Genomic DNA, 144,179 nt, shown 5'->3' on the forward strand with positions numbered 1-144,179 from the left:
GAGTGTTTTGATCAGAAGAGATGTGTATGAGCATACAGGTTGTAAAAGTACTGTAATCAGGGCCGTGAGTTTGGCCTAGTGGTAGAGTGTTTGCCTAGCATACATAAAGACCAGGGTTAAATTCCTTGGTACCACATACATAGAATAAAGACGGAAATGGTGCTGAGGCTCAAGTGATAGAGCTCTAGCCTTGAGAAAGTCTAAGGACAGTGCTCAGGCCCTGAGCTCAAGCCAAGGACTGGCAAAAAAAAGTAGTATAATCATAGGTACTCAAGATAAGCTGAGATCTGAGGATTCCAGTTCAAAATCAGCCATGCAATAAATCCCATAAAACTCTTACCTCTAATTAACCAGCAAAAAAACAAAAAAAACAGAACGTTGAGTTGTGGTTAAAATGCCAGAGGCCTAAGCTTTTATAAAAGTGCTAAGGGGTAGCATCCAGGCCATGAATCAAGCCCAGGCACTAGCTCACACACAAAAAAACCAACCCTGACAACACCACAGGATATGCATAGGTTTGGGAGGGATGCAGATGGATGGGATGCTGCTGTCATTTACCTAGCAGTCTCAACCATTCTGTACAAGGCAGGCCTCTCTGTGAGAACTCCTAGGTAAAAATGGTACTCAAGATCAGCAGATACATACTTATTTCCCACTGCACATTTAAAATACAAACACAGGGCCAGGAGTTTAGCCTAGTGGTAGAGTGCTTGCCTAGCCTGCACGAAGACCCAGGTTCAATTCCTCCATGTTACAAACAAAAAGCCAGAAATGATACTGTGGTTCAACTGGTAGAGCTCTAGCCTTGAGAAAGCCCAAGGAAAATGCCTAGGACTGGCAAAAAACAAAACAAAAAAGGGCTGTCAATGGGGCTGATGTGGCTTAGTGGTAAAGTGCTTCCTAGCATGCAGGAGGCCCTCGGTTTGATTCCTCAGTACCACATAAACTTACACACTACCACTCTACCACTCTACCACTAAGCCCACTCCCGGCTCCATTGACTGTCTTGAGCAAAGAAAAAATTTAATCTAGTGCTCTACACCCTGAGTTCAAGCCTTAGTACTGGCCCAATAGCTGCTCTCCATCTAGGGTGAAGGCACCTGCTCAGCCACCAGGACACCCCATGCCAGGACAGATGTCTACCATTCAGATGGCAGCACAGGGGTGAAGATGCTCCCACCATAGCCCTAGTTATATGGCCATCCCTGCATGCAGGACAGGAAGAACTGAAGGTAGGTGTTCTCTGTGTTTGTCCACAGCCTATCCAGAGCTCCTCTTGTGTCTGATTAGACCAAGAGAGTACCAGGTTCTCTCTCACAGTCCTGGTTCTTTTTTTTTCCAGTCATGAGGCTTGAACTCAGGTCCTGGATACTGTCCCTGAGCTCTTTTGTTCAAGGCTGATGCTCTACCATTTGAACCATAGTGCCATTTCCAGGTTTTTCTTTTCATGCGGAACTCTGATATCTCCCGTGCTGTGCCTGCAGGGAGGCACTCACCCCAGAGTCACCTGTGCCTTGACTGTGACTGCCTCCACTCCTCACCCCTACTCCTTGCACCCCCCCCCTCGATTCCACTCGCAGCTCCTCTAGGAATGGGTGTCCATCCTACCCCTTCCCACACTCACAACGGGTCTACACTTGTCTTCCAAGGGCCCATTCTTCTGCCAGCCAGAGCACAGACTGGGTACACCATGGCAATCAAAGAACACAAACTCAAAGGCTGAGATGGAGAAGGGGGTGGCCCAGCAGCTGCCCAGGGCCCATTGCTCATACTGTGCGTGCCCTAGCCTCTGACTTCCCCCACCCCCTCCCTTTGCAGGGAAGCGCCATGCCCAAATCCTGATCCCTGGTCCCCTCTAATTCCATTCTCCCTTGGATTTAGCAGACAGTCTCCCATCAGGATCTAAAGTTTCTATTCATCACTTTATGTACTTATCACTGAATAGCTGCTTTATCAGGCTCTCCCCCTGCCATGGAGAGTAGGCATGTCATGTACTCTCTGTGGAGATGTTGCCCCAGGAGAAGAAATATGCACTTCATGTGAGTGCTGGACAGGGCAGGAGGGCTCCCTAGGACCAGAGGCCACAGGAGGGGTGCAGATGGGGGAATGCTAGGGGCCCCAGGGGACAGTGGGATTTAGGGCACAGTTGGCTTCTTCTGTAGGGTTAACACCTCTTCGCAGAACCCACAGAATGAGGTTCACAGATGTCAGAGACAGTGCAGATCGCCAATGGGCGCAGGGGTCACTGTCACCGCCAGATGCTGGCTGCATGCTGGGATGCAGGCAGAGATGTTTTCAAGGTTAGATAGTGTGGATGCTGCAGGGTCTAACAATTCTTTTTAGATGGCTCTCTACCTCTCTTGAACTTCATCTCTATCTTTGGCTTTTTCTTGGCAGTTAACTGGAAATGAGAGTTTCATGGACTTTCCTTTCTGGGCTGGCTTCAAACAGAACCTCAAATGTTAGCTATGCTGTTTTCAAACCATACCCTACTGAAGATGGGAATCTTGATGTGCTGCGTTACTGGGTTGCACTTTGGCTCCGTACTCTATGCCTCATGTGGGGGAGGGGGCTCATCATTGGTAGACTAAGATCTCATGACCTCTAAAGCCAAATGCTACCTGAAAGTTCAAGGTCCCAGCCTATGTGTTGGACCTGGGTGAATGCATTCTCTGTTGGGCTGGCTCATCAACCACGTCCTAAGCTGGAAGTAGGCAGTGCCACATTTGATAAGAAATTCTGCCAGAGATTGTCACCTCATGAAAGCAGATTCTAAAATCCTGTCTCAGAACATGAGAGTCTTATCTCCAGTTAATCACTAGAAAATGAGAAATGGGGCTGTGTGTCCAGGGTAGGCAGTAGCCTTTAGCTAAAGAGCTAAGGGAACAGCCCAAGAGCTGGGCTCAGCCTTTAAGTTCAAACCCCAGAGCTAGAAAAATAAAAAAAAGTCTCAGGGATTCTCCTGCCACATCTCAGATCTCAGTCTCCTAGCAGCTAGGATTACAGGCAGGTGCCAACACTGCCAGGTTTTAATAACTTTTTTGTCATCCCAGGAATGTGGACTCCCCATGACACTGGTAGGAAAAACATACATGTATCACAGGGTAGTGGGCACTGACTGCACTCAGGTTTACACATGGGTGTGAGACACAACCGCTAGCATATTCAAAAGGAAGAAACCCATTGTCCATAGGTAGAACAGTGTGCAGCGGTCAAAGTGTGGACACCTTTTCAGGGTTGAGGATACTGAGGTGCTGGGGTCAAGGCAGGTCTTGGTGTCCTGAGTCCCAGGCCAAGGCATGTGAGGAGCACCAGACCTGGGGAGCAGGGTACCATCGAGGCTCCAGCACTATTTGCAAAGCCGGAGGAGCTGGACTCTCTACAGCAGCAGCAGAGGAGGCCAGGATCCGTTGAGAAACCTTAAGACAAATAAAATATGTGAAGCCTTTTTCCTAGAAGAAAATTCGGTTAGCATCAGGGTACCCACACAAAGTGAAGGCTTATGAATGTAGCAAATGTGTAGTCTTTCACTCAGAAGGCATCGCTCAGGGTTCCACATGACAGAAATCCTTGAATGAAACAAATGTGGACAGTTGTCTGTTTTGTTTTTCTGTTTTACTTTACTTGTCGGCTAGGTAATTGGATGTAAGAGTAGTTAATTTCTAGTAGTTAATTGGATATAAGTGTCTATTGGACTTCTTATGCCAGGGCTGGCTTTGAATCGAGATCCTCAGATCTCAGCCTCCTGAGTAGCTATGATTCCAGGCTTGAGCCACCAGCACCCTGAAATGTTTTCAAGAAGTCAGACCTCAGTTGGCAGAAGAAAACACACAGGAGAGAAATTGCTTGAATGGAACAACAGTGGAAGGTCCTTTACTAAGAGTTCATGGCTCTGTACTTGTAAAACACACAGGAGAGAGAAATCTTATTACTGTAACAATGGAGTAAAATCTTTCATCTGGAAGGCATGCCTCAGTATTTATCAGAGAAGATTCGCTAGAAGAAAAGTAGCAAACAGAGCAAATGTTCAACGACTGTTAATGAGCCAAGAACGTGGAAAGCATCCATTTTTCCACTACTCCTCTAAAGTCGCCGAATGTATGTGCATTCATTGTAGAAATGACATTCTACAAAGAGTTCAGTTTTTGAGTGGAAGATGCAATTACATGTTTATTATAAAATCTCAAATCTCTCTAAACACCTTTTTTTTTTTGCCAGTCCTGGGCTTAAGCTCAGGGCTTGAGCACTGTCCTTGGACTTTTTCAAGGCTAGAGCTCTACCACTTGAGCCTCAGCAACATTTTCAGCTTTTTTCAATGTATGTGGTACCGAGGAATCAAACCCGGGTCTTCGGGCATGCTAGGCAAGCACGCTACCAGTAGGCCAAACTCCTGGCCCCCCCCCTCTTTTTTTTTAAGTGGGTCGTGGTGGTTGAACTCTGGGCCTGGACACTGTCCCTGAGCTCTTCAGCTCTAGGTTACCACCTTGCCCCTTGAACCACAGCCCACTTCCCCTTTTCTAGTGATTAGTTGGATGTGAGTCTCTTGGTCTTTAGTGGTCTTTACAGCCCAGGCTGGTTGTGAAGGTCAATCCTCAGATCTCTGCCTCTTGAGTAGCTAGGATTAGAGGTGTGAGCAACCATGCCCAGCTTGTCTTAACTCCTTTTATTTCCTTGCTAGTTCCTGAAACATTCAGAAAACAGATACACACTTTGGTATATATTTTCTTTGTGTGTTGGTACAAGTCTTGGCATCTTGAACTCGGAGCCACGCACTTTTGCTCAAGATTAATGCTCCACCACTTGAGCCACTTCACCAATTGGGGTTCTTTGTTTGGTAAATAAAGAGAAGATTCTTTAAAGTTTGGCTGAGTAACCCCAAAATGACTAGCTTTTCCTATATATTGAATTAATCACTAGTGATGTGTTGCTTGAGATTGTTTACTCTTGCCCATTCTGTTTTTTTTCTGAGTTATAATAAAAAAACAGTGTGGATAATGTGAAGAGCCTGTGCTTTCTCCCTGTTGTGGAGGTTGAAATTAAAGTTCTCAGGAGGATGAATATCTATCTGCCATCATTACTTTCCCTTTCTCCATCTCTCTGAAGATAGGTGTACCACACAATTAAGGCATGCTTTTGTTAAACTTAATTCAGGTAGTAATGGAAAAAATGAGGGAGTAAAGCAAGTTACAAGATGGTTGGATGGAGCCAGTCTTGGTGGGTCACACCTAGAACACTAGCTATTCAGGAGGCTGACATCGAGGATCAAGGTTCAAGGTCAGTCCACGCACAAAGGGACCTGAGACTTTCTTTAACTTTATTTTTTATTGTCGGGGTAATGTATAGAGGGGTTACAGTTACATTCGCCATGTAGTAGGTGCATTAATTCTCACACGTTGACACCCTGAAACGCTTTTCTCCAATTAACCTCTAGAAAACTGGAAGTGGAGCATGGCTCAAAGCTAGGGTGGTAGCCCTAGGGACAGGAGCTAGAGAGAGGAAAAACAAACAACCTTTTTTTTCTTTCCAATTTGCTATCCTGTTCTAATGCATAAGTCTGGCTATATTGCTTACAAATAAATATGTAGTTTACCAGTTTCCCCTCTATTATTTTTTTGCCAGTCCTGGGCTTGAGCTCAGGCCTGAGCACTGTCCTTGGACTTTCTCAAGGCTAGAGCTCTACCACTTGAGGCTCAGCACCACTTCCGGCATTTTCTATGTATGTGGTACCAAGGAATCAAACCCGGGTCTTCGTGCATGCTAGGCAAGCACACTACCACTAGGCCAAACTCCCAGCCCCGATTTCCACTCTATTTTTGCTTAGCTTAAAACCACCATTGCCAATATTTCATAGATTTTGTTGTTTGCGGTGCTTGAACTCTGTGCCTGGTGCTGTTCCTGAGATCTTCAGCTCGATGCTAGTGCTCTACCAGTTTTGTTTTGGCCAGTCCTGGGCTTGAACTCAGGGTCTGAGCACCATCCTTGGAGTTTCTCAAGGCTAGAGCTCTATTTCTTGAGTCTCAGCACCACTTCCAGCATTTTTCTATGTATGTGGTATTAAGGAATCGAACCCAGGTCTTCGTGCATGCTAGGCACGCACTCTACCACTAGTCCAAACTCCCAGCCCAAAATTATTCATCATTACTATTGGCTATCTTTTTTTTGTTTTTGTTTTTGTTTTTGTTTTTTTTAATTGATTCTTCATGGTTCTTGGACTTTGGGCCTGGGCACTCTCCCTGAGCTCTTCAGCTCAAGGCAAGCACTCTTGCTCTACAGCTGCATTTTTACTTTCCAGTAGTTAATTGGTGATAAAAGTCTCAAGACTTATGTACCAAGGCTGGCTTTGAACTGAGATCCTCTGATCTCAGTCTCCTGAGTAGCTCGAATTACAGGCTTCATCTACCAGTGCCTGGCTCTTTGATGATTCTCTCAGTCTCTCTCCCTCTCTCCCTCTCTCTCTCTCTCTTTCTCTCTCTGTCTCTGATTGTGGAACGTTAGTTGTGCACCTGGGCATTTCCCTGGGCTCTTCAGCTCAAGGTTATTACCGTACACTTTGAGCCACAGTGCCACTTCTGGTTTTCTGGTGCTTAAGTGGAAGTAACAGTTTCATGGACTTTAGTGCATGGGCTGGCTTTGAACTGTGATCCTCAGAACCCAAGCTTCTGAGCTCACTTCCAGGTATTTTTTGTATATGTGGTACTGAGATATTGGACCCAGCACTTTGTGCATGCTAGGCAAGCAAACTAGCCTAGCGCACACTCCAGCATTAGAATAGGGCTTTCTTTTTCTTTTTTTTTTTTCAGTGATGGGGCTTGAACTCTGGGCCTGGATGTTTTCCCTGAGCTCTTCAGCTCAAAGCAAGGGCTCTACCACTTGAGCCACACTGTCATTTCAAATTTCTGGGTTATTTGCACAGAAGAGTCTCACAGATTTTTATGCCTGGGCTGTTTTTGACTCTCGATCCTCCAGGGTAGCTGCCAGTCACTGGAGTTAAATTATTTTCTGTTGCATGACCTAGGCCTTCAACTCAGGGCCTGAGCACTGTCCTATGGCTTACTCAAGGATAGCACTCTACCACTTCAGCCAACCAACTCCTGGTCCAAATAGGCCACTCTTGAAGCTAGAATTACAGAGATGTGCCATGATACTGGCATGTCATTATCAAAGTAAATATTTTTTCTTCTATTGTTGATGGCTTTTCTTTCTTAGTGTACATATGTCCTACATATTTTGTTAAAAAACTTCCTTCCCACTGGGGCTGTGAGTTCAGATTAGGGGAAGAGTTCTTTCCTAGAATGGACAAAGACCCAGGTTCAATTCCTCAGCACAACATACATAGAAAAGAAAAGACAAAAGTGGTGCTGTGGCACATGTGATAGAGCTCTAGCCTTAAGAAAAAACAAAAACAAAAACAAGGACAGTGCTCAGGCCCTGAGTCTAAACCCAGGACTGGAAAAAAAAATCTCCCCAAAGTAGACTTTTAAAATTATTATACATTTTTGATTTGTTGTCAAGGTGATATACAGAGATTGCTGTTACATATGTGATGAGTATATTTCTTGGAAACACTGTTAGCCCCGCCCTCCTTTTCTCTCTCTTTCCCTTCCCCCCAAGTCATAAAGTTCATTTCCAACAAATATATTTATATTTTCATTATTGAAAACAATAGTTTGAAACGTGTTGAAACAAATGATATAGGCTGATATCATTTATCAACATGGATTACTTGAACTCTAAAATATACATTCTAGGTATCTTTTATCAAAAAATTACACTAATGCTATAAAATTAATAAAAAGAATTTTTAGTTATTAATTTCTTAAGTTTTACCTTTACCATTATTACACTAAGCATAGTGTTTATGGTAATAATACAGACAGCATGAAATGTGATCATGTAAAAAAATTAAATGATTAAAAATAGTAAGGGTTTGGGCCAGGAGTTTGGCTTGGTGGCACAAGCCCTGGAGTGGCAAAAACAAAGTAGGGTTAGATTAAATCAGATCTATTTCAAAGTGTGTGGGAAATGATATGATTTCTTGTTTAGGTAGTCCTGGTGCTTGAACTGAGGGAAGAGGAACTGTCCTAGGCCACTTTTTGTTCATGGCTATCACTCTGACACGTGAGCCACGGTGTCTCATCTGGCTTTTTCTGTGTATGCGGTGCCTAGGAATTGATTTAATGGCTTCTTGTATACTAAGCAAGCACTCTAAAACTAGGCGACACTCAAGGCCCAAGTAGATTTTTGATGCTGTTCTGGAGTTTTAATTTTCTTAAATATTTGTACAAAGCACAATGGATATATAAACAGACAAGCACACAGAACAGAGTCCCACAAATTACTTCAGTTACTCTGGCACTTCTCCCAATTGACAGAATACCTTTCTAGGCATCTCATCTGCTCTGTCCTTAAGCTTTGGTAGCTGACCTGTCTTTCCATGGAGGCCTGAGCTGGATTCCTGGTGATTCCATGCATTTCATTGTTCCCTGTATATCCAGTAAGGTTTTCTTGTACAGGTGCAGGACAGTCTGGTTTTTACCCCACCCAGGACCTATGTGTCTGGGAGATCACATTGTAGGTGGAAAGTAAAACACAGTATAATAAGACTGAAGAACTGTACACCATAATATTAACAATGAGAGTTTAATAGTTAGAAAAGTAAATACAATCAACACTTGACAACAATCATAAGAACAAGATAAAGAGATGTCTTTTTAGGAAGGGGGCAGGGAAGCTCTAAATCCAGACTGGCCTCCAAGCTGCCTTCCGGCAGTAATTCTACCTCAGAGTCCTCAGAAGGGTCCTCCTCCTCATAAGAAACAGAATGTCCTTCCTGAGTTAAGAGGGGGGCGGATTCTAGTTTGTTGACTGGAGATTGGTTCTCCTGTGGTGAGGTGGATGAGTCTGGATATTCTATGAGGATCAATTCATTTTCCTCCAGAGAATCCAGTATTGAGACTGCACTGACTGCTTCCCCCACACATAAACTGGGGACATTTTCCATGAGATCACAGGTGGCCATTTAGCCTGCACAGTAAGTGGAGTGTTGCTCTGATTCACGTGGACTGAATCTGGGTGGACTGTGAAAGCAAAGGGAAGGAAATGTGCCTCCTCTTTTTCTCCCTCCAGAGTATTTGCAAGTTCAACTGTGTCACATGTAGGGTTCAGAGCATAAGCTATATATCCATAGGACTGCAAACCTGTTTGGTGTTTTCTACAGAAGGCCCATGCTTTCTGGAGTGCAGTGATGATTCTCCATCTACATCAGTCACCAGCTCCACCGGTGGGTTTTTCATCTGGAGTTCAGGAGAAGCTCTTCTACCAAACCTAAGAATGAAAATAGGTACAGCATTCTAAGAGTGAACTCTGCAAGCTGAAGTGTCACTCAACTTCCATGAGGCTCTAATGGGGGAAGATGTAGAACTGGAGTTTGGACTGAACACTGAGGAGATGTAGGGTCTTTCTAATGAGTGCTTATGCCTGAGTTATTTCAAACAGAGAACAGACATTTCCTGGGCAACACCACCCATAAAGGGCATTTGGTGAAGCTGGGGAGAAGTAAGGGCCAACTAATACCTAGACCATGTGGGCTTCCTACTCACAAGCTTGGAGTTGCCCACACCCGGACTTAGTCTTTTTCTTGGCCTTATTGGTCTCGCATTCCACCAGCTGGTCAAAAGGGATGTGTAAGTAGAAGAGCAGCTCAGAGTCTGGCATGTGGAGCCTCATGTAGAGTCTGAGTTGTGTCAGGGTGTGGCAGTTCTTGAGCTCATAGAAATCATTGGGATAGAAGTCCATCCACATCGTGAAGATGGAACACAGGATGCTGTGGGCACATTGGGGACAAGGAAAGTGAGAGCTTTCTCTCTCCATTCTTAGCCTTCTACCAAAGCCCCTTTCTTGCAGGACTCTAATGCTGTGGCTGTGCTGCAGAGATGTGCACTTGTATGCTGGGAGGAGGGAAGAGACACCCAAGAACAGGATGACTTTTACACCCCGCTTTCAGAAGCTTCTGAGAGACAATCCTCCAAAATGCTCAATGTCATAGACAATGAGAAGGTTGTTTCCCCACGGGATCTGACTTTCTGCACACAGCCCTAGCTGTAATCCATGAGTGTCCACACTCACAATCATACCCACAACTCTGTTATGTATTTTTTTTGGTGGTCGTGGGGCTTGAACTTAGGGCCTGACCACTGTCCTTGGGCTTTTTCCTCAAAGCTAGCACTCTGTCACTTGAGCCATAGCACTACTTCCAGTTTGTTTTGTTTTTTTTTCTTTCTATGTTTGTGGTACTGAGCAATCGAACCTGGACCTTGGTGCATGCTACCCTAGCACTCTACTACTAGGCCAAACCCCAGGGGGCCTACAACTGTGTTATCTAACATCCACTAAAGTTCCAACCTCAAGACCTGATGGAAATCACAAGTGATGTGCAAACAAGAAACTTGTGCTTTGATTAGGTGCCTTAAAAATATCCATTTTTTTATGTGGGCATGGTGGCTCATGCCTGCAAGTCTAACTACACAAGAGGCTGAGATCTGAGGAAGGAGGATCACAGCCAGCTCAGGCAAAAAAGACTTGGGGAATCTTATCCCCAATTAACCACCAGAAAAACTGGAATTAGTGCTGTGGTTCAAGGGATAGAGTGATAGCCTTGAGCTGAAGAGCTCAGTGACACCACCCAGGCCCAGAGTTTAAAATCTCATAACCAATAAAAAATTATACCCAGTTTTACATGATAGAGCTTCTTTTTCTGTGTAACTCCACTTAATTCTTTACTTGCTCATCTTCCTCCCAACTACGGTGGATGGATCTGTAGCAATGGAAGTAGAGAAGGAAGTCAAATCTATGGTTTTCCAATGTGGAGCTAACAAGACAAGTACAGGGCTAGCTAAATCCCAGGCAGGAATATAAAACTACCCAAGTGAGACATGTCTATACGGTTTCATGAAAATTCTGCTAAGAGGCCTCTATGCATCTTTCCAAAGTAAATGCACCAATTGCTCATGCCTCTCATTTTAGCAACTCAATACGCTGAGATCTGAGGATCACAGTTGAAAGCCAATCTAGTCAGTAAAATCTAAAGGCACTTGTCTTCAATTAGGCAGCAAAAAGTCAGAAGTGGACCTATGGCTCAAATGGTAGAGTGGTAATCTTTGAACATCAAATGGACGGCACTCAGCTCTGGGTTCAAGTTCAAATGGCAACACTGGACCACACATCAAAATGTAAATGCTTTGTGATCTAAACAGGCAAAGCTAACACAATCCCTCTCTGATGGCTCAGAAGTGATTCAGCCCCCAGCCTTTCCTTTGTCTCCAGTACATCACAGGCCTTCACCATTGCTACTGAAACCTTATTTCCTACTGGGAAATGGGATTTCCTAGTACCTCACCTAGGTGAGGACTGCAATTGGGTGCCACTCACTCATGCCTGTAATCCAACTTCTCATCAAGCACACTGCTGAGACTCCAGTAGCTTTTGAGGGAAATGAAATGGTGTGGTGGCCCAGTCCTAATAAAGTAGCCAGCTTGTCCACTTGTGTCATGCTAAGCTCCCCTGTGAACACCCCAGCGAATCAAACAGGCTCAGAGAAGGGCCAAGTATTCCAAGACCCGGCCAGGAGGGGCTGAGCAAGCCTGGGTTTGGAGGGGGAACACTCACTTTTTCAAGAGAATATCCAGCAACTGCTCCATTGTCCTCCTCTGTCTGAAATTGTGCAGGAAATTTCCCACATAAAAGAGATCACCTTTCTGGTAGGAAGGGATCAGCTTTATCAGCAGCATCTCCAACAGGCCTTCCTCCAGGATCCATAGGTTACAAGGCTCATTCAGAGTCTGTGCTGCCTCACTATCACACTATGGTGGCAAAAAGAATGGATCTTACAAACACAGAAATGGGAGGACACTTCACACTGAGGAATTGGATAAAGTAGATTGAAAATGACACAAACTGTCATCTCAGTATAGACACTTGAAAGCACACAAGAAGGTTGTAGTGTGTGGGGAGGATGATGATGGGGTCAAATAGTTTTCCTCTCAGGAATATACCTCATCTGAGTTGCCCTGGAGTTTCCTGGCTTTCTTCCTAGAGAAAGGCCTGATATACTGGATTCATGGCTTGGTACTGATCCAGGATCTACATCTTCGAGTGAGTCATCCACATCTTTCATGTGTGATATCCGAGTCTCCTGACCTTTGGCAACAGCACAGCAACATCTTTCTTCCTCCTGAGCCACAGACCAAGTGAGCTGGCTTGAGCTGGTTGTCAGTTACAGTGGCTTGGTTATCAAGGTTCCATATTCTGTTCCATTGTGAGGGAGCCTCTCAGGGCACCTTGACCATAAAAGACCTCCCCAAAGACATACTGGAGGCTAAATCTCCCCTCCCACCTCACAATATACATGTGGTTGTAGTAAACAGCACACCTTGTTTGTCAAATCCCGAGGTCTATAACTAGGCCCAGCTACCAGCCTGGTCTCAGACTCAAGGAGCCTTTCGTAGATAAGATCCAAACTTAACTGTCACTATTCCCCTCATCCTGCACAAGCCATTTTGCTTCACAGTGTCTTCTCAGCCTCCATTTTTCCTCTTGCACATTTTTTTTTGTTTTTGCTTGTCCTGGGGCTTGACCTCAGAGCCTGAGCATTGTTCTTGGGCTTTCTTTAGGCTATAGCTATCCCACTGAGCCACAGTACCACTTCCAGTGTTTTCTACCTATGTGGTACTGAGGAATCAAACCGGAGTCTTTTTGCATGGTAGCCAAGCACTCTATCACCAGATCAAACTGCCAGCCCATCTTGCAAATATTTTTGACATTGATCTACTAGGACATTGTTAGGTTTCTGTATCTAATCTATTTATTTTCCTGATGAACATCTGTGCTGTCATCTGTAAAAAATGCAGGTGGGAAAATCACAGAAGTATTGGTGAAATAAAAAAATGCATTATAAACCTACATAAGTGTTCCTTCTTTGTAGGAGAAAGGATATTTTGATATGATGATGATGATAACTATTTATAAATACTATATCGGGGTTGGGAGTCTGGCCTAGTGGTAGAGTGCTTGCCTAGCATCCATGAAGATCTGGGTTTGATTCCTCAGTACCTTGTAGATAGCAAATCAGGTAGTGGCACTGTGGCTTAAGTGGCAGAGGGCTAGACTTGAGAAAACCCAAGGACAGTGCTGAGTCCCTGAGTTCAAGCCCCAGAACTGGCAGAAGAAAGACAAGAAAAGAAAAGAAAACAAAAGAAAGTGCTTTTTACAAGCTAGTCATTCACAGCATTTGCCTCTGATGTCTTCGCTTCTGCATCTTGTGACCTATTCCTTTCCCTCAACATAGACAAGAAAAACAGATTTCATAGCATCCTATGTTGTCCAATCTCTGGATATTAATTCAAGATACAATAATGCCTGAGATATTGTGTGTGTGTGTGCATGTATGTGTATGTCTGCCAGTGTGTGCATGCACACTTGTGTATAGGGTTTAGTGCTTACTGTTAGGGCCTATGTGATAACCCTGAGCTTCTTTTCCTCAAAGGTGTTGGTGTTTCACGTCTAGCTTATTGTAGCTAGTTGGAGTTGTGAGATTCACACAATTTCTTGCCCTGTGCATTGGAACTGATTTCTCATATACCCAGTGCTGGTTTCTCATACAGTTAATTGTAGCTATAGAGAAGGCTGAGATCGGCTGGGAGTTTGGCCTAGTGGTAGAGTGCTTGCCTAGCATGCATGAAGACCCGGGTTCGATTCCTTGGTACCACAGACATAGAAAAAAGCTGGAGTGGTGCTGAGGCTCAAGTGGTAGAGCTCTAGCCTGGAGAAAGTCCAAGGACAGTGCTCAGGCCCTGAGCTCAAGCCCAGGACTGGCAAGAGAGAGAGAGAGAGAGAGAGAGAGAGAGAGAGAGAGAGAGAGAGAGAGAGAGAGAGAAGGCTGAGATCTGAGGATCCTGGTTAGCAGCCAGCCCTGGAAAGAAAGTCAATGATAAAGATCTTTTTCTTCAATTAAGCACACACTAAAAAAGGCAAAAGTGGAACTGTGACTCAGTTTCTCTTGTACCATCCATGAGAAAAATAGTAGTTGGCAGCACCTGGTCCCTGAAAGGAATCCTTAGTACTGGTTTAAAAAAATGAAAAAAATTAAAACTTGCTGAGGAATTCATAAGGAAAAAGGTGCCTGTAAATATCAAAAGTTTTGTAAAGATATTTACACGTATCCTTTCTTTTTTTTTTGCCAGTCTTTGGCTTAAGCTCAGGGCCTGAGGACTGTCCTTCGATTTTTCTCAAGGCTAGAACTCTACCACTTGAGCCTCATCACCACTTCTGGCTTTTTCTAAGTATGTGATACCAAGCAATCTCACCCGGATCTTCGTGCATGCTAGGCAAGCATTCTACTGCTAGGCCAAATTCCCTCGCCATATATTTTATCTTTCTTAAACAGAGCTACCTATCCACAGAAACCCACACACAAAGTCACATGCACTATACCACACACCTATATGTGTCTGGCTATGTATGTATGTAAGTCATATTATTAATCTATCTCTCTCTATAAATGCATATAGAATATGTATTTAGACAAACAGATAGGATACATAGATAGATAGGTCTCAGGGATTTCCAGATTCTGTGCAAGTCTTCTGAGTGCAACTTACCATTCTATTGTTTGTCAAGTTAGAGTCCCTCTAACTTTTGGCCAGCTCCTTGTCCTTGGCTACTTTTTTTTTGCGAGACCTGGGGTTTGAATGTTCGGCCTGGGTGCTGTCACTGAGCTTCTTTCACTCAAGGAAAGTGCTCTGCAACTTAAACCACAGCACCCATTCCAGATTTTTTCAGTGGTTTATTGCAGTAAGAGTCTCATGGAGTTTCTGTCCTGGGCTGGCTTTGAACTGTGATCCTCCGGTCTCAAACTCCTGAGTAGCTGGGATGACAGGCTTGAGCCACCAGCACCTGGTTTCTTTGCTTCTTTTATCCTTCTTTTTTTGGCCCCACCACAGCCATGGTATCTACCTTCCTATGTTCACACCACCAGCCCCCAGCCAGGGGTCTGACAGATGCTTTCCACCCACTAATTCATGTCCTCCTCTGTCTTGGCTTACAGCTAAGTAATGCACTCTTGGTCTGGATGCCAAACACAAAGCCATGTGATTGTTTCTCAGTCTGGAAGGTCCCATCAGATTTCTAGCCCCACACAGGCTCAGGTTGATGCTCCTACAGGGCTTCTTAGATTGTTCTCGTAGTAATCCACAAGACCTTTGTCATCACTTGTCTAGCTAATTCATGGACTAAACCAGCATTCCCTCCAGACTTAGATACCCATACCACCAGGATACACGAGGGTGGATTAGGTGTGGGAGGGCTGCAGTTGTATCAGAGCCTGTCTAATTTGGAGGGGATTTCTCCACTACAGGAAATGGAATACACATTTAAATCTGCATTCATGAGGTGACTACCTCAGGCAGAAGTTCTTATCAAATGTGGCACCGCCTACTTCTGCCTTAGGGGTGATGACCCAGCACCACAGAGAATGTATTCACCCAGGCCCAGGTAGGGTTTGGCTTTGGAGGTCATGAGATCTCAGTCTACAAAGGATGAGCACCCTCCCATGAGGCATAGCGAACAGAGCCAAAGCGCAACCCAGGTAAGCAGCAGATCAAGGTTCCCATCTTCAGTAGGGTATGGTTTGATAACTGTCCATAGCTAATATTTGAGGTTCTGTTGAAGCCAGCCCAGAAAGGAAAGTCCATCAAACTCTCATTTCCAATTAACTGCCAAGAAAAAGCCAAAAAAAACAACTGGCATCAAGCTCCATAATCTGTGCACCTGACATTTTAGCGGATAACAAACCCACCCGCATTTCTGTGGCCAAAAGAAATCTCAGCATTGAGATTTCAGCATTCCTGTTATCCAAGTTTGGATGCGCTAAAACTGCTTTCAATGGGACACTTAGATCCCACCATTCCCATGACTTTTTGTGAGATTGCTCAATATCTCTCTGTACTTTAGCTTAATGTATTATCATCCATAACCTTCCATGAGACTGTCCTCATGACAAAGAAAAATGCAATCCAGCTTTGTATATGTAATCATTGCACAATGAAAACATGGAACATAAGACTGTACTTTAAAATACTGTATGTCCATACCCATGCATGCAGCAGAAAGCAAAAAGAATCACTTTTGACCTGAATTTTACTCTACCAACTACCTACCACATTTCTTATTACATCCAGTTGTCTTTCTCATCCCTTGGATTTTTTTTGCCATTCCTGGAGCTTGAACTTATGGCCTGACCACTGTCCTTGGACTTTTTCAAGCCCAGAACTCTACCACTTGAGCCACCACAACACTTCTGGCTTTTTAGAACCTGGGTCCTTCTGCATGATATGCAAGCACTCTACTACTAGGTTAAACTCCCAGCCCACATCCCTTATATTTTTATAATCATTTTTTAAGTAGCTGCTGTTCCTCATCTTTTCCATGTTTCCTTTTTTAGGGGGTGAGGGAGGAGGTCAGGGGCTTGAACTTGGCCTGGGCCCTACCCTGAGCTCTTCAGCTCAAGGCTTTTGCCCCTAGGCCTGGGGGTTGTTCCTGAGCTCTACAGCTGAAGGCACTACCCTTGGCCAAGCCCCACTTCCCCTTTTCTAGAGGTTAACTGGGGATAAGCTTCTCAGGTTCTTTTGTGCCTGGGCTGGCTTTGAACCTTGATCCTCAGATCTCAGCCTTCTGAATAGCTAGGTTTACAGGTGTAAGCCACCGTGCCCAGCCATGCTTCTAATTTTTTACACTATTGTATGTTTAACAAATCTATGTCTTACTTGTGTTTTGCTACAAAATTCTGAAGGGAGCTCGTTAAAGGAATAATTAGTGGTGGTAGAAAGAATTCATACTCCTGTTAACTTCACCTCCAGAACAGTGAGAAAACACAGATTCTTCATATTATGAACACTAGTGCTTTATTTAGACCCATTCAGCAGAACAAAAGAGAAAGCTAGTAGTAAATCACAAGTGTTTCATCATCTGTGATTAATTAAATATAAAGGAAGCACTGAAGTCATTTTGGACTTACTCATCCAAAACCAAATACTTAAGACCCTTGTCTTTATTTGCCCACCAAAGAAACCAGAAGTAGAGCTGTGCCTCAAGTGGCAAGCATTAGCATTGACAAAGATGCTTCAAGAGTGCTTATGCTCTGAGTTCAAGCTAAACAACGTGTGTACACACACACACACACACACACACACACACACACACCCCAAATATATCCCCAAAAGTGTGTCCTTACATGTTTTTGAATATTTCATGAATAACTTGAGGCAAAAGGTGATGAAAATCACTTTCCTATTGTGCAAATTTGCAATAAACAAACAGTATCTCCCATCATAACTTCGATTCAAAAATTGAATTTGAAATGGTAAGTCATTTGTGTTTTAATGCATGGACCACACACACAGCAGACTTTAGGGGAGCAGTGGAGAAATTGATGCTCTTAGGTCCGTGGCTCAAATTGTGACAGTCTTTCCCCATCCATCACTCCCCAGACCATCGTGGACATTAGCTGACTCCAGTCTCAAGGGGCCAGAACTCTTATTACTGAGTTAATAAAATTAACTTCACAAACCATTCCCTATTATAAAAGACACAAGTCAAAACTTCACTCTCTTAATTACTTGGAAAGCCTGAAGTACTAATGCCCATCGTTTGTGTCCAATTCCTCTGGATAATATTAAGGGATTTCACTACTAAACACAATGGGAAATGCTGGCTCAGTAAGTGCCCAAGGCAAAGTGTGGCTTCCCATTACACCTAGCTTACTTCTGCCATGAAGGACTTCTCTGTATACTTTAGAAGTTGTTTCTCTCTCCCCCTCTCTCCCTTTCTCCCTCTCTCCCTCTCTCCCTCTCCCTCCCTGTCTCCCTCTCCCTCTCCCTCTCCCTCCCTCCCTCCCTCCCTCCCTCCCTCCCTCCCTCCCTCCCTCCTTCTTCTTCTCTCTCTCTCTCTCTCTCTCTCTCTCTCTCTCTCTCTCTCTCTCTCTCTCTCTCTCTCTCTCTCTCTCTCTCTCTCTCTCATTTTGGTGACAATCCTCAGGCTTGAACTCAGGACCTGAGCTTCTTTTGCTCAAGGGTAGCACTCTACCACTTGAGCCACAGTGCTACTTTGGCTTGCTCTTTTTATATAGTACTGAGGACTCGAACCCAGGCATTCATGCTTGCTAGGTAAGCACTCTACCACTAAGCCTCATTGGCAGCTTATATAGGTTTTTGACAAAGGTTTTCCTATCTTGTATTTATTTCTTCTGTGAGTGCTCTTAATGTTTGCTGAAGGTTGACTTCTGAAGACTTCCTCTCATGCTTACATACAGAGATTTTATATATAGCTAAATGTTTTCCATTACTCAGAGTTGCTCTCCTGTATATGTTCTGAAATGTACTGAAGACAGACTTCTGATTAAAAGTCATTGAACATTTGTTATATTCATTAGTTTTCTTTTCTTTTAGGTGAATCAGGTTTGTGATGAACACAGAGGTATGCCTTCCAGGTCAAACTTTCCACATGTGTAATGTTCATGAAGTTTTTTTCTCCTATGTGCATTCTACACTCTGCCATGCCTTTGTGATGGACTTTCCACATTCGTTACATTCATATGGTTTCTATCCGGTGTGTGTTGTCTGGTGCAATCTCAAGTATGACTTGTTGAAAAACTTTCCCTTTTTTTTCAATCATAGGATTCTCTCCTGTGAGTGTTCAGTGATAAATCCTGAGTTGTGCCTTCTTGGTTTAAGACTGAACATTTGCTACGTTTATTAAGGGTTCTATCTTGTGTTTGTTCTGTGATGCAAGCTGAATTTTCTTCCAAAGACTAAAAAGTCTTTCCCATTTATTACATTGCTAAGTTTTCTCATGTGTATGAATTCTCTTATGCTTGCTGAGGTGTGAATTCTCCATGAAGATCTTTCCACATTGTTGGTTTCTGTTATGCCTCCTGAGATGTGAATTCCACTTGCAGGTCTTTCTACATTTGTTGCACTCATAGGGTTTCTCTACTGTGTCTGCATTCTGATGAACACAGAGTTGTGCCTTCCTGTTTAAGACTTTCCACATTCACTACATTCATAAGGTTTCCCTCCTGTGTGAACTGTATTATGTGTGTTGAGATGTGACTTCCTTGTGAAGGAATTTCCACATTTGTCACACTCATAAGGTCTCTCTCCTGTGTGTGTATTCTGATGAACACTGAGTTGTGCCTTCCAGTTGAAAGGCATTCCACATTCACTACATTCATAAGATTTCTCTCCTGTGTGAACTATATTATGTGTTGAGATGTGACTTCCGTGTGAAGGAATTTGCCACATTTGTCACACTCATAAGCTTTCTCTCCTGTGTGTTCTCTGATGCAAACTGAGGGAAGAGTTCTCTCTGAAAGACTTCCCACATTCACTACATTCATAAGGTTTCCCTCCTATGTGAATTGTATTATGTCTGTTGAGATGTGACTTCTGTGTGAAGGACTTTCCACATTTATCCCATTCATAAGATTTCTCTTCTGTGTGAGGTCTCCAATGCCTGCTGAGAGCTGAATTCTGGGCTGAAATTTTTTTACGTTCCTCATATTTGTAAGGTTTCTCTTCTGTTGGCTATCGAGGTTGGAACGTCAGGTCTGATTTCTCAAAAACTGAATTTTCACACTTGATGTACTCATAAGACATCTCAGGAGATTTGCTCTGAGGTATTGTAAGGCATATTTCATTACTGAAAGATTTCTCACATTCACTACATGTATGAGGAGTCTCTTCTGTGTACATTTTCAGATGTGTAGTGATGGTCGGTGTTAAATACAATGTTTTATGACATATAGTACATTCAGCATTTTTCCTTCCTCCCTGCAGAATTTCTTGGGCAGGGAGAACAGAATTATGATACTGCAGCTCTTTTGGACTGTCACAATTTTGACTAAAATGCTCTGAATATCTGAGGGATTGTTCAACAACAGGAGATATATGAGACCTAGATGCAGCATGCATCTCCTCAGCCTCAGGAGACAGAAGCATGTTCTGACACTTAATGAACTCCCCAGTCCTCATCCCTAAGGTGTTCCCATTATTACTAATCAGCTCTGGCTTATGTGTGGAGATCAAATTAAAAGTTGTTGCTAATCTCATGTTTTCCCCCACTTCAATACTACTTGCAACTGCTACTTCAGAAATTCTCCATTACTCCGACATCTAAAATGGGTCATAGAAAAAAAAGACACAAACATACATGAGATCCAAATATTCCTTAATGCAAAGGTAAGGACTTTACTTTCATATCCTAAGTCTTAGGTATTTTAAAATATAAAAGTGGAAATTGATTTGTTAGAAATATATGCAATTCTCCCTAACATATTAAGAAAATAATGATATTTTACAATTACAAATAATGTTTTTCTGTGTTTAGGTTTCTTTTTATATCACAGGAACTATTTATTCAAATTACCTAACTATGTATTGCTATAGTTTTAAGCTGAGTTTTGCCTAGAGGATACCTGCAGTTCTTTTTTGTTTATACATAGGGGAATAGCTGCCTTTCTTTTACTTTCGAGAAATAATTTATATGTTGTGTTGCTTTGCTTCTCCTTTTTATTTTCTTTCTTTCTTTTCCTTTCCTTTCTTCTTTCTTTCTTTTTTCATTCATGGGCCTGGGCCCTGTCCCTGAGCTCTTCAGCTGAAGGCTACAGCCCCCTATCCCTGAGCCACAGCTCCACTTCCCATTTTCTAGAGGTTAACTGGAGATAAGAGTCTCAGGTCCTTTTTTGCCTGGGCTGGCTTTGAACCTTGATCCTCAGATCCTGAATAGCAGCTAGGATTACAAGCGTGAGCCACCTCACCTAGCTCCAATGCTGCTTTGCTTCTTAAGCATTAAGTGAGGAACAGGAACATTTTCTAGATTCAGAAGCCACAAAAGTGGTTTGTATGTCCGTTTGCCTTTGATCTAAGCAAGAACAGTTCTTGAGAGTAAGGACTTATACCTACATAACTTCAGTTATAACTTCTCACTAACATCTCAATTTATGTATTTGTGGGAATTTTGAAATTTGTTTCTTTCCACTTTGAAGCCTCATCAAAATTCCTTTTCTGACACTCCTGAACCTCAAAACCATGGAAGACCAGAAATACTCCAATTCATTGCCTAGCTAATTATCTTCTCTAGATTAAAAGCTTTGATTTTTTTTTTCTTCCAGTCCTGGACTTGAACTTAGGGCCTGACCCACTGTCCTTGGGTTTTCTCAAGGCTAGAACCCTACCACTAGAGCCACATCACTACTTCCAGCATTTTCTATGTATGTCGTTCTGAGGAATGGCAAGCCCACTACCACTAGGTTCGACTCCTGGCTGGAAAGGTTTGATTCTGAATCGCAGTCTCTGCCCACCAGCAAAAATTTATTATCCTTACCAGAGAATAAAGCCCTGACTTACTCCTTGTTTCCTCATATCTACATAGGCCTAGTTTCAATGAAAATGAAATCTCATTTCTACATTTCTTTCTTTATTTTTTGTCAGTCATGGGACTTGAACTCTGGACTTGAGCATTGTCCCTGAGCTCTTCAGCTCAATGCTACTACTGCCCTCCTCTTGAGCCATGGCCACACTTCCCATTTTCTACTGGTTAATTGGAGAGAAGAGTCTAAGGTCCTTTTGTGCTTGATCTAGCTTTGAACCTTGATCCTCAGATCTCAGCCTCCTGAGTAGCTAGCATAACAGGAGTGATCCACCAGCAACTGGCTTTCTCATTTTATTTTGTTTCACAGTGATTTCCACAGAAAAATCTACCTTTAACTCTATTGCCACATAGAATTCATTATATCACTATATTGTTCTTGGGGCTGAGTGTTTGACCTAGTGGTAGAGTGCTTGCCTAGCATGCAAAAAGACCTGGTTCAATTCTTTGGTACTACATACATAGAAAAAAGCCAGAAGTGGTGCTATTGCTCAAATGATAGATAGCCAGTCTTGAGAAAACCCAAGGACCATGCTCAGGGCCTGAGTCCAAGCCCAGGAATGGCAAAAAAAAAAGATCATTCACAAAGGGTCCCCTCAGTTCCACATATAAGACTTGGGGGAACTAGAAACATTATTGCTCAGTATATAAGAACATGAACTTGCCAACTGGGCTCAGACTCCAACACGAATATGACGATGCATTAACTCACCTATGATGTTCTTGTCTGAGGAATATCCTATCCATGGTTCTGTACCTAGCTGTAGCTTGAAAATCAATACAGGTTTGGCAACACAGGGCCCTGTAAATTAGAAATAGTGGAGAATTATTGCTCATGCTAGGTCATCATTGTTGTAAGGTCTCAGATATCCCACTCACAAGGTAGCTCTTAAATCTTTTTTTCCATTTCTCACTGTCTCCATGGTTGACTTTTCCCCAGCTCTGGATTCATTTTGTCAGATGTATGACACAAACTTAGCTCTCTTGCTCAAGGCTAGAAATCTACCAGTTTGAGTCCCAGCTCCACTAACATGCATGGGTCTTCATACATGTTAGGCAAGCACTCAACCACAAGGCCAAACTCCTGGCCCTCCACTAACAGTTTTTGAGGGGTTAAGTGGAGTTATAGAGTTTCATGGAAACTTTTCTGCCATTGGAGGATTCAAATTAGAATTCACAGGTTTCTTCATCCTGGATGTCTAAGACTACAGCCATGAAGCATGGCACCTAGTACCAGATTTCCCGGAAAGACCAACTCCATTAGTGGGAACACAATTTAAAACTTTTGTCAAAGTGCTGATTAGGGATCCTGAAGAATAAGAATAAAATTACCTTAGGTTTTCTTTAGAAAGAAAGGATACTTCTCAGGGCATGGAATCTTACATTTAAATAGCATGGAAAGTTTGATAAATATTCACGTATCTTCAAAATAAGAAAGCAATTGACCTTCAAGTTAATTTGACTTTTGCTCACCTACTGACACCAGGGTGGTGTAGGTCTCCAGCATTACATCTCTGTACAGGGTCCTCTGAGCATTGTCCAGATCCTGCCACTCCTCCCAGCTGAAATCCACAGCTACATCATCAAATGACACCAGCTTCTGTAATGGCACATTTCTATCAAGTAATTAGCCCTGAGTTATAAGCACACCATGTTTGGAATTTTATTCTTCTACATGAATGCTTTAGACTTACATAAAATATTGACCTGAATTGCTTAGGGATGGCGCCCAGACCCAGAGTTCAAGCTCCATGTCCCACCAAAAAAAAAAAAACAAGGAAGCCAGGTGTTGGTGGCTCATGTCTATAATCCTAGCTACACAGGATACTGAGATCTGAGGACCATGGTTCAAGCCAGCTTGGCACAAAATTCCATGAGACTTATTTTCAATTACCCACCAGAAAATGGTTAATGGCTTGTGGCATATTGTGGTAGAGCAATTGTGGTACTGACAAAGGGGGGGCAATAGATTTAGGTTATAAATGGAATTATCCCATTGAAAAGAAACTACCTTATATGATGTCATGTGCTGGTACTGTGAGACTATTGCAAAATCTTGGGGTATCAAGTATTGATATAGTGAAGCATATCCAGCATATTAATTTCCTATGTTTGGCATAACGATCACTTGGGAAATAAATTTATTTGCTTTCTTTTTCTGTGGGTTGTAGGACTTGAACTCTGAGCCTGGGCACTGTCCCTGAGCTCTTCAGCTCAAAGCTACCACCCTACATAGGAAGCCACAGTGCCATTTCCCATATTTTAGTGGTTAATTGGAGATAAAAGACTCACAGACATTTTAGCAGCAAGGCTGGCTTTGAACCAAATCCTCAGATATCAGCCTGGTATCTGAGTAATAAGGATTACAGGTATAAACCACCGCGCCTGGCAAGAAATTTATTTCTTGCTCTTTTATACTACTACAACAAGTTTATTGCATGATTACTTTTTCAGAAGCACTAATGGTTCAGACTGAGGATGGCCTTCGTTCTGTACATACTGGGGTAATAGTAGAGAAAGGTCAGCTGTGGGGACAAATTTACTACAAATACTAGTAGTAGCAAAGTGTATGTGAAATTTAGTCTCTGGTTACTTATTTATGAAGAACACAGTCAAACTATTAGAATAGATTATAACTACTACATAACAGACTTTTCAAAGGAGTATATTAAGTGGGGGATAGTGGCTCACACCTGTAATCCTAGCTACTAAGGAGGCTGAGATCTGAGGATCAAGATTCAAAGCCAGCCTGGGCAGAAAAGGACCTGAGACTCTACTCTCCAATTAACCTCTAGAAAACTAGAAGTGGTGCTTGGCTCAAAGGTAGGGTGATAGCCTTGGACTAAAGTGCTAAGGGACAGGGCTCAGGCAGAATTCAAGCCCCATGACCTATAAAAAACCAAAAAACAAATACACAGGATGGGACACACCTATACTCCCTAAACTTGAGAAACTCAAGAAGGATTTCTAGCCATCCTAGACTGCATGGAAAGATCTATCATCAAAAGGAATTTGGGGGGGCTGGGAGTTTGTCATAGTGGTAGAGTGCTTGCCTAGAATGCATGAAGACCAGGGTTCAATTCCTTGGTACCACATAAATAGAAAAGGCCAGAAGTGGTGCTGTGGCTCAAGTATCAGATCACCAGTCTTGAGGAAAGCCCAAGGACAGTGCTCAGACCGAGTTCAAGCCCCAGGACTGGCAAAAGAAAAAATAAAAAAAGGAAGCTGGGCAGGGTGGGTGTGGTGTCTCACTTCTATAATCCTAGCTATTCAGGAGGCTAAGATCTGAAGATCAAGGTTAAAAGCCAGCCTGGCACAAAAAGACCTGAGACTCTTATCTCCAATTAACTTTTAGAAAATGGGAAGTGGGGCTTTGGCTCCAGGGTAGGGCAGTAGCACTGAGCTGAAGAATTTAGGGACAGTGCCCAGGATGAGTTCAAGTGCCAAAAAGAATGAATATGGGAAAATCTGGATTCTGTAAAATGCATCAGGGATATAAATGGTGTATATGTCTCTTTTCCTGTTGAAATTATAAATTCAGTGTTTGGAAACATTTTAAAAGTTTTTATCTAGAAATGTATCAATACCAGCTTCGAACTTACACTGGCAGTGGATGAGAATATTCAAATGTAGTAAAAAGACAAAACAAAACTACACTACCACATCAAATGAAGTTAGACCACATAAAGGCAATACAATCAGGAGAAATCAAATTATTTGCTGTGTATTGGTAGGTGGTACATAGAAATTTCTTATAGGGGGACAAAGAGTTTGGCCTAGTGGTAGCAAGCTTGCTTAGCATGCACAAAGTTCTGGGCTCGATTCCTTGGTAGAAGTGGTGCTGTGGCTCAAGTGGTAGAGCTCTAGCCTTGAGAAAGACCAAGGACAATGCTCAGGCCCTGAGTTCAAGCCCAGGACTGGCAGAATGAATGAATGAATGAATGAATGAATGAATTTCTTCTTGTAGGGATCCCTGAAGTTGCGCTAAAGGTAGAAAATTCTGAGGGGTTGGAACTCCACCCTGACAACACTCTAAGAGCTGGCCATGGAAGGGTTAAAACAGACAACTCTGGAGAGTTAAGAGACTGGAGTACCAACTCCCTTCCCCTTCTTTACTTACTGAGCCAAAGTCTGGGAAATGAACCTTGGATGCTGTTGACTTTTTTTTTGCCAGTCCTTGGTCTTGAACTCAGGGCTGAGCACTGTTCTTGGGAATTCCTAAAGGCAGACACTCTACCATATGAGCCAGAGCACCACTTCTGGCTTTTTTTTTCTTTTTTTGTGGGTCCTGGGGATTGAACTCTGGGCCTGGGCGCTGTCCCTGAACTCTTCAACTCAAAGCTACTGCCCTATCCCTTGAGCCACAGACCCATTTCCCATTTTCTATTGATTGATTGGAGATAAGAGCCTCATAGTCTATTTAGTGCCTGATCTTTAGTTGTCCAGGCTGGCTTTAAACTGTGATCCTCAGATCTCAGCATCCTGAGTAGTGAGGATTACAAGTGTGAGCTACTGCGCTTGGCAACTCTGGCTTTTTCGGTGTATGTGGTCCTGAGGAATTGAACCTGGGTCTTCCCGCATTCTAAGCAAGCACTCTACCACTAAACCACACTCATATCCCTGCTGTTGGCCTTTAAGGCTAGGTAAGGTAAAGTTCTCATCTGGACTTTCTCTGGGCTCTAGTTTATAGACTCAAATGAAGAAGTGAACAAATGTCTCTCCTAAACTCTTTTTTGGTTCTGATTGTAGTATTAATACAGATGCTTTACTTTTTACATGTATCCATGGTAATCTCTCAGATATTCAGAGCAGTTTAGTCAAAATTGTGACAGTCCAAAAGAACTGCAGTAATCTTCCCTGTGTGAACTTGAGCAAATATACTTGCTTTTGTGTACTCAAGTGCCAATGAGCCTTGGAAGCCCTGGCCTCCCCTCCCCTATGTCCCCATGTCTCTATCTGTTTATGCCCTTGTATTTTTCTAATTTTCTCTGGCACTGGAATCTTGTAGAATTGTCTATGGTTACATTTAACAATTTTCCTACATTGTTGATAAGAAAAGTATCAATTTGCAGACTGTGATGGCTCACCCCTGTCATCTTAGCTACTCTGGAGGCTGAGCTCTGAGGATCTCGGTTCAAAGCTGGTTCACAACAGGTTGAAAGCCAGCCCCAATCCAGCCCAGGCACTGAAATCCATGAGACTCTCATCTCCAATTAGCCACTTAGAAAACCAGAGATGGCTCTGTGACTCAAGGCATAGGGTGGTAGTCTTGAGCTGAAGAGCTCAGGGACAGCATCCAGGCCCAGGATTAAGACCTACCACTGACCAAAAAGCAGAAAAATATCAATTCTAAGAGTCACATCAGCAAAGGCGAATTGATCAGGAAAGCAGGAAGGAAAACTAGCTCCCAGACAGATCATTTGAAGAAAAGAAAAAAAGTGAGAGACATATGGAGGGAAGAGGGACTGAGTAAAAGAAAAAGAGACAGAAGGTGGCGGCTGCGGAGGAGTGGATGCCAGAGGAAGGAGGAGGCGGCCACGGTGATGGCGGCTCCTCTTCGGCTGCTGGCTCTGCTCAGTGACAGCCCCCGCTGCCCTCGTTTTAGGCCCGGCAGTCAGGGTCCCAGGCACCTCCAGCGATGGCTCCGGACCAGATGCCACAAAACAACACATTGGTGCCGCTACCCATTGTAGCCATGGAGAACATCCTCAGCTTTATGTCCTATGAGGAATTTAGCCAGCTCCACCTGGTTTGTAAAAGAATGGACTTGGTCTGTCAGAGAATGTTGAATCAGGGATTTTTGAAAGTGGAGAGATACCATAATCTGTGTCAGAAACAAGTTAAAGCACAACTTCCAAGGAGAGAGTCGGAAAGGAGAAACCATTCTCTAGCTCCTCACGCAGACATCCTTGCTGCTGTGGAAACCAGGTTGTCACTCTTAAAGATGACTTTTATGAAGTACGTGGGTTCCAATCTCTGTTGCTTCATCCCAGGAAAGGTGATTGATGAAATTTATCGTGTACTGAGATATGTCAATTCTACCAGAGACCCTCAACGAGCTCATGAAGTACTACAAGAGTTAAGGGATATTTCCTCCATGGCAATGGAGTACTTCGATGAGAAGATTGTTCCAATTCTAAAGAGGAAATTGCCAGGATCAGATGTGTCTGGAAGACTCATGGGCTCTCCTCCAGTTCCAGGACCATCTGCAGCCCTAACAACAATGCAGCTCTTCTCCAAGCAAAACCCTTCAAGACAAGAGGTTACCAAACTCCAGCAGCAGGTGAAAACCAATGGAGCTGGGGTGACTGTTCTCAGGCGTGAAATTTCTGAGCTTCGCACTAAAGTGCAAGAGCAGCAGAAACAGCTTCAAGACCAAGACCAGAAACTGCTAGAGCAGACCCAGATCATAGGTGAACAGAATGCACGGTTGGCCGAGCTGGAACGCAAACTACTTGAAGTAATGGAAAGTGCAGTAGGGAACTCCTCAGGGTCTGGGCAGAATGAGGAGTCTCTTCGGAAACGAAGAAAGGCAACAGAAGCCATAGACTCTCTTAGGAAATCCAAACATCTTCGGAATGGAAAGTAACATCTTTGGAACATGGTTCTCGCTCCAGAGGAAGACATTATGGCTTGGTAGCTTAAACAATTATGCATATCAGGATGGAAGACATTATGGCTTGGTAGCTTAAACAATTATGCATATCAGGATGCTGAGAGAAGCAAGGTGTCCCTTAGGTTTCTAGGCTTTCAGAACTCAACTTAAATTTGAACTCTTACAGTTGGGACATTGTTTTTCTGCTTCTGATGGAACTGATGCACAGAATGTTTTTACTTTGCCATAGATTTGTACTAAACCGACCCTTACTATAATGTTTGGGGAACTAACTTCTATCTGTGCAGATAATGTTTAAAGTAAGTTTGTTTCTGCATATATGCACATTACATAAGGATTTTAAACCCGGTCTCGACAGACTAGATGTTAAGTTTAATACAGAAAATGTCCTGTTCACTTGAAAGAGGAAAAACAACCTTTTTAATGGACACTATCTTGTTTGTTTGTTTGTTTTTTAAAAAAGACTTTTTGTTATAAGTGACCTTTTCGTCTGGAATGTCTGAAAAGTAGTTGATGCTTTTTGGTATTGAAGTAATGGGTAACTGAATGGACTTCCATAGTATTAACTGTAGAAGGAACCTCTACAGTATTGACTACATATTTTTATAAACTACTGGCAAGGGATGTATCCGGTTGTTATATACATGTTTTCAGTTCTCTTTGGGGGCCATGTCTTACATTCGAATGGATGGATGCATGCATTTGCCTAGTCAACTCACTTAAAAAGCTCTTGCACTGGTATTGATCTTGAACCTGTGTACTTATCCATTTTTTAGAGTGGCATCTTCATTGACTTAGCGCTTAACATCTTCCACCGCAAACAGCTTGCCTCTAAGGGGAGACTTGTTAGTCCATTTGCCCTCCAGTTTTACAGGAACAAGAGAATCTTAAAGCCCATTGCTTTATCTATTCTCTGTAGGGTTCAGGCACACTGGCAAGGCAGAACTCCGAATCCAAGGCTCTTTCTGTTAATAGCAGTTCTTTGGGAGCTAGTACTGAGCCTCACTCATCACTGTGCACCCCTGGGCAAACTACGGTAACTCAGTAGGGGACCCAACTTCTTGGAGGCAGGTTTGCCACTGAAGGGAAGTTTATTGAGGAAAATTGTACCATGAAAGGCAATTTGATCATTCTGGGGGATGACCTAAGAGAAGGTTTTTTTTTTCATTTTTAGTATTAATTTCATACTTAAACTTTAAGCAAAAGCTTTAATTTTCTTTTTGCACTCTTTTGAGCTTGTGACTGGAAATGCATGTCTTGCACTGCTCAACCTTATGAATGGTCACTTTACCAACTTCCAAATTGTGTATAATAGTTCTTTTCTCTAGTTGTTTATCTCTGACACATTCAACTTAATCACTGTTTTAGTTTTCTCTTCATGAGCTAAATTATGTAGTTATTTTACTTTTAAGTTCTTTTTCACAACTGTCGCTTTGAACTTTAGTTAGTTAAAGTAAATTTAGGTATAATATAGAAAACTGTCCCTTTCTAGATGGGAGTTGACACCTGTGTAAAACCTAAGGTTTTGGTAAGTACCAGAGTTGAATAAAAGCACAAGGTTATTGCCTTTAAAAATAAATCCATCCAGCATGACATGGTTATTCATCCTTTAGATAACCTTACCAAATGAAACTTTCCATTTTTAATATTGTCCTTAGGTTTTGATCATTTCTATGTCTGACTTTGATATGCTCCATTTATTCTGTAGTATGTTTTCAATGAAAAAAATCAGTAACGTCCAAATGTTTTATTGTTTGTTGAGAAGGTAACTTTAAAATAAACAATGTTCTAGAAACATTTGTCAGCCAAGGTCATCCACAGAAGTACTTGTCTGGAATTCATTTTTTCAGCGAGTCTTATTTTTTTTAATCAGAGGATTTAGCCATATTACCATAACTTTGTATTTTAGGAGGCTTACTGGAATACTCATACTTTAACAGTCTGCTTCTCTGGTAGTAGGAAGGCTTTTTTAATATCAGCACAGGTTTATAAATTATGATCCTTATGCATCACAGGGATATAGCCACGAGTATGTCTTCAATTATTAGAAGTTTTTGTGGATTTCTTTTCACACTACATTCAACTAGCCTAAATGTATCTAGTCTTCCATTAGTTTCATGAGTATGTGACTTTGATAATGAACATATGTTCTATTAGAAGGTAAATTTTCTGTTCCCAGCACCAGATTTCTATAGCGTACACCTGTAGACCCATGTTTTTAAGGTTGAGTTGTACTTATTGCATGTATGTTTCCTCACTAGTAGAATAAAGCACTACAGTTTTAAGTCTTACTGAGAATAACTAAAATATGTTAGGATATCACCTTTACCAATTATCAAAACAGCTATTTTGTAGAGGTTCTCACATGCATTTAGGGTTCTACAACTCAATTATTATCAACTAAAACTGACATGCAGTGGGAAAACTAAGAACACTGATTTTACATTTCTAGTTCAAAAGCTGAGTTGTTACAGTATGACACTTCATAAATCATTTCCATCATCTGCCTTGATTGCTTTTCAGAGGAGACTTCTGTTTGGGTCATTCCCACATATTAAATTTATTATGGTACAGCACTACACACATGGATGAAAATGTGAAAAAGCATATGTAAGGAATGAAGGACTGCCCCACCCCCTCCCCCTAAAGGATCTTCTGCTTCTCCCACCTGGATGCTGACTTGGTTTTTGCACATCCTGAGGTTATGTAGAACCTGTTTCTCAACCTTTTGATGTATGGAGCCTGGAAATGGGGCAAATGCAAATATATTTGGGGCAATCCTATTTTAAAGACTATTGGGGTGCCATCAGGTCTAAAGCCACTGATTTTGGAAGCAACTTTTTTGTAAGATGTATTTTTTGAAGTATTGAACTTTACTGGGGCTTGCCTTAATCTAGTAGTTTCAAAATGTATGCGCTATTATTCTATGTGTTAAAAATGTTAAAATATTCTATGTAGCCCCCAAAGTGGGTAAAACAGAATGTAAGTAATGCCTAAATAAATAAGTTAAAAGGTAAAAAAAAAAAAAAGAAAAAGAGACAGAGAAAAACAGTGCAAAAGAAAGAGGAAGAGAAATGAAGAAAGTTAGTGAGTAGGAAACAGACAATGAAGAGAGAAATTAGAGAAAAAAAATCTAGTGAAGACACCTTGCAAAAAGTAAAAAACCGCATAATCAAATATAGCCCAAATTTCATGTAGGACAAAGACCACAAAACACGCCAAGAAGCACGTCTAGAGAGTAAATACTTATAGCTTACTCAGTTTCCTAGAACATTAGAAGGTATGTATGTGTGACCATCCTATTTTAGCAACTCCACTAAGACTTCATTAAGATAATATACTGTTACTCAGGAGGATGTGATTTCTGAACAGTTACTAGCGTACCTTCAACTTCCATGAGATGTCTCCTCCTAGGTGTCACTGAATCATGTAACAAATGTGACTGTTTCTTTCTTTTTTTTTTCTTTTGCCAGTCCTGGGCCTAGGCTCAGGGCCTGAACACTGTCCTTGGGCTTTCTAACGGCTAGAGCTCTGCCACTTGAGCTTCACCACCACTCTCGGCTTTTATTTTCTATGTACATGGTACTGAAGAATCAAACCTGGGTCTTCATGCATGCCAGGCAAGCACTCTACCACTAGGCCAAACTCCCACCCGTGACTTTCTCTTACAGCAAAAAATAAAAAAATCCACAAAGAAGTTGAAGCAAATCTGCACGCAACTTAGAATGTGAAGATTTTAAAGTCTGCTAAACCATCTTTATCTGACTTATGCACATGTTCCTAAAGCTGAATGTTTTCACATGTCCCTGAAGCTGAATGTTTTGGTTTTTAAATCTTGAACTCCCTTGGCTTAATAAAATGAAATGTAAAACAAAGTGAGAAAAAGTAATTCACCAGAGATCCTTTCATTCTTTCTTGCTGTTGAGAATGAACACAAGATTCTGGAAGCATGGCTGGAAGAGAAGGCAAATTAGGTGGTCAGGAAAGAATCCGTATGATTTTGCCCCACATTTTCCTGCTCAAAATATTATACAAGTTGGGCTTGGTTGCTCACGCCTGAAATCCTAGCTACTCAGGAGGCTGAGATCTGAGGATCAAGGTTCAAAGCCAGCCTGGGCACAAGAGGACCTGAGACTCCAATTAACCTTAAGAAATGGGAGGTTGGGCTTGGTTCAAGGGTAGGGTAGTAGACTTGAGCTGCAGATCTCAGGGGCAAGGCCCAGGCTGAGTTCAACCCTCATGACGCCCCCACATACACATAAGAAAATAATAATAAATAAATAAACCAACAAACATGATGCAAGGATTGGAAAAGCAAAAAACCTTTCCTCTCTCTCTCTCTCTCTTTTGTTGGTCATGGGGCTTGGACTCTGGGCCTGGGTATTGTCCCTGAGCTCTTCAGGTCAAGGTTACTTGTCCTACCCCGGGAACCACAGCACCACTTCTGTTTTCCTAGGAGATAAGAGTCTCACAGTCTTTAGTGCCTGGCCTGGCTTTGAGCTGAACTCTGCAGATCTCAGCCTCCTGAATAGCTAGGATTACAGGCGTGAGCCACCATGCTGCCTAAGCATTCTTTCTTTTGTTCTTCTTTTCCAGTCCTGGACTTGATCTCAGGGCCTAAGCACTATCCTTGGGCTTTCCTCAAGGCTAATGCTGTACCACCTGGGCCATAGCACCATTTCTGGCTTTTCTATGAATGTGGTACTGAGGAGTCAAACCCAGATCTTTGTGCATGCTAGACAAGCACTCTACCAGTAGGCCAAACTCCTGGCCCTGAATAAAGCTTTCTTATGGGAGCAGAATCTTTTGTGTTTCAAATAAAGCCTTAAACTCTTCACCTAGGACCAATACACACTCCATTAATTGGTAGGCATTATAAAAGCAATTCATTTCTAGGTTAAACATGTAAAGAACCCTGGACAACTGCCCGGAGATACAGCACATAATAAAGATACAACAAAATATCCCAACCAACCATCCTCAAGTAAGGATGAAAAATTTTGGTTTTTTTTTTGTTTTTAGTCAATCATGGGACTTGAACTCTGGATCTGGGTGCTTTCCTTGACTTCATCAGCTGAAGGCTACCCTACCCCTGTGCCACCCTGCACCTGTGCCTAAGCACTGTGCTAGAGCTCTTCAGCTCAAGGATACCGCACTACCCTTGAGTCAAGCCTCATTTCCCATTTTCTAGAGTTTAATTGGACATAAGAGTCTCAGGTCCTTTTGTGCCTAGGCTGGCTTTAAACCAAGATCCTCAGATCTCAGCAACCTGAGTAGTTGGGATTACAAGTGTGAATTACCACACCTGGCTTATTTCAGGTTGTTTTATTAGAAATAGAATATGTATATAGAAGTCAGTATTGTGGACCAGGAGTTTGGTAGAGTGCTTACTTGGCAGGCATGAACACCTGGGTTTCATTCCTCAGTAACACATATATAGAAAAATCCAAAAGTGGTGCTGTGGCTCAAATGGTAGAGCTCTAGCATTGAGAATCGCCAAGGACAGTGCTCAGGCATGAATTCAAGACCCAGGACTGGCAAAAAAGGAAAAAAAAGTCAATATTTTAACTGGGCTTTGGTGGCTTTGGTTCTAATCTTACCTACTCAAAGGTATGAGATCTGAGGATCAAAGTCAGCTGGAACAGGAAAGTCTGAGAGACTCAATTCTCCAATAAATAATCACCAATAGCTAGAAGAGGAGATGTGGTTTAAGTGGTACTACATTAGTCTTGAACAAACATGGTCAGTATCCAGACCAAACCATGAGTTCAGGAACAAGGAGTAGTATACAAGAAAGGGCATGGTGCATATAATGAATGACTGTTGTCCTTAATGTACTATGTTGTCTCTCATCTCCTTTGCTGTCCCTTGGTTATCTCATATTGGTATAGTATCTCACTTTGTTATCTGATATATTGAATTTATTTGTATTTGGATATTTGAAATTTGATAGGGAAGGGGGAAAACCAAGATGAGTGGGGGGTGTGGGGGGGAGGGAAATGGGTACCAAGACATGTGAAAGGGTATCAATGTATGTGAATTAATGCACCTTCTATCTGGCAAATATCATGTAACCCTTTTACTAATTACAATAAAAAAATTTAAAAAAAGAAAGAAAGGGCATGGTGTTATATTTCAATTATATATTATTATTATTATTATTATTGTTGTTGTTGTTGTTGTTGCCAGTCTTGGGGCTTGGACTCAGGGCCTGAGCACTTTGGGCATTCCTCAAGGCTACCATTCTACCACTTGAGCCACAGCACCAATTCTGGCTTTTTCTATGTATGTGGTTCAGAGGAATTGAACTCAGGTCTTCATGAATGCTAGGCAAGCATTCTACCTCTAGGCTATCCTTCTGACCCTAAATTGTATTTTATCCATTGTTTTAGAATCCACATTTAGTCAGTCTCATTTTAAGTGATGTAAAACAAGCTCATAATTCTAATCGAGAAATTGTAATTTGTCAAGAACAGAAGAATAAAGTGGGAAAGGTCCATGTTAATAACATTTTAAAGTTGCAAAAGCCACGGGGAGTGCTGAAGATAAAATAGGATAAACACACTTTTAAAGGAGTGTTTATGCTTCACTGACCTCAACTCCAAATAGAATTTCCTAAGTGAAATAATACTTCTTTGAGCAGACTGTGCAGAAAGAACAGAAACAATAGCTAAAGATTCAGGATAGGTAAAGAATGTCTTTGGGATTTTGATGGGGATTGCATTGAATTTGTATATCAATGGGACTAACAAAATTTATCTTCAATTCTACATTTAATTAGAGGGTATCCATTGCATGCTCTGTGGCAGCATGCATCCCTTGCTGGTGGGGAGCAAGACCTGTCTTTTCTCAATAGGGAATGCTCAATAACCTCTGTTTATTGAGTAGCCATAATAACCCTCAGCGATGGGAAATATCACTATCCAATCATGTCTTATTTTGTCTGTTGTGGGCCTTGAACTCAGATCCTGTGTGCTGTTTCTAAGTTTCTTTGGGCACAAGGCTCTACCATGTCTGCCACAGCTCCACTTCTGGCTCTTTCTATATTAATTGGAGGTAAGAGTCTTTGAAATTTTTCTCTCTGGCTGGCTTTGAACCATGATTTGCTTATCTCAGCCTCCTGACTAGCTAGAATCACAGGTGTGAATTACCAGGACCAAGTGTCTGTCTGTGAGTCTTTTTCCTTCAAAGAAAGGCAACAATTACCAGCCAAGAAAGCTGGAAGTGGAGCAGGGGCTAAAGTAATAGAGGGCTAGACTTGTGTGAAAAAAGAGAAAAACAACAGCTCAGACCCTGAGTTCAAGGGCTCAGGACCACACATAATAATAATATAAAGGGAAGTAGCAAGGGGATGAGCAGTAGAGATTCACCATTCAGCAGATACATGTCTGGAGTGAATAGTCCACAATGAAGTTTAAAAGCAAACAAGGCATCTACCTGAGGCACAGCTGATCAGCCCTTGGGCCAATCAAGTAAATAACTACATGAAGCAACCATAGCAAGATGAACAGTGCAGTTGAGAATGCTTAAGAGGGTCCTTCTTAGGTAGGACAGCAATCTTGAGCTGAAGAGCTCAGAGACAGCACCCAGATCCAGGGATAGGGTGATAGCTTTAGCGGAAAAACTCAGGGACAGTGCACAGGCCAGAGTTCAAGATCCATTTGGGCTGGTTGGCCCAGGGAGGGGGGGGACCCATTTTGCAAACTCCTCTGCCCAAAAGAAGCAGCAGTTTTCTGATCCTCAATAAAGGGAAGGATATGCTGCTAGAGAAAAGAATGCTGTAAGAATAGATTATGAATGTGGAGCTCACACCCTCCATTAGGGAGGCCCAAAACTGACACCTGCTCTGAAGATCAAGGAACTGGAGAGGAAGGCTCCTTAATATTTTAGATCAGCTGGCCAGGGGAGGGCTTGCTGAGGCAAACTCCTGATCTACTTCCTAAGATGGAGACAACTATACAAAATGTTTATTTTTATCTGTGTGTGTATACCAGTACTGGGGATTGAACCCAGGGTCTCATGGCAATACTTGATTTCTTCCTGCAAGGCAGATGGTTCTACCACTTAAGCCAAACATCCACTTTGAGACTTCTACTACTTTATTCGAGCTAGAAGCTGGACTTTGAACTGTGATCCTCAGATCTCAGTCTCCTGAGTTGCTAGAATCACAGGCATGAGCCACTGATGCCCCATTTGAATGAAGGCCAAGGACACTGAGATCCCTGGGGTCAAATCAGGTCTTGGCATCCTCAGGCCCAGGACAAAGCAAGTGGGGAGCCCTGGACCCTGAGGGCTGGGAATCCCTGGGGCTGCAGCATACCTGGAAAGCCAGGGGAGGTCGACTCTCAGCAGCAGCAGAGGAGTGCAGGATTGAATCCTAAGACACCAGAACCACACCAAAGTGAGCACCTTGCACCAGCTGCCAGCACACAACAGATAGAGCCCAACCCAACTTCAGGACTTTCTCACTACACCTTAGGCAAGGGAGCCAGGGAAGAATGGGACTCACCATTGTGGCCCGAAGGGGGGACATCAGACCCCAACACATCAGATCATACCCGGATAGGCTGGAACACATCACAGCAGATGCAGGCTTTCCCTAACAAGTGTGGAATAGAGAATGGGGGTTCTGAAAGCTCCCCGGGGCCCAACATTGGCATTGGTGGAGGTGACTCCCAGCCCCCCAGGCCTAAACTTAGTGGTAGCATCCAACCTCCAGGTGCTCCAGGGGCTCAAGGAAGGGAAAGTTGAAGGTGGACCTGCTCTGGCAACAATGCTGAGCATGGAGCTGGTGCTGCCACTAGACCCTGAGCATGGATGGGCCTGGAGCCGTGAGCAGGGAAGGGAGGGGCGCACAGTCTCCAAGCAGGGAAAAGAGAAGCAACTCTGCAGGTAGTGGCTGTGGAACTGATGGCCCATGGCTTGTTGCCCCATGCTGGGCTGCGTGTTCCTTAGGGAGAGGGCCAGTCTGGAGAGATGCTGCTGGTTCCAGCTGCCTGACAGGTGAGTGCCTCCTGTGCTGTGGGGCTAGACCTTGCCCTCCCCTCCCACAGGTCCTCATCCCCACCCCGCCTGGTTTTGCTCCAAATCTTCAGTGCCTTCCTCCTCATCATCATCTTTCTCTTCTTCCTTCTCCTCTTCCTCCTCCTCCTCCCACCCACCCCCACCCCTTGGTTGCAGCTCTGAGTCAGTATTTCTTCTCCCCTCACTGTTTTTGTTTTTCTTGTTGTTGTTGTGTTGATAGATGGGATCAGTAAATCCCCTGCCCCCAGGACAGGGATTTGTTCACTGGGTAAGGGTCAGGATGAGAATCCAGTGCCTTGGCAAAGTGGGTCAAAGAGAAGACCGCTAGCCTTGAGCTGAAAAGCTGAGGAATAATGCCCAGGCTCCGAGTTCAAGTCCCACAACTGACCAAAAATGAAAAAAAAGGCTGTTTCTGCAGGTGATAGTTTCAAAGTTTGTCTCCCACTGATAATGAGACCTGACAATGGGCTGATATTCATGGTTCATGTTAGTAAATCAATCTGAAAACACAATGGAACCACAAAAAGGTGAATGGGTAAGTTTAAGCTCTAAAAGATCCTCAGGTTTGGGCATTTAACAGGCTTTTTATTTCTGCCAGTCCTGGACCTTGAACTCAGGGCCTGAGTACTATCCTTGGGCTATCTCAAGACTAGATCTCTACTACTTGAGCCACAGCACCACTGCCGGTGTTTTTCTATGGATGTGGTACTGAGGCCTACTGCTGGCAAAACTCCTGGCCTTTTACTCGCTTTTTCTTTTTTGTGGGTCATGGGGCTTGAACTCAGCCTGGGCCCTGTCCTTGAGCTCTTCAGCTCCAGCTACCACCCTACCCTTGAGCCACAGCCCCATTCCCATTTTCTAGAGGATAATTGGAGATAAGAGTCTCCAGTTCTTTTGTGGATAAATGTAGATGAGAGTCTCTGGTTTTGTGTACCCAGGCTGGCTTTGAATCTTGATCCTCAGTTTTCAATTTCCTGAGTAGCCTGGATTACTGGCATGAGCCACCGGGCCTGGCCTTAGTAGGCTTTTTAAGGATATATATATATATATATATATATATATATATATATATATATATATATTTGGTGGGCTGGAGCTGTGGCTTGGGCGCTGTCCTTGAATTCTTCAGCTCAAGGCTATCGCCCTTTTCCTGGGCCTGGATTTTTGTCCCTGAGCTCTTCAGTTCTAGGCCACCCTACACCTGAAGCCACAGTGGTACTGCTGGTTTTCTAGTGGGAAATTGGAGATAGGAGTCTCTTGATTTTCAGAACCCAGGCTGGCTTTGCACCATAATCCTCAGATCTCAGCCTCTTAGTAACTGGGATTACTAGCAGGAACCACCCCGCCCAGCTTTAAGGATCTTTTTAAGTTGCAAATTGAGATCTGGTATTTTAAGGCACAAAGCTATGGTTATTGGCTCAAAAAAAAAGGCATTGGAGCATCTGGCTTATCGTTGCCTTGGCTACAATTTGGGGGAAATTATTAGAAATTTAACTGTAAAGGTCCATTAATTTCAGAAGCTTTGTTCTGTCTAAAACCCTTTGGGTATTTAAGTATCAAGAGAAAGGGACAGTGAAAACCTGGGAGCAGTCCATGCATGGGGGAAGAGAATAAGTAAGCTGGCGTGAAGATGCTTCACCTAAACATAGTGAGACGGGCAGAGTAAACCAACTTCATCCTGTCTCTTTTCCTTGCAGACTGACAATGGAAAGCTGATGTGGATGATGTGATTGGCATTCTGAAAATTGTTCCTTGGGAAACTTGAAAAGAGGGTTAAAAAAGATTTGTCTCAGTGATATAATTTGGCTTCAATGCTATTTTGTAACTGATGATACTTTTTAAAAACAGGCACATGCGATAGGGAAGGGGGGGAAAACCAAGACGGGTGGGGGGGTGGGGGGGAAGGGTAATGGGTACCAAGACATGTGAAAGGGTATCACTGTATGTGAATTAATGCACCTTCTATCTGGCAAATATCATGTAACCCTTTTATTAATTACAATAAAAAATTTAAAAAAAAAACAGGCACATGCTAAGCCTGGAATTTTTGGTAGGGTACTGGTGCTTAAAATTGTTTTGTTTTTTTTTTTGTGGGTCTTGGGACTTGAACTTGCCCTGGACGCTGTCCCTGAGCTCTACAACTCAAGACTACCGCCCTGTCCTTCCCTTGTGCCAAGCCCCACTTTCTAGAGATTAATTGGAGAGAAGGGGCTCAGGTGCTTTTGTGCCTGGCTAGCTTTCGCTCTCCATCCACAGATCTCAGCCTCCTGAGCAACTAGGATTACAGGCGAGAGCCACCATGCCCACCGAGCATGGCTGGTGCTTAAACTGCTTGCATTAAGGAAAAGACAGTAATTTCAAACTGGGTAATTTGGCTCTTGCCTATAATCTTGGCTACTCAAGAAGTGGGAATTGGTTCAAGGGAGAGTGGTACCCTTGAGCTGAAGAGTTTAGGAACAGGGCCCAGGCCAAGTTATAGCCCCAGGACTCACCAAAAACAACAACAAAACAACAACAAAGATAGATATCAAGCTTAGCAAAATCAATGATTGTTGGCCCCAGATCTTTATCACCAGACTGAGATAAGAAATGGCCTAAAACTACTAGCAACTCCTAGGTTTCTTCACAGAACTTGGAAACTAAGAGTGCTTCTCCTCTACAATAATCTAGCAGTTACTTAATCTTGCAGATTACTGTCTTGTGATTTAGAAATAAAACATGGAACTTAGGCATTCAGCATTAAAAGAGATGTACTATTAGTAAAAAATAAAAATAAAAAATGTCATGCCTAGAGTAGTTTTGTGTTTGAAGTACTTGGGATCAAACCCAGAAGCTCTGGTGAGGAAGTGCTGCACTTGTGTTTGAGTCTTGGTCTTCCTTTGTTACCCAGGTTAGCCTTCATGTTCTGGTCCTTGAATGATCCTCCCTGCTCAAGCTTCCAAGTTGTCAGACCTACAGTTGTGCCACTGTGTTTCGGGAGATCAGTCTTACATGGAAGAAACACATTTACTATAAGCTTTTACTGGGAATTTTGGAATTCTCTGTAGAAGTTGCATTATCAATGAAGCAACTCTGTTGTCCCAAGTGTTAGCTGACTATTCCTGACTGTGAGGCAAATGCTAGAAGGCAGGCACAAACCTGACTTCTAGAAATGACACTTGTCTGCTCCCACAGTAATGGTCTGGGAAACAAAAGATTTATTCCACAGTGTAATGGATAAGGTCTGGGAAGACAAGTCTGAGGTCCCCTGATATGTAGCCAAGAGTTACTGAGAGGAACTTTAAGGATCAGACAAGAGGTAGGAATTAAAATCAAATTAGGGCCTACAAAACTGGCAAACAGAAACAGCATGGGTTGGAGGAAACAATCAAGCTTCACATCTACAAAAACCTCCTCTGAAGTTCACTCCTCTACCTACACTCAATTCACACTGATATTCTCCTTCCCCTCCCCCAACCACTACTTGTTTTGAAGAGCCATGAAAGTGATGTAGTATGCTAAAAACAAAAACAGAGACAAAAAAGCAAAAAAAAAAACTTATGATAAATTTTTCACTTTTTTATTGTAATTAGTAAAAGGGTTACATGATATTTGCCAGATAGAAGGTGCATTAATTCACATACATTGATACCCTTTCACATGTCTTGGTACCCATTTCCCTCCCCCCCCACACCCCCCACCCGTCTTGGTTTTCCCCCCTTCCCTATCAAATTTTAAATAACCAAATACAAATAAATTCAATATATCAGATAGCAAAGTGAGATACTATACCAATATGAGATAACCAAGGGACAGCAAAGGAGATGAGAGACAACATAGTACATTAAGGACAACAATCATTCATTATATGGCTTTTGTTTCAATATCCTGGAGGTCCTTTCAATTAGCTTCATACTGTATGGCCTTATGTATCAAGATTTTGCTCTATTGCAGATCTCTGCTAGTAGAGCCCAAGGTTTTGACTGATTATGATGAATGAGGGAAACCATTGAGCCTAAGTTCCTTTGAGTCTGGCTTACTTCACTTAATATGATTTTTTCTAAGTCTTTCCATTTCCTAACAAATGGGGCGATGTCATTCTTTCTGACAGCAGCATAGAATTCCATTGTGTACAAATACCACAACTTGTTGATCCACTCATCAACTGAGGGACATCTAGGTTGGTTCCATATCTTTGCTATGGTGAATAGTGCTGCAATGAACATTGATGTGCTAGTGGATTTAGTATGCCCTTATTTCTGGATGGTTGGGTAAATGCTAAGTAGTGGAATTGCCGGGTCATAGGGGAGTTCTATGTTTAGCCTTTTGAGGCACTGCCACACTGCTTTCCATAGTGGTTGAAGGAGTTTGCACTCCCACCAACAGTGTAGTAGTGATCCCTCCTGGCCACATCCCCTCCAGCATCTGTTATTATTCGTTTTCCTGATCCTGGCCATTCTAACTGGAGTGAGGTGGAATCTTAGAGTTGTTTTGATTTGCATTTCTTTTATGACCAGAGATGTTGAGCATTTCTTCATGTGTCTGTAGGCCATTTTTGTTTCTTCTTCAGAGAAGATTCTCTTTAAGTCTTTGGCCCATTTTTTAATGGGATGGTTGTTACTTTGGAGATTAGTTTTGGAGTGATTCAATTTTTTGAGTAATTTTTCACTCTTTTTATTTTTGCCAGTTTTGGAGCTTGAACTCAGAGCCTGAGCACTGTCCTTCAACTTTCTCAGGGCTAGAGCTCTACCAATTGGGCCATGGAACCACTTCTGGCTTTTTCTATGTATGTGGTACCAAGGAAACCAACCTAGGTCTTCATGAATGCTAGGCAAGCACTCTAGCACTAGGCCAAACTCACTGCCCTACATTACCCTCTCTTAAATACAAATTATACTTTTCCCTTTCTTTCTTTCTTTTCTTCTTTTCCTTTCTTTTCTTCCTTTCCTTTCCTTTCCTTTCCTTCCTTCCTTCCTTCCTTCCTTCTCTTTCTTTCTTTCTTTCTTTCTTTCTTTCTTTCCTTCTCTCTTTTTCCTTCCTTTTTTGGTTTTGTCAGTCATTGCCCCGTCCCTGAGCTCTTCATCTCAAAGCTACTGCCCTACCGTCCTCTTGAACCACAGCCCTACTTCCTGTTTTCCAGTGGTTAATTGGAGATAAGAGTCTCATGTTCTTTAGTGCCCAGGCTAGCTTTGAACCACAGTCCTCAGGCAAAACTCCCGACCCTATTATTCTATTTTTATAGATGCATATGAAAAACTTTGCTTGTACTTTTTATTACACTTTTCTTTCTTTTGGAGGGCCAGTTCTGGGACTTAAACACAGGTCCTTATGCTCAAGGCTGGCATTTATCCATTGAACCATATCTGCATTTCCAGCTTTTTTGGTTTTGTTTTGTTTTGGTCATGGGGCTTGAACTCAGGGTCTGGGTGCTTTCCCTAAGTGCCCTACCACTTTGAGCCACAGCACCACATTTGGTTTTCTGGTGGTTAATTGGAATTTTGTGCCCAGTCTAGTTTGAAATAAAATACTCTGATCCTAACCTCCTGAATAGCTAGGATTACAGGTGTGACACCCCCGCCTTCTGAATAGCTAGGATTACAGGTGTGATTCCCCCCTCCCCGCCCGTGCCTGACATCCCTGAGTCTTTTGCTCTAGGCTAGAGCTCTACCATTTTGAGCCACAGTGCCACTATCTACTTCCAGCTTTTTGCTGGTTAATTGGCAATTAGTCTTAGAGATGTATCTGCCTGGGCTAGCTTTAAACTTCAATCCTTAGATCTCAGATTTCAGAATAACTAGAATTGCAAGTGTAAGTCCCTGGCACCTGGCCTGACATAGAATCCTGAAAGCAGGAAAGAAATGATGAATCATGCATAAGGGATCTTATGTGGCACCGAGTGGGTGCAGGCTGTAACCCTCCCATGGATGGCTGAGGCCAACCTGGACTGCATGGTGAAATCCTGCCACAAACAGTCAAAAACATTAAAAATAAACCAGAAGACAGGTGCTGGTGGTTTATACCTACAATCCATGCTACTTAGGAGGCTAAGCTCTGAGGATCACGGTTCAAAGCCAGCATGTTCAGGAAAGTTGTGAGACTGTTATCTCCAACTAACCACCAGTAGGGCCAAAGCGGGGCCTAGTGGTAGAGGGCTGGGCTGATAGTGGGCATGGAGCAAGCCAAGAGGTAGAATGCTTGATTAGCACATGAAAAGCTCTGGGTTCCATTCCTCAGAACCAGATACACAGAAAGAACCAGAGGTAGTGCTGTGGCTAAGTGGCAGAGTGCTAGCCTTGAGCAAAACCTGTCCAAGGAGAGTGCCCCAGCCCTGAGTTCAAGCCCCAGGACTGGCCAAAAACAACAACAGGAAAAGTAGAAGTCTATAGAGAAAGGCAGAATTAAATCAGCCAAATACAGGGGACAATAAAGGAGAAAATGAGAAATAAGTAAGACATAAAACATACAAGGTCAGGGTGTGGCTCACGTGGCAAAGGAGAAATTGAGAAATAAATAAGACATAAAACATACAAGGTTGGGGCTGGGAGTTTGGCCTAGTGGTAGAGTGCTTGCCTAGCATGCATGAAGACCCGGGTTCGATTCCTCGGCACCACATACATAGAAAAAAGCTGGAAATGGTGCTGAGGCTCAAGTGGTAGAGCTCTAGCCTTGAGAAAGTCCACGGACAGTGCTCAGGCCCTGAGCTCAAGCCCAGGACTGGCAAAAAAAAAATAAAGGGTTGGGCATGGTTCATGTGGCAAAGTATCTCCTTGGCAAGATTGGGGGCTGGACACAGCGTCACCACCAAAAAGCAAAATAAAACAAAAGGACAGACACGAGTTTTTTCCATTTCTATTCTGTCCTCTTTTCCTTTATGTGGATTAAAGTTTCCAATCAAAAGGCACAATGAAAAAATAAAACCAAGTAAAGAACCATCCCTCACAAAAATCACTCATGAACCAGTGAATGGGGACATATGTTTTAGACCCAAATTCACACATGGATTGATGTAAAATAGAACAAAAGTACATTCTCTGTAATTGAAACCAAAAGAATGCTGGATAACCATACCAAGATACAAGATAGAGTTAAGTGAAGATTGCTACAGGGCAGAGGACATTACAGATGAGTGAGTGTTCAGCATAGCAAGGAGGGGCAATTGTTCATCAGAGCTGCCTTAGGGCTGTGCTGGTGGCTCATGCCTGTAACCCTAACTACTCAGGAGAGGCTGAAATCCTTTCTTTTTCTTTGTGGGTCTGGGGATATCCCTGAGCTCTTCTGCTGTATCACGTTGAGCTCCACTTTCTGTTTTCTACTGATTAATTGGAGAGATTCACAGACTTTCCTTTCCGGCTTTGAACCACAATCTTCAGATCTCAGCCTCCTGACTTGCTAGGATTACAGGTGTGAACCACCAGCTCTACCTCTAAAATCTAATATTTTTTTTTTGGTCCTGGAAGTGAAAAAAAATAGCAAATAAAAAAATCACAACAGGAACCAGAAACAGTGGCTCATGCCTGGAATTCCAGCACTTGGAAAGCAGAAATAGTAGGATCACAGTTCAAGACCAGCCTAGGCCAAACTTTCATGAAATCTTATATCAGAGAACAAGCAGAGCGAAGTGGCGTGTGCCTGGATTCCCAGCTGTGTGGGGGACAGAGGTGGGGCTGCATGCGTAGGGCTGGGTGTTAATCCAAAACTTTCCCTAGGCAAAGTATGAGACCTTGTATCTGAAAAACATGGGCGAAAGAGGATGATGGGCAGTGCTTGTTTAACAAGCACAAGTCCCTGAGTTCAAACCCTAGCTTCTAAACCAGAAAGAAAAACAATCACAACAGAACTTTAAAATACTTTGAGAATGGAACATTATCCAGAAATACAGCCCCCAGATCTCCCTACTCTGGCCAAGAATACTGAGCCAAGATCTAGCATAATACTTAAAAACATGATGCTAAGTGAAAGAATCCTGCCAGTGCAGTCAGTAGCTCACCTGTAATCCTGTAATCCTACCTACTCAGGAGGCTGAGATCTGAGGATCAAAGTTCAAAGCCAGCCCGGGCATGAGAGACTGTGAGACTCATCTCCAGTGAGTCATTAGAAAACCAGTAGTGGTGCTGAGGCTCAAGTGTTAGCATTGAGTGTTAGCATTGAACTGAAGAGCTCAGGGACAACCCCCAGGTCCAGGACCAGAGTTCAAGCCCCACAACAGGGGGGGAAAAAAGGAATCCATCCATAAAATACCTCAGTTATAAAGTACTTCATTCTTAAATACCTATGATAAGTAGATTCACAAAAACAGGAGATTCTGGGAGGGTAGCGGTGAGGGCTAAACATGAGCCTTGTTTCTGGAGTGAGGGAAGTGATTGGTATTTTTGATGATGTTTATACACATCCATGTATATTCAAGGTCCTTAAAGCATATCTTTTAAGTGGGAGATTTGATGTGCAGTGAACTATTTTTCTGTAAAGTTAATGTTAGGAAACATGAATTGAGGTTACAGGTGTTAGGGTAGCATTTTGTGACTCCGGGGTGCCTCCACCCTGGGGCGCTGTGGCTTCTGCAGCCTCTGCAGGTCCAAAGCCCCTGTCATAGTCCCTAGGGCTCTCCCTGTCCCCCGCCCCCCGCAGGTGCTCTGATTAGTGGCCGGGACCCCTGGGGATGCTTCTCTCAGGGTGGGGACTATAGTGAAAGGCCAAGGTGTCACCTGGAAGGAGGAACCTCCCAACCTACCTTTCAGGGATTTCAGGCCTGTCTTTGTGGGGCTTGGACACAAGACATTGTGTGCATCTGTATGTGTAGGGCTTGGATACAGGACATAGTCTGTGTGTGTGTGTGTGTGTGTGTGGGACTTGGACACAGGACATTGTCTGTCTGTGTGGGTCTTGGACACAGGACATTGTGTGTGTCTATCTGTCTGTGTGGGGCTTGGACACAGGACCAAGACATTGTCCCTAAGCATTTTCACCCAGGTTGGTGTTCTAGTACTTGAGCCACAGCCCTGCCCTGGCCCTGGACTGCAAGAGGCAATCAAGACCAACCAGAGCCCACCACAGTCTTCTGCCAAGCTGGAGCTCTGCTGGTGGAGGAGGGAGCAGAGGGGCTGGGGGCGGGGCCTGGCCAAGCTGAGGGGTAGGGCTCCGGGGGGCGGGGCGGAGTCCTTGCTGAGGCGGCAGGGAGGGGCTTTGGGGGCGTGGCTCCGGGGCTGGGCGGGGCTCTGGGGCTGGGCGGGGCTCAGGACGTGGGAAGGAGCCCTTGCTGAAGCAGCAGGGCAGGGTGGAGCCCTTACTGAGGCTCCGGGGTGGGGCTGCGGGGCGGGGCGGGGCTCTGGGGAGGGGCAGAGCCCTTGCTGAGGCTGCGGGGCGGGGGCTCCGTGCGGAGCTGGTGCCAGGAACTCCTGGGTGAGTTCTGCAGGCCTGACAGAGGTGGTGCAGGACCAAAGACCAGTGGAAACCCGGTGAGTGAGGGCGGCTCTGATCCGGCCAGTGAAGATTTAGGGCGGGAATCCTGAGACCGGGGAGGAGGAGGTCTTGAGGAGGAGGAGGAGGAGGAGGAGGAGGAGGAGGAGGAGGAGGAGGAGGAGGTCTTGAGGAGGAGGAGGTTTTGAAGAGGAGGAGGGGGAGGTCTTTAGGAGGAGGAGGAGGTCCTGAGGAGGAGGAGGTGGTCTTGAGGAGGTGGGGGAGGATGTCTTGAGGAGGATGAGGAGGTTCTGAGGAGGAGCAGGAGCTCTTAAGGAGGAGGAGGAGGTCTTGAGGAGGAGGCAGAAGTCCTGAGGAAGAGGAGTTGGAGGAGGTCTTGAGGAGGAGGAAGAGATCCAGAAGTGGAGGAAGAGGTTCTGAGGAGGAGGAGGTCCTGAGGAGGAAGAGGAGGAGGAGGTTTTGAAGAGGAGGAGGAAGAGAGGAGGAGGAGGTCCTGAGGAGGAGGAGGTTTTGAAGAGGAGGAGGAGGAGGAGGAAGAGATCCAGAAGTGGAGGAAGAGGTTCTGAGGAGGAGGAGGTCCTGAGGAGGAAGAGGAGGAGGAGGTTTTGAAGAGGAGGAGGAAGAGAGGAGGAGGAGGTCCTGAGGAGGAGGAGTTTTTGAAGAGGAGGAGGAGGAGGAGGAAGAGGGGGAGGAGGAGGAGGGGGGGAAGAGGAGGAGGAGGAGGAGATCCTGAGGAAGAGGAGGACCTAAGGAGGAGGAGAAGGTCTTGAGGAGGAGGAGGAGGTCTTGAGGAGGAGGGGGAGGTCCTGAGGAGGAGGAGGACTGGAGGAGGACTGTCCTGGCTGTGGTGAAAGATCCTCCGTGTGTTTAATGGGACCCCTAAGGACGACGACCCTCCCAGCATTAGTGTGGTGCCTGGAGCCACTGCTGGGGTGCTGCTCCTGCGTGGGGAGGGCTGCCACGCCTCGCAGGGCACCGAAGGTCTGGGGTGAGGAACAAATTCAGGGGATGGAGTCCCTGCTGGAATCCATGTCCACCCTCCAGGCTCTCCACCCCTTTCACAGGGAGGGGAGAGGAGGGCAGGACAGTAGGGGAAAGGAGAGGAGAGGAGATGAGGAGAAGAGGGGAGGAGAGCAGGTGAGGAGAGGAGGAGAGTGGAGGGGAGAGGAAGGGAGGCAAGCTGAAGAGGAGAGGAAAGGAAAGCAGGAGGGGAGGGGAGGACAGGAGAGGAGGTGAGGATATCGGGGATGGAGAGCAGGAGAGGAGGAGAGGGTTGGAGGAGAGGATGGACAGCAGGCCGTCTTCCTGACAGGTGGAGTCCGGCGACGCTGTCCCTGCTGCCAGCACAGCTTGTCTCTCCGCCACCTGTCCTGGTTGTCTGCGCCACACTGCACGCTGCCTGCCCCTCTGCCCCCTGTCTTGAAGGGTGTGTGGAGAAGCCAGGCCTGGCTGGTCAGGAGAAGGTGCCTGTGTTCTGGGCAGTGGCTGTGTGGTGTCTTGTGGCAGCCCAGCCCTCTGTCTAGCAGGGACAGCCTGGTGTAGGTTCTGGTTGGATTCCAGGCTGGGAGGTGCAGGGGGTCCTGCAGTTTGGATCCTGTCTTGGCTTAACCTCCATCTGCTCCATAAGCAGCAAGTCTGCATCCTGGCACTTGTTTCTTCAGTTAATTTACCCCGTTCAGATTGCCTGTTCTGACTCCCAGTTGTACCTCTGCTTTGCTTGGAAGATCTGTGCCAGCCCCCCGGTCTTGGAGCCTTTCCAGGTCACTAGAACACTGTCTGTTGTCTTCCTATTTGACAGCCTTCTTGGCTTCCACGTCTCTCAGCCAGCAGAGACACGAAGCCTCCTCAAGGCCCCGATGCCTGCTGCGCTGTCTGCCCCAGGCCACCTGACACCACAAGAGAAGCCACAGCTCCGCACTTGCCTCTGCCATTGCCACTCAGCCCACAGTATCATCCAGCAGGCACCGGGCTCCCCTCCTCATTCCTCCTCCAGGGCACTCTGTTGTGCCCCCTCCACTCCCCCCCCCCCCGCCATCTTTGAAGGTCCTTTTTACAGACAATGGAATCTAGGGGTCTGGATTCCATGGAATGGGTTCCCATCACCTGACACCCACCTGGCTCCTGCCCTCCAGGAAGGGCAGAGAGAGGCTCTTCCTTCTGTCAGGTGCACCCCCCCCCAGTGACCTTTCTCACCTGTGAATTTCCATTCTCCTCTAGTTTCTCCCTTCCTCATACAAACAGATTAAAATCTCTGGCATCTTGAAGATGTGGCCTCCATGTCCTCTGCAGCTATGATGGCCTTTTCTCTCCCCAGTTCTGTCATCCAAACCTATACATATTGATCCAAAGTGTCACCATCACCTACTCATTACCTTCTTCTTTAACCTTTTTTTGTGGTACTAGGAATTGAACCCAGGGCATTCTACCACTCGAGCTATAATCTGGTCAGCCTTTCCCACTGTGGTGTGGTTCTGCTTATATTTCCAAAGTTGTATCCACTTCCTTTGTCCTTCTGAATGGGCCTAGGTCAGAACCCTGGACCCCAGCACAAGGGGGAAGGTTGACACTAGAAAGAGGAGTTTGTGAGGTCAATTCAGAAGAAGAGGCTGGCTTCAAGAGCAAGGCCATCCACAGAAACGAGCTGGGGGATGCAAGCTAGGTGAAGAAATGACCACAGAGTCAGGCGCAGTGGCTCACACCTGTCATCCTAGCTATTCAAGAGGCTGAGATGTGAGGATCAAGGTTCAAAGCCAGCCCAGACAGAAAAGGACCCGAGACTCTTATTTCCAATGAACGTCTTGAAAATAGGAAGTGGGGCTTGGCTGAACGGTGCGGTGGTAGCCTTGAACTGAAGAACTCAGGGACAGTGCTCAGGCCAAGTTCAAGCCTATGACCCACAAAAAGAAAAGAAGTGACCACAAAAATATCCTGTGAGGGACCAGGAAAATGGCCTAAACTAGCATGCACGAAAGCCTGGGTTCGATTCCTCCAAACCACATACACAGAAAAAGCCAGAAGTGGTGCTGTGGTTCAAGAGGCTGAGCACTAGCCTTGAGCAAAAAGTTTCCAAGGACAGTGCCCAGGCCCTGAGTTCAAGCTCCAGTACTGACAAAAAAAATCCTGTGAGGCAACACTAAGAACCCAACATAGCAGGGCTTGGGTAGTGAATCATGAATTCTCAGGTAGGGTGGCATTGGTCACCTCAGCCAGGACAGCAGACACAGACACCTTCCTTCCTTCAGGAAGTCAGGGTTTCTGTGTTTTTACTCAGTGAATGCATTTCTCTGCACCTGCAGGGCATGCTGGTGTCTCCCATCCCAGTGATGACAGCAGCCTGCTCTAACTCGGCCTGGCCCCTCAAGTCAACTTTCCTTTGGCAGCTGGGAAGATCCTGCTGAACATAAATGTAATTGCTTCCTACCAGAAATCATGCATCTCTGGGTGGCTGTCAGGTTAAAGTCCAGTCTTTTGGTTGTAACACCCACAGACCTACACACACACACACACACACACACACACACCACTATCACTCATGCCAATGGCTAATTATGCTCTATTTTCTGACTCTTGGTAATGAAAACAACACACAGTCACATCACCTGAGATACACCACCAACACACTCACACTGATAGCTGACACACACATGCATGCGTACATCCCACACCTTAGCTTGTACACACACACACACACACACACACACACACACACACACTCACACACTATTCTCATATATTCACCCATGAATTTCCCACACACAGATGTGTACCCAGTCCACAGGCTCCACACCCACCACAGGGTGAGCTGAAACCCACTCATGTAGATTCCATTCTTGCCACTCCCAATTGCACTTCTTTCTGGAATGCTCTGGGCTCCCCTCCTCCAGAAAGTATGAGCTGGTGGCTCACACCTGTAATCTCAGGAAACTGAGATCTGAGGATCATAGTTCAAAGCCCACGCAGGCAGTATAGTTTGTGAGATTATCATCGCCAGTTAACTACCAGAAAGCCAGGACTGGTGCTGTGGTTCAAGTGGTAGAGCCCTTGCCTTGAAAAGAACTGATATAACAGCCAGCAAGGGCTGCATCCAGAGGCCGAGCTCTCAGAGGCTGAAGTGGGACTCTGACCAGGGGAGTCTAAGAAACAAAATGAAGCTAAAGCTTCTTTGGTTATCACAAGAGTAGTAAGTCAGTCTCGCTTTTCTCCTCCCCCTCCCTCTACCTCTCTCTAATTCTCTGTCCTGGCGGTGCTGTCCTTGCGCAGGGTCTTCTCACATTTAAGGTGTGTGCTGTGGAGAGGTCAGGTGCTAAAATGTGCTAGTGATCATGCCTGGGGAAACCTGGATGCCAGGCTGGTGCTAGCAAGCTCGGGGAAAGGGAGATGGTGGAGGAGTGAGCAGAGGCTCAAGTGGTATTAGCTTCTGCATGTTAAGACCCAAGTTCTCAGACTCATGTCTGGTGTAGAGTAGGCCAGGCCACAGGGCTCTGGGGCCACATCTAGTGGACAGTTGAGGCAGTGCAGTGACAGCTTGGCTGAAGGTGAGCCTGGGTCAGGAGGCTGAGGCCCAGTGGCACCTGCTTGGGCATTAAGGGCCACAGGGAAGGGCTGTCAGTGTGACATGACAGGTTAGCAAGCCACCCGAGACCTTCTGGAATGTCAGTGTTGGAGTGTTACCAGGCTGGAGGCCTAACTAGTCAGCACACGACAAGTCTTCCTCTCAGGAAGAAGGGGGGTGTTAGGCCTGATGACGAGCAGAGAGGAGTCACAGGGGGACTGATGACAGGCCACTGAGGGCCACAGTGGAAGTGCGACCACTGGAAGAAGGAACACGTCTTTCTCCAGCACAGGAGGAAGTAACAACCACCAGTGTTTCATGGCTCTGCTCTCACCCTCCTTAACCATCAACACACAGAGGGCACTAGCACAGACTCCCAGAGCCTCTCACAACCTCTTCCGTGATACCGTCGGTGCAAAGCATAGCTCTCCTCTCCTCCAGCCTCTCCCTCAGCCCCCTCAAGCACCTCTTCCCGGCGGAACCTGTGGATCCGATAAACACTGCCAACAGCTGTCTGCCCTCCTGTCTCACCCTGCCCTGAGCAGCTCCAGCTCTAGGCTTTGAGAAGTCCCAAGGGAAGTTTCCAGGGTGTGGAAAGGAGCTACAGAAGCCACATATGCATGTAAGCACCAAGGGAGAGGGGGCGGTTCTGGGATGAGGAGGGACTAGAGGCCTGGGATAGAATTATCTTGGGATGGACAGATGTGCAGAATGGCCGTGGGCTCTGGTACAGGTTGTTGCAATGCTGGTTGTAGCAGCACTGCAGGTTAGATATGTGGGGCAGGGTTCTGGAGTGGGGCTCAGGTGTGCAGCTAAGCCTTCGATTTCACCAGATGGGAAGAAAGCAGGGGGTCCCACCGAGTCCCCCAGTAGAATGGGCTGTGTGACCAGACCAAGTCAGCCAGGAACCAGTCATGAAAGAGACAGATTGGGCAGTGGGCTCTGTACCCACGAGTGCCAGAACAAAAGGCTCCCACCGACTGAGCAGAGAAGCCTGCAGGGTGGGCTAGAAGGAAGACCTGAGCAGGCTGGTCCCATGATGCTAAGAGGGGGGGAAGGTGGGGGTGGGAGGTGACAAGCCTGATGATGGCAGCCTGGAGAGGGCATCTAGTATGGCAGTGAGGCCATCAATGGGGGCAGTTGGCATGGTGAGGGCATCCAGTCTGGCAGTGAGGCTGTCAGTGGGGCAGCTGGTGTGGTGAGGGTGTCCAGCCTGGTGGTGAGGCCGTGGGGGTGGAGCCGTTGGGTGGGCACCAGGCTGGAGGAGTCTGGCAGGTGAGTGGAGTGGGAAGGTGGGGTGGAGATGGGGCACGCAGCCCTTCTTGGGATCCAGTGGAAAGTGGGCAGGACTGCAGTAGGTCCTGATCGGGGTCTACGGTCCCCCGAATGTAAAACTCCAGCCCACCTCCTCAGGTGACAGGCCCCACCTGGCGAATGGACCTGTCCGGTGGGTGAGCCCAGCAGGCTCCCAGAACCCAGCCTGCATGGACTACTTCAGACCCAAGCCACTTGCGTGAAGAGCCCTCCCCTAAACAAGCACCCTCCAGCCTTGGGCCCATGCAGGTCCTTCTCTCTGTCCCCAGCCCCCACTCTGCAGGTCACCACGGCGGTCCTCTTCACCTCTCCACTGAAGCTGATCTGGTCTGCTGAGGACCCCACCAACTCCTTAGAACTCAGCCAGCCACTGGCTCCTGAGTGCTGAGTCAGATTCGCCCCCTGGCTCACAGGTGACTGGATTGGCACAGTTGGTCCCTGTTGTCTTGGGTGTGGCATGCCGCCCGGTGGTCTCAGGGGTCTTTGCCCTCCTCTTGACTTGAGGTTCTTTGGAGAATCAGCAGACTTCTTCTCAAGTGGTCTTTGCAAGGCACAAAGTAGTGGATGAGATGGGCGCGGTGGCTCATGCCTGTAATCCTAGTAACTTAGGAGCCTGAGATCTGAGTATCGAGGTTCAAAGCCAGCCTGGGCACTGAAGAACATGAGACTCTTACCTCCAATTCATCACTAAAAAGGGAAGTGGTGCTGTGTTTCAGGGGTAGGGCGGCAGCCTTGAGTGGAGGAAAGCAGGGATAGGGTCCAGGCCCAAATTTCAAGTCCCACAAATGGCAAAACAAAAACCCAAAAAACAAAAAAGTAGTGGATGAGCTTGGACTTTAATCCAAAGCACATGACCCACGCCTGTCAGTTTTACCCCATTCCCTCTGCAAGGCACAGCTGCCACACACTGTCCCTGTCACCCACTGTCCCTGTCACCCACTGTCCCTGTCACACACTGCCCCTATCACACACTGTCCCTGCCCACCCAACTCCTGAGTAGCTAGGATTATAGGCACGAGACACTGAGCCTGGAACAAATTATAGTTCTAATAAAATAATCCAAAATACAAAACTTGTGATTTGAAACGGGGATGTTCAGTTACTAATGTGTATGAGGACAGTCCAAATCCTAAATCAAGAAGTCCAGTTTAACCTGCTTGACCACCTGCATATGGAGTTTACCTTTTGAAAGCTCAGCCCCACTGAAGCTCAGGGCTGCTTCCAACCAGTCCCAAGGCAGAGAGCAGTCTCTGTACAGCTATTAAAATGACTTCTAACTGTATTCACTGAGTGCAGTTAACGTTAATGCTGTGGTTTTGAATCCCTCCCACATGGCTTGGATTTAATGTAAAAAATTATCTCACCCTGCAATCATGACATTTCTGGTCTCAATTGTGAATATGGAAACTTAGCATGAATTGAGAAGTAGTTGACACATCCCGAAGGAGTATTTTCAGTAATAACTAGTTTTAGTGAAGGTGTAATTCGTATTAATTGAATTCAGTCATTGAATTATTTTTATGGGAACATTAGTTTACAAATTCTGTATGTATATTTACAATGGAATTGCTTGTATAAAATCTATACCTAATGAACTGGGGATTCATATTTAGTGGCGAGAATAACATTCTACTTGAGATATTAAAGATTCTTCTCCCATAAGAAGGATTTATGCTTTTATAGCCCATGTATAATTGTGTGTGTGTGTGTGTGTGTGTGTGTGTGTGTGTGTGTGTGTGTGTGTGTGTGACTTAACCTTTGGGCCTAGGCATTGTCCCTGAGCTCTTCAGCTTAAGGCTACCACCCTACCCCTTGAGCCACAGCCCTGCGTGTGGTTTTCTGATGGTTAATTGAAGGTAAGAGTCTCATGGACTTTTTATTGCCAGGGCTAGCTTTGAACCGTAAACCTCAGGCCTCAGTCTCCTCAGTAGCTAGGATTACAGGAGTGAGTCACTGTGCCTAGATTTGCTCCACAAACTGTGGGGCAAAATCACACAGGTTCTTTCCTGACCTCTTCATTTGCCTTCTCTCCCAGCCATGCTTCCAGAATCTTTTGTTCATTGTCAACAGCAGGAAAGAATGAAAAAGTCTCTGGTGAGTTACTTTTTATTTCTTACATTGCATTTTATGAGTCTAAGGGTGTCCAAGAATTAAAAACAGAAAAACAGATTCAGCTATGGGAACAGGTTCATAAGTCAGATAAAAATGGTTTGTGGATTTAGCAGATTATAATATCTTACATTCTGTCTAAATTAATGCAGATTTGCTTCAGTTGGTTTCTAGTTTTTCTAATGTGATAAAAAGTAGTCACACATGTTATGTGATTCAATGACACCTAGGAAGTAACTTCCTATGGAAGGTAAATTTTCACTATCAACTTATCAGAAATCTCATTCTTATGCCTAACATTAAACTGTGTTAAGTTCTACTGCAGTTAATGAAATAGTGTGGTCAAACACACCTTCAAATATTCTGGAGGAATGAGTTAGCTATTTGTCCTTAAATTACTCTCCATACAAGATTCTTGAAGTGCTTTGTGGTCTTTGTTTACTTGAAAGTTAAGCTTCCTTTGATATAGTTTATGGGGCTTTTCCATTCTCTAGGGACTCATCAGAGATAAGATCTAGTGATTAATTGGAGATAAGGAATCCTACTATCTACTGATTAATTGGAGATGAGTCTCAGCGTTTTTAGTGCCTGGGCTGGCTTTGAACCATGATCCTCAGATTTTAGCCTATTGAACAGCAAGGATAACATGGCTGAGCATAAATGAAAATTTTATCAAGAAATATTTGATGCACTTTCCAACTATATTCTGTATTGTAGCAGGTAGGCAATGTTCACAAAACTTTGTGCTAGCCTTTCTTTTGCTTAGGAAGGAAATATCAGGCTATCAATGATCAGCCTTAATCTTTGGAAATTTAATAACAAAATTGATTACAATAGCATGTTTTTATGCTACTTACTTTTATTTCTTAGCATATTTTTATTTGGGTACCTAAGTGAAATCTTGTAAGGACCAAATCAATCATTACCTACCTTCTCAAGTACTGCTGCTCCCTTTAACACTCACCTGGAAGCTATGCTTTTCAAAGCTCTACTGATGTGGTTTGTATTCCCTATGAAGTCCTGCAGGATAGGATTGGATATGAGGGTACTTTTCTTTTTCCCTTGTCCTGGGCTTGAGCTCAGGGCCTGAGCACTGTTGTTGGACTTTCTCCAGGCTAGAGTTCTACCACTTGAGCATCAGCAACACTTCTGGCTTTTTTTCTATGTATGTGGTACCGAGGAATTGAACCTGGGTCTTCGTGCATGCTAGACAAGCACTCTACCAATAGGCTAAACTCCCAGCCATGAGGGCACCTTTTAATAGTAGCTCTAAATGGCTTTTTCAGTGAGGCATAGTATGAACATGCAGGAATTATTATTTGTTCACTTCCTTGTTAGTGAATTTTATCAAAATGAGCTAAAACTACTCCATCAGACACCTACTTACAACTCACGTTGTAAGTAGCTCCTTAATTTTTTGTTTGTCTCTGTTGCTAGCAGCAGAAATGTATCCTGATGTATTAGGGAAACTTTGTAATTATCTCCATAATTTTGGGGAAAATGTGTATTTTGAGTTTTCTTTCTCCCACTCTATGGATAACACAGGAAGCTGGAAATATTTTATGTAAGACAAAAGCATACATGCAGAAGAATAAAATTCTAGAACTGATGTGCCCATGATTCAAATCTAATTTCTTGAAGGAAATGTGTCATTGCAGGAGGTGGTGTCATTTGGTGATGTGGCTGTGGACTTCAGTTGTGAGGAGTGGCAGGACCTAAACATTGCTCAAGGACCCTGTATAGAGATGTAAAGCTGGGGAACTACAGCAACCTGGTTTCCTTGGGTGAGCAAAAATCACCTGATCTTGAAAGATCAAATGATTTGTTTTTAGTGGATAGGTGAAGTTAGTTCTATTAGTTCTATTTAGATGAACTATTTCTGTCAGTGGGAAGTGTCATTTCTTTTTTGGCTTTCTCTCTCTCTCTCTCTCTCTCTCTCTCTCTCCCTCCCTCCCTCCCTCCCTCCCTCCCTCCCTTCCTCCCTCCCTCCCTCTCTCTCTCCCTCTCTCTTTTTTGTTGCCGTTGTTGTTGGTCATTGGGTATGAGCTCTAGGACTGGGCACAGTTCTTGAGATCCTCAGCTGAAAGCTAGTTTTCTGCCACTTTGAGCCATACCATCAGTTTTTGTTTTCTTGTGGTTAATTGGAGTCTCAGACTTTTGTGCCTGCACTGGCTTTGCACTGGCTTTGAACCGCAATCCTCTGATCTCAGCCTCCTGAGTAACTGGGATTACAGGTATGTGCCACGGGCACCTAGCAGTATTGTTTCCTTCTTGTTGTATTTTACTTTTTTTCCAGTCGTGGGGCTTGACCTCACGGCCTGAGCATTTTCTTTCGGCTTTTCCTCAAGCTAGCACTTTACCACCTAAACTGCAGCACCGTGTTCCACTCAAATGTGCTATCAAGGAATCAAACCCAGGTCTTTGTTCATGCTAAGTAAGCACTCTACCACTAGGCCAAATCCCACCCAAGCATTGTCTTCCTCTAAGAAAAACTTGAACTTGATTATGTAATTCTTTTTTTGGGGGGAGGGGTTAAGGGGCTTGAGTTCTGGGCCTGGGCACTGTTTCTAAGATCATCAACTCGAAGCTACCACCCTACTCCTTGGCCTGGGCACTGTCCCTGAGCTCCACAACTCAAGGCTGTCATCCTACCCTTGAGCCACAGCGCCCCTTCCCATTTTCTATTGATTTATTCTCATTATTTAAGCCGCCAAATCAGTAGTTTGACAAAAATCTGAACTATGTTTCCTAATAAGAGACTATCTTTACAAATCTGAGGTAATTAATGTAATTGGATATATAATCTACAGTAGAATGTATATGACTATTGGAAGTATGATCTAGGAGTTCAAGTGTATATTCATAATCCAAACCTGGCACTGGTGCATTGGTTTATCCTTGTAATCCTACCTACTCAGGAGGCTGAAATCTAACTATAATTAAGCCCTCAAGAACTGGAATTGGAACATGGACTTATACTGGTAGAATGCTAGCCTGGAGTAAAAGCTGAGTTCCAGCCACACAATGGGGAAAAAAATGTAAAGCTAGGGAAAAGTCGATCATGGAGCCAGTGAGAAATGAGAAACATTTAGGAGCAACCTTGTGAACAGGATGTGTTGAGACCTTACACACCATGAGCAATAACTCTCCAGTATTCCTTATCAACAGGGCATCTTTTCCTAAATCTATATTGATTGTAAAGCTGGAGCAGGGTGCAGAACCACGGATATGAGAAGTCTCAGAAAAGAATTTTACAGGGGAGTTATTGCATTTTGTATAGTGATGGTGGACCCAGAGCACAGTAGATAAATACATCTTAGCAGTACGAAGCAATAATATTCCTAGTTCCCCTAACTTCTGCATGTGGCAGAGAACTACAAGATCCTTTTTCTCAAAGATTTATGAATCAAAAATTCATATTGAGACATACTGAATTTTGTGTGGCAGTAGAGTTGGAGTTAGAAATTCTCTTTATCTTTGTGGAAATCATTCTGCAGCAAAAAAATTTACAGATATAGAAAATGAGATTTCATTTTCTTTTTAATTAGGATAACACAGGTATAGTATAAAATGGAATATGCCAGTGCTGGTGTCCTCTGATAAAGAAAATGTCTTAACAGTGGTGGGCAGAAACTGTGATTCAGAATCAAAGATTTTAGCCTACAGTGGATGATTGACAAGTCCTGAGCTGGAATATCCTTGATCTTTCATGGTTCTGATGGTCAGAATTGTCAGAAAAGTGATTTGGACTTTGACTCTGTCTAAGATTGATAGAAATGAACTTTAAAATTCCCACAGATACATGAAGAAATTGATCGTGAGAAATTAGTACTGAAGAGATTCATATATAAATCTTTACTCTCAGGAACCATTACCACTTAGGTAAAAGGCAAGGAGATGCATAAAATACTCCAGTGGTATCTGAATCTAGAAAATATTCCTGTTCTTCACTTAATGGTTGAGAAGGAAAGCAGCAATATATACATATTTCAATAAAATAAAGGAAACAGCTTATTCCCCCATGGTAAATCAAAACAGTATTTGAAAAACACAACCATAAGGATACTATAGGTAGATGGTAAGTACTCAGTTTAAAACTCTACCAATACATAGTGGAATTATTTGTGATGTTTTAAATTCCTAACACTTAGGGTGGTCGAAAATGAATACCTTGACCTGGCATGGTGGCTCACACCTGGACTCCTAGCTACTCCAGAGACTGATGTCTGAGGATCATAGTTCAAAGCCAGCCTGAGCACTAAAGACCCTGAGACCCTTATCTCCCAATTAACCACTGTAAAAGAGGATGTGGCACTGTGTCTCTGTGGGGACGGTGGTAGCCTTGAGGTGAAGAGCCCAGGGACAGTGTCTAGGCCCAGACTTCAAGCTCCACAATCAAAAAAAAAAAGCCAGGTACAGTGTCTCACACCTATAATCCTACTCAGGAGGCTAAGGTCTGAGGATCAAGTTTCACAGCCAGCCCAGGCACAAAAGGATCTGAGACTCTTATCTCCAATTAACCTGGAGAAAATGGGCAGTGGGGCTTGGCTCAAGGGTAGGGTAGTAGCATTGAGCTGAAGAGCTCAGGGCAACACGCAGGCTGAGTTCAACCACCACAACCCACAGTAAATAAATAAATAAGTAAATAAATGAAAAATAAATTTAAAGAAAGCAAATGTGTTCACATTAAAGAAATTTGGAATCTTGTTTATGTTTTTGTCTTTTTTTTTCATTGTAAATCATTTAGATATCCAAGAAATGGAGGACATAATTACAGCCTGCCAGGAAAATTCAGTTGGATGTCTAGGTGAAGTAGCAGTCACCAATAGTTATACAGTTGAAGAAAGAGGGAGATTAGTGAGAACATTTGATTTGAGTTCAAAACGTAAGGCAGAGCCGAGTAGGAATAATCTGGATTCCTTAGTGATGAAGACTGAAGAATTGAGTATCAGAACACACTCCTTTACAGTGAGCCTGATGACATACGTGCTGCATCTAGGCCAGGTGTGCCTCCTGTAATTGAAGAATCCTTCAGATACTAAGAGCATTTTAGACCAAAATTTGAGTGTTCTGATGAGCTGAAGTATTTTGAATATGGTGAAGAAGGGAAGGTATTAAACTCAGAGAGCATATTTTTTAAGCAGAGTTGGGTTTTTGTGGGAAACTCTGACAATAACCATAACCAGCTTAGAGATGACGTTGGGTTTTTGTGGGAGACTCTGACAATAACCATAACCAGCTTAGAGACGACTATGATAAGTCTACTCACAATACCCAAGCAGTAGTTCAGAGAGGGAAGAAAACAAGTGAACGTACCAGATGTGGAAAAACATACACCCAGAATTCAGCTCTTAGGAGACACTGGAGAATTCATACAAAAAAGATACCATATGAATGCAACAAATGTGGAAAGACTTTCACCCAGAAGGTAGGCCTTAATAATCATCAGAGAACACACACAGTAGAGAAACCTTATGGATGTAAAGAATGTGGAAAGTCCTTCTCCCTGAAGGCATACCTTACTACCCATCACAGAATACACACAGGAGAGAAATCATATACCTGTAAGAGGTGTGGAAGTCTTTCACCAAGAAAATGGACCTTATCTCCATTGGAGAACTCACTCAGGAGAAAAGTCTTATGAATGTAATTAATGTGGAAAGTCAATCTCCTGGAAGACAAGCCTTACTAATCATCAGACAACAGACACAGGAGAGAAACCATATCAATGTAAGAAATGTCAAAATGTTTCAGAATGAAGACCTATGTCATTTTATATCAGAGAACACACTCGGGAGAGAAACCTTATCAATGTAAGAAGTGTGGAAAGTTTTTTGCTCACAAGTCAGCACTTAATGCCCATCAGAAAACACACACTGGAGAGAAACTTTATCAATGTAACAGGTGTGGAAAGTCTTTCAGAAAGAAGTCATACCTCCCTTTGCATCAGAGAACACACACAGAAGACAAATGTTATCAATGAAACAGATGAGGAAAGTCTTTCACTTGGAAAACAATCCTTAATAATCATCAGAACACATACAAGACAGAAACTTTATGAATTTTAATGAATGTGAAGTGTTTTTCACCAGGAAGGCAAACCTTACTAATCCTCAGAGTACACACACAGGAGAGAAAACTTGCATAATTAATGTAGAAAACTTTTCACGTAGAAGGCAGACCTTGCCGACCATCAGAAGAGACAAACAAAAAAAACTTTATGAATGTTATGAATGTGGAAACTCTTTCATCCAGAGGAAGGCCTTACTAATCATCAGAGAATGACATACAAGAGAGAAACTGTATGATTGTGCAATAACCTTCACATAGATATGACACCTAAGCAACCATAAAAGAATTCTTACCAATGAGAAACCTTAAGACTAATAAAATATGTGAAGTCTTCCTAGAAGAAAACTTGGTTTGCATCAGGGTACCCACACAGAGTGAAGGCTTATGAATGTAGCAAATGTGTAGTCTTTCACTCGGCACAGCTCCGGGTTCCACATGAGAGAAATCCTGTGAATGAAACAAAGATGGAAAGTTGTCTGTTTTTGCTTTTGTTTTTTTACTTTACTTGTTGGCTAGTTAATTGGATGTAAGAGTAGTTAATTTCTGGTAGTGTCTCTTGGACTTTTTGTGCCAGGACTGGCTTTGAATCTTAATGCTAAGATCTCAGCCTCCTGAGTAGCTAGGATTCCAGGTTTGAGCCTCCAGCACCCGTGAAATGTTTTCAAGAAGTCAGACTTCAGTTTGCAGAAGAAAACACACAGGAGAGAAATCGTTTGAATGGAACAACTGTAGAATGTCATTTACTAAGAATTCTTGGCTCTGTACTTATAAAACACACAGGAGAGAGAAATTTCATTACTCTAACAATGGAGTAAAATCTTTCATGTGGAGTGCATGCCTCAGTATTTATCAGAGAAGTGATTTGCCAGAAGTAAAGTAGTAAACAGAACAAATATTCAATGGTTTTTAATCAGCCAAGAATGTGGAAAGCATCCATTTTCCCACTACTCTTCTAAAGTCTCCCATTGTATGTCCATGCATTATAGAAATGACATACTACATAAAGTTTAATTTTGAATGGAAGATGCAATTGCATGTTTATTATAAAATTTGCACAGAAATCAAATCTCTCTTAATACCTTTTTTGGGGGGGTTGAAGTCTGGGCCTGGGCACTGTCCCTGAGCTCTTCAGCTTAAGGCTACAACCCTACCCCTTGAACCATACCCCCACTTTCCCTTTTTCTAGTGATTAGTTGGAGATAAGACTCTCTTGGTCTTTAGTAGTCTTTAGTGCCCAGGGTGGCTGTGAATGTCATTCTTCAGATCTCAGCCTACTGAGTAGCTACCATTACAGGCATGAGCCACCGTGCCAGCTTGTTTTTAACATCTTTTATCCCCTTGTTTGTTCTTGAAGCATTAAGAAAACATGGAAGGACACACACTTTGGTATACATTTTCTTTGTGTGTTGGTACAAGTCTTGGCAGGTTGAACTCGGTTCTTTGGTTGGTAAATAAAGAGCAGACTCTTTGAAGTTTGGATGAGTAACCCCAAAATGACTAGTTTTTCCTATATATTGAATTAATCATTATTGACGTGTTGCTTGAAATTGTTTACTCTTGCCCTATTTTATTTTTTTCTGAGTTATAGTAAAACATCAGTGTGGATGATGTGAAGAGCCTGTACTTTCTCTCTGTTCTGGAAGTTGAAAGTAAATTTCTCAGGAGAATGAATATCTCTGTCATCATTACTTTCCCTTTCTCCATCTCTTTGAAGATAGCTATACCACGCAATTAAGACATGTTTTTATTTAACTTAATTCTGGTAGTAATGGAAAAAATGAGGGAGTAAGTCACAAGATGGTTGAACAGAGCCAGTCCTGGTGGGTCACACCTATAATCCTAGCTACTCAGGAGGCTGACATCTGAGGATCAAGGTTCAAGGCCAGCTCACACACAAAGGGACCTGAGGCTTTTTTTTAACTTCGTTTTTTATTGTTGGGGTAATGTATAGAGGGGTTACAGTTACATTCACCATGTAGTAGGTGCATTAATACTCACATGTTGACACCCTGAGATACTTGTCTCCAATTAACCTCTAGAAAATGAATTTGGGCTTGGCTCAAGGGTAGGGTGGTAGCCTTGAGCTGAAGAGCTCAGGGACAGCACCCAGGGTGAGTTTAAGCCCCATGACCCACACAAAAAAATAAGAAACTAGTAGTAGAAGTAGCCTTGATCCAGGTGCTATTGGCTCATGCCTGTAATCCTAGCTACTCAGGAGACTGAGATCCAAGAATCGGGGTTCAAAGCCAGCCTCAGCACTAAAGACATCCAGGTCCTGGCATTGAGGAGCAGTGGGCAAGGCAAAAGACCCTGGAACTTCCCATGGGCACTGAACCATGAAGCAGCCCCAGCCCAGGGAAGCCCAAAGCAGTGTCTGGGGTCAGTCCCCATCCCCTTTTGTCCACCACCTGTTACTGACCATCGCTCAGCCTATTCCTAGAGTGATATGGGGTGGCTCTCTTGATGACTGTTCTGTCCTATTAGTAAATTCATTTATTAAATAAATAAAAAATTTAAAAAAAATTTTTTGCCCATCCTGGGTATTGAACTCAGGGCTTGAGCACTGTCCTTGGGCTTTCTCAAGGCTAGAGCTCTACCACTTGATCCACAGCACCACTTCTGGCTTTTTCTATGAATGTGGTACCGAGGAATTGAACCCAGGTCTTCATTTGTACAAGGCAAGGACTCTACCTCTAGTCCAAACTATGGGCCTTGCCTTTTCTTTAATAATTTCTTCAGCTAACTACTGAATAGCTAGGATTGCAGTGTGAGCAACCATGCCTGGCTTGGATCAATCTCTTGTCTGCCTCATATCTGAGATCCTATTCTTCTCTCTTAAAGTCTTATTATGATTTTTTTTTTCATGTGTGGGGCTTGACTCTGGGTCTGGTCGTAGTCCCTGAGCTCTTCAACTCAAGGCCATCAACCTACCCTTGAGCCACAGCGCCACCTATGCATTTCCAGTGGTTAATTGGAGATAACAGTCTCATGGCCTTTACTGCCCGGGCTGGCTTTGAATTATGATCTTCAGTTCTCAGTCTCCTGAGGAGCTAGAATTGCAGGTGTGAGCTATCAGGCCCAGCTTATTATGATTTTTGATGATCCTCTACACACAACATGATCAGGAAATATTGGGTAAGAAACTTTCCTACATGATATTTAGTCCTCGAGTACATAGTTTCTCATTGGGTCTTTTTGTGAACTTGAGCTATTCCACATGAAAATGGAGGTCATAGAGCATATTTGAATATATCGACTTGAACTTGACAGCAAATATAATTATACAAACTAATAATTTCAATCCTTAAAAGAAAATTCCTCGGAGGCAAGCAGATCAGGCAAAAACTGGGATGCTTTGAAGACTCTGTGCAGTGTAGTTTTCATTTTCAAGGTAACATTTTGGATATATTTTTAAAATATATTTTTATTGTAATTAATAGAAGGATTACATTATATTTGCCAAGTAGAACGTGCATTACTTCACAAACATTGCTGCCCTTTCTCATGTTTTTGTCCCCATTTCCCACTCCCACCCCTCCCAATCATGTTGTTCCCCCCATATCCTATTTAAAATAAACAAAGATATATACAAAAATACGGAATGCTTCCCAATTTTGTGTGTTACCCTCGCACTGGGGCCATGCCAATCTTCTCTGTATCATTCACTTTGGATATATTTATTCCTAAGTATTTTACTGTTTATACTAGTGTAAACAGATTTGATTTCTGACATTATTTCTAAATTGTAAATTTCTCACATATGTATATCCAATTACCATATCCTGTTACTGCACACTGAACTGTTATTGACAAAGAGTTTCTAAATCAAAGATAAGGTTAGCTTTGGGAGCCACTGGCTGCTACCTGTCATCCTAGCTCCTCAGGGTGTTAGGAGCTTAGGTTCCACCATGGCAGAGGCAGAGGCTGTTGGAGCACAGGCTCCAGCAAGGCCCACAGGCTCCAAGTTTCCAAGTTTCCCCGCTGCGGGGGGGAGTCCCACCCCCAACACCAGTGTTGGGCACCATGGAGCCACCAGGCTTGTGGTGTGCTCTTATACACTTACTAGCAAACACCTGTATCCATGGAGATCCGCCTTCTTGTGGAGCTTTCCAGTCTCTTCAGTTCAATCTGGTAGTTCCAACATCAGATTCCCCCCCCCTCCAGCCTCAATGGTGTGTCCTGCTCCACACACCCCCACCCACAGGGTGGTGAGAAAGTGGCAGGGGTGGGTTGGGTAATCGTCTATTGGAGTACACAGGGTTCACTTAGCCTGGATCCCTTGGGACCCAGGATTGGATCCTGGCCTCCTCTGCTGCTGCTGCAGTGAGTCCAACTCCTCTGGCTTTGCAGATAGTGCTGGAACCTCTCTGGTACCCTGCTCCCCGGTCTGGGGCTCCTCACATGCCTTGGCCTGGGACTCAGGACACCAAGGCCTGCTTTACCCCAGCACCTCAGTATGCTCAGCCCTGAAAAGGAGTCCATGCTTTGACCACTGCACACTATTCCACCTATGGCCCATGGGTTTCTTCCTGTTGAAGATGCTAGCTGTTGTTTACTCACACCCATGTGTAAACCTGAGTGCAGGCAGTGCCCACTGCCCTGTGACACATGTCTGCCTTTCATGCCATTGTTGTGGGGAATCCACATTCCTTGGGATGACACAAAAGTTATTAAAACCTGCCAGTGGTGGCACCTGCTGGTAATCCTAGCTGCTAGGAGGCTGAGGTCTGAGATGTGGCAGGAGAATCCTTGAGACTTTTTTATTTTGCTAGAAGATGCTTGCCAAGCATGCACGAAGACCCAGCTTCTAGTCTTTGGTACCACATATATAGAAAAAAGCCGGAAATGGTGCTGTGGCTGGAATGATAGAGCTCTAGCCTTGAGAAAGCCCAAGGACAGTGCTCAGGCCCCGAGTTCTACGCCCAGGAGTGGCAAAAAAAAAAAAGAGTTTCATCTTTAGTGCTCGGGCTGGCTAGTAGGTAGGATTACAAGTGTCAGTCACTGTATCCAGCTCCATTTTAAATTTTATCAGAGGAACTCTTATGCCAGACTTCGGTGGCTTATGCCTATAATCCTCTGCTTAGGAGGCTGAGATCTGAGGATCAGGATTCCAGGCCATCCCAATCAGGAAATACCATGAGACTTATCTCCAGTTAAACAGAGGGAAACCCAGAAGTAGTGCTATGACTTAATTGGCAGCATGTTATCCATAAGGGAAAAAGCCAAGGGAGAGGAAGAATCCTGGGTTCAAGCCACAGTCCTGACATATATGAAAGAAAACCCATGAAATTATTTTACAACTGAAAAACCAGACCCTTGCTCATCATAACTCATTCCAAATTGCTTGTGTGAGAGAGAGCTAATGGTTTTGTCCTTCCCTTAGAGAGGTGAGTTACTGCTGTGGGTTCTCACCCAGTTTGGGGGATGGAAATAGATTCTCTGTAGCACATCCACAAAAGGGGAGAATCATTCCAGAATTGTGTTCAGTTTATGTCCTTGCAAACTGAAGATGACCATCAGCTGGTGCTTTCTACATCAATGGCTAGGATGTAAGAAGTGGTTTGTTTCAATGAGCTTCATAGAACACTGGTTTCTAATTTGAGTGAGACTAAAAGGGGTCAGTCATTCTACTTTTCTGTTTCAGAACTCCGTCCTATTAGTGTCAGTAATAAAAATATCAGGCATACACTGGAAAGGGAATCTCCTCTGGGTACAATATACCCTGCATTTTAGACAATAGCCACTTAATTTTTACTTTTCTGTTGTGTTGAGGCTATTGTGCTTATTTAGTTTTCTGAATGAAACCACCAGTGCCATAAGAGAGTGAAAAAACAATTGACAGAATTCAAAGGCTAGGTTGACAGAATTAAAAGATTAGATACTCATTTCCCAAGTATACCACACTGCATTTATTTCTCCTACTTGGAAATAAATATGCTCCAAGATTCCTTTGAGGTTTCATTTGTTGCTCTTTTTTTGTAATATTAAAAGATTCGAATACCTACTGTAAGTGATATACACAATCTTTACCCACTCTGATCTCATACACTTGGAAAATTGATGTATTTTTCCTATTTCTCTGCTTTGATTTTATGTTTAACGTGCCCTTATCCTTGAATCATTTCAGGTCAAAAGTTGGGACATGGCAACCCTGATTTCCCTTGATGGGTTTTCAGACAGCCTGGTTTTCTCTCCTGTGTATAGGCTGTTTCATAATAGGTGATGAGGACGACAAGCTCTGTGCATGGAATACACTCACCATAAAAAATAACTATGAGGTCAAATCTTTTTGAAGTCTCATGCCGAAAGTCAAGCTGGCAAGGATGCTTTTGTTTAGACTTTTATTTTTTTTAAATACTTAATCAGCTTTTTTTTAAGTTTATCTGTTTCTTAACTGTGGGAATTAAAAAGTTAAAAAAATTGGTGAAATTTGAAACTAGGAAACTAAAAGTACCCATTGTCCCCAAAATGAACATTTAAAATTATTAAAACTTTGTTCATGAGTTTTAATTGTTACTAATTAGACCCAAGCATGGCAGCTGTCACATGTATTCCTAGTTACTTCAGGTACTGAGAAGCCATGGGTGGTGTCTCATGCCTGTAATCCTAGTTACTCAGGAGGCTGAGATCTGAGGACCCCCATATCAGGAGACTCTTATCTCCAGTTAATCACTAGAAAAGGGGAAGTGGCGCTGTGTGTCTAGGGGTAGGATGGCAGCCTTGAGCTGAAGAGTTCAGATACCATGCCCAGTCCCAAAGTTCAAGCCCCATGAGCCCACCCCACAACCAAAAAAAAAAGATACTGAGAAACTGAGGATTAGGCAAAATGTTTACAATATTGTATCTCAAGCAATAGATAAATCCAGTGCATTGTGCTTTTTATCTGAACTACTTAGAAAGAGTAAAAAGAAAGATTGTGGTCCAAGCTGACCTGGTCATAAACAAACCCTACTATAAAAATGAGTAAAACAAAAAGAGCGGGGTGTGCAGCTCAACTCCTAGAGCACCTACCTAGCATGAGTGAGGCCTGGAGTTTAAGCACTAGGATAGAGAGGAGGGGGGATTGGGAGAAAAGAAGAAATGGAAGAGTTATGACATAATCACATGCTGGAACTATGTGAAACATTAAATAAAGTGGTGACACATGTTTTATTTGAAAAGCGAATGATGATTTAATAAAAGGCAAATGGTAAAATATGGAATTTAGATTAAAATACATGTATAAGTGTTGTCTTTCTCTAAAATGATACTTACATGCCTGTGTAGTTTAAAAGCAGTTAATGATTTCAAAACAAATAATACAAGAGTGGTTAGAAATGAATCATTATTTTTTCATCATTTTTTCTGCTACATTTCCCATCTACAAATTTCAAAGAAGTATTGTTAATGATATTTGTTATTTGTTAATTTAATCTTTCATCCTGAGTCAATAGTCTATTGTGTACACTGTTTATGTTTGTGATCTTTCTTTTCCCTTCAGTCTTGGGGCTAGAACTCAGGGCCTGGGCACGGTCACTGAGTTCTTTTGCTCAAGGCTAACACACTACCACTTTGATCCACTGTGCCACTTCTGGCTTTTGAGTACTTCACAAGAGGTAAGAGTCTCACAGTATCTTTTCTGCCTGGGCTACCTTTGAACCATGATCCTACAGGTGTGAGCCACTGGCATTTGGCTGAACTCATTTACTTTACCTGTTAGGTCTGTATAACCATAGCCCCCAAATACCTGCAAAGTATTTGCAAAATTAGCTTTAAGTAAAAATCACCATCTGAGGATGCTGTCCCATAGTTTTGTGTTCAAGACTAGCACTCTACTGTGCCACTACTGGTTTCCTGGTGGTTTATTACAGAAAAAGAGTCTCATGGACTTTCTTGCCCAGAATATCTTTGAACCTTGATCATCAGACCTCAGATTCCTGTGTTGCTAGGATTATAGCACCAGTAGTTGAAGAGGCATTTTCTGTGTATGTCTTGTGTTCCTTTGTGGAAGATCAGACAAATGTAAGTATATGGTATTATTTCTGGGTTTTCCAATCTGTCCCATTGATCTTTGGGTCTATTTTTGTGCCAATACCAACTTGTTTGTGTTACTATGGCTCTCTAGCACGATGTATTATTTTCAAATGTAATGTGAAAGAGGGATCACTTGACAGTGGTACCTGTCACGTGTATGGCAGCATGTCCAGTTCCATAAATACCACTCAGTAACACCTTCTACCCAGTATCTTAGATGATATGATTTCCTTTTATTTTATCATCCTAAACTTAAGTACTAAAAGACCCATAGGGTCCCTCAGAGAATATTTCAGAAGAAATATCATTATGAGAGGTGATAGTTCCATGAATGTAACTTCTCCAGACATTTCAAGGGAAAAGATGTGGAGTGGAAGAGAGAGAATTAACAGTCCTTAGTGAAGGCTAATGTGTGGCCTTGTATCTGATAATTTAATAGAAAAACAAGTATAAAAAGGTACAAAGATAGAAAAAATCATGAGTATATATATAAAGGAAATTCATTTACAGAGTTACAAGTGCTATCTGAAAAGAACTCTGAACAAAAATTGAAAGTACATATCAAAGAAAATGGTAATAGATTTTATTATCATTATTACATATTAGTCTTTTTTGAGAATATTCTCAAACTGGATAGCATACTGCCTGTAACTACTAACATTGTACACTATACCTAAAAATAGTTGCAATAAATTGACATTCTTAAGTAAACAGAGTTTCTAAAGTCCATAGTAACATAGATGTGGACAGTGAAGGGCAAATCCAGTATTTTATTTACTAAACACTAGCTTGCCTAGAGCAACTTCCAGATCTGAACATTGAAATTGTCATGCCTTTGATATCATATTTTATTTTTCTAACCATATTTATTTATATATGTTGTGTTTCCCTAAGTGTTTTTACTGAAAGGTTACTTCTCTACAACTTTCATCAAAGATATAATTTTCACTTTGTGGTGGATAATTGGAGGGAAGAGTCTCATGAACTTTTCTGCTCAGGCTGGCTCAAAACTCTGAACCAAAAATCTTATCCTCCTGAGTATCTTGGATTAGAGTGATGAAGCACTGGTATCCAGTGTGTTTGTCTCTCTCTGTGTGTGTGTGGGGGGGGTTACTCAATCCATACTGGTGTATAAATTCTCAAGACTTCCCATTTGTAAGGCAAGTGATCTACCACTGGATCTATTCCTCTCTTTTTATTCTGGATATTTTGAGATAGGGTCTCACTTTTTACCCAGAATAGCCTAGATTCTTCTCCCAGTTATATTTCTGGAGTAGCTGACAGGCACACCCTACCATGCTCAGCTTTTTCTGTAGAAAATGGGATCTCACAATGTATGCTTACCTATGCAGGGCTAGAGACATGATATTTCTAATCTCATATGTTCCTGAGTACATATGAGAACACATGACATAGTTTCAGATGTCTTTATTTTCCATCAGCTCAGTATGTGTATTTGCTCTAGATGACACCACAAAGCGATTTCAAGGGAAATCTGATATTTAAGTTATAAACACTTAACAATGTCCTCAGTTCTAATGTCAGCAATGTGTGCAGAAAGTCCATGGCACAGTCAAACAAAATGTTTTCTGCAGGATGAGAGGGATGGTGACAAGGAAGCTATTGATGTGACCTAGGAATGGTTCCTTTCAGAACAGTCCAGGACAGAACCTATGCCTAGCTACGGAATTCAGGATTCAAAAGATAAGGTGTGACTTTTACTTTGTCTGCGTGTACACATTGTGCAGTGGGAAGGGGGATTTGGCCTCCAGTTTGTCTTCAGGTAGGTCTTATGTGAGAAGCAGCTTAGGTCATTGGGCCCTGACCAGTGACCCTATTTCCTTCACAATGGAATGGAACACAGAACCCTGGTAGACAGGAACTATAACTGACAGTCTGGTGAAGCCAACTCACTTGGCCTGTGACTCTGGTAGGAGAAAGATGTTTTCATGCTGTAGGAGAATGTCAGGAGACTCGGGTCTCAGGAAATTGGGGTATGGGTGTGTCTCTCGAGCCTGGAGAGGTTGGAACCGTGCCCAGCCACCACTTCAACACCTGAGTCTATTTTCCACCAAGGAATCAATGGAAACACAAGGCCTTCTTCCTGTGTGCTTTTCTGTGCCAATAATGATAGAATATTTTCTGTGTGGTTTTCAATCTACTCTGTCACAATTACTGAATTTGAAATGTGCTCCCATTTCCACTTTTAAAAGGTACTTTATTTTTACCCCTTAGTGTGACAATGACTCTGGAGGACTGTGAATGTGCCCTGGAATGTGTGGATCCGGAGGCCAGCCTGCTGGAGACGCTGGTGATGAACCTGGTCCCTGCACACCAGAAAGGTGATCTTTCTTTCTTTTAAACTTTCTACACAATTTTAGACTCTGTGGGACAATGGAGCAAGTGCTGGCTATTTTGTTTCAAAAGTGAGTGTTCCTTCTTCAAGCTCAGGGCTACTCAGCCTTTCCTGGCTGGGACTTGGGAATACTCGGCATCTCAGAGCCTGTGTGTTCCCACTGGGGTGTTGTATTGGGAATGTGGGATAAGACAACTCTACACCTTGTCCTGTTTCCTAGACCTGGCCACCCAGAACATGTCATTCCCCTCAGAAGCTATAGAAGCCTCAGAAGTCTACTTACTGAGAGGCTATGATCAGAGGCACAAGATGCTGACACACAAATTCAGCCCTCACATGGATGAAGTCCTAGGAAACCACATTTCCAATTTAGTTAAGGTTTCAAAAGCAATCTTGGAGGCCTGTGCAGTAATGTAGACACGGGACAGATAGGAAGAGGGTGGACTGAGGACCCTGTGTCTACTGAACTACCAGGAAAGGAGATATTGGGCTTCCTAATTTACAGATATATGAGGCATTTTTATTTTGGGTTCTGATCCTTTGCCTTGAATGCGGGAACTGTTTTTCGTCTCTGATTTTGGTGGTGAAGTGATGGAGTGCTCATCGCTTGAGCCACAGCTCCATTTTTGGCTGTTTGCTGGTTAATGGAGATAACAGTCTCTTGGAAATTTCCTTCACAGGCTGGTGTTGAACTCTGTTCCTCAGAGCTCAACCTCCCAAATAGCTAGGATTATAGGCACAAGCCACTGTCACCGTGCAGAGAATTTATTTTGGACACATTCCTTCAAACCTCTTCAGTCTTTCAGAGAACAGTATGTATTTATCCCACGTGTCTTCTTGTTATGTATTCTCAACTCTGATTTAGCCAACCCCATAGATGTCCTCTTACTTCTGAAAAAGAGAGCCAGAAGGTGACTTTCTCCTTCTCTTCTTCATCAGGTACAAATCACTCTGGCCTAACTGTAGGGAAGATGAACAAGTGAAGAAGTAAATAGGATTTGGGGGCTAGGGAAGGGCTGTCCTTGAAACTGGATCCTTGGACTTTCTGACTCCAAATGCAAATTTCTCCTTTGCACACCAACTGTTATTTGCAGCAGGGGGTTGAGGCTTGGGACTTGAGTGGATGGCAGAGCACACACTTGTGGGTGTGCTTCTGGTCTCAGGGATGACAGGGAGGGCTCTGTGCAGAAAGTCTACAATCAGTGTTAAAATTGCCTCTCTCAATGAAATTTTGAAGACTTGTACTCTAGAAGTTTCTAGAATTGAGTGGTGAAGATCATTCTGCTTTCAGGAGTATCTACTTCTTTCACAAATTGCATGTGTGCATCTAAGATGAACAGCCAGCCTCTGCATGGGAGTCTAGTGAGAAAGGAGATATGATGGGAAGGCCCTGATGATAGGGAGGGTGGCTGCTCACTCTCCTGTCACCAATCTGCCCACAGCACCCTTTGTTCCATCTTCATGATGTGGATGGACTTTTCTCCTGATGATTTCTATGATCGCAAGAACAGACATACCCTGAATGAACGCATGTTCTATGTGATGCTCAACATGTCCTCCTCGGACCTGCTCCTCTGTTTACACATTCTCCTTGACCAGCTGGAAGAACCTGTGACTTATCAGATCAAGAACAAGGTGGGGGAGTCCTTGTATAGGCACCTGAGAGCTGTGAGAGAGGATGAAACCAGGGCCCTAGGGAAAGTCCTCCCAGGCTCTTGATTGTCCTTATTACTACCAGTTTGGCACAAGGGCCTTTTACGGGTATTCTCTTCCAGGTAATGTGTGTTCTCTTTTAGAAAGAAAACAGGCATAGCCACTCATTAACTATACCCTACTTCCTCATCCATGTTCAGTCCAAATTCACACTCTACAGCTTTTCCCATTAGGTCCTCATGGCCTTTGTGTCACCCCAGAACTTCTCTAATAATCATGTATTTAATTCCATTCTCAGATTTGGGCCTACAGAATGCAGTCACCCCAGAACTCATGACCTAGTAGCCACCAGTGATGTATGCAATGGTAACAGATGGAGATCTGGAGCCATCACTACTGTATGAAGCCTGTGGCTGGCATGTGGTTTTTCATCTGTAGAAAGGCCAAACTCAGTTTTGAATTGTATGGACACCCAACTTGTTCTTAACCCAAAATGTGGCAGAACAACCTAGAGATACTTCTGAAGAACAAGCAATATTTCTTCCTTTTACTTTAACACTTCCTAGATCTGCCACAAACAGTTCAAATTGGCAAAGCTCTTGGTTAGCAGGATCAACCAACCCTTGTGCGATTAATGGAAAATTTCTCCATTCTTACATTTAGTAAACTGAATAAGTGTCAGGAAGAGCACTTGTCTTTCCTAAGTTGGTAGATACCATTTGTGGACCCTGAATTAGCCTTTCTGTGTGCAGGCAATTTTGAGCTTGCCTCGTCCCCCAACCCCTGCTCCTGACAAATATTTTACTATTGATTGATGTCTAATGTTTATATCATAAATTGTTTTAATTTTATTAAAATATCCCTGTTCAAATTCTTGAATATAAATCAGAGTTTTTTGGTTGTTTTTTTTTTTGCCAGTCCCGGGCTTGAACTCAGGGCCTAAATATTGATTGTCCTTAGGCTTTAAGGCTAGAGCTGTTCTACTTGAGCCACAGCATCACTTCCAGCAGTTTCTATGTATGTGGTATCAAGGAATCAAATCTGGGTCTTCATGCATGCTTGGCAAGCACTCAACTCCGAGGTTCTTTTCATGTACAATCTGATGTCCCAGCATATAGGTCCTTAGTGGGGGGCCAGTGAGTTGCATTTGGGGGAGTGCATCTGTTGGATTTACTGGTGAATACGGAGAGCCAAAGGAATGCAGGCAATGGAGGATGTAGACTGTGGTAAGATAGGACCCTTGGTGTTGAGATATGTAAGCTGTATTTTACATAACAGGTGTCACAAAGCTGGTCCAGCTTGAACCTCAAGCTCCCAGCTGTTCTTTGGGATTACCTCCCCTTTTCATCCCCCAAAGTAAAGGGTTGATAAGTGAAGCACTTTGCTTCCAGTGAGCCAGACTGCTTTATGCAAATATGAAATGAAAGAATTTGAAGTCGTAGTTAATATAATTTTATGCTGTGAGCTGCTCCTTTCCTTGGAGGTGTTCATGAAGATTTTCTCAAGTGTGCATGAGGTATGACATGGACAGTAGATTTCCAAGATGACACAATAGCTGATCTAGGGATCTGTTTGGAGAAAGGCCTGGAAAGAAGCTCTCTGCACATATCAGCTTTTTACACAGAACATTTGGGCTAGACTTTCATGTATACAAGAAGTTATTTTGGCTGACTTGCTACCATTGAGATTGCTAACTTCAACCTCTAATATATGAGTAGATATGCTTTTATGTAAAGAGATAAGAAAATCTGAGGTACTATTTTCAAGCAATGGTATTTGTGCTATAGGTATTAATTTTATGGCAGGTGACACCCCTGGGGTTTGTTTCACATTTTTTTTGGTTTTAGAATCAATAATATGTGTCAGAATGGAAAGGGTTTCTGCTCATATGACCAGCTTCGTGAAGCTTCCCAGGTGCTGGCTTTGGGACACAGCGTCAAGTGTGAAAACTCACTGCAAGGTGGGCTGTGAGGGCCAGGAGTGTAGCCTAGTGGTAGCATGAATGAAGCCTTGAATTTGATTCCCTGGTGCCACATACACAGAAAAAACAAAGTGGTGCTGTGATTCAAGTGGTAGAGCACAAGCCTTGAGAAATCTCAAGGCCAGTTCTCAAGCCCTGAGTTAAAGCCCCAGGACTAGCAAAAAACAACCAACCAAAAAACCAAACACATAATGTGGGACATGATCCATTTCCTCTTGACTTCAAAGAAGCTCAGGGACAGACTGTAGGCCTAGCTTCAAGTCCCCAAAGTGGCACCAAACCAAAAAATCTCATTCTACTAGTTTTCTCCCTTGGTGCCAGATCTGGGGCTTCAAGTCAGGGCATGGACACTCTCCCTGGCTTGCTTTCTACCACTTGATGTGTAGATCAATGGATCTATAGATCTATTTTTTGTCTTTTGTTTTTTAAAGCTGGGCAAGGTGATTTTGAAATGTAATTCTCACAGACTTTTATTTTGCCAGGCTTTTATTTTTTTAATTTAGTAGCCTCTGGCTCAAATTCAGAGCCTGTGAACTCTCCTTGAATTTGCTTTGGTGAAGGCTACCATAGCTCCACACTTTTAGCCTTGTTTATGTGGTAGTGAGGAATCAAACCCAGGGCTTCATGTATGCTAGGCAAGTTCTCTACTATTGTTTTGTTGTTTTTGCTTTTTTTTATTTAAAGATTTTATTAACACTGATTTTTTACATCATATTTCATATATCATGTTTAACAAGTATTCAAGAAGGGAATCTCTATATGCAACGACTGGCACATAAATTTTAGAATATAATTAAAATTAAGCTGAGAGTTTCTATGTCATAGATACATAGTGATCTATGTAACATGTCCATATAGTATATATGCCATCATAGACTTTTTTTTTTTTTGCCAGTCCTGGGCTTGAGCTCAGGGCTTCAGCACTGTCCTTGGACTTTCTCAAGGTTAGCACTCTACCACTTGAGCCTCAGCACAACTTCCGGCTTTTTGCTATGTATGTGGGGTACTGAGGAATCAAACCTGGGTCTTCGTGCATGCTAGGCAAGCACTCTACCACTAGGCCAAACTCCCGGCCCTGCCATCATAGATTTTTATGTCTATGTAGTTATATTTACATTTCCAAGACAGTGTCAATAATCTTGAGTCCCCAAATATTGCTCTTGTACTGTTTGGATATAGTATCCACATACCAAGGAGACCAGGCTCCTTTTCTTCCTTTGGTCTTGACTTATCTCACTCAACATAATTTGCTCATTTCATCTACTTCCCAGAGAATGCTATCATTTTATCTTGTCTGTTGGCTATGTAGAATTCCATTTTGTGGATATATATATGCACATATATATGGTATACTCTTATGTAGTGGTGCACCTGGGTTGTTTCCATCACGTGGCTATTGAGTAATCAGCAATGAACATAGCTGTGCAGGTGTCCTTTTCATATCCCGGGTTATGATGCTCTGGGTAGATGCCCAGGAGTGGCATGGTTGATTCATAGGGAAGTTCTATTTTTAGTTTTTTCAGATGTCTCCAAACTGCCTTCCAGTGGCTGTACTAATTTACACTCCTACCAGCAGTGCAGTAGGGTTCCTCTTTCTCCATATCCCCACGAGCATTTGTTGATGTCTGAAGTTCTCTACTATTGAGCCACATTCCTGTCCCATGGCCAGGCTGTCTTTATAGCATGAACCTGAGATTCAGCATCTGAATAGACAGAAGTACACGCGAGTGACCCATAGGCCTCAGCTTCCACCACATATTTTTATTTTTTGTCGGTCATGAGAATTGAACTCTGGGCCTGGGCACTGTCCTTGAGCTCTTCAGCCCAAGGCACAGCGCCACTTCTGGTTTTCTGATGGGTAAATGGAGATGAGTCTTATGGACTTAGCCCAGTGCTATGGCTCACGCCTGTAATCCTGGCTATGGAGGAGGCTGAGATCTTAAGGATCAAGGTCCAAAGCCAGCTGAGGCACAAAAAGGACCAGAGTCTCTTATCTCCAATTAACCACTAGAAAAAGGAAGTGGGCTTGGCTCAATGGTAGGACAGCACCCAGGCCAAGTTCAAGCCTGATGACACCCCCCCCCCAAGAAAAAAGGTCTCATGGACTTTAGTGCTAGGGCTGGCTTTGTACCGTGATCCTCAGATCTCAGCCTCCTGAGTAGCTAGGATTATAGGTGTGAGCCACAGTGCCTGGCTACACTACATAGTTTTATAAATGATTTTTTTTTTCTTTAATCATGGGGCTTAGACTCTGGGCAAGGGTGTGTTTCTGACTCCTCAGCTCAAGGTTACCACCCTATACCACTTCTGTTTTTCTGGTGGTTAATAGTAGATAAGAGTCTCTCTCTCTCTTTAGTGCCAGGGCTGGCTTTGAACCTCGATCCTCAGATCTCAGCCTCCTATGATTAGAGGCGTGAGCCACCATGCCTGGCATATAACTAGTTTTTAAAACTGTCAGATAAATTGAAATTTATTAATTATAAAAAGTCCAGGTTTTGTTATGTGTTTCAATATTTGTAGTACAGCTTGATCTTGGCCTCAACTAATCTGTAGTATTCAGAATGTTTTACAGTAGTTCACGTTTGCATTTCCCTAAGGATTAAAACTTTTAGTAACAATTTTTAGTCAAGTCTCAGAATGTTATCTAACTTTAATATTCTATATGGTGAACTATGTATTAGATCAGGGTAGTGTGAGGAAGACAAATCTCAGACAATACAGGTGTTTTAATCTCCATTCATGAAATGTTGCTTGTTTCCTTATTTATTTCTGACAGGCTTGGAGCTTAAACTCATGGCTTGGGCAAAATTTTTGGGCTTTTTCAAGGTTAGTGCTTTACCATTTGAGCCCTAGGATCATTTCATTTTCTTATGTAAGTGATACCAAGGAATCAATGCTAAGGCTTTGTGATTGTTAGGCAGGCACTTTACCACTAGGCCATACTCCCAGTCAGATTATTATTTATATATTTTATGCCTTCCTAGTGTTTAGGTCCTGGGCTTCCATGTACTAGGTAAGCATGCTTTAACCACAGCTTTAGCCTTATTTGTTCCAGCTACCTACCTATCAATCTATCTATTGATTTTTATCTGATATCAGTCTGTCTCCTGAGTGGCTAAGATTACAGGCATGAATCACTGGCTCTGAGCTGTCATTTTAAGGATACTTAATCCTGGCGGTGGGGATAGGGGTGGGGTCGGGATTTACTAAAGCATCTCCTTTACTTGCACACATTTGAATAGGAAAATCTTTACTTCAAGGATGGACAGCCACTGGTTTTGAAGAAAGCAACATTTGGGACCAGGAGTTTGTCCTAGTGGTAGAGTGCTTGCCTAGCATGCATCAAGACCCGGGTTTGATTCCTGGTACCACATACGTAGAAAAAAGCTGGAAGTGGTGCTGTGGCTCAAGTGATAGAGCTCTAGCCTTGAGGAAAGCCAATGACAGTGCTCAAGCCCTGAGTTCAAGCCCCAGGATTGGCAAAAGAAAAAAGGCAACATCTGATTTTTATTAATCCTTTATTTAAAGGCATGCTAAAATAAAAATGATGAATTTCACTCTCTCTACACTCAAATATCAGTCTTATCTACAAGTATCAACAACAGGTGTCTAGAACAAAAGCAACAGTCAGCTGGGTGCCAGTGTCTCATGCCCGTAATCCTAGCTACTTACAAGGCTGAGATCTGAGGATCGTGGTTCAAATCTAGCCCAGGCACTAAAGTCCGTGAGATTCTTACATCCAATTAACCACCAGAAAACAGGAAGTGGCACTGCGGCTCAAATGGTAGAGCACAAGCCTTGAGCTCGAGAGCTATGGGACAGTGCCCACCACCCCTCCAAAAAACAAAACAAAACAAAACAACCCAAACCCACCTCACCCCCCCCCCAAAAAAAAACAAAACAAAACCCTATTCTTCTTTAACCTAGGAGAGTTTGGATTTAAACATTGATACTCTCACACAAAATCATCTGATGAAATTAAGTATATTTGTGCTGTGTTCAACACCAGAAGAGAAAGGAAAGAGCCTGTTTCTTTCCTGATTTCATTCATGTAATAGAAAATAAAAGGGTACCCTTGGATCCCCTCCCTACACCCCTGCAGAAATGACAGAATTTTGTTTTCATTTTGCTTTTTCTAATTTTTGTGTTCATGATTGCATATACGTAAGAATGAACAACCTGCCGGGAGTTTGGCCTAGTGGTAGAGTGCTTGCCTAGCATGCACAAAGGCCCAGGTTCGATTCCTCGGTACCACATACATAGAAAAAAGCTGGAGTGGTGCGGAGGCTCAAGTGGTAGAGCTCTAGCCTTGAGAAAATCAAAGGACAGTGCTCAGGCCCTGAGCTCAAGCCCAGGACTGGCAAAAAAAAAAAAAAAAAAAAAAAAAAAAGAATGAACTACCTAATTTGATGACTGAAATTTGATCAGACTGAACAGGAATATTTTACCACTCAATATGGTCCATTATTTAAGGGCTGTTTTATAAAATGTACTTTGTAAGTAGTCAGTACTTAGCACAACCACTTGTACGTCCTTGCTTCCATTCCAATCTTCCTTTAATTTTTCCACCTCTACCAGGTCTTTGGTGGTCCCTGGCTCATTGGAGGTGCCCTGCCTCTCCCATTTGGCATATCAAACTTTTCAGGATTTCTGTTAAACATTCAGAGCTGAGAAAACTTTTTTTTTTTGGCCAGTCCTGGGGCTTGAACTCAGGGCCTGAGCTGAGTGCTCTCCTTGGATTTTTCTCATGGCTAGAACTTTACCACTTGAGCCACAGATCCACTTCCAGATTTTTTCTATGTATGTGGTACCAAGGAATTGAACCTAGGCCTTTGAGCATGCTAGGCAAGCACTCTACACTAGGCTAAACTCCCGGCCGTGAGAAAGCTTTTGAGACAGACAATTTTTAGTCTTCTGCTTAGCACATTCAATTGTGTTCCACCCTTTTGCTTATGCTCAAATGATTCTAGATCTTGGCTGATCCTATTCTGTCCCACTGAAGATGTAATTTGCTAAGGCAAAATTTTTCTTTAGTTTTCTTTAGTGGGTCATTTTGGAAGCTGCATCTATTCCCTTGGCATGGAAAAAAGATAGTTATAGAAAGTATCACTATTCAATAGAAAGAAGAGTTCATTGGCTATTGTAACTCATGTAGTATTCTGCTTTGCTCAAGGAAAATAGAGGTAAAATTAGAGGCTGGGCATCTGTGTCTCATGCCTATAACCCTAGCTACTAAGGAGTCTGAGGTCTGAGAATTAGAGTTCAAAGCCAGCCTGGATAGGAAAGCTGTGAGATTCTTACTTTCAATTAAATACTAAGAAAACTAGTGGTAGAGCACAAATGTTGAGCAAAATAGCCCTGGTGCATTGACCAAACCCTGAATTCAAAAGTCAGGATCTGCACACATGCAAATCTATTGTCAGAGCAGGCCAGGGTTTCTCACGCCTGTAATCCTAGCTACTTAGGAGGCTGAAATTTGAGGATCGCAGTTCAAAGCAAGCCTGGGCATAAAGACTGTCAGGCTCTTACCTCCTATTAACCATCAGAAAAGTGGAAGTGGTGCTGTGGCTCCAGGGGTAGGGCTGTAGCCTTGAGCTGAAGAGCTCAGGGAGAGCAGTCCAGGCCCAGAGTTCAAGTCCCATGGCTGACAAAAAAAAAAAAAAGCAGAAAGTGGTGCTATTGATCAAGTAGAACACCAGTCAAGAGAAAAACAGAAAAACAAAACAGGAACTGCACCAGGTCACTGCATTGAAGCCCCAAGACCTGTAGATAGAGAGCAAAAGCACCCCTCAAAACCCCTGATCTTATAGGATAGTGCTCAAACCTAGGAAGATGCCTCTGAAATTCCTTTTTTTCATGCTTTTGTTTGGCATTGGGCTTTGCTAGCCTCAGGGTTGACTTGCAAATGGAGCTGGACCACTGCAAGATTAGCCCAGTGCTGCATGGAAACACGCATGCGTGGCCACACAGTGTGGGGGCCCTCGCAGCAGAAGTGCCACGCATGCGCACGGGCACACAGTGAACCTGGTTGCTGAGAAACAACCGGCACTAGAGAAGCAAGGCTGTGCTCAGAGGCCACCACCGCCTCTCTTCTGGTCTTGGTTCCAGGTTTCTTAGCTCCCCGTCTTCATGTGGTCATGGGGGACGCCAGAGCTTTTCCTTCGCTGGCTCTGCACCCAGGGCGGTGACCGGGTGCCAGTGCCTCTTCTTCATGGGCCTCTGCGCTTCTGGGGCCTCGTGGGGTCTCCTGGGGCTGCGTGGGCCACCACCCGAGGCTGCCCGGGAGCAGTAGCCGTCCCACTCTGAGGTAAGTCAACACGTCTTCTTCTAGAAAGAAAAAAACAAACACAACTGTCGTTTATGTGCTCATCATTTAAATGTTTGAACTCACTATTTTATTACTGTGTCCCTGCACATTTAGGTCCCCAAATATCCACAAAGTGATGCAAAACTGAAAACAAAAACCTCACCATTTGTGGAAGGTGAGATTGCAAGAGGATTCAAACTTGTTTTAGTTGTTAATTGAGATAAGAGTCTGGAGAAACTTTTCTACCCAGTGTGGTTTCCAACAATGATCCTTAGATCTCAGCCTCCTGAATAGCTAGAATTATAGGTGTGAGCCGGGCTACTTTTTTTTCTTTTAATAATTGAAAATATGAAGAACTCCAGGGCAGAAATTTTTTCCATTTGAGTATTTTAAGAATTCTCACTCTGTTCCCCTTGTGTCCTATTGGAAACTCTTTCCTTTTTGTGCTGCTGCAACGCAAACAAGGAAGATTGCTCAGTTGTTGGAACTGAGGACAGGAAAGTAGGATTGTATGACACCTACTCCAACAAGTAAGAACTGCTGATGAGTGTCTGCCCACTGTCTGTGATGTCAGGGTGTATTTAATTTTGAGTTAATAAACTTACATGCACAACAGTATTATCTGGAAGACTTTGTAGAATAAGTCTGCCTGGAGGTTAGGGGATTCAGAACTGAGAAGCTGGTTTTTGTGCTGGTTTGAACTCAGGGCACTGCCACTGAGCTTTTTTTGCACTGAGCTTTTTTTTACCACTTGAGCCATAATTCACTTCAACTTTTTAGTGGTTAACTAGAGATTAAAGTGTCAACTTTCCCATATAGGCTAGCTTTGAATGGTGATCTTCAGATCTCACTTCTTAAGTGGCTAGAGGTATAGGCAGGAGCCACTTCCAGCCAGCTACAAATTCACTTAAAGAGAAATGTAGGCATTACCTGAATTTTGGAGTGGTAACCCCTCTGTACAACACCTTAATAGTAATAATAAAAGTACAAATAACACTTGTTTCCAGATTTTAAAAATTTACTACAGTCTTGTTAAGCATAGACATGCTACCTAAATCAACTATTTGCTTTTTTTGGGGGGGGGGAGGCTTTAAGCTCAGGGTCTAAATACTCTCCTTGGGCTTTCTCAAGGCTAGAGCTTTACCACTTGAGTCTCAGCACCAGTTCTAGCTTTTTCTACGCATGTGGTACTGGGGAATTGAATCCGGGCCTTCGTGCATGCTAGGCAAGCACTCTACCACTAGGCCAAACTCCCAGCTCAAAATCAACATATTTTAAAAAACAAAATGCACAAGCTGTGCCTTCTCTGTTAGTTAATGATGTTACATTTCTCTATATTTGTTTTACCAGTACATATTTCTTAAATGTACAGAAGCATGAATCAAAGTTGCCTCTTGTAATTGTAAAGCTAAAAACATTTTCTCATGATCAAATACAGTAATTTAATAACCCTTAAGAATTATTTTCATAGTATGTTCTTATAATATCCAGCATACATGTATATTGCTTTCAATGAGCCAAAAATAATATTCTTATTATTCAAGGTAATTTTTCAATTGGGGCTTATATAATATACTCTAAAATGTCACCTGTACATCTTTCTATAATGCTGTCCTTTCAAATGAAAGATTCTAAATCAGTTGTATAATAAGCTATTGCATATGTTGTATTTGCCTATTTATTTATGGTGGCATTTAACTCATTTATTTTCCTTCAGTGACTTCTGATTATATTCCTTGTATGCCCTATCAAGTGTGACTTACGCATAGAGATACCTGTTCATTTCATTATCCCTTAGTGCTATTCACTGCTGAGTCCTAGAAAGGAGATGAGTCCAATTTCAGATGTGCCTAAGGGTAAAATTTTCTACTGTCTTGGTATTGTGTGTGTCTGTGTCTGATGTGGGGCTCAAACTTTGGGCCTGGGCATTGTCCCTCAGCTCTACAGCTCAAGGCTACCACCCTACCTCTTGAGCCACAGTGCCACTTAGATTTTCTAGTGGCTAATTGGAGATAAGAGTCTTAGGTGCTTTTGTGCCTGGACAGGCTTTCAACCTCAATCCACAAATCTCAGCCTCCTGAGTAGCTAGGATTACAGGCCCCAGAGACTCTTATCTGTGGCTCAAGGGTAGGGCAGTAGCCTTGAGCTGAAGAGCTCAGGGACAGCAATCAGGCCCAGAGTTCAAGCCGCATAATCCACAAAAAAAAAAGAAAATTAATGAATTATAAAAACAAAAAGGACTGGAAGTTTGGCCTAGTGGTGGAGTGCTTGCCTAGTATGCAGGAAGACCTAGGTTCGATTCCTCGGTACCATGTACATAGAAAAAATCTGTAAGTGGTGCTGAGGCTCAAGTGGTAGAGCTCTTGCCTTGAGAAAGCCCAAGGACAGTGCTCAGGCCCTGAGCTCAAGCCCAAAACTGGTAAGGAAAATAAATAAATAAATAAATAAATAAATAAATAAAGAGATGTACTCTTTACCTGACTTAAATGTAACTGTGATCCCTGTGTAAATCACCTATATAATAACAAAAGACCCTATTTATATTAGATCATTATATTCCAGACTGCAATAAAACCTATATACACACACAGAGTAAAAACAACTTAGAAAGCATTATAAATGTCCTGATACAGTGACTGCATTTGTGGTTTGCTGTATCCCTAGGATCCATTAAAGCATCAGTATCAAGTAATAATTTGGAATGTCTGGGAGAAACTGTTTACCTATAAACTACGAAGTTCTGAAGTGTTGCTTTAGTAGATTTTTTCTTTCCCCACTCCTGGGGCTTGAACTCAGGACCTGAGCACTGTTCTTGGTCTTTTTGCTCAAGGCTAGCGGTCCGCCACTTGAGCCACAGCACCACTTCCAGCTTTTTTCTATGTATATGGGACTGAAGAATTAAACCCAGGTCTTCGTGCATGCTCGGCAAGCACTCTACCACTAGGCCAAACTCCTGGCCCCAAGAAGAATTTTTTTTTAGGATACACTGATAACTTGTTTTTGTGTCCTAATTTTGATTATTATATTCTGTCCCTTTTCCTCTTCTAGCCACCTTCAGTCTTGACTTTTTCTGCCTCAAAGAATTAGCTCAAACTGGGGACCAGCTCCACTGTGTAACCCTAGCTAGTCAGAAAGCTGAAATCTGAGGATCGCAGTTTGACCTCAGCCTTGGCAGAAAAGTTCATGTGACTTTTATTTCTAATTTACAACCCCAAATCCAGAACTGAACATGTAGCTCAAGTGCTGTAACTCTAGCCTTGAGTGAAAACACCAAGTAAGAATGTGAATGCTATTCCTGGTGTACACACACACACACACACACACACACACACACACACACACACACGAAAAGAAACGGATCTTTTGTAATACCCTTTTTAATGCATATATTCAGTATAAGAGCTATAGTATTTCTTTAACATATTGAAACATCCAGCATTTCTGGCATTTGTCTACATAAAGGGTAAAAGCACAATAAATCACCAAAAGTTGAACAGACTTCAGCTATAGTTTATTCATTCAACAAATGATTGCTGTATACTAAAGAAATCTTTGCTTTGGAAACCTTATAGTTTAGTCATAAGAATTCCTGTACTTCCTTATATTTAAATGCCTAATGAGTAAAATCCTCCTCTTTTGGTGGCATTATTGGAACTTGAAGCCAGCAGTGTCACTTAACATTTTGCTCGAGATTAGCACTGTCCCACATAAGCCATACTTGCACTTCTGGCTTTTTGCTGGCTAACTGGAAATGAGCCTTATGATCAACTTTTCTGCCTAGGCTGGCTTTAAACCGTCAGAAATGTTTATTTGAGAACGACTTTTTCTTCTGATGCTAACTTTGATGTTATTTCTGTTCCATGTATCAGATGAATGTCTAAATGTATTATATCTTAAAAATTGTCAGAATTAATATTTTAGCTTTTTTTGTCAATGGGAATTGAACCCAGGAGGTTTCACTTGCTAGGTAAGTACAAGTACTTTTTGGTACTTGCCCATATCCCAGCCACAACTCACCCTTTTGAATTCTCTCTCTGTCTGTGTATAGGATAAAAAGAGAACAGTTTAGTGTATTGGAATATTCTATGATTTTTTGGGTCTTTTTAAATCTAGTCTGATATAGTCATAGTCTGGAAACAAATATGATGATAGAAGCTGATGAGCTTTCTTTACTTCAAAGGAGGAGAGGAGATAGGCATTCCTTTACAATGTGGATGTGAGGGGAAGGGATTGTCCTACCACATAACCCCAGAAGCTTAGTGGTGAGGCCTTCAACGTCCACACACCCAGGGGCATCAGTTCAAGCAGGGAGAGTTCCTGTGGCCTAAAGCCTCCCTCAGATTCCTCTTCCCCATCTTGCATACTACATTCCACACTAGCAACACACACACACACGCACGCGCGTGCACATATGCACACAGAGGCAAGTGGAGAAGGGGAGCCTGTGGGCATAGAACATCCAGATGCATGTCGGGCACCAACTGAACCAGGTGAATCGCCTGCCCCCCTCTGCAATGCTTGGAAATTTAGTTTCTAGCATCTAGTGACTCTTCCATGGTAATTCAGATACTGCGTTTTTTTTTTTTTTTTTTTTTTTTTTATGGGTCATGGGGCTTGAACTAGGTCGGGGCGTTGCCCCTGAGCTCTTCAAGGCACTGCCCTACTCTTAAGCCAAGCCCCACTTCCTTTTCTAGAGTTTATTTGGAGATAAAGAGTCTTAGGTCCTTTAGTGCCTGGGCTGGCTTTGAACCTTGATCCTCAGATCTCAGCTTCCTGAGTAGCTAGGATTAAAGGCATGAACCACTGTGCTGGCTCAAGACCAGTTCTGTCTTCCCTCTTCCATTTCCTCAAGGAGCTGGTGGACATCACAGTTGGTGGGAACTCACTGAATGACCTTAGCTTGGGGTGACTTTTTTTTTTTTTTTTTTTTTGACAGTCCTGGGGCCTGAACTCGGGCCTGCACACTGTCCTTGGGTTTTCTCAAGGCTAGAGCTCTACCACTTGAGTCACAGCACCACTTCCAGCTTTTTTCTGTGTATGTGGTACCGATGAATTGAACCCAGGTCTTCGTGCATGCTAGGCAAGCACTCTATCACTTGGCCAAACTCTCGGCCCACTTGGGGTGATTTCTATTCCAAAGCTCACTGGATTTCAGTTGTAGCTGATGTCTAGGAAATACCAGACTTGATTTCATGCAGGTGACTTTTGGAGCCAACCAGCCCAGCTGGGCCTTCGTGGTCGTTGGGCTGCAGCCTGCTGTTTGCCACTCAGGACTGTAGATCAGCCAGGGGTGAGGGTGGTGGTGAGGAAGAGCAGCTGAATTCCTCCAGGCCACTCCATGATCCACGATGCTACAGTGGCCTCTGCTGGCCATCCACAGTGCTACAGGCACTCTTGTCTGGTTCTAGAGGGTTGGTGTGTGTGTGTGTGTGTGTGTGTGTGTGTGTGTGTGTGTGTGTGTGTGTGTGTGTGTGTGTGTGTGTGTGTGTGTGTGTGTGTGTGTGTGTGTGTGTGTGTGTGTGTGTGTGTGTGTGTGTGTGTGTGTGTGTGTGTGTCTGGTTCTAGAGGTTGGTGTGTGTGTGTGTGTGTGTGTGTGTGTGTGTTATTCTTCCTCCCTGCGTTTCCCCCCAAACCCTACACACACATCCTGGAGCTTTAAACTCAGGGTCTGGACTATCCTTCATTTGTTAGAGTGAGGGTGAGAGCGAGGGTAAATGTGAGTTTGGGGTTGAAGGTTAGGGTGAGGGTTAGGGTGGGGGTGAAGGTGAGGGTGAGAGTTAGCGTTAGGGTTAAGGATAGGGTGAGGTTAGGGTGTGGGTTAGTGTTAGGGTTAGGGTTCCGGTGAGAGTTAGGATGAGGGTTTGGGGTAGGGTTAAGTTTAGGTTTAGGTTGAGGGTGAAGGTTAGGGTGTGGGTTAGGGTGAGGGTTAGGGTGATGATATGGGTGAGGCTGAGGGTTAGGGTTAGAGTTATGGTTATGGTGAGGGTGAGGGTTAGGTAGACGTTTAGGGTTAGGGTTAGGGTGAGGGTGAGGGTGAGGGTGAGGGTTAGGGTGAGGTATAGGATTGCGGTGAGTATGAGGGTGAGGGTGAGGGGTAGGGTGATGCTGCAGCACTTGAGCCAAAACTGTTTGTAGCTTCTTAGTGAATCCTTGGAGATGAAAATCTCCTGGAGTTTCCTGCCCCACCTGTCATGGAATGTTAACCTTTAGGTCTCAGCCTTCTGAGTAGCTAGGATTGCAGGTGTGAGCCACCACCACTAGTGTGCAGCTGAATCCTGGCTTTGCTCTACACTGGCAGGAGGACAATGGGAAAATTGTTTAATTTCCTTTACTCTCAACTTGTAGAAATGTTTTGCTTTTGTTTTATTTGGTCTTTGTTTTGTTTGTTTTGCCAATCCTGGTCCTTGAACCCTGGGCTTGGTCCCTGTCCCTGAGCTTCTTTTGGTCAAGGCAAATGCTCTACCACTTGAGCCACAGTGCCACTTTCAGCTTTTTTCAGTGGTTTAATTAGAGATAGGAGTATCCCAGAATTTCTTACCTAAGCTAGCTTCAAACCGCAATCTGAGATCTGAGGAGCCTCCTAAGGACCTAGGATTACAGGAGTGAACCACTGAGCTGCGCTCATGTAGGAATGTTAAAAGCCGTTTTTTTTTTTTTAATGCCAATCCTTAAAACAGACTTGATATAGGACCAGGATGCTGTCCTTGACATTTTGTTTTTGTGTTTTGTCAACTGTGGAGGCTTGAACTCAGGGTCTGGGCATTGTCCCGAAGCTTTTGTGCTGAAGGCTAGCACCCAGCTCCTTGCGATTTTTGAACTCAAGGCTGGTGTTCTACCATTTTAGCCATAGCTCCACTTCCAGGTTGTTGGTAGTTAACTGTCAATGAAAGTTTCATGGAGTGGGCCATGTGACTTTACCTGTAACCCTAGCTACTCAGGAGACCAAGGTCTAAAGATCATGGTTCAAAGCCAGTGCAGGAAGGAAAGTAAAGTCCAATGAGACACAAATCTCCAATTAACCACCAGAAAATCAGAAGTGACACTGTGGCTCAAGTGGTAGAGCACTAGTTAGTCTTGAGCTAAAGAGCTCAGGAACAAGCTGAGGCCAGGCCCCACGACTGCCCAAAAGAAAAAAAAAATAATTATGAACTTTTCTGCCTGCGCTGGCTTCAGACAATCCTTAGACTGAAACTTTAGGAATAGCTAAGATTGCAGGAATGAACTATTGGCACTTGTTTATTTAATTTTGGGGACAGTCTTGCGGCTTGAACTCCTCCTCCTTGGATACTTTTTCCTCAAAGCTAGCACTCTGCTACTTGAGCCACACCACCACTTCCAGCTTTTTCTATGTATATAGTTCAGGGGAATTGAACCCAGGGCTTCATGTATGCTAGGTGAACACACTATCACTAGGCCACACTCCCCGCCCTCTTTTTTTGTTTCTTAAATCATATCTCTACTACTGCTGAACTGCCAAGAGTTTCTGTTTCAGAATAAAAGCTGAAGTCCCCACCATAGCCTCAGGGCCCTCACCTTACCTAGTGGTTCTCATCTACAGGGCTTATTAGAAGGAGGAACCACTGGGCCGTAGCACCAGACCTAGGCTGGACCCCAATGTGTATTTATTTATGTTTTCATTTATTTTGTCAGTGAGTATTTCTACTAAGTTCCCCGATGACATCTCTGATGCTGTGTGGAGATCACACGGTGTAGCTCACTGCTCTGCACAAGCTGTCCCCTGGCTGTCCTACAGCAAGCATCTACTCCCTATACTGACTGTAGGAGCCACACTGGATGGTTGTCTCTAAGACAGGCCAGACACCCTCTCACTTTAAGATCATGACCCTGGATGATTGTTGGGTCTGGATGTCTTGTCTTGATCTTTCCTAAGGCAACTTATCACTTGAGGCTTTTCTAAATTCATACTTTATTGCAAACTGCTAACCCTCTTTCCCAGTGCATTCCTCATTTCTTTTTTTCCATTATACAGGTACCTACGTGTGTACATTTTCTACATTTCCCCCCTCCTCCCCATTAAAGCGTAAACCTTCAGAAATAAAGCATTTGTTTTTCTCACTCTCACATCCAATGTCTAGAATTTAATAGTTAAAGACAGTCTCCAAAATCACACACACAACTTATCACACACAGATCTTGACTGAGATTATGACCAAGTTCCCATCAGAAACTAAGGAGACTAACAGAAATCAAAGGCAACAAATTTCAAGTGCTAAATGAAAAAAGACTTTCAAATAACCTTTCTGAAAGGAAAAAAAAAACCCATTTCTTCAAAAGTGAGATGAGCTGAGTACCCATGGCTGGGGCCTGCCATCCTAGCTACTCAAGATGCTGATTTATGAAGACTGTAGTTCAAAGCCAGGCTAGGCAGAAAAGAATGAGGTGTCATCTCCAAAACCAGCAAAATGCCAAACAGGAGGTGTGGTTCAAATGATAGAGCAGTGGGAAGAAGCAAGAAATTGGAACAGTGTTGGTTACTGATGGCTTATAATCCTAGATATTCAGAGGGCTCAGATCACAGGATTGTGGTGCAAGGCCAAGACTGCAGAGGAAAATGAGACTATCTCCAATTAACCACACATACCCCAAAGTTAAGCTGTGAACTGAGTGATTGAGGATAGGCCTTAACTAAAAATGCTCAGAGATGGCACCTATGCCCTGAGTTCAAGTACCAGGACCAGACCCCTCAACTTCTACCAAAAAGGCCAAACAAAAGCACAGTCAAAAATCCAATCCCTGGCCCAGCAGTGGCTCATGCCTGTAATCCTAGCTACTCAGGAGGATGAGATCCAAGAATCAAGGTTTAAGCCAGCCTGGAGCCAAAAGGACTTGAGACTCTTATCTCCAGTTAACTTCTAGAAAAGGGGAAGTGGGGCTTGGTTCAAGGGTAGAGCAGTAGCCTTGAGTTGAAGAGCTCAGGGACAGTGCCCAGGCTGAGTTCAAGCCCTATGACCTACCAAAAAAAAGAAAGAAAAGAAGGAAAGAAGCCAGACGGGATGGCTCACACCTGAAATCCTTGCTACTCAGGAGGCTGAGATCTGAGGATCAAGGTTCACAGCCAGCCTGAGTACTAAAGACCATGACACTCTTATCTCCAATTTACCACTAGAAAATGGGAAGTGGTGCTGTGGCTGAAGGGGTAAGGGGATATTCTTGAGCTGAAGGGACAGTGCCTAGGCCCAGAGTTCAAGCCCCACTACCAATTGACAAAAAAGAAAAAGAAAAACCATCCAATCCCTAGCACCCCTTTCCCTCAGACAAAGACTGAAATAAAAACAACCAAGAGGACATGGTGGTAAATCTGAATAAGCCTTTGTTGTTATAAAACAACAAATAATAACTACTTCCATATTTTTTTTCCTTTTCTTTTTTGCCACTCCTGGGGCTTGAACTCAGTGTCTCACATAGTTCTTGGGCTCTCTCAAGGCTAGTGCTCTATCAACCATTTGAGCCACAGCCTTTTTCTACCTATGTGGTACCAAGAAATCAAACCTGGGTCTTCATGCATGCCAGGCAGGCACTCTACCACTAGGCCAAACTCCTGGCCCTAGGTACAAATTTTAAAAAGAGAAGTTCTAGGTTTCAACTGAGTGCCTCTAGTTCCAAATTAGACCCCTCTTTCTAGGCAGGGGAATCTGGCCCCCTCCTCTAGCCCTTGTCCATCAACTTCCATATATCAACTCAGTAACTCTGGATTACCAAGCAAGAACCTTTCGGGAGTTATGAATTATGTTTTTTTTTTTTTTTTTGGCCAGTCCTGAGCTTGAGCTCAGGGCCTGAACACTGTCCTTGGACTTTCTCAAGGCTAGAGCTCTACCACTTGAGCCACAGCACCACGGCAGCTTTTTTTTTTTTTTTTTTTTTCCAGTCCTGTGCTTGAGCTCAGGGCCTGAGCACTGTCCTTGGACTTTCTCAAGGCTAGAGCTCTACCACTTGAGCCTCAGCACCACTTCTGGCTTTTTTCTGTGTATGTGGCACTGAGGAATTGAACCCGGGTCTTCGTGCATGCTAGGCAAGCACTCTACCATTAGGCCAAACTCCCGGCCATGTCAGCTTTTTTTTATGTAAGTGGTGCTGAGGGATCAAATCTGGGTCTTCATGCATGCTAGGCAAGCATTCTACCACTATGCCAAACTCCGGGCCCCGGGAATTATGTTTCTTTTTATCTCATAGATGGTAATAACTCCTAGAGGACGTGGATAGACCAGAAGTTGCTCATATTTCCACCACCAAGGGAAGTGGGAGAGAATGGAGACAGGCCCTGTGACCTGGTGCAGGAAATGCTGCATAAAAGGAAAGAAATGTACATGCAAAGGATGGAAATCCACAGAATGCAGAGAGAAGCAGTCTGCACCTAGCTTCACTCCTGACTCTCTTCCTCACCCTACCTCCACGACTGAATCTTTCTTGGCCATGTTTGTCACTATGTATCTCTTCCTAGCAACACTCAGCTCAGAGTTTGTATGTATGTATGCATGCATGCACATGCATGTATGTATGTATGTATGTATGTATGTATTTATTTATTGTGGGTCATGGGGCTTGAACTCAGCCTGGACACTGTTCCTGAGCTCTTCAGCTCAAAGCTACTACCCTACCCTTAAGCCAAGCTCCATGTCCCTGGAGTCTCTGGTCCCTTTGTGCCCAGGCTGGATTTGAACCTTGATCCTCAGATCTCAGCCTCCTGAGTAGCTAGGATTACAGGCATGAGCCCTTGTGTTTGAGCTCGTGCTCAGCAAGTCTTATAATTTTAAATAAGTCATTCCCTCAAGTTGTAACAAATATTTTGAGTTTTTAAAAATAAGAAATAAAATTATATGGTATCAAACCTTACCCATCAAATGTCTTTTTTTAAAACTCAATGCCACTCTGGTAGCTTTTGCCACACCCCATGTGTTCCAGGGATCATTGTGATCCACCATGGTTTCAGGGATTGTGGGAGCAAGTCCCAGGACCACACACAAGAAGGCTGAAGTCCTTGCAGGAGCAGGTTGTAGGATATCATGGCCCTGGAGAAGGAAGAAGGCATTTGTTCAGTCCTTATGGTTCCCGAAATGCTACCATGAGGATGCCCATAGGGGACCTCTTGAAACCCTTTACAACATTTCAAAGAGCTAGAACCTCAAGGGTCTATGCCTGGCTATGACTGGTCCATTCCTCCCTGGTGTCACGAGGCCTGGCTGTGATTAGTCCATTCCTCCATGATGTCATTAGGCCTTGCTGTAATTGGCCCATTCTCTCACGTGCCTCACATGCCATTGTTAGGTCCCTGCAGGGGTCACAGAAGGCAGTTAATTCCTCTGCATTTTCAGTTAAAGTGCTGAAGAGCTCCTTTGCAGAGCTGAAGCAAATCAGATCTAGACTGATGCTTTTATTGGGGAGAGGAAGGGAGGGTTTGGGGATTTCCATTATTCTGTGGTTTAGATTATGCTAATTAAAGATACGCACACCATGACAGACAGAAAACAATATACGTATATATATCCCTAAAAAGTCTGGGCGCAGGGGCCGGGAGTTTGGTGTAGTGGTTGAGTGCTTGCCTAGCATGCACAAAGACCTGGGTTCGATTCCTTGGTATCACATACATAGAAAAAAGCTGGAAGTGGTGCTGAGGCTCAAGTGGCAGAGCTCTAGCCTTGAAAAAGTCCAAGGGCAGTGCTCAGATACGGAGTCCAAGCCCAGGACTGGCAAAAAAAAAAAGGGGGGGGGGAAAGGCTGGGTGTAGTGGCTCCTGCCTGTAATCCTATCTAGGCAGGAGGTTGAGATCTGAGGATCAAGGTTCAAAGCCAGCCCTGGCACAAAAGGACCTAAGACTCTTATCACCAATTAAACTCTCAAAAATGGGAAGTGGGGAACTCTGACGGGTAGGACGGTAGCCTTGAGCTGTAGAGCTAAGGAATAGTACCCAGTCAAAGTTCAAGCCCCATGACCCACAAGAAAAAAAATAAAGCCTGTTAAGGCTGGACACGGTGGCTTTCACCTGTAATATAGGCTACTCAGGAGGCTGAGAATGGAGGATCAAGGTTCAAAGCCAGCCCCAGCACAAAAGAACTTGAGACTCTTTTCTCCCAGTTAACCACTAGAAAACTGGATGTGGCACTATGGCTCAGGGACAGTGCCCAGGCTGAGTTCAAGCCCTAAGCCTAACAAAAACAAAAACAAAAATTCTGTTAGGGGTGGGCTTGGTGGCTCTCATCTGTAATCCTAGCTACTCAGGAGGTAGGATCAAGGTTCAAACCCAGGACGGGCACAAAAGAACATGAGACTCATCTCCAGTTATCCTCTAGAAAATGGGAATGGGGCTGTGGCTCAAGGGTAGGGTAGGGTAGCTGGAGCTGAAGAGTTCAGGGACAACACTCAGGCCCAGGGGTAGGGCGGTAGCCTGGAGCTGAAGAGCTCAGGGACAGTGCCCAAGCTGAGTTAAAGCTGCAGGTACCATAAAAAGAAAAGAAAAGAAAAGAAGCCTGTTAAGGGACTGGAAGTTTGGCTAGCAGTAGGCCTGGGTACCACATACCTAGAAAAAACCCGGCAGTGGTGCTGTGGCTCAAGTGGTAGAGCTCTAGTCTTGAGATAGCCCAGGGACAGTGCTCAGGCCAGAGTTCAAGCCCCAGGACTGGCAGAAAAAAAAAAAAAAGCCTGTTAAATGCCCAAACCTGAGCTTAAACTTACCCATTTACCTTTTTGTGGTTCCACTGTGTTTTCAGATTGATTTACTACATGAACCATAAGTATCAGTCCATTGTCAGGTCTCATTATCTGTGGGAGACCAAACCTTGACACTATCACCTACAGAAACAACTTTTTTTTTTTTTTGTGGGTCATGGGACTTGAACTCTGGGCTTGGGTGTTGCTCCTCAGCTCTTCAGCTCAATGCTAGTGCTCTACTCCTGAGCCACAGTGCCAAGGGCCCCGGGTTCTCATCCTGACCCCTTACCGAGTGGACAAATCCCTGTCCTGGAGGGGGGAGGGGGAGGAGGAGGAGGAGGAGGAGGAGGAGGGCAGCGCTGAAGATTTGAAGCAAAACCAGGCTGGGTGGGGGATGAGGGCCTATGGGAGGGGAGGGCAAGGTCCAGCCCCACCCCACAGGAGGCGCTCACCTGTCAGGCGGCGGGGACCAGCAGCTTCTCTCCGGACTGCCCCTCTCTCCCTCCCTCCCCCAACGTGGGGCAGGAAGCCCAGGGCCGTCAGTTCCACAGCCACGGCTGCTTCTCTTTTCCCTGCTGTTGGAGACGTGCTCCTCCGAGCCCCGCTCCAGGCTAGGCGCCCACCCCTGCTCAGGGTCTAGCAGAGGCAGCAGCTCTGGGAAGTCAGCTCGGTGCTCAACTTTCCCGCACTTGCGCCCATCCAGTCCCGGAAGCTGGACGCTACCACTAAGTTCCGGCGGTGGGGGGGGGAGAGTCATCTGCACCAACGCCAGTGTTGGGCCCCGGGGAGCCACCAGACCCCAATTCCCTCTTCCACACTCGTTAGGAAAAGCCTTCATCTGCCGATATCCACCTTACTGTGGAGGCTCCAGCCTATCCCGGTTTGATCTGATGGGTCCGAGTCTGATCTCTCCACTTCCGGGACGCAAATGGTGAGTCCCGTTCCTCCTCGGCTTCCTGCTTCGGATGCGCTGAGAAAGTGCGGAAGTTGTGTTTGTGGGTGCTCTCTGCTGTGTCCTGGCAGCTGGTTCACGTGGATCGTTTTGGCCATGAGTCCTGGGGCCCTAGGATTCAATCCTGCACTCCGCTGCTGTTCCTGAGAGTCGACCTCCTCTGGCTTTCCAGGTATGCTGCAGCCCCAGGGATTCTCAGTCCCCCAGGGTCCAGGGCTCCCCACTTGCCTTGTGCGGGGCCTGAGGACGCCAAGACCTGATTTAACCCCGGGCATCTCAGTGTCCTCGGCCTTCAAATGGGGCGGCAGTGGCTCATGCCTGTGATCCTAGCGACTCAGAAGGCTGAGATCTGAGGATCCCTGTTCCAAGCCAGGCTTTTGGCTCTTAATAAACTAGTAAAAAATCTCAAAGTGGATGTTTGGCTTAAGTGGTTAAAACCATCTGCCTTGCAGGAAGAAATCAAGCATTGGCATGAGACCTTGAGTTCAATCCCCAGTACTGGTATACGCACACACAAATAAAAATAAATATTTTTGTATGGTTGTCCCCATCTTAGGAAGTAGATCAGGAGTTTGCCTCAGCAAGCCCTACCCTGTCCAGCTGATCTAAAATATTAACTAGCCTTCCTTCTTTTCCAGTTCCTTGATTTTTCTTCAGAGCAGGTCTCATTTGGAGCTCCAAGCTCATAATCTATTCTTACAGCATTCTTTTCTCTAGCAGCACCTCCTTCCCTTTATTGAGAATCAGAAAACTGCTGCTTCTTCTGGGCAGAGGAGTTTGCAAAATGGGTTCCCCTCTTCCCTGGGCCAAGCAGCCCAAGTGAAGCTGAGACCTGAGGATTTTAGCTGGTGCACTGCATAACCATGGGACGGTAAACTGAGGACATTCTCAGGCTGGCACATTGTAACTACTGTATTTAGTATTTACTGCTTGAACAAATTATAGGGAACAAGGTCATAACATGAAGGAACCTACTTAGAGTTTCTTGATTCTTTCCATCTCCTCTTCTAGCTACTTAGAAGATTCTGAAGGAAATTGGATTTGAGATGTGGCTTGTTTGATTTTTAGTTTTTTTTTTTCTTTTTTACATATGTTCCCAGAGTCGCTTGCTGATCAAAGCTGCATACCATCCCAGTTTTTCCACAATAGGGACTCTGATCTAAGAACCCATCTTTAATCTCAGACCCATTTCCTCACCTTTACAATGTAGGATTCACCCAGCAGGGGAAGGGCTTTGGGGACTTTATCCTCCTCCCAGAGACAAGGTTACTTCCAGAGGAAAAACAGAGCTGACCACTGACTGAAACTGAACCAGCTCCGCTACTTTCACACTGAACTCTCCTATTGGAGCAGTTGTGGGCATTAAATGAAATGATACATAATAGAGTGTCTGGCCCTAGTGGCTTACATTTGTAATCCTAGTTACTAGTGAAACTGAAGCCTGAGGGCTGGTGCTTGACTCAGGGCTTGAGTCCTGTCCTTCTGCTGAAGGCTATCGTTCCATCGCTTGAGCTATTGTACCACTTCCATCTTTTTCTGAGTAGTTTATTGGGCTGACTTTAAACTAACACCATCCTCAAATGTCAGCCTCTTACCCGACTGGACTCAACTTTTCTAAAGTCATGTCCCCCCACCCCGTCCCCCTATTCTCTCCCTCCCCCCATCCCTCCCCCCCCCCCCTCTCTCTCTCTCTCTCTCTCTCTCTCTCTCTCTCTCTCTCTCTCTCTCTCTCTCTCGGAACCAGCCACATGCCCCTCTTCCTGGTCCTGAGTTTATTCCAGCCTTGACACTTTTCACCCTATTTCCTCTGCCAGATGTTTTCAAAGCTGGCTCTCTCATCCTACAGGTCTTGGCTTCAATGCCACCTCTTTACAGAGACCCTTTCATGTGTGTCTGTGTGTGTGGATTCTGGGATTTTTGACCCGTTGAACTTAGGATCTGGGCACTGATGCTTAGTTTTTTTTTTTTTTTTTTTTTTTTTTTTTTTGCCAGTCCTGGGCTTGAGCTCAAGGCCTGAGCACTGTTCTTGGGTTTTTCTCAAGGCTAGCACTCTGCCACTCGAGCCACAGCACCACTTCCAGCCTTTTTCTATGTATGTGGTACTGAGGAATCAAACCTGGGTCTTCTTGCATGCTAGGCAGGCACTCTACCACTAGGCCAGACTCCCCGCCCTTAGGTTTGTTTTTTTATGTCAACGCTGGCAATTAAGAAATAGAAAAAAGGAAATGGGGCTGAGGCTCGAGGGTAGGGCTGTAGACTTGAGCTGAAGGCTCAGGGACATTGCCCAGGCTCAGAGTTCAAGCCCCATGACTAAAAACTAAACTAAATTAAACCAAAATGAATTTATCATTTCTACCAACTCCTGGACTGTGGATTCATCTGTAGTGGAGAATTTAATGAACTTGGGACATAAAAGATTCTTCACGGGGCCAGGAGTTTGACCTAGTAGTAGAGTGCTTGCCTAAGCATGCATGAAGGCCCGGGTTCAATTCCTCTGTACCACGTACATAGAAAAAAGCCAGAAGTGGTGCTATGGCTCAAGTGGTAGAGCTCTAACCTTGAGAAAATCCAAGGATAGTGCTCAGACCCTGAGCTCAAGCCCAGGACTGGTTTAAAAAAAAAAAGAAAGAAAGAAAAGATTCTTCACCAAAGAAGGTTTATACTTTTCCAGCCCATGTATAATGTTTGCAGTAGGAAAATCTGGGGCAAAATCACACAAGTTCTTTCCTGACTACCTCATTTGCCTTCTCTTCCAGCCATGCTGCCAGAATCTTCTGTTCATTATCAAAAGCAAGAAAGAATAAAAAGATCTCCGGTGAGTTGCTTTTTATTTCTCTTTGTTTTGCATTCCATTTTGTAATAACCTGGCAGACTTAGCTGCCAAATTGTTTTTGTTTTTATTAAAAATGCTTAACCTGTTCTACCATCTTCATGTGGTTATGAATACCTGTGTGGGGTCCAATCCTTGTAGTGATTGACTGTAGACATCATAAGGTGACATACAGTGATGACCTCCTGTGTGTAGTTATGATCACCTATGTGTGGTGTTAACCTTTAAAGGCTCAGTCCCCTGACACTCATGGCTGCTCTTTAATCCATCTGAATGTAGAGAGTAGCCATTGCACAGCTATTCAGTGGACTCCTAGCTCGCTTCACTCAGTGCTGGTAACTCTATTACTGGGGAATTCAGGGCCCCCTAAAGTAGCTGAGACATTGCACATTTTGTGAATCTTAGGTATCCAGGATTTAAAAGCAGAAGAACAGATTCAGCTTAAGGAACATGCTCATAAGTCAGAGAAAGATGGCTTGTAGATTTAACAGATTGTAACATCTAGCGTTCTGAGTTGAGTGCATATTTGCTTCAGTTTGTTTCTTGTCTTTCTTTCTTTCTTTCTCTCTCTCCTTTTCTCTTTCTCTCTTTTTTTTTCTTTATCTCTTTCTTTTGTTTGGCAGGCGTGGGCTTGAACTCAGGCCTTGAGCACTGTCCTTGGGTTTTCTCTCAAGGCTAGAACCCTACCACTTGAGCCACAGCACCATGCCTGGCTTATTTCTATGTATGTGCTTCTGAGGGATCAATCCCAGGCCTTTGTGCATGTGAGGCAAGCATTCTACCACTAGGCTAAGCTCCTGGTCCACTTTTAAAAATATATTTTAATCAACTGTTTTTGTATATTGTCTTTTTAGAAAAGTTTTCTATACTGTAGAGCAGTAGAAAATAGATTTCCCACCCAGTGTGATTGTTTGTTATGGCAGACATAGAAAATTAACCTTCTGGATGTGTTATTACTAGATTCTTAAAGATTTTACAATATTCTCACAAAAACCATCTTATAATGTCTAATAATATAGTTATTTTGTATTATAACAGGAAGGTGATATTCACAACAGTTTGTGCTAGCAGTTCCTTTTTACCTGGAATGGAAATATCAGGAAAGGGATGACCAGCCTTTAATCTTTGGAAATTTAGTAAGAAAATTGGATAACATAGCATGTTCTTATTTTGGAACCTGAATCAACTTTTGTATGGACCAATCAATCATTAGATACATTCTTGTATACTATTACTCCCTTTAACACTCACCTGGAAACTATGCTTTTTGAAGATCTACTGATGTGGTTTGTATTCCCTGTGATGTCCTGCATGCTTTGATTGCTTATGAGGGCACTTAATATAATAAAACATTATGTCTATAGAGTACGTAGCCCATCATAGATAGTTATGTCTATATAGTTATGTTTATATCTCCAAGACCATGTCCATAACCTTGGGTACCCAAATATTGAGTCATTGCTCTTGTACTGTTTGGATCTAATATCCATATATTAAGGATAACATGCGCCTTTTGTTCCTTTGGTCCTGACTTATCTCACTCAACATGATTCACTCTAATTTCATCCACTTCCCAGCGAATGGTGTTATTTTATCTTATCTGTTGGTTATGTAGAATTCCATTGTGTGTGTATGTGTGTATATATATATGTGTATATCACATTTTTTTATATCCATCCATCTGCAGTAGGGCATCTGAGTTGTTTCCATCGCTTGGCTATTGTGAATAGTGCAGAGATGAACATGGCTGAGCAGGTGTTCTTATTATATCCTGGGTTGTGATGCTCAGGATAGATGCCCAGGAGTGGTATGGTGGGATGGTAGGGAAGATCTATTTTCAGTTCTTTAAGAAATCTCCACACTGCCTTCCAGAGTGGCTGAACTAATTTAACATTCCCATCAGCAGTGCAGTAGGGTTCCTCTTTCAGCACCACCCCACCAGCATTTGTTGTTGTCTGAGTTCAGAATATTGGCCATTCTAATTGAGATAAGGTGGTATCTTAGGGTTGTTTTTATTTGCATTTCCTTTATGACCATAGATGATGAGCATTTTCTCATATGTTTTTCTGCCATTTTAACATCTTTTGATAAGTCTCTCTTTAGTTTCCTTGCCCATTTAGTGATTGGTTTGTTGGGCTTGGGGGTGGGGGATTGGTTTCTTGAGTTCCCTGTAGATACTGGATATTAAATATTTGTCTGATGTATTGTTGATAAATACCTTTCTCCAGTTGGTTGGCTGTCTTTCTACTTTAGTAACTATGCTTTTGTCTGTGCAGAAACTTTTTATTTTTAAGTAGTCCCATTTGTCGAGTTTCTCTCCAATCTGTTGTGACCCTGGGATTCTGTTCAGGAAGTTTTTGCCTGTGCCTATGAGTTCCAGTGTCTCTCCAACTCTATCCTGTAGCAGTTTCAAGGTTTCCGGTCTGACATTGAGGTCTTTGATACATTTTGAGTTAATGCTTGTGCATGGTGAAAGGCTAGGGTCAATTTTTAGTTTTCTGCCTGTGGCCGCCTAGTTTTGCAAGCACCAATAATTGAATAGGCTGTGTTGGTTCTACTGTATATCTCTGGCTCCATTGCCAAATATAAGTTGACTATAGGTATGTGGTTTTATTTCTGGATCTTCTATTCTGTTTCATTGATCTGCTGGTCTATTTTTGTGCCAATACCATGCTGTTTATGTTATTATAGTTCTACAGTAGAGTTTGAAGTCTGGTATTGTAATACCACCTGCATTGCTCTTTTTGCCTAGAATTGTTTTGGCTATTCTAGGTCTTTTGTTGTTCCATATGAATCGTTGGATAACACCTTCTATTTCAGTAAAGAATGCCTTTGGGATTTTGATGGGGATTGCATTGAATTTGTATATCACTTTTGACAGTATGGCCATTTTCACTATATTGGTTCTCCCTACCCATGAGTGTGGGATGTCTTTCCATTTCCTGGTGTCCTGTTTAATTTCTTTTGTTAGGCTTTTATAATTTTCATTAAATAATTCCTTTATATCTTTGGTTAAGTTGATTCCTCAATATTTTATTTTTGGGGGGGCTATTGCAAATGGGATAATTTTCTTGATTTCGCCTTCTGTTTGTGTATTGTTGGTGTACAGAAAGGCTACTGACTTTTGCAGGTTAATGTTGTATCCTGCCACTTTGCTAAAGTGGTTTATTAATTCTAGGAGTTTGGGAGTGGAACTTACTGGGTCACTCAGGTAGAGGATCATGTCATCTGCAAATAGGGATAGTTTAATTTCGTCTTTCCCTATGTGGATCCCTTTGATGTCCTTCTCTTGCCTTATTGCTCTGGCTAAGGGTTCCAGCACTATATTGAAGAGAAGCAGAGGGAGTGGGCATCCCTCTCTAGTTCCTGATGTTAAGATAAATGGTTCCAGTTTTTCTCCATTTAGTATGGTCCTGGCTGTAGGTTTGTCATATAGCTTTAATTATTTTAAGGAATGTACCTCCATTCCTATTTTTTCTAGTGCTTTCAACATGAATGGATGTTGTATTTTGTCAAATGCCTTCCCAGCATCCAGAGAAATTATCGTATGAGTCTTATCCTTAGCTCTATTGATATGATGTATTGCATTGATTGATTTGCAAATGTTAAACCAGCCTTGCGTCTGTGGGATGAAGCCTACTTGATTGTCGTGTATAATTTTTTACATTTGTTTCTGGATTCTGTTGGCTAGTATTTTATTGAGGATCTTTGCATCTGTGTTCATTAGATAGGTCTGTAGTTCTCATTTTTGGTTGGGTCTTTCCCTGGTTTGAGGATGAGTGTGACATTAGCTTCATAAAGTGAGTTTGGTATGGTTCCTTCTGTTTCTATTTCTTGGAAGAGTTTCCAGAGTATAGGTGTTAATTCATCTTTTAAAATCTTGTAGAATTCATCAGGTCATAGGTATATTACTTCTTGAACCTTGATACCCCTTTTGGTTTTCTAGTGTTTTTGTCCCTGTTTCCCTTCCCCCACCCCAGTAAATTTTAATTTTTTTGGTGCTGGTCCTAGGAGCTTCAACTCAATACTGTCCCTCAATATTGTCAAGGCCTCAATACTGTCCCTAAGACTTCTTGCTTAAAGCTAGCACTCTTGAGCCACAGCTCCACTTCCATTCTTTTGGTGGTTAATCAGAGATAAGAATCTCACAGATTTTCTTGTGTGGGCTGGTTTTGAACCATAATCCTCAGATCACAGCCTCCAGAGTAGCTAGTATTATTTCAGCCACTAGTACCCTGGCTAGAATGTAAGAATGTTTTCACGATTAAATGGTAACTTCTGGTCCATTCTGAATAGAATTTTATTTCTGTGAGATTGTTTCTACAATGTCATCCTTAAAAGACAATCTTACTATAAAACTTTTGAGTTTTTTTTTTTCTTAAATGGAAACAGTCCAGTGCTCTTTGTCATCCATGAATTTAAAATATGACCTTGGACTTGGTTTCTCCTCATCATGAAGGTGCTGAGGATACAAAACTGATGGTCCAGTGCAAAGCGAGCACCATAATCATGAGCAATAAGATTTATTCCAGTGTTGAGAGAAATGTGAATGACATCGTGCCTGCAGCCTCAGAAAGCTGAGCTCTTTTGCTGAGGACCCTAAATAAATCCCGATTGAAGTCTGTTGGCTGCTGTCAAGCCATGATTCTGAGGAGACAAGGAGAGTACCATCAGGGTAGTAATAAAGTCCAGGCATATTCTTTTCTGATGAGCTCACTGTACATAGGGACAAGGCTTGGAGTATCTGGAGGCATGAAAGTTAATATATCCTTTATTAGACAGTCTATGCTTTATCCATGTTCCCACAGGACTTCTGATGACAGCTGTATGGCAGACCATTTAATACTGAAGTCATTTCTCAAAAAAAAACCCAACAACAAAACAAAACAAAAGACAGATCTGTTTCTAGGTTATCAGAAGACAAAGATGGTTTGGGGGCGATTATTTATGAGCCAGATTTCTGTTTTCTGCACCAGTCTCTAGGATCTCTGATGAGCAGCCGTCTGCATCTAATTCCACTCATAGTCCAGATGTTCAGGGCAGGGTCTTGCTCAGAGTCTCATTTTGCCAGACAAACGTGTTCTTGAACTCATCAGTGATGACATTGCCTGGCTAGGTGATGTCCCATGCCTGGAAGGTATTCAGATTCTACCTGCATACCATCTTATTTCTGAGGAATTCATGCAAATAAACCAGAGCATTAATGTGACTGTGAAATTCAGACGTGTATTCTAAGTAACAATAAAACTCATAATCTTCTGGGCATTAAAAAAAAAAATCTTATAGAATTCCGCAGTGATACCATCTGGACCTGGGGTCTTTCTGGTTGGCATTTCCTGATTGCTTCCGCTATCTCATTGTATGAAATTGGTTTGTTCAGTTTGCTTATCTCTTCTTGGTTCAATATGGGTAGCCTAGATTTATTTAAGAAATCATCCATTTCTACTGAATTTTCCTGTTTCTTTGAATATAGGCCCTGGTAGTACTTATTCATAATGGATTGACTTTTTTGAATATCAGTCGTGATTGTTCCCACAGGATCTCTAATCTTGTTTATTTGAGTCTCCCCTTTCCTGTTTTTGATTAATCTTACCAGGGGTCTTTCAATTTTGTTGACCCTTTCAAACAACCAACTTTTGATTTATTAATTTTATGTATAGTAGATCTTATTTCAATCTCTGATATTTCCAATTTTATTTTTGTTATTTCTGTCCTTTTAGTTGTTTGGGAATTAAAATTTTTCTTGCTCGTCTAGGTGCTTCAATTTCTTCTTAGGGTTATTTACATGAATTCTTCTGTCTTTTGAATATGGGCTCCTATTGTGATAAATTTGCCCCTTAAAACTGATTTTGCTGTGTTCCGTAAGTTCCTTTGTGATGTATCTTGATTGCCATTACATTCAAGACAGTTTTGAATTTCTTCTTTGATTTGTTCTGTAACCCAGGAGTTATTCAGAAGTGTATTGTTCATCTTACAAGTGTTTGAATATTGTTTTTACACTTTACTAGGTTGTTTAGAACTAGATACCACTGTAGTCAGATAGATTGCAGGGGTTGTATCAGTCCTTTTATCTGCGAAAGCTTTCTGTATGAAGTATTATATGATCTATTTGGCAGTATGTTCCATGTGCTGCTGAGAAAAATGTATAAAGTGTTGCTTTTGGATGGAGTACTCTGTATATTAGGCCCAGTTGGGCTATGGTGTCATTTAACTCAGTTGTCTGCTGATCTTTTACTGAGTTGATCTGTCTTTTGGTGAGAGGTTGTATTGAGTGAGTCTATCTTGTTCTGTAACTCTAAGAGAGTTTGCTTGATGTACTTAGGTGCTCCCATGTTGGGGGAATAAATGTTTATAACTGCAATATTCTGGTTATGAATTGACTCCTTTACGAATATGTAGTGACCATCTTTATCTTATTGATTTTACAGAGAAGTTAATTTTGTCAGAGATTAAGAGTGCTGCTCCTGCTTTTTTGCACAGTGCATTGGAGTGGAAAATTCTTTTCCATCCTTTCACTTGGAGTTTGTTTCTGTCTTTGGCAGTAAGGTGGGTCTGTGTTGTCTGCGCCTGGTCTGGGTGGGATTCCTGGGTCTGGGTGGGATTCCTGCATCTGGATTCTGCTGCTTGTTGGAGTTCAGGGCTTCCCCGCCCAGTGCCAGCAGCCACTGAGCTTTGGTGGCTCTAGGCTTCTCAGCCAGGGGTGGGGTCGGGGTCCACGAGTTTTCAGATTCTTTGGATTCTTTGAGAGCTTTGGATTTAAGCTTTATCTGTGTTTCTTTTCCAGCTTGTATACTTCTCTGTTACTTCTTAAATTTGTAGTTGTTTATTTCTTAAGATAGCTGGCTCCTGGGATTCCCTGATTCTCTTTTTGTGGGAGAGAGCTAGGCTGGGTTCCTATTGTTTTGGTGAGGGCACTTTTTAATTGTAGCTCTAAATGGCTTTTTCAGTGAGGCAGAATATGAAAATATAGGAATTATTGTTTCTCTACTTCACTGTTACCTTGATATGTAGTGAATTTTATCAAAATGAGCTGAAACCATTCCTTCGGACATCTACTTATAACTAATGTTGTTATGCCAGATTATTAGTTCCTTAGAATTTTTATCCTGTCTCTGTTCCTAGCACCAGAAATGTGTTCTGGTGTATTAGGGAAACTTTGTAGTTGCAATTACCTACTGAAATATATAGGGACAAGTAAGGAAGGACGCTGGAAATATTTTATGTAAGACCAAAGCATACATGTACAAGAATGAAACTCCAGAATTGATGTGCTCATGACTTAAAGCTAATTACTTGATGGAAATGTGCCATTGCAGGAGATGGTGACATTTGAAGATGTGACTGTGGTCTTCACCTTTGAGGAGTGGCAGGACCTAAACATTGCTCAGAGGACCCTGTATAGAGATGTAATGCTGGAGAACTACAGCAACCTGGTTTCCTTGGGTGAGCAAAAATCACCTCATCTTGAAAGATCAAATGATTTGTTTTTAGTGGTAAGGTGAATTTTCACTACACTTTCAGTGCTATTTGGATGTAGTGTTTCTGTCCTTGGGAAGTGTCTTCTTTCTTTCTTTCTTTCTTCCTTCCTTCCTTCCTTCCTTCCTTCCTTCCTTCCTTCCTTCCTTCCTTCCTTCCTTCCTTCCTTCCTTCCTTTCTTCCTTCCTTCCTCCCTCCCTCCCTCCCTCCCTCCCTCCCTCCCTCCCTCCCTCCTTTCTTTCTTTCTTTTTCTTTCTTTCTTTCTGTCTCCCCCCCCCCCCCTCATTCGTTTGTTCTTTGTTTTTCTGTTGGACTTCAGATAAGAACTCTGGGCCTGGGTACTCTCCCTTAGCTCTTCAGCTCAAGTCTAATGTTCTTCCACTTTGAGCCACAGCACCACTTTAAGTTTTCTGATGCTTAATTGGAGATAAGAGTCTCATGGACATTTATAAAATGCCTGGGCTGGTTAGAAATGTGATCCTCATACCTCAGACTCCTGAGTAGCTAGGATTACAGGTATGATTCACCTGCACCTGGCAGGGTCATTTCCTTCTAAGGAAACTTCAATTTGATTATATATTCCTGAGGTATTCTCATTATTTAAGTAGTCAGATTAGTAGTCTGCCAAAAATGCTACACTAAGTTCCACTAATAAGAGACTGTCTTCACAAACTTGAAGTGATTATTTTAGTTGGACACACAATCTAGAGTATAATGTATATGACTATTGGAAGTATGATCCAGAAATAAGTACCCTTGGCATTGGGTACCTTGGTTCCTGCTTGTAATCCTACCTATGCAGGATGCTCAAATCTGTGGTTTTCATTTTGAAACCATCAGACAAGTCCTCATGAGACTCTTACCTACAATTAACCACTCAAGAACTGGAAGTAGAGCTTGGACTCAAACTGGTAGAAGGCCAGCATGTAGTAAAAGAGCTGAGTTCAAGCCACACAACAGAAAGAAAATCCAAAGCTCAGGGAAAGTCAACCATGGAGCCAATGAGAAATGAGAAAGAAGATTTAGGAGCAACCTTGTGAACAAGATGTGTGAGACTTTACAGTAGAAATGACCCACCATGAGCCACCATTATTTCTTATCAACAGGGCATTGTTTCCCCAAACCTAAATTGATTGTAAAGCTGGAGCAAGGTACAGAACCATGGATAAGGGAGACCTCAGAAGAGAATTTCACAGGTGAGTTAACACATTTTGCATAGTGAGGGTGGAGCCAGAGCCCAATAGATAAATACATCTTGTGCAGTACTGAGTAGTAATATTCCTAGTTCCCCAGAGTTCTGCGTGTGGCAGAGAATACCTGATTCTTTTTCTCAGTCAAGAATTCACATGGAGTCATACTGAATTTTGTGTGGCAGTAGAGTTAGAAATTCTTTTTCTCTTTGTGGAAATCATTCTGAGAAAAAAAAACAGAAATAGAGAAAAATGAGATTTCAAGGGGTGGGGGCATTGGCTCATGCCAGTAATTCTTGCTACTCAGGCGGCTGAGATCTGAGGATCTCCATTCAAAGCTAGTCCAAGCACTAAGAGACTCGATCTCCAGTTATCCACTAGAAAATGAGTCTGTGGCTCCAGGGGTAGGGCAGTAGCCTTGAGCTGAAGAGCTCAGAGACAATTCACAGGCCAAGAGTTAAGTTCTCACAACCAAATTTTAAAACAAAAAAGAGAGAGAATGAAAGTCCTTTATAACTAGGATAACACAGGTATAGTATAAAAAGAAATATGCCAGTGCTGGTGTCCTCTGATAAAGAAAATGGCTTAAAAGTGGTGGGCAGAGACAGTGATTCAGAATCAAAGATTTTAGTCTAGAGTGGATGATTGACAATATCCTGAGCTGGAGTATCCTTGATCTTTCATGGTTCTGATGGTCAGGATTGCCAGAAAAGGGATTTTGACTTAGACTTTTTGTAAGTTTGATAGAAATGATTTTTCAAAATTCCCACTGAGACATGAGGTAACTGATAGTGAGAAGTTAATACTGAAGAGACTGTATTGGTCTCTGAATCTATTAAATATTCCTGTTCCTCACCTAATGGTTGAGAAGGAAATCAGCAAAATAAACATATTTCAAGAAAATGAAACAAAGAAAACAGCTTATTCCCCTAGGGTAAATAAAAACAATTAACTGAAAGATAAAACCATAAGGATACTACAGATAGATGGTAAGGACTCAACTCAGGTAGTACAAACCTGAATTATTTGAGTAAAATTCTTTTTCTCATATAAAAAGAAGGAAAACAAGCTGGGCAAGGTGGCTTATGCCTATAATCCTAGCTACTCCGGAGGCTGAGATCTGAGGATCACTGTTCAAAGCCAGCCCGGGTACTAACAGCCAAGAAACTGTTATCTCCAATTAACTATGAAACAACTGGCAGTGTTGCTGTGGCTTAAGGGGTAGGGCAGTAGCATTGAGTTGAATAGCTCAGGGATAGTGTCCAGGGCCAGAGTTCAACTTCATGACTGACAAATAGAAGAGGAAGTATTAAATAGTACCTTATGTAGAAAAAAATAATGTATTTCTCATAAATTGATTCCTATTTTTTTTCGTCTAAGTCCTAACAGTTAAGATGGGAGACAAATGTCTTTACCTTTACATTAAAATCATATTTGGATCTTATTTTTTTTCTTTCTTTTTTTTTTTTTTTTACTATGACTCATTTTAGATGACCAAGAAAAGGAAGAAATAATTAAAATCTGCCCGAAAAATTCAGGTGAGCATCCATGTGATGTAGCAGTCACAAATAGTTATACAGTTGAAGAAAGAGTGAGATTAGTAAGAAGTTTTGATTTGCATTCAAACCATAAGGCAGAGCTGAGTAGGAATAATCGGCATTCCTTAAAGATGAAGACCAAAGAATTCAGTGAGTGTCAGAACACGCTTCTTTATAGTAAGTCTGATGAGATACATGCTGCATATAGGCCAGGTGTGTCTCCTGTAGGTGAAGAATCCTTCAGATATGCACACTATTTTAATCAATTTGAGAGTCCTAATGAGCTGCAGTATTTTGAATATGGTGAAGATGGGAAGTTATTACACTCAGAGACCATATATTTTAAGCATAATTGGGTTTTTATGGGAGAGTCTGACAATAACCACAAGGTGCACAGAGAAGATTATGAAAAGTCTATTCACCATACCCAAGCAGTAGTTCAGAGAGGGAGGAAAACACCTGAATGTAATAATTGTACAAAAACATTCTACTTAAGACCTACAGTCACTACACATCAGAGAATATTAACAGGAGAGAATCCTTGTACACAGAACGAGTATAAGAAACCTTTCAGAAAGCAAATGCATTGTAAAAAATCTCAAGGCAAATATCCAGAGGAAAATTCATATGAGTATATCCAATGTGAAAAATCCATCTCTCAGGAGTCAGACCTGTCTTTACAACCTCAAACACTCACAGATGAGAAGCCCTATCGATATGAGGAGTGTAGGAAAATTTCCACCCAGAAGTCAGCTCTTAGCAGGCATTGTAGAATTCATACAGAAAAACGACCACATGATTGCAAAAACTGTGAAAAGTCTTCCACCAAGAATATAAAACTTACTGATCATCAGAGAACACAGAGAGAAAGACCTTTCGTATGTAATGAATGTGGAAATTCATTCGCCTGGAAGGCAAACTTAATTGTCCATCAGAGAAGACACACAGGAGAGAAACCTTTTGAATGTGACATGTGTGGAAAGTCTTTCACCATCAAGTCAAACCTAACACTTCATCAAAGAACACACACAGGAGAAAAACCTTATAAATGTAATGAATGTGGGAAGTCATTCTCTCAGCTTAGAAGCCTCACTAACCATCACAGAACCCACACAGGAGAGAAACCTTTTGGATGTGAGGAATGTGGAAAGTGGTTCAGCCTGAAGACACACCTTATTGTCCATAAGAGGATACACACAGGAGAGAAACCTTATGAATGTACCATGTGTGAGAAGTCTTTCACTCAGAAGTCAAAGCTTATATATCATGAGCGAACACACACAGGAGAGAAACCCTATAAATGTGACATTTGTGGAAAGTGTTTCATTGATAAGTCAAGTCTTAACATCCATCAGAAAATAATACACACAGGAGAGAAACCTTATGAATGTAAGGAATGTGGAAAGTCATTCAATCGGACTAGAAACCTCATTGTCCATCAGAGAAACCACAAAGGAGAGAGACCTTATGGATGTGAGGAATGTGGAAAGTCATTCAGCTGGAAGGCAAACCTTAAAACCCATCGGAGGAAACACACAGGAGAGAAACCTTATAAATGTAACATTTGTGGCAAGTCTTTTACTATGAAGTCAGGCCTTATACATCATCGGAAAATACACATAGGAGAGACCTTAGAAATGTAATATTTGTGGCAAGTCTTTTACTATGAAGATAGAGCTTACATATCATCAGAAAACACACAGGAGAGAAACCTTATGAATGTAACATGTGTGGAATGGTTTTTACCCTGAAGGGAAGCCTTACAAAACAGAGAAGACACACAGGAAAGAAGGCTTATGAATGTAGCAAAGTACCACTATACCAAACATTAAGTTAAGATATCAATACTGAAATTATTGGGGCCGGGGTGGGAGGAGGGGAAAATGGAGACCAAGTCATGAGAAAGGGTATCAATGTTTGTGAAGTAATGCACCTTCTATCTGGTAAATATAATGTAACCCTTATATTACAATAAAAAATATATGGAAAAAATTTAAAAATACTGAAATTATTAATGTTAAATTAATCATATATAATACAAATATCATTTAATAACATGCAATTGAACATAAATAAAATGTAACTAAGTTAATATTAAATATGAATAGTGAAATTATTGACATTGTATTAGTCTTAATTAGAATTTTATCATATGAATTACTTGTTCAGAATAGCTGTGATTCAACAAATCAGTCTATACGTGCAGTGCATCTTGATGTCACCATTTTCATCATATTCCCTTGTACCAGAAGGGTATCAAAAGCTTGGAGATGACTTCATATCTGAGCTAACATATTAGCTTTAGTATTTGTACCATCTCCAGTAAATCTAAAAGTCAGAATCAAATATACAGATAAGCAGACAAACATATGCCCCCAAACACACACACACACACACACACACACACACACACACACACACAATTATTACAATATACAAAAAAATATTGACAGGGCCTAGCATGCATGAAGACCAGGGTGTGATTTCTATTAATATAATTCGATATGTTGCAAATACATTTTAATAATAAAATAATCATATATTTGTCTTTTTTTTTTTTGTCACAGGGCTAGTACTGAGGTCCTGGGCATGGTCTCTGAGCCTCTTTGTGCTCAAGGCTCTACAGCTTCACTTCCAGATTTTTGAGTGTTTAATTGGAAATAAAGGTCTCATCTGAACTTTTCTGCTCCAGCCCTGATCCTTAGATCTCAGGCTCCTGAGTAGCTAGGATTACAGGCATGAGCCACCTATGTCAGGCTTAGATATTCTCTTTTTAAACATATATTTGTTTGTATATTTTATATTAGATAGTATTCACTTAGTGAAAGTTCCTATTAAAATCTAGTTTATAATATACAATGAATCTTAGGACAAACACTAAATAGAACTATGTTAATCTCCCTAGTAGTGCCCATTGTCTCCCAGCTTCTCCCACTCCCTTTCTTTGTCTTCACTGAACATAGTAACTGGCTATTTGCTTGTGGCATCTCTCCTTAAGTCAGTGTTAAGTGAAGTCTGGTTTCCAGGGGAAGCCTTCATAGAAGCCATATTAGCTAAGTTTCTGCTGCTTTAGATTTCAGGACCTTAATACCCAAAGCCAGCCTAGCGGGTATCACATCCTGGTCACTTTGTCTCCTTTCTAGAGTCTTCAGTTTCTTCTCTAAACTTCAGCACACAGTTTTGTTCTGACTGTGAGAGGTCACTCTCCATTGTCTGCTTATTTGCTCTTGTGTTCTTGTATCCCAAGGGCTTACTTTACATGGGGCCTCTGTGCAGACAGGGGACATGTGGCCTCTGGGAGGACAAGGGTCCTGTGGGAGGACACAGGGCATCTGGGAAGACACGGGGTCTCTGGGAGGACATGGGCCAGTGGGAGGACACAGGGACTCAAGGAGGACACAGGGCCTGTGGGGAACTCGGGCCTGTGGGATGTCACGGAGCCAGTGAGAGGACACGGGGCCTCCGGGAGTACACAGTACATGGGGTGACTGGGAGATCACATGACTTGGGGCCTGTGGAAAGACACGCGGCCTGTGGGAATACAGGGGTCCTGTGAAAGGACATGGGGCCTCTGGGAGGACAGGAGACCTGTGGGAGGACATGGAGCCTCCAAGATAACACAGGACACAGGGCCTCTGGAAAGAAACAAGACAGAGGGCCTTATGGAGGACATGGGGCCTGTGGGAGAACACAGGGTTTTGGGAGGACAGGAGCCTCTGGGAGGACACGGGGCCTCTGGGAGGACACAAGACATGGGGCCTGTGGAGTGACATGGAACCTGTGGGAGGACACAGGGTCACCGAGGGGACATGGGAGATGGGGCCTCTGTGAGTACACGGGGCCTGTGAGAGGACACAGGCCTGCAGGACAAGAAGGGGCCTCTGCGGGACATGGGAGACAGGACCTCTGCAAGCACACGGGAGACGGCGCCTATGGAAGGACTGAAGGCTTCTGGGAGGACACAGGACACAGGACATGGAGCCTATGGGAGGACACAGGGCCTCTGGGAGAACATAGGATACAGGGTCCTCTGTGAGAGCACAGGGCCTCTGGGAGGACACGGGGCCATTGGAGGGACCAGGGCCTCTGCAAGGACACTGGGCCGGTGGGATGACATGGGGCCTCTGTGTGGACAGGGGACTGGGGCCCTGGGAGGACACAGTTACTGTGGGAGGACACGGGGCCTCTGGGTGGACAGAGGAATGGGGCCTCTAGGAGGACATGTGGCCTTTGGGAGGACATGGGGCCTCTAGAAGGACACATGACATAGTTCCTCTGGGAGGACACAAGGCCTGGGAGAGGACATGGGGCCTGTGGCACAACACCGGACTCTAGGAGGACACAGGACACGGGGCCTCTAACAGGACAATGGACACGGGGCTTCTGGGAAGAAAAACCGTAAGGGTCCCTAAACCTAACCGTAACCATTAACCCAAAATCTAACCCTAATCAAAAAACAAACCCTAACCCTAACACTAAACATAACCCCTAACTCCTAAACCAAACCCTAACCCTAACCATAAGGGTCCTTAAACATAACCCTAATCCTAAATCTAACCCTAACCCTAGTCCAAGACCTAACCCTACCCATAAGCTTAACCCTAACCCTAACCCTAAGCTAAGGGTCCCTGACCCTAACCATAACCCTCACCGAAACCCTCACCCTAAACCTCACAGTAACCCTCACCCTAACCCTCACTTTCACCCTACAACTAACTCTAAACATAATGCTAACCCTAACCCTAACCCTCAACCTAACCCTCACTCTAACGCTAACCCTAACCCTCAAACTAAACCTCAGCCTCACCCTAACACTCACCCTCACCCTAAACCTAACCCTAACCCTCACCCTAACCGTCACCCTAATCCTAACCCTAATCCTGACCCTAACCCTCACCTTCACACTCACCCTAATCCTAAACCTCACCCTAACCCTCACCCTCACCCTAACCCTCACCACCACCCTCACCCTAACCCTCACGCTAATCCTAACCCTAACCCTAACACTTACCCTAACACTAACCCTAAACATAACCCCTAACTCGTACCACAAACCCTAACCCTAACAATAAGGGTCCCTCAACGTAACCCTAACCCTAATCCTAACCCTAACCCTAACCCCAGTCCTAGCCCTAAAACTAAACCTAAACCTAACCCTAACCCTAATTCTAACCCTAACCGTAGGGGTCTCTAACCCTAACCCTAACCCTCACCCTGACCCTCACACTACCCCTCACACTAACCCTCAACCTCACCCTCTCCCTAACCCTAACCGTCAACCACAACCTCACCCTCACCCTAACCCTAACCCTAACCCTAACCCAAGCCCTAATTCTAACCCTAAACCTAAACCTAACCCTAAATCTAACCCTAACCCTAACCCAAACACTAACCCTAACCCTAACCCTAACCCAAACACTAACCCTAACCCTAACCCTCACCCAAACACTCACCCTAACACTAACACTAACCCTAAACCTAACCCTCACCCTAACGCTAACCCTAACTCAAACCCTCACACTAACCCTAACCCTCACCTTCACCCTAATCCTAAGCCTAACCCTAACCCTCACGCAAACCCTCACCCTAACCCTAACCGTAACCCTAAACATAACCCCTAACTCCTACCCCAAACCCTAACCATAAGAGTCCCTGAACATAACCCTAACCCTAATCCTAACCCTAACCCTATCCTAGCCCTAATCCTAACCATAAACCTAACCCTAATGCTAACCCTAACCTTTAAACAAACCTAAACCTAACCCTAAGGATCCCTAACCCTAACCCTAACCCTCAGCCAAACCCTCACCCTAACCCTAACCCTAACAATAACCATAACCCTAACCCTCACCCTAAAACTAACCATAATCCTCACCCTAACCATAACCCTAACCCGAACCTGAACCATAACCCTCATCCAATCACTCACCTGCAACCTCACCCTAATCCTAACCCTAACCTTAACCCTAACCCACACCCTAACCCTCAACCTAACCCTAACCCTAATGGTAACCCTAACCCTAACACTCACCCTAATCCTAACCCTAACCTTAACCCTAACCCACACCCTAACCCTCAACCTAACCCTAACCCTAATGGTAACCCTAACCCTAACACTCACCCTAAACCTAACCCTAACCCTAACTCTCACACCCTAACCCTCACTAACACTAACCCTAACCCTAACCCTCAACCTCCCTGTCACCCTCATCCTAAGCCTAACCCTAACCCTAATCCTCACCCTAACCCTAACTCTAACCCTCACCCTAAGCCTCACCTAAACCTAACCCTAAGCCAAACCCTAACCCTATCCCTAAAACTAACCCTAACCCAATCCCTAACTCTAAGCCTCAGCCTAAACCAAATCCTAAACCTAATTCTCACCCTCATCATAACCCTCACCTTAACCCTAACCCTAACCCTCAACCTAACCCTAACCCTAACCCTAACCCTCACCCTAATCCTCAACCTCACCCTCACCCTAACCCTAAACGTCACCCTCACCCTCACCCTAACCCTAATCCTAACCCAAACACTAACCCTAACCCTAAGCCTAAACCTAAGCCTAACCCAAACCTAACCCTAACCCTAACCCTAACCCTTACCATAAACCAAACCCTAACCATAACCCTAATGATCACCCTACCCTAACCATAACCCTAACCCTCAACCTCACCCTAACCCTCACCTCCACCCTAAGACTAATCCTAAACCTAACCCTGAACCTAACCCTAACCCTCACCCTACACCTGACCCTAACCCTCACCCTAACCCTACCCTAACCATAACACTAACCCTCACCCTCACCCTAACCCTCACCCTAACACTAACTGTAAACCTATCCCTAACCCTAACCCTCAACCAAACCCTCACCCTAAACCTCACCCTACCCCTCACGCTAATCCTAACCCTAATCCTAACCCTAACCCTAACACTAACCCAAACCTTCTACGTAATGCTAATCCTAACCCTAACCCTCACCCTAAATCTAACCCTCACCTTCACCCTAACCCTAACCCTCACCCTCACTCTAACCCTATCCCTAATCCTAACCCTAACCATAACCCTCCCCCTCAACCTCACTCTCACCCTAACCCTCAAACTAACCCTAAAGCTAACCATAACTCTAACCCTAAACCTAAACATAACCCCTCACTCCTACCCCAAACCGTAACCCTAACTATAAGGGTCCCTCAACATAACTCTAACCATAATCCTAACACTAACCCTAACCCTCACCCTCACCCTTACTGTAACCCTAACCCTAACCCTAACGCTAACACTAATCCTAACACTCACCCTCACCCTCAACCTCACCCTCACCATAACCCTCAGCCTAACCCTAACACTACCCATAAACCTAACCCTCAACCTTACATTAACCCTCACCCTGACCATAACCCTAACACTAAACCTAAGCCTCACCCTCACACTAACCCTAACCGTCACCGTCACCCTCACCCTAACTCTAACCTTAACCCAAACCCTAAACCTAACCCTAAACCTAACCCTAACCCTAACCCTAACCCAAACCGTAACAATAACCCTAACCATCACCCTAACGCTAACCCTAACCCTAACGCTCACACTAAACCTCACCCTAACCCTCACCCTAACCCTACCCTAACCCTAACACTAACCCTCACCCTCACCCTAACCCTCACCCTAACACGAACCCTAAACCTATCCCTAAAACTAACCCTAATCCTCACCCAAACCCTCACCCTAACCCTAAACCTAACCTTAACCCTAACCCTAACTCTCTCCCTAAACCTCACCCTAACCCTTACCCTAACCTTAAACCTAATCCTAACCCTCACCCTAACCCTCACCCTCACCTTCACCCTAACCCTAACCTTCACCCTCACCCTCACCCTAACCCTACCCCTAACCCCAAACCTAACCCTCACCCAAACCCTCACCCTAACCCTCACCCTAACCCTAAACCTAATCCTAACCCTACCCCTACCCCTAACCCTAACCCTCACCCTAACCCTCACCTGCACCTTCACCCTAACCCTAACCCTCACCCTCACCCTAACCCTACCCCTAACCCCAAACCTAACCCTCACCCAAACCCTCACCCTAACCCTCACCCTAACCCTAACCCTCACCCTAAATCTAACCCTTGCCCTAACCATCAAACTAACCCTAACGCTAACCATAACTCTAACCTAACCTTAAACATAATATCTAACTCCTACCCCAAACCCTAACCCTAACCATAAGGGTTCCTCAACGTAACCATAACCGTAACCCTAACCGTAACCCTAACCCTAACTGCCACCCTCACCCTCAACCTCACCCTCTGCCCTAACACTCAGCCTAACCCTAACACTAACCATAACCCTACCCCTCACCCTTACCATACCCTCACCCTAACCCTAACCCTAACGCTAAACCTAAGCCCTACCCTAACCCTAACCCTCACACTCACCCTAAACCTCACCCTAAACTTCACCCTCACCCTCACCCTAACCCTCGCCCTCAACCTAACCCTAACCCAAACCTGAACCTTAACCCTCAACCTAACCCAAACCCTCACCCTTTCCCAAACTCTAAAACTAAAACAAACCCTAACTCTAACCGTAAACCTAAACCTAACCCTAATGCTCGCCCTCACACTAACCCTAACCCTACCCCTAACGCTAACCTTCACCCTAACTGTAACCTTAACCCTAACACTAAGCCTCACAATAACCCTATCCCTAACCCTCACCCTCACCCTAACCCTCACCCTCACCCTAAACCTCACCCTCACCCTAACCCTCACCCTCACCATAACCCTAACTGTAACCGTAACCCTAACACAAACCCTAACTCTAAGCCAAACCCTTGCCCTAAGCCTCAACTTCACCGTAAACCTAACCCTAACCCAAACACTCACCCTAATCCTCACCCTAACCCTAAGCCTAACCCTAACCCTAATACTAACCCTAAACTTAACCCTAGTCCTAGCCATAACCTGAACGATAAACCTAACCTTAACCCTAACCCTAACGCTAACCTTAACCATAAACTTAACCCTACCCCTAAGGGTCCCTAAACTTAACCCTTAAACTAACCCTAACCCTAACCCAAACCCTAACACGAACTCTTATCCTCACCCGAACCTTAACCCTCACCATCATCCTTACCCTAACCCTAACCCTAACACTAACCCTCACTCTAATCCAAACTCTCACCCTAACACTAACCCTAACCCTCACCCTAACCCTAACCCTAAACCTAACAATAATCCTCACTCTAACCATAACCCTAACCTAACCCTAATGCTAACGCTAACCCTAACCCTAACACTCACCCTAACCCTAAACCTCACCCTCACCCTAAACCTAACCCTTACCCTCACCTTCACCCTAACGCTATCCCTAACCCTAACCCTAACCCACACCCAAACCCTCACCCTAACCTTCACCCTAAGCCTAACCCTAATATGATCTCTCATCCTCACCCGAACCTTAAACCTCACCCTCACCCTAACCCTAACCCGAACCCTAAACCTAACCCTAATCCTCACCCTAACGTTAACCCTAACCCTAACCTTAAACCTAACCCTCACCCTAACACTCACCTTCACCCTCACCCTAATCCTAATCCTAACCCTAACCCTAACCCTCAACCTAAACCTAACCCTAACCCTAACCCTCACCCTCACACTCACCCTACCCTCACTCTAACACAAACCCTAACACTAACCCTCAACCTCCTCCTCACCCTCACCCTAACCCTCACCTTCATCCTAAACCTAAATGTAACCCTAACCCTAACCCTAATCCTCACACTAACACTAACCCTAATCCTCACCCTAACCCTCACCTAACCCTTACCCTAACCCAAACTCTAACCCTATCCCTAAACCTAACCCTAATCCAAACCCTAACCCTAACGCTCACCCTAACCCTCACCCTAACTCTAACCCTAACCCTCACCCTAACCCTCAATCTCACCCCCACCCTAACCCTAACCATCACCCTCTCCCTAACCCTAACCCTTATCCTAACCCAAACCCTAACCCTAAACCTAAACCTAACCCTAAACCTAACCCTAACCCTAATCCTAACCCTAACCCTAATCCAAACCCTAACCATAAACCTAACCATCACCCTAACCCTCACCCTAACCCTCACCCTCAACCTAACCCTCACTTTCACCCTAAACTTAACCCTAAACATAACCGTAACCCTCACCCTAAACCTCACCCTAACCCTCACCCTAACCCTACTCTAACCCTAACACTAACCCTAACCCTCACCCTAACCCTACTCTAACCCTAACACTAACCCTAACCCTCACCCTAACACTCATCCTAACAGTAACCGAAAACCTATCCCTAACCCTTACACTAACCCTCACCCAAACTCTCACCCTAACACTAACCCTAACCCTAACCTTCACCTTAAACCTCACCCTAACCATCACCCTAACCCTAACCGTAATCCTAAACCAAACCCTAACTCTAAACCTAACCCTCGCCCTAATGCTAACCCTAACCCTCACCCTAACCCTAACCCTCACCTTCACCCTATCCCTACCCTTCAACCTTACCCTCACCCTAACCCTATCCCTAACCCTAACCCTAATCCTCACCCAAACCCTAACCCTAACCCTCTCACCTTCAACCTCACCCTCACCCTAACCCTCAAACTAACCATAAAGCCAACCATAACCCTACCCCAAACCCTGAACATAACCCTTAACTCCTACCCCAAACCCTAAACCTAACCATAAGGGTCCCTCAACGAAACCCTACCCTAATCCTAAATCTAACCCTAACCCTCACCCTCACTGTAACCCTAAACCTAACCCTAACCTTAACCCTAACCCTCACCCTCACCATCAACCTCACGCTCACCGTAACCCTCAGCCTAACCCTAAGGCTAAACATAACCCTAACCCTCAAACTTACCCTAATCCTTACCCTAACCATAACCCCAACACTAAACCTAAGCCTCACCCTCACCCTAACCCTAAACGTCACCCTCACTATAACCCTAAACCTAACCCTAACCCAAACCCTAACCCTAAACCTAAACCTAACCCTAAACCTAACCCTAACCCTAACCCAAACCCTAAACATAAACCTAAGCATCACCCTAACCCTAACCCTAACCCTAACCCTCACCCTAACCTTCACCCTAACCCTCACCCTAAACCTACACTAACCCTAACACTAACCCTCACCCTAACACTAAACCTAAACATACCCCTAACCCTAACCCTAACCCTCACCCTCACCCTAACCCTCAGCCTAACCCTAACGCTAAATATAACCCTAACCGTCACCCTTACCATGACCCTCACCCTAACCCTAATCGTAACCCTAATCCTAAGCCTCACCCTATCCCTAACCCTCACACTCACCCTAACCCTCAACCTAACCCTCACTCTAACCCTAACCCTAACGGTAACCCTAACCCTAACCCTCACCCTAAACCTAACGCTAACCCTAAACCTCACACTTACCCTAACTCTCACTCTAACCCTAACCCTAACCCTCACCCTCCCTGACACCCTCACCCTAACTCTCACCCTCACCATAACCTTAACCCTAACCCTAACTCTAATCTTCACCCTAACCCTAACCCTAACCCTCACCTTAACAATCACCTAACCCTAACCCTAACCCAAACCCTAACCCTATCCCTACACCTAACCCTAACCCTAACCCTCAACCTAAACCTAACCCTTAACCTAATCCTCACCCTCATCCTAACCCTCACCCTAAACCTAATCCCAACGCTCACCCTAATCCTCACATTAACATTAACCCTAACCCTCACCCTAACCCTAACCCTTACCCTAACCCTAACCCTCACCCTAACCCTCAACTTAACCCTCAACCTAAAATTCACCCTAACCCTAACCCTAACCCTCACCCTCATCCTCACCCTAACCCTCACCCTAACCCTAACCCTAAGCCTAACCTAAACCCTAAACCTAGCCCTAGCCCTAACCCCAAACATAACCCTAACCCTAACCCTAATCCTAACCTTAACCTTAAGGGTCCCTAAACCTAACCCTAACCCTTAACCCAAACCATAACCCTAACCCTAATCCTAAACCCAATCCTCAACCTAATCCTGTCACCCTCATCCTCACCCTAACACTAATCCTAACACTAACCCTAACCCTAACCCTCACCCTAACCCTCACCATAACCCTAACTATCAACCTAACCTTAAAGCTAACCCTAACACTTAACCTAACCGTAACACTAACCATAACCCTTACCCTCACCCTAACCCTCACCCTCACCCTCAGTCAAACCCTAACCCTAACCCTAACCCTAAACCTAACCCTCACCCTCACCCTAACCCACAGCCTCACCCTCACCCTAACCCTAACCTTAACCCTAACCCATACCCTAACCCTCACCCGAACCCTCACCCTAACACTTACACTAACCCAAACTCTAACCCAAACCCAAACCCTAACCCTAACCCTAACCCTAACCCTCAGCCAAACCCTAACCTTTACTCTAACCCTTACCCCAACCCTAACCCTATCCTTCACCCTCACCTTAATCCTCACCCTAACCAACATCCTAACACTAATCTTCACCCTCACCCTAACCCTAACCCTCACCCTAACCCTAACCCTAACCCTAATGGTAACCCTAACCCTAACCCTCACCCTAAACCTAACCCTAACTCTAACCCTCACACTCACCCTAAACCACACTCTAAACCTAAACCTAACCCTAACCCTCACCCTCCCTGGCACCCTCTTACTAAATCTCCCCTCACCCTCACCCTAACCCTAACCCTAACCCAAACTGTAATCCTCACCCTAACCCTAACACTAACCCTCACCCTAACCCTCACCTATTCCTAACCCTAACCCTCACCCTATCCCTACACCTAACCCTAACCCAAATCCTAACCCTAACCCTCAACCTAAACTTAACCCTAAACCTAATCCTCACCCTCATCCTAACTCTCCCCCGACCCTAATCCTAACGCTCACCCTAACCTTAACCTTAACCCTAACCCTCACCCTAACCCTAACCCTAACCCTCAACCTCAACCTCACCCTAACCCTAACCCTAACCCTAACCCTAAACAAAATCCTAAACCTAGCCCTATACTTAACCCTAAACATAAACCTAACCCTAACCCTAATCCTAACCTTAACCGCAAGGGTCCCTAAACCTATTCCTAACCCTTAACCCTAACCCTAACCCTAACCCTCACCCTCACCCTAATCCTAACCGTCACCGTCACCCTCACCCTAACACTAATCCAGCCATAACTCTCACCCTCACCCTCATCCTAACCCTAATCCTAACCCTAACACTAACTCTCACCCTAAACCTCAGCCTTACCCTCACCCTAACCCTAACCCTCAACCTAACCATAACGCTAACCCTAACACTCAACCTAACGCTAACCTTAACCCTAAACCTTACCCTCACCCTAACCCTAACCCTAACCCAAAACCTAACCCTCACCCTAATCTATCCCTAACCCTAACCCTAATCCTCACTGTAACCCTCACCCTCACCCTAATCCTAACCCTAACCCTAAACCTCAACCTAACGCTTACCCACACCCTAACCCTAACTATAACCCAAACGCTAACCCTAAAACTAAATCTAACCCTAAACCTCACCCAAACCCTAAACCTAAACCTAACCCTTACCCTAACCCTAACCCTAACTCTAACCCTCACCCTCACACTAAACCTCACCCTAACCAACATCCTAACCCTGACCCTCACCCTCAACCTAACCTTAAACCTCACCCTCACACTAACCCTAACCCTAACCCTACCCCAAACCCTAAACCTAACACTACTCCTAACCCTTACCCTAACCCTAACCCTCACACTCAGTCTCACCCTAACCCAAACCCTAAACCTAACCCTAGCCCTAACCGTAAACATAACCCTAACCATAAACCTAACCATAACCGTAAGGGTTCCTAAACCTAACCCAAACACTTAACCCAAACCCTAACCCTAACCCTAACCCTCACACTAACCCTCACCCTCACCCTTACCATCACCCTCACCCTAACCCTGTCACCCTCTCCCTCACCGTCACCCTAACCCTCACTCTAAACCTAACCCTAACCCTAACCCTCACCTAACCCTAACCCTACCCCTAACCCAAACCATAAACCTAGCCCTACACCTGTCCCTAAACATAACACTAACCCTAAACCTAAACCTTACCCTAATCGTAAGGGTCCCTAAACTTAACCCTAACACTTAACTCAAAAGCTAACGCTAACCAAAAACCGAACCCTAACCCTAAACATAACACCTAACTCCTAACGCAAACCCTAACCTTAACTATAAGGGTCCCTATCTCTAACCCTAACCCTTAACACAAACCCTAACCCTATCCCTAGTCCTAGTCCTAACCCCAACCATAAACCTAACCCTAACCCTAACCCTAACGCTACACAAAAATTCAAACCTAACCCTAACCAAGGGTCCCTAAGCCTCACCCTAACCCTCACCCCAACACTCACCTTCACCCTAACCCTAACATAAACCTAACACTAACCCTCACAGCAACCCTCAACCTAACCCTCACCCTCACCCTAACCCTAACCCTCACCCTAAACCTCATCCTCACCCTCACCCTCAACATCACCCTCACCCTAACCCTCACCCTAATCCTAACCCTAACCCTAACCCTAACAGTAGTCCTAGCCATAACCCTAACCATAAACCTAACCCTAACCCTAACCCTAACGATAACCCTAACATTAACCCTAACCCTAAACCTAACACTAAGGGTCCTTAACCCTAACACTTACACTAACCCTAACCCTCGCATTCACCCTCACCCTCACCCTCACCCTAACACTAACCCTAACACTGAACCTCACCCTAACCCGAACCAAAACCCTCACCCTCACCCTCACTCTAACACTAACCCTAACCCTAACCCTAACCTAACCCTCACCCTCACTCTAACCCTAACAATCACCCTAACCCTCACCTTAACCCTCATCCAATCCCTCAGCCTAACCCTAACCCTAACCCTCACCCTCACCCTAACCCTTACCTAACCCTAACCCTCACCCTCACCCTCACTCTAACCCTAAACCTAACCCTAACCCTAACCCTCACCCTCACCCTCACACTCACCCTCACCCTCACCCTAACCCTAACCCTAACCCTCACCTTCACCCCAACCCTCACCTTAACCATAACCCAAACCGTAAGCCTCACCCTAACCCTAATCCCAACAGTAAACCTAACCCTAACCCTCATAATCACCCTAAACTTCACCCTCACCCTAACCCTCACACTCAGGCTCACCCTAACAACACCCTCACCCTAACCCTAACCCTACCCCTAACCCAAACCCTGATCCTAACTCTAACCCTAACCCTAACACTCTCCTTCACCCTAACACTAACCCTAACCCTAACCTTCACTCTGACCCTGACCCTAACCCTCACCCAAACCCCAACCCTAACCCTAACCCTTACCCTTATCCTAAACCTCACCTAACCCTCACCCTAACCCTAACCCTCACCTCACCTCACCCTCACCTTCACCCTCACCCTAACCCTAACCCTAACCCTAAACCTCACCCTAAGCCTCACCCTCACCCTAACACTTACCCCAACCCTACCTGTAACCCTAAAACTAACCCTCACCCTAACCTTCACCCTCACACTCAGCCTAATTCAAACCCTAACCCTAACCCTAACAACAACTCTAACCCAAACCCTAACCCTAACCCTAACCCTAACCCAAACACTCACCAAAACTCTAACCCTAACCCTTAGACTAAGCCTAACCCTAACCCTAAACCTCACCCTAACCCTCACCCTCACCTTCACCCCAACCATAACCCTAACCCTAACACAAACACTAACCCTAATCCTAACCCTCACCCTCACCCTCACCCTCACCCCAACCATAACCCTAACCCTAACCCTAACACAAACATTAACACTAACCCTAACCCTAACCCTCACCCTCACCCTAACCCTAACCCTCACCCTCACCCTAACCCTAACCTTAAACCTAACATTAACACTAACTCTAACCCTCACCCTAACCCTATTCTTAAACCTCACCCTCACCCTATCCCTAACCCTAATCCTAACCCTAACCCTCACCCTAACCCTAACCATAAACCTCACCCTAAACCTCATCCTCACCCTCACCCTCACCCTAACCCTAACCCTAACTCTAACCCTCACCCTAAACCTCACCCTCACCATCAACCTAACCCTCACTCTCACCCTCACGCTAGCCCTAACGCTAACCCTCTCCGTAACCCTAACACTTACCCTCACCCTAACCCTCAACCTCACCCTCACCCTACCCCTACCCCTAACCCTAACCCTCACCCTCACACTAACCCTAATCCTAACCCTAACCCTAACCTTAACCCTAACACTTACCCCAACCCTAACTGTAACCCTAAAACTAACACTCACCCTAACCCTCACCCATACCCTAACTCAAATAATAACCCTAACCCTAACTCCAAATCTAACCCAAACCCTAACCCTAAACTTAACCCTAACCCTAACTCTCACCCAAACCCTAACACTAACCCTTACACTAACCCTAACCGTAACCCTAAACTTCACCCTAACCCTCACCCTGATCCTCACCATCATCCTAACCCTAAACCTAACCCTAACCCTCACCCTCACCCTAAACCTAACCCTAACCCTCACCATCACCCTAAACCTAACCCTAACCCTAACCCTAACCCTCACCATCACCCTAACCCTAACCCTAACCCTAACCCTAAACCTAACCCTAGACGTAAACCTAAACACAACCCTAACCCTAACCCTAATCCTAACCCAAAACGTAAGGGGCCCTAACTCTAACACTAACCCTCACCCTAACCCTCACCCTATTCCTCACCGTAACCCTCAACCTCACCTTCACCTTAACCCTATCCATCACACTCCCCTCACCCTAACCCTAACCCTAACCCTCACCCTAACCCTAACCATAAGCCTAACCCTAAACTTAACCCTAACACTTAACCCAACCCTAACCATAACCCTAAAACTAACACTCACCCTAACCCTCACCCTCACCCTCACCCTAACTCAAATCCTAACCATAACCCTAACCCCAACACTAACCCAAACCCTAACCCTAAACTTAACCCTTAACCTAACCCTCACCCAAACCATAGCACTAACCCTTCCACTAACCCTAACCGTAACCCTAAACCTCACCCTAACCCTCACCCTCACCCTCATCCTCACCCTAACCCTAACCCTCACCCTCACCCTAAACCTAAACCTAAACCTAACCCTCACCCCAACCTTCACCATCACCCTAACCCTAACCCTAACCAAAATCCTAAACCTAACCCAGGCCTAAACTTAAACATAAACCTAACCCTAACCCTAATCCTAACCAAAAATGTAAGGGTCTCTAACCCTAACACTAACCCTCACCCTGACCCTCACCCTAATCCTCACCCTAACCCTCAACCTCACCTTCACCCTAACCCTATCCATCACCCTCCCCTCACCTTAACCCTAACCCTAACCCTAACCCAAAGCCTACCCTAACCCTAAACCTAAACCTAACCCTAAACCTAACACTAACGCTAACCCTAAACCTAACCCAAACCCTAAACATAACCCTAACCATCACCCTGACCCTATCCCAAGCCCAACCCTCACCCTCACCCTCACCCTAACCATCACCCTAAACTTCACCCTAAACCTAACCCTAACTCTAACCCTCAGCCTCACCCTAATCCTCACTCTAACACTAACCCTAAATCAATCCCTAACCCTAACCCTCACCCAAACCCTCACCCTAACACTAACCCTAACCCTAATGCTAACCCTAACCCTCACCCTAAACCTCAACCTAACCCTCACCATAACTGTAAACCTAATCCTAACCCTAACCCTAACCTTAACCCTAACACTCACCCTAACCCTAAACCTAATCCTAACCCTAACCCTTACCCTAACCGTAACCCTCACCATAACGCTAACCCTAACCCTAACCCTTACCCTAAACCTAACCCTCACCTTCACCCTAACCCTAACCCTAACCCTCACCATAATGCTAACCCTAACCCTAACCCTTACCCTAAACCTAACCCTCACCTTCACCCTAACCCTAACCCTAACCCTCACCCTAAACCTCACCCTAACACTCACCTTCACCCTAAACCTAACCCTAACCCTAACTCTAAACCTAACACTAACCCTCATCCTAAACCTCAACCTAACCCTCACCCTAACCCTAACCCTCACTCTAAACCTCATCCTCACCCTCACCCTCAACATCACCCTCAGCCTAACCCTAACCCTAATCCTACCCTAACCCTAACCCTAACCCTAACAGTAGTCCTAGCCATAACCCTAACCATAAACCTAACCCTAACCCTAACCCTAACGCTAACCCTAACCTTAACCCTAACCCTAAACCTAACCCTATGGGTCTTTAACCCTAACCCTTACACTAACCCTAAGCCTCACCCTCACCCTCACCCTCACCCTCACCCTCACTCTAACACTAACCCTAACACTGAACCTCACCCTAACCCTCACCCTCACCCTCACCTAACCCTAACCCTAACCCTAACTTAACCCTCATCCTCACTCTAACCCTAACCCTCACCCTAACCCTCACCTTAACCCTCATCCAATCCCTCAACCTAATCCTAACCCTAACCCTCACCCTAACCCTAACCCTTACCTAACCCTAATCCTCAAACTCACCCTCATCCTCACTCTAACCCTAAACCTAACCCTCACCCTCACCCTCACCCTAACTCTAACCCTAACCCTCACCCTCACCCAAACCGTCACCCTAACCCTAACCCAAACCATAAGCTTCACCCTAACCCTAATCCCAACAGTAAACCTAAACCTAACCCTCACCATCACCCAAAACTTCACCCTCACCCTAACCCTCACACTCAGGCTCACCCTAACCCTCACCCTCACCCTCACCCTAACCCTAACCCTACCTCTACCCCTAACCCAAACCCTGACCCTAACCCTAACCCTAACCCTAACCCTAACCCTCTCCCCCTTCACCCTAACACTAACCCTAACCCTAACCTTCACTCTGACCCTGACCCTAACCCTCACCCTCACCCTCACCTTCACCTTCACCCTCACCCTAACCCTAATCCTAACCCTAAGCCTCACCCTCACCCTCACCCTCGCCCTCACCATAACACTTACCCCAACCCTAACTGTAACCCTAAAACTAACCCTCACCCTAATCCTCACCCTCACACTCACCCTAACTCAAACCCTAACCATAACCCTAACCACATCTCTAACCCAAACCCTAACCCTAACCATAACCCTAACCCAAACACTCACCCAAACCCTAACCCTAACCCTTAGACTAATCCTAACCCTAACCCTTACCCTCACCCTCACCCCAACCATAACCCTAACCCTAACACAAACACTAACCCTAACCCTAACACGAACACTAACCCTAACCCTCACCCTCACCCTCACCCTAACCCTAACCTTAAACCTAACATTAACACTAACCCTAACCCTCACCCTACCCCTATTCCTAAACCTCACCCTCACCCTATCACTAACCCTAATCCTAACCCTAACCCTCACCCTAAACCTCATCCTCACCCTCACCCTCACCCTAACCCTAACTCTAACCCTCACCCTAAACCTCACCTTCACCATCAACCTAACCCTCACTCTCAACCTCATGCTAACCCTAACGCTAACCCGCCCTGCAACCCTAACACTTACCCTCACCCTAACCCTCAGCCTCACCCTCACCCTACCCCTAACCCTAACCTTAACCCTCACCCTCACCCTAACCCTAACCCTAACCCTAACCTTAACCCTAACACTTACCCCAAACCTAACCATAACCCTAAAACTAACACTCACCCTAACCCTCACCCTCACCCTAACTCAAATCCTAACCCTAACCCTAACCCCAACTCTAACCCAAACCCTAACCCTAAACTTAACCCTAACCCTAACCCCCACCCAAACCCTAACACTAAACCTTACACTAACCCTAACCGTAACCCTAAACCTCACCCTAACCCTCATCCTCACCCTCACCCTCACCCTAACCCTAACCCTCACCCTAAACCTAACCCTAACCCTGACCCTAACCCTCACCATCACCCTAACCCTAATCCTAACCCAAATGCTGAACCTAACACTAGACCTAAACCTAAACACAACCCTAACCCTAACCCTAATCCTAACCCAAAACGTAAGGTTCCCTAACCCTAACACTAACCCTCACCCTAACCCTCACCCTAATCCTCACCCTAACCCTATCCATCACCCTCCCCTCACCCTAACCCTAACCGTAACCCTAATCCTAACCCTAACCCAAAGCCTACCCTAACCCTAAACCTAAACCTAACCCTAAACCTAACACTAACGTTAACCCTAACCCAAACCCTAACCATAACCCTAACCATCACCCTGACCCTATCCCAACCCCAACCATCACCCTCACCCTCACCCTAACCATCACCCTAAACTTCACCCTAAACCTAACCCTAACCCTAACCCTAACCCTCAGCCTCACCCTAACCCTCACACTAACACTAACCCTAATTCAATCCCTAATCCTAACCCTAACACTCACCAAAACCCTCACCCTAACCTTAACCCTCACCCTAAACCTCAACCTAACTCTCACCATAACCCTAACCCTAATCCTAAACCTAACCCTAACCTTAACCCTAACCCTAAACCTAATCCTAACCCTAACCCTTACCCAAACCGTAACCTTCACCATAACGCCAACCCCTACCCTAACTCTCACCCTAAACCTAAACCTCACCTTCACCCTAACCCTAACCCTTACCCTCACCCTCACCCTCACCCTCACCCTAACTGCACCCTAACCCCAACCCTAACCCTCACCCAAACCCTCACCCTAACCCTAACCCTAACCATAACTGGAACCTTCACCCTCAAACTCTCCCTCAACCTAACCTTCAGCCTAACCCTAACGTTAACTATAACCCTAACCCTAACCATAAACATAACCCCAAACTCCTACCCCAAACCCTAACCCTAACTATAAGGGTCCCTCAAAGTAACCCTATCCCTAATCCTAACCCTAACCCTAACCCTAGTCCTAGCCCTAACCCTAACCATAAACCTAACCCTAACCCTAACGCTAACCCTAACGCTAACGGTAACCTTAACCCTAAACCTAACTCTAAGAGTCACTAAACCAAACCCTAACCCTCACCCAAACCCTAACCCTAACCCTAACCCTCACCCTAACCCTAACCTTAACCCTCCCCCTAACCCTTACCCTAAGGGTCCCTAACCCTAACACTAACCCTCAACCTCACCCTCACCCTAACGCTAACCGTCACCCTCCCCTCACCCTAACCTTAACCCTAACCCTAACGCACAGCCTAACCCTAACCCTAACCCTAAACCTAACCGTAATCTTAACCCTAACCCTAAACCAAACCCTAACCCTAACACTAACCATCACCCTAACCCTAACCCAAACCCAACCCTCACCCTCACCCTCACCCTCAGCCTAACCCTCACCTTCACCCTAAGCCTAACCCTAAACCTCAACTTAAACCTAACCCTAACCCTCACCCTAAACCGCACCCTAACCCTCACCCTGATCCTAACCATAACCATAACCTTAGCCCTAGACCTAACCCTAACCATAAACCCTAACCCTAACCCTAAACCTAACGCTAACCCTAACCTTAAACCTAACACTAAATATAACCCTAAGGGTCCCTAAACCTACCCCTAACCCTCACCCAAAACCTCACCCTAACCCTAACCCTAACGCTAAACCTAAACCTAACCCTAACCCTAACCCTCACCCTCACCCTCACTCTAACCCTAACCGTAACCCTAACCCTCATCCTCACCCTCAACCTCACCCTCACCCTAACCATCAGCCTAACCCTAATGCTAACGCTAACCCTAACCCACACCTTTACCCTAACCCTCACCCTAACCCTATCCCTAATCTAAACCTTACCCTCACCCTAAAACTGATCCTCACCCTCACCCTCACCCTCACCCTAACCCTAATCCTAATGCTAACCCTTACCCTAACCCTCACCCTAACCCTCACCCTCACCCTAACCCTAACCCTCACCCTCACCCTAACCCTAACCCTAACCCAAAACTTAACCCTAACCCTCAACCTAACCCAAACCCTCACCCTAACCCTAACCATCAAACAAACTCTAACCCTAACCCTAACCCTAACCCTCACACTCACCCTCAACCTAACCCTCACCCTAACCCTAACCCTCCCCCTAACGCTCACCTTCACCCTAACCGTCACCTTAACCCTAACCCTAACCATAACCCTAACCCTAAACCTAAGCCTCACCCTAACCATAACCCTAACCCTAACCCTCACCCTAACCCTCATCCTCACCATAACCCTCACCCTCACCCTAACCCCAACTGTAACCCTAACCCTAACCCAAACCGTAACCCTAATTCTAACCCTAACGCTAACCCTTGCCCTAACCCTCACCCTAACCTTCACCCTAAACCTAACCCTAATCCTGACCCTAACACTCACCCTAACACTAATCCTCACCCTGACCATAACACTAAACCTAACCCTAACCCTTTTTTCTAACCCTAACCCTTATCCTCACCCCAACACTCACCCTCACCCTAACCCTAATCCTAACCCTAACTCTAACTCTAAACCTCACCCTAAGCCTCACCCTAACCCTCACCCTAATCCTAACCCTAACAATAAAAGGAACCCTAACCGTAACCCTCACCCTAAACCTAACTCTAACCCTAACCCTAACCCCACTCTAACCCTCACCCTCACCCTAACTCTAACACTCACCCTCTCCCTCACCCTCACCCTGACCCTCACTCTAACCTAACCCTAAACCTAACCCTCACCCTAACCCTCACACTAACCCTAACCCTCATCCTATTCCTAACCCTAACGCTAACCAAACCCTAACCCTAACTCTAACCCTAACCCAAACCATAAACCTAGCCCTACCCCTGAACCTAAACATAACACTAACCCTAAACCGAAACCTCACCCTAACCGTAAGGGTCCCTAAATGTAACCCTAACACTCAAAAGCTAACGCTAACCAAAAACCTAACCCTAACCCTAAACATAACACCTAACTCCTAACCCAAACCCTAACCTTAACTATAAGAGTCCCTATCCACAACCCTAACCCTTAACACAAACCTTAACCCTATCCCTAGTCCTAGCCCTAACGCCAACCATAAACCTAACCCTAACCCTAACCCTAACGTTATCCAAAACTTTAACCCTAACCCTAACCCTAACCTAAGCGTCCCTAACCCTAAAGCTAACCCTCATCATAACCCTCACCCTAACCCTCACTGTAACCCTCACCCTAACCCTCAACTTAACCTTCACCTTCACCCTAACCCTAACCCTAACTCTAAACCTAACTCGAAACCTAACGCTAACCCTCACCCTAACCCTCAACCTAACGCTCACCCTAACCCTAACCCTAACTCTAACCCTCGCCCTCACCCTAACACTAACCCTAATCCTAACCCTAACCCTAACCCTAACAGTAGTCCTAGCCCTAACCCTAAACATAAACATAACCCTAACCCTAATGTTAATCCTAACCTTAACCCTAACCCTAAACCTAACAATAAGGGTCCCTAACCATAACCCTTATGCTAATCCTAAACCTTGCCCTCACCCTCACCATAACCCTAACACTGAACCTCACCATAACCTTAACCATAACCCTCACCCTCACACTCACCCACACCTAACCCTAACCTTAACCTAACCCTCACTCTCACTCTAACCCTAACCCTCACCTAACCCTCAGCCTAACCCTCATACAATCTGTCAACCTAACCCTAACACTAAACCTAACCCTCACCCTAACCCTAACCCTTACCTAACCCTGACCCTTACCCTGACCCTCACTCTAATCCTAAACCTAACCCTAACCCTAACCCTCACCCTCACCCTCACCCTCATCCTCACAATAACCTGCACCCTAACCCTAACCCTCACCCTCACCCCAACCCTCACCCTAACCTTAAACCTAACCGTAAGCCTCACCCTAACACTAATAACAACACTAAACCTAACCCTAACCCTCACCCTAACATTCACACTCACCCTAACCCTCACATTCAGGCTCACCCTAACCCTCCCCCTCCCCCTCATCCTAACCCTACCCCTAACCCAAACCCTGACCCTAACCCTAACCCTAACCCTTGCCCTAACCCTCACCTTCACCCTAACCCTAACCCTAACCTTCACTCTGAACCTCACCCTAACACTCACCCAAACCCCAACCCTAACCCTAACCCTTACCCTCATCCTAAACCTCACCCTAACCCTAACCCTAATCCTAACCCTCACCCTCACCCTCACCCTCAACCTTACATTCACACTCTCCTTCACGCTAACCCTTACCCTCACTCTAACTCTAACCCTAACCCTAAGCCTAAGCCTCAACCTAACCCTAACCCTAACCCTAACCCAAAACCTCACCTCGCCCTAACCCTCATCCACACCCTCACCCTCACCCTAAACCTCACAAAATCCCTCACACTAACCCTAACCCTAACCCAAACACTCACCCTCACCCTAATCCTCACACTCACCCTAACCCTCACCCTCACCTCACCCTAAACCTAACCCTCACCCTAACCCTCACCCTAAATCTAACCCTAACCCTAACCCTTAACCTCATCCTAACCTTAACCCTAACCCTCACCCTCACCCTAACCCTAAACCTATCCTTAACCTTCACTCTAATGCAAATCCTCACCCTAACCCTAACCCTGACACTCAACATAACCCTCACCCTAAACCTAACCCTAAGCCTTAAACTAACCCTAACCCTCACCCTAACCCTAGCCCTAACCCTAACCTAACCCTCACCCTAACCTTAAACCTCACCCTCACCCTCACCCTAACCCTAACCCTCACCCTAACCCTAAACCTCACCCTCACCCTAACCCTCACCTATTCCTTACCCTAACCCTAACCCTAACCCTCACCCTAACCCTAAACCTCACCTTCACCCTAACCCTCACCTATTCCTTACCCTAACCCTAACCATCACACTAACCTAACCCTCACCCTAAACCTCACGCTAACCCTCACCCACTCCCTCAGCCTAACACTAACCCTAACCCTAACCCTCACCCTAACCCTAACCCTAACCCTAACACTAACCCTAACCCTAACCCAAACCCTAACCCTAACACTAACCCTAAGCCTAACCTCATACTCACCCTAACCCTCACCGTAACCCTAACCGTAACCCTAAACTTAACCCCAACCATAACCCTAACCTTCACCCTTACCCTCACCCTCACCCTAACCCTAACCCTAACCCAAACACTAACCCTAACCCTAAGCCTAAACAAAACCCTACACCTAGCCCTAGCCCTGACCTTAAATATAACCCTAACCCTAACCCTAACCCTAATCCTAACCATAACCATAAGAGTCCCTAAACCTAACCCCAACCCTTAACTCAAACCATACCATAACCCTCACCGTAACCCTAAGCCTCACCCTAATCCTAAACGTCACCCTCACCCTCACCCTAACCCTAATCCTAATCCTACCCGTAACCCTCATCCTAACCCTCACCCTGACCCTCACCCTAACCCTCACCCAAACCCTAACCCTAACCATAACCCTAACCCTAAACCTCAACCTAACCCCAACCCTACCCCACCCCTTACCCTCACCCTAACCCTCACCCTAACCCTAACCCAAACCCTAACCCTCACCTTCACCCTAATCCTAACCCTAACCCTAACCATCACCCTAAACCTCACCCTCACCCTACACTCACTCTCACCCTCACCCTAACCCTATCCCTAAACCTAACCCTAACCCTCACCGTAACTCTAACCTCACCCTCACCCTAACCCTCAGCCTCACCCTTACCCTAACCCTAACCCTAAACCTAAACTTCACCCTAACCCTAACCCTAACACTAACCTAATCCTAACCCTTACGCTAACACTAACCCTAACCCTAATCCTAAACCTAACCTTCACCCTAACCCTCACTTTCACTCTCACCCTAAACCTAAACCTAACCCTAACTCTAAGCCAAACGCTTACCCTAACCCTAACCCTAACCCTAACCCTCACTCTAAACCTCACCCCAATCCTAACCCTAAACCAACCCTAACCCTCACACTCACCCTCACCCTAACCCTAACTGGCACCCTCCCCCTCACTCTAACCCTAACCCTAACTGTAACCCAAATGCAACCCGCACACAAACCAAAACCCTAACCCTAACCCAATCCTCACATTAACCCTAACCCTAACGATAACCCTAAACCTAACCCTCACCCTCACCCTAACCCTAACCCTATCCCTGACCCTCACCCTAACCCTATCCCTAAACCAAACCTAAACCTAGCCCTAGCCCTAACCCTAAACATAACCGTAACCCTAACCCTAACCCAAAGTGTCCCTAACCCTAACACTCACTCTAACCCTAACCCTCACCCTAATTCTAACCCTTACTCTAAATCTAACCCTAACCCTAAACCTAACGCTAACCAATGCCTTAACCCTAACACTAACACTAACCCTAACCCTAAGGGTCCCTAACCCTAACCCTAATCTTAACCCCAAACCTAACCCCAAGCCTCATCTGAACCCTAACGCTAAACCTAACCCCAACCCTCACCCTAACCCTAAACCAACCCTAACACTAACACTAACCCTCAACCTAACCATAACTCTAACCCTAACCCTAAACTTAACCCTCACCCTAACCCTCACCCTAACCCTCACCCTACCCCTACCCCTAACCCTCACCCTCACCCTAACCCTAACCCTAACCCTCAACCTAACCCTTACCCTCACCCTCACCTTAACCATAACCATAACCCTAACCCTAACCATAACTATAACCCTAATCCTAACCCAACGCTAAGCCTAACACTACCTCTAATCCTAAACTTTACCCTCACCCTAACCCTAACTGGAACCCTAATCCTAACCCTAACCGACACCCTAACCCTCACCCTCACCCTCACCCTCTACCTCACCCTAAACCTTACCATCACCCTCACCCTAATCGTAACCCTAATGCTAACAAAAACCCTAATTCTAACCCTAACCCTAACCAAAACCTTACACCTAGCCCTAACCCTAATCCTAAACATAACCCTAACCCTAACCCTAATCCTAACCCTAACTCTAAGGGTCCCTAAACCTATTCCTAAACTTTACCAAAAACCTTAACCCTAACCAAAAACCTAACCCTAACCCTAACCCTAAACATAACCCCTAACTCCTAACCCAAACCCTAACCCTAACCAGAAGGGTCCCTAACCCTAACCCTAATCCTAACCCTAACCCTAAACCTAGTCCTAGCCCTCATCCTAACCATAAACCTATCCCTAACCCTAACCCTAACGATAACGACAACCTTAACCCTAACCCTAACTCAAGGGTCCCTAAAACTGACCTTAAACCTCACCGTAACCCTCATCCTAACCCTCACCGTAACCCTCATCCTAACCCTCACCCTAACCCTCACTCTAACCCTAACACTAACCATAACTCTAACCCTAACTCTAAACCTAACAGTAACCCTCAACCTAAACCTCACCTTCACCCTAACCCTAACGCTAAACCTTACACTCACCCTCAACCTAACCCTCACCCTCACCCTAACACTAACCCTAATCCTAACCTTAACCCTAACCTTAGTCCTAGCCCTAACCCTAACCCCAAACCTAACCGTAATCCTAACCCTAACCTTAAACCTAACCCTAAACCTAACACTAAGTGTCCCTAACCCTACACTCACCCTCAACCTCACCCTCACTCTAACCCTAACCCTAATCCCAACCCTAACCCTCACTCGCACCCTCACCCTCACCCTCACCCTAACCCTCACCCTAACCCTAACCCACACCCTTACCTGCACCCTAAACCCAAACCTAACCGTAAGCCTCACCCTAACCCTAATCCCAACCCTAAACCTAACCCTAACCCTCACTCTCACCCTAAACGTCAAACTCTCCCTAACCCTCACCCTAACCCTCACTCTTAGGCTCAAGCTAACCATCATCCTCATCCTAACCCTAACCCTAACCCTCACCCTACCCCTAACCCAAACCCTAACCCTAACCCTAACACTAACCCTCACCCTAAACCTCACCTTCACCCTAACACTAACACTAACCCTAACCCTAACCCTGACCCTCACCCTAACCCACACCCTAACCCTCAACCTAACCCTAACCCTCACACTGACCCTCAGCCTAACCCACACACTAACCTTCACCTTCACCCCAACCGTAACCCTAACCCTAACCCTCACCTTTACCCTACCCTCACCCTCACCCTAACCTTCCCGCTCACCCTAACCTCACCCTAACCCTAACCCTAACACTCATCCGCACCCTAACACTAATCCTAACACTCACCCTCAACTTCACCCTCACCTTAACCCTAACCTAACCCTAACTTTAACCCTAACCCTAACCAAAACCCTCACCCTATCCCTCACCCAATCCCTCACCCTAACCCTAACCGTCACCCTAACCCTAACCCTCAGCCTCACCCTCACCATCACTCTAACTCTAACTCTAACACTAAACTTAACCCTAAAAATCACCCTTATCCTCACCCTCACCCTAACCCTCACCCTAACCCTAACCTTAACCCTAACCCTCACGCTCACCCCAAACCTCACCCTAAACCTTACCCTAAACATAAGGTTCACCTTAAACTTAATCCCAACCCTAAACCTAAACCTAACCCTCACCCTCAGCCTAACCTTCACCCTCACCCTAACCCTCACCCTAACCCTCACACTCAGGCTCACCATAACCCTCACCCTCACCATCACCCTCACCCTAACCCTAACCCTAACCCTACCCTTAATCTAAACCATAATCCTAACCCTAACCCTAAACCTAACCCTAACCCTAACCTTAACCCTAACCCTAATGCACAGCCTAACCCTAACCCTAAACCTAAACCTAACCCTAATCTTAACCCTAACCTTAGCCCTAAACCAAACCCTAACCCTAACACTAACCATCACCCTAACCCTAACCCAAACCCAACCCTCACCCTCACCCTAATCCTCAGCCTAACCCTCACCTTCACCCTAAGCCTAACCCTAAACCTCAACTTAAACCTAACCCTAACCCTCACCCTAAACCGCACCCTAACCCTCACCCTAATCCTAACCATAACCATAACCCGAGTCCTAGCCCTAACCCTAACCATAAACCCTAACCCTAACGCTAACCCTAACCTTAAACCTAACACTAAATATAACCCTAAGGGTCCCTACCCCTACCCCTAACCCTCACCCAAACCCTCACCCTAACCCTAACCCTAATGCTAAACCTAAACCTAACCCTAACCCTAACCCTCACCCTCACCCTCACTCTAACCCTAACGCTAACTGTAACCCTAATTCTCATCCTCACCCTCAACCTCACCCTAACCATTAGCCTAACCCTAATGCTAACGCTAACCCTAACCCACACCCTTACCCTAACCCTCACCCTAACCCTATCCCTAACCTAAACCTTACCCTCACCCTAAAATTGATCCTCACCCTCACCCTCACCCTAACCCTAAACCTAACCCTCACCCTCACCCTAACCCTAACTCAAAACTTAACCCTAACCCTCAACCTAACCCAAACCCTCACCCTAACCCTCAAACAAACTCTAACCCTAACCCTAACCTTAACCCTCACACTCACCCTCACGCTTTCCCTAACCCTCACCCTCACCCTAACCCTACCCCTAACGCTCACCTTCACCCTAACCGTCACCTTAACCCTAACCCTAACACTAACCCTAACCCTAAACCTAAGCCTCACCCTAACCATAACCCTAACCCTAACCCTAAACCTAACGCTAACCCTATCCATAAACCTAACCCTAAACGTTACCCTAAGGGACCCTAACCGTAACCCTACCCCGAACCCTAATCTATCCCTCATCTTAACTCTAACCCTAACCCTAAAACTAACTCTCACCCTAACCCTGAACCTCAACCTAAACCTAACCCTAACCCTAACCTCCACCTCACCCTCACCCTCACCCTAAATCTAAACCTCACCCTCACTCTAAACCTAACCCTAACCCTCACCCTAACTCTAGTCCTAACCCTAATCCTAACCCTAACCCTCACCCTCACCCTAACCCTCACCCTCACCCTCACCCTCACCCTCATCCTAACCCAAACCCTCACCCTAAACCTAACCCAAGCCCTAAGCCTAATACTAACCCTAACCCTCACCCTAAACCTCACCCTAATGCTAACCCTAACCGTAACGCACACCCTCACCTTCACCCTCACCCTAACCCTAACCCTAACCCTCACCCTCATAATAACCTTAACTCTCACCCTCACCCTAACCCCAACCCTAACACTAACACTAACACTAACCCAAAACCTAAACCTAACCATAACCCCAACCCTAACCCTAACCTTAACTCTCACCCTCACCCTCACAATAACCCTAAGCCTAACCCTAACACTAACACTAACCCAAACCCTAACCCTAATCATAACCCTAACCCTAACCTTAACTCTCACCCTAACTCTCACCATCACCCTCACCCTAAGCCTAACCTTAAACGTATCCCTCACATTAACCCTCACCCTAAACCTAACCATAACTCTAACTCTCAACTTAACCCTAACCCTCACCCTCAACCTAACCCTAACCCTAAACCTAACCCTATCCCAAACCCTAACCTAACCATAACCGTAACCCTAACCCTCACCCTAATCATAACCCTAAGCCAAACACCCACCGTAACCCTAACCCTAAGACAATCCCTATCCCTAAAAATAACCTCTAACTCCTAACCCTAACCCTAACCCTAACCCTAACCCTAAGGGTCCCTAACTCTAACCCTAATCCTAACCCTAACCCTATCCCTAGTCCTAGCCATAACCCTAACCATAAACCTAACCCTAACGCTAAACCTAACTTTAACCTTAACCTAACCCTAACCCTAACCCTAGTCCTAGCCCTAACCCTATCCATAAACATAAACCTAACCCTAACCCTAACCGTAAGGGTCCCTAACTCTAACCCTCACCCTCACCCTAACAGTAACCCTTACCCTCACCTTCACCCTAAGCCTAACATTAACACTAACCCTCACCCAAACCCTCACCCTCAACCTAAACCTAAACCTAACCCTTACCCTAACCCTAACCCTTACCCTAACCCTAATCCTCACCCTAACACTCACACTCACCCTAACCCTAATCCTAACGCTAATCCTAACCCTAATCCTTACCCTAACCCTCACCCAAAACCGTCACCCTAACCCTAACCCTAACCCTAACCATAAACCTAACCCTAACCCTAACCCTCACCCTAACCCTATCACTAACCGTAACCCTAACCCTCACCCTCACCCTAACCCTAACCCTAAACCTCATACTAACCCTCACCCTAACCATAATCCCAAACCTAACCCTAACCATCACTATATCCCTCACCCTCACCCAAACCCTCACCCTCACCGTCACCCTAACCCTAACACTCACCCTCAGCCTAAACTTAATCCTAACTCTCACCCTAAACCTAACCCTCAACCTCACCCTAAACCTCAGCGTCACCCTCACCCTAACCCTAACGCTAAACCTCACCCTGCCCTAAACCTAACCATAACCCTAACCCTTACCCTAACCCTAACCCTAACCCTCACCCTAAACCTCACCCTAACCCTAACCCTATCCCTAACCCAATGCTAACCCTAAACCTAACCTTAACCCTCATCCAAACCCTAACCCTAACCTCACCCTAACCCTAACCCAGCCCTAACCCTAACCCTAACCCTAACCCTAACCCTAAACCTAACCCCAACACAAACGCTAACCCTATACCTAACCCTCACCCTAACCCTCCCACTCACCCAACCCTAATCCTAACCCTAACCCTAAACCTAACCCTCATCCTAACACTAACCCTAACTGTAACCCTAACCCTAACTCTCACCTTAACCCTAAAACTAACCCTAACCCTAACCCTCAACCTAACCCTCACCCTCACCCTCACCATCACCCTCACCCATACCCTAACCCTAACCCTCATGCTAACCCTCACCCTAGCCCTAATCCTAACCCTAAACCTATCCCCCACGCTATCCCTCACCCTCAATCTAAACTTCACCCTCACCATAACCCTAAACCTAACCCTCTCGCTAATCCTAACCCTAACCCTAACCCTAAACCTAACCTTAACCCTGACCCTAACCCTAACCCAAACCTCGGCCACAGCCTCACCGTAACCCTAACCCTAACCCTCACCCTAATCCTCACTCTAACCTAACCCTCACCCTAATCCTAACCCTAAGCAAAACCCTCACCCTCACCCTAACCCTAACCCTAACCCTCACCCTAACCCTCACACTAACCCTAACCCTAACCATAATCCTAACCCTAACCCTTACCCTTACCCTCACCCTAACCCTCACCCTCACCCTAACCCTAACCCTCACAATCACCCTCACCTAACCCTAATCCTAACCCTAACCCAACCCTAACCCTAACCCTCACCCTAACCCTCAAACAAAACCTAACCCTAAACTTAACCCTAAAACAACCGTAACCCTAACCCTAACCCCAACCCTAAACCTAACCCTCACCCAAACTCTAACACCCTAAGCCTAAGCCTAATACAAACAAAAACCCTAACCCTAACACTAAGCCTAACTCTAACCCTAAACCTAACCCTAACACAAACCATAACCCTATCCCTAAAAATAACCCTAACCCTAACCCTCACCCTTACCCTCACCCTCACCCTAACCCTAACCCTCACACTCAGCCTAACCCTCAATCTAACCCTAACCCTAACCCCAACCCAAAACATAACCTTAACCCTAACCAGAATCCTAACCCTAACCCTAAACCTAACGCTAATACTAACCTTAATCCTAACCCTAACCCTCAGCCTAAACCTCACCCTAACCCTAAACCTCACCCTAAACCTAACCCACACCCTATCCCTCACCTTCACCCTGACCCTCATCCACACACTCACCCTCACCCTAACCCTCACTCTCACCCTCACCCTAACCCTAACCCAAACCCAAACCCAAACCATAAAGCTAGCTCTTGCCCTAACCCTATACATAACCCTAACCCTAACCCTAATCCTAACCCTAACCCTAAGGCTCCCTAACCCTAAACCTCACCATCACCCTAACCATAACCCTCACCCTCACCCTAACACTAACCCTAACACTTACCCGCACCCTAACCCTAACCCTCACCCTAACCCTAACCCTAACCCTAACCCTCACCCTAACCCTCACCCTCACCCTAACCCTAACCCAAACCATAATACTAACCCAAAACCTAACCATAACCATAACCCTAATCCTAACACTCACCCCCACCCTAACCCTAACCCTAAACTGAACCCTATCCCAAACCCTAACCTAACCCAAACCGTAACCCTAACGCTCACCCTCGCCCTAACCCTAACACTAAACCAAACACTCACCGCAACCCTACACCTAACCCTAACCCTAACCCCAACCCTCACCTTAAACCTCACCCTAACCCTAACCCTAACCCTAAACTTAACACTAACCCTAACATGAAAACTAACCCTCAACCTAACCCTAACCGTAATCCTAACCCTAACCCTCACCCTCATACCAACCCTGACCCTAACTCTCACCCTAACCCTAACCAGAACCCTAACCCTAAAAATAACCTCTAACTCCTAACCCTAACCCTAACCCTAACCCTAAGGGTCCCTAACCTTAACCCTAATCCTAACGGTAACCCTATCCCTATTCCTAGCCATAACCCTAACAGTAAACCTAACCCTAACCCTTATCCTAACGCTAAACCTAACCTTAACCGTAACCCTAACGTTCAGTGTCGTTAACCCTCACACTAACCCTAACCCTAACCCTAACCTTAACCCTAAACATAACCCAAATCCTAACCCTAGACCTAACCCTCAACCTCACCCTAACCCTCACATTAACCGTAACCCTAACCCTCACCCTAACCCTAACCTTTATTCTAACCCTCACCCTCACACGAACCTTAACCCTAACCCTAACCCTAATGCTAACCCTAACCTTAACCTTCACCCTCACTCTCACCCAAACGCTACCACTAAACATAACCCTAACCCTAAAAATACCCTAACCCTAACCCTTACCCTAACCCTAACACAAACCGTAACTGTAACCCTAACCCTAACCCTCATCCTAACCCTACTTCTAACCCTAATCCTAATAGTCACCCTAAGCCTCACTCTCACCCTAACCCTAACCCTAACCCTAACCCTAACCCAAACCTTAACCCTAACCCTAACCCTAAACCTAACCCTCACCCTAACCCAAACCCTCACCCTAAACCTAACCCAAGCCCTAACCCTAATACTAACCCTAACCCTCACCCTAATCCTAACCCTAACCATAACCCTCACCCTAACCCTAATGCTAACCCTAACCTTAACCTTCACCCTCACTCTCACCCAAACGCTACCACTAAACATAACCCTAACCCTAAAAAAACCCTAACCCTAACTCTTACCCTAACCCTAACACAAACCGTAACCCTAACCCTAACCCTAACCCTCATCCTAACCCTACTCCTAACCCTAATCCTAACAGTCACCCTAAGCCTCACTCTCACCCTAACCCTAACTCTAACCCTAACCCAAACCTTAACCCTAACCCTCACCCTAAACCTAACCCTCACCCTAACCCAAACCCTCACCCTAAACCTAACCCAAGCCCTAAACCTAATACAAACCCTAACCCTCACCCTAAACCTCACCCTAATCCTAACTCTAACCCTAACGCACACCCTCACTCTCACAATAACCCTAACCCTAACCCTCACTTTCATAATAATCTTAAACCTCACCCTCACCCTCACCCTAACCCCAACCCTAACCCTAACCCAAAACCTCAACCTCAACCTAACCCTAACCCTAACCCTCACCTCACCCTCACCCTCACCCTAAATCTAACCCTCACCCTCACCCGAATCCTAACCCTCACCCTAACCCTAGTCCTAACCCTAATCCTAACTCTAACCCTCACCCTAACCCTCACCCTCACCCTCACCCTCATCCTTACCCTCACTCTCACCCTCACCCTCACCCTAGCCCTGACTCTCACCCTAACACTCATCCTAAAGCTAACCATGACCTAACCCTAATTCTAACCCTAACCCTAATTCTAACCTTAACCCTCACCCTAACTCTCACCATCACCCTCACCCTAAGCATAACCTTAAAGCTATCCCTTAACCTAACCCTCACCCCAAACCTAACCGTAACTCTAACCCTCACTCAAACCCTAACCCTCACCCTCACCCTAACCCTCACCCTCACCCTCACCTTCATCCTAACCCTAATCCTAACCAAAACCCTAACCCAAACCCTAAACCTAACGCTAAACCTATCCATAAACCTAACCCTAAACTTAACCCTAAGTTAACCCTAACCATTACCCTACCCCTAACCCTAACCTATTCCTCACCTTAACTCTAACCCTAACCCTAAAACTAACCCTCACCCTAACCCTAAACCTCAACCTAAACCTAAACCTAACCCTAACCCCCACCTCACCCTCACCCTCACCCTCAACCTAAATCTAAACCTCACCCTCACCCTAACCCTAACCCTAACCCTAACCCTAACCCTCACCACCCTAACCCTAGTCCTAACCCTAATCCTAACCCTAACCCTCACCCCAACCCTCACGCTCACCCTCACCCTAACCCAAACCCTCATCCTAAACCTAACCCAAGCCCTAAGCCTAATACTAACCCTAACCATCACCCTAAACCTCACCCCAATCCTAACCCTAACCTTAAGGTACACCCTCACCCTCACCCTAACCCTAACCCTAACCCTCACCCTCACCCTTATAATAACCTTAACCCTCATCCTCACCCTCACCCTAACCCCAACCCAAACCCTAACACTAACACTAGCCCCAAACCTAAACCTAAATCTAACCATAACCCTAGACCTAACCCTAAACTTAACCCTCACCCTCACCCTCACAATAACCCTAAGCCTAACCCTAACCCTAACACTAACCCAAACCCTAACCCTAACCATAACCCTAACCCTAACCTTAGCCATCACCCTAACTCTCACCATCACCCTCACCCTAAGCCTAACCTTAAACCTATCCCTCACCCTAACCCTCACCCTAAACCTAACTGTAACTCTAACTCTCAAGCTAACCCTCACCCTCACCCTAATCCTAACCCTAAACCAAACACCCACCTTAACCCTAACCCTAAATAATCCCTATCCCTGAAAATAACCTATAACTCCTAACCCTAACCCTAACCCTAACTCTAAGCGTCCCTAACTCTAACCCTAACCCTAACCCTAACCATAAACCTAACCCTAACCCTAACCCTAATGCTAAACCTAACGTTAACATTAATCCTAACCTGAACTCTAAGTGTCGTTAACACTCACTCTAACCCTAACCCTAACCCTAAACATAACCCAAATCCCAACCCTAGCCCTAACCCTCACCCTCACCCTAAATCTCACCCTAACCCTAACCCTAACCTTCACCCTCACCCTAACCTTAACCCTAACCCTCACCCTCACCCGAACCATAACTCTAACCCTCACCTTAACCCTAACCCTAACCCTAACCCTAACCCTCACCCTACCCCTAAACCTACCCTAATCTAACCCT

At 44.5% G+C, this 144,179-nt stretch overlaps 1 protein-coding gene, 2 long non-coding RNA genes, 1 other non-coding gene and 1 pseudogene across 5 annotated transcripts; 3 read left to right on the forward strand and 2 right to left on the reverse strand.

The window, feature by feature from the left end:
* Positions 1-15,568: 15,568 nt before the first annotated feature.
* On the forward strand, positions 15,569-28,066 carry LOC150044889 (F-box only protein 28 pseudogene; annotated as a pseudogene).
* Positions 28,067-46,487: 18,421 nt separating this feature from the next.
* LOC150044890 (uncharacterized) lies at positions 46,488-91,363 on the forward strand. Of its 2 annotated transcripts, none has more exons than XR_016533055.1 (4): positions 46,488-46,548; positions 54,412-54,470; positions 70,806-70,912; positions 91,059-91,363. It is a non-coding gene; the product is annotated as an uncharacterized LOC150044890 (long non-coding RNA). The 2 variants fall into 2 exon arrangements; XR_016533054.1 differs by lacking the exon at positions 46,488-46,548 and adding an exon at positions 51,624-51,684.
* Positions 64,148-64,248, reverse strand: LOC150044891 (U6 spliceosomal RNA). Its single transcript, XR_016533143.1, has one exon. It is a non-coding gene; the product is annotated as a U6 spliceosomal RNA (small nuclear RNA).
* On the reverse strand, positions 78,454-94,208 carry LOC150044892 (uncharacterized). Its single transcript, XR_016533053.1, has 3 exons — positions 93,983-94,208; positions 91,720-91,894; positions 78,454-80,887 (listed from the first exon to the last, which is right to left on the reverse strand). It is a non-coding gene; the product is annotated as an uncharacterized LOC150044892 (long non-coding RNA).
* Positions 94,209-94,466: 258 nt separating this feature from the next.
* On the forward strand, positions 94,467-109,535 carry LOC150044893 (uncharacterized). The gene is made up of 5 exons (XM_090320775.1): positions 94,467-94,654; positions 97,239-97,297; positions 104,629-104,755; positions 105,895-105,984; positions 107,469-109,535. Exons 2-5 carry the CDS (start codon positions 97,241-97,243, stop codon positions 109,157-109,159), a joined length of 1,965 nt encoding a protein of 654 aa, XP_090176901.1. The 5' UTR covers positions 94,467-94,654; positions 97,239-97,240; the 3' UTR covers positions 109,160-109,535.
* The last annotated feature ends 34,644 nt before the right edge of the window (positions 109,536-144,179 follow it).

Source organism: Megascapheus bottae, chromosome 29 (assembly GCF_031878675.1).
Source record: "Megascapheus bottae isolate mThoBot1 chromosome 29, mThoBot2.hap1, whole genome shotgun sequence".
Taxonomy (NCBI): Eukaryota; Metazoa; Chordata; class Mammalia; order Rodentia; family Geomyidae; genus Megascapheus; species Megascapheus bottae.

Excerpts from the sequence above, each read along its gene's own strand:
- LOC150044893 (XM_090320775.1), top strand. The coding sequence starts at position 97,241 with ATGCTGCCAGAATCTTCTGTTCATTATCAAAAGCAAGAAAGAATAAAA. Across the intron at positions 104,756-105,894 it reads CAGCAACCTGGTTTCCTTGG|GGCATTGTTTCCCCAAACCT; the intron begins GTGAGCAAAAAT and ends TCTTATCAACAG. Across the intron at positions 105,985-107,468 it reads CTCAGAAGAGAATTTCACAG|ATGACCAAGAAAAGGAAGAA; the intron begins GTGAGTTAACAC and ends GACTCATTTTAG.